General features: G+C 39.7%; 1 protein-coding gene and 1 pseudogene across 1 annotated transcript; both read left to right on the top strand.

Moving 5' to 3' along the window:
* Nucleotides 1-29,236: 29,236 nt before the first annotated feature.
* Nucleotides 29,237-108,854, top strand: HORMAD2 (HORMA domain containing 2). The gene is made up of 11 exons (XM_034638815.1): nucleotides 29,237-29,293; nucleotides 37,098-37,185; nucleotides 43,185-43,326; nucleotides 45,896-45,959; nucleotides 46,551-46,587; nucleotides 50,465-50,485; nucleotides 51,059-51,085; nucleotides 57,432-57,499; nucleotides 60,906-61,057; nucleotides 61,224-61,477; nucleotides 108,431-108,854. Exons 2-11 carry the CDS (start codon nucleotides 37,135-37,137, stop codon nucleotides 108,533-108,535), a joined length of 921 nt encoding a protein of 306 aa, XP_034494706.1. The 5' UTR covers nucleotides 29,237-29,293; nucleotides 37,098-37,134; the 3' UTR covers nucleotides 108,536-108,854.
* Nucleotides 71,719-72,275, top strand: LOC109489050 (annotated as a pseudogene).
* Nucleotides 108,855-144,179: the final 35,325 nt, after the last annotated feature.

Here is a 144,179-nt window from a genome sequence, read left to right as displayed (position 1 = left end):
TATTATTAGCCCATTTGTCTAACGTGATAAAAAAGTTTGTAAAAAATATATCAGAAATAACACCTAGTGCGAAACTTACCATCTAGCAGGGCTAGCAAGATAGCGGAGGAGAAGGAGACCTAAATTTCCTCTGGTCCCAGGAATAGTTAGTTAGATAGTTAGATAGTTAAACTAACTAGATAGTTAACAGCTAGATAGTTAACAAACCATTCTGAACACCTAGGAACTCAACAGGAGATCAAAGAAAATAATAGCAGCAACTCTATGAACAGAAAAGTGACAACTTTCTGGAAGGTAGGACGTGCAGAGAAGTTAATCTGAGGAGATATATAGGAAGACAGACCACCGGGTAGGGAGCCTCTGTCAGCCGGCTACCGGCAAGTGACAGAGCAGTGGTGCACAAAGTCGGAACTTTTAGAAGTCTGTTCCAGTGAGGGACGTCGCTCTGGTGGCTAAGGGGGGTGTGTGGAACCCTCGCTGGGACAGTGTGGTCTCAGGACTCTCAGGGTCACAGAAAGACTGACGGTGCCTGAGTGCGGCAAAGCTCCCTGCTATTGGGGCAGGGAAGCCGGCAGCAAAGAGTAAGCTGAGGAGTGGGCTCTCAGCTTGGAATGGCCATAAACTGTGATCCTCAGCACAGTCGGGCCGCTGCTTTTTGAGCAGGGGCCCAACAAACGGCAGATCCGGGGAGAATCCCCTTCTTCCCCCAGAAGGAGGACACGGGAGCGCCTCACAGGAATCTACTGGGTTTGCAGAGTCCAAACGGGGTGTGTGCCAGAGATAGAAATGCTCGGTCACAGGCCAGGCGAGCACAGACTGTCGCTGGAGACCAGGGAGACAGGAGTGATTGACTGCTTTTCTCTGAGGGAGCACTGAGGAGTGGGAGCCGAGCCCTCGGCTCTTCCGGGGCCAGAGATTGGGAGGCTGCCATTTCATTCTCATCCTCTAAAGCTGCCTTCAGAGAACAAAAGCTACTGAGAGCAAACCTGAGCAGATTACTTAGCCTGGCCCCTGGCAAGGGCAGGCAGTACAATTCTGTCTGGGGCAAAGACATTTGAGAATCACTGCAAAAGGCCCCTCCCCCAGAAAATCAGCAAGAACATCCAGTCAAGACCAAGTTTACTGATCAATGAAAACTGCAAAACTCAAGCGAGAGGGGAATACACCACACAGAATTCATGGCTTTTTTCCCATGATTCTTTAGTCTTTCAAAGTTAATTTTTTTATTTTTATTTTTTTATTTTTCTGTTTCTTTTTTAAAAAATTTTTTCTTCTTTCCTTTTTCAACCAACTACTTATCAATTCCTTTTTTAAAATCTTTTTTAATTTTCAGTTTTACATTCATAGTCTATCCCTTCATTATATTTAACATTATTTTTTGTATACACATTTCCTTTCTTTAAAATTTTGGGATGCAGTTTCTTCTAACAGACCAAAATATACCCTAAATCTAGTGTATGGCTTTGTTCTTTCACCCGCCTGATCATTTTTTTTTTAATCTTTCTTCTTTCTTTTTTCAACCAACTTCTTACCAAATCCTTTGTTAAAATATTTTTAAATTTTCAGTTTTACAGTCATATTCCACCCCTACAGTGTATTTACCCTCATTTTTTTGTGTGTGTATATATATATATATGTTTTTCTTTCTTTAAAACTTTGGGAGGCAGTTTCTTCTAACAGACCAAAATACACCCAAAATCTAGTGTGTGGGTCTGTTCTGTTCATCAGCCTGATCATATTCTTTTTTTTTTTTTTTTTTTTTTTTTTTCCCCCGGTTTTGGATCACTTCTGATTTGTTTAGGGTATAATTTTCTGGGGTCATTGTTACCCTTTTAGCATTTTGTTCCCTCGTTCATCTACTCTTCTCTGGACAATATGACAAAACGGAAAAACTCACCTCAAAAAAATAGAACAAGAGGCAGTACCAACTGCCAGGGACCTAATCAACATGGACATTAGTAAGATGTTCGAACCAGAGTTCATAATGATGATTAAAAAGATACTAGCTGGGCTTGAAAAAGCACAGAAAATACTAGAGAATCCCTTTCTGGAGAAATAAAATCTAACCAAGTCGAAATCAAAAAGCTATTGATGAGGTGCAATAAAAGATGGAGGCTCTAACTGCTAGGATAAATGAGGCAGAAGAGAGAATTAGTGATAGAGAAGAACAAATGATAGAGAATAAATAAGCCAAGAAAAAGAGAGATAACTACTGGATCACGCGGGGAGAGTTCGAGAGATAAGTGATACCATAAAGTGAAACAATATTAGAATAATTGGGATCCCAGAAGAAGAAGAAAGAGATAGAGGGGCAGAAGGTATACTGGAACAAATTATAGCAGAGAACTTCCCTAATCTGGGGAAGGAAACAGGCATCAAAATTTAGGAGGCACAGAGAACCCCCCTCAAAATCAATAAAAATAGGTCAACACCCCAACATCTAATAGTAAAACTTACAGATCTCAGAGACAGAGAAAATCCTGAAAGCAGCTCAGGACAAGAGGTCTGTAACCTACAATAGTAGAAACATTAGATTGACAGCAGACCTATCCACAGAGACCTGGCAGGTCAGAAAGGACTGGCATGATATATTCAGGGCACTAAACAAGAAAAATATGCAGCCAAGAATACTATATCCATCTAGGCTGTCACTGAAAATAGAGAGAGAGAGGTGCCTGGGTGGTTCGGTAGTTAAGCATCTGCCTTCGGCTCAGGTCGTGATCCCAGGGTCCTTGGGTCGAGCCCTGCATCGGGCTCCCTACTCAGCGGGAAGCCTGCTTCTCCATCTCCCACTCTCCCTGCTTATGTTCCCTTCTCCATCTCCCACTCCCCCTGCTTATGTTCCCTCTCTCTCCCCTTATGTTCAAATAAATAAAATCTTGAAAGAAAGAAAGAAAGAAAGAAAGAAAGAAAGAAAGAAAGAAAAAAAGAAAGAAAGAAAGAAAGTAGAAGGAGAGATAAAAAGCTTCCAGGACAAACAGAAACAAAGAATTTGTGATCACCAAAACTGCCCTACAAGAACTATTGAAAGGGGTCCTCTAAGCAAAGAGAGAGCCTAGGGGTGCCTGGGTGGCTCAGTTGGTTGAGCCTCTGTCTTTGGCTCGGATCATGATCCCAGGATGAGCAGGGAGCCTGCTTCACCCTCTCCTGCTCTCCCACTTATGCTCGTGCTCGTGCTCTCTCTCTGTCAAATAAATAAAATCTTTAAAAAAGAGAGAGAGCGCACGAGCCTTAAAGTAACATAGACGAGAAAGAACAGAGACAATATACAGTAACAGTCACCCTACAGGCAATACAATAGCACTAAATTCATATCTTTCAATAGTTAACCTGAACGTAAATGAGCTAACTACCAAAGATAAAGGGTATCAGACTGGATTAAAAAAACAAGACCCACTGATAACCTGTCTGCAAGAGACTCATTTTAGACCCAAAGACACCTCCAGATTTAAAGTGAGGGGGTGGAAAACCATTTACCATGCTAACGGACATCAAAAAAAAGCTGGGGTGGCAATCCTTATATCCGACAGTTTATATATTTTTTTTTAAAGGATTTATTTATTTATTCGACAGAGATAGAGACAGCCAGCGAGAAAGGGAACACAAGCAGGGGGAGTGGGAGAGGAAGAAGCAGGCTCATAGTCCAAGAGCCTGATGTGGGGCTCGATCCCATAACGCCGGGATCACGCCCTGAGCCGAAGGCAGACGCTCAACCGCTGTGCCACCCAGGCGCCCCTCGACAGTTTATATTTTAAACCAAAGATTATAATAAGAGATGAGGAAGGACACTATATCATACTTAAAGGGTCTATCCAACAAAAGGATCCAACAGTTGTAAATATTCTTGCCCCTAACATGGGAGCAGCCAATTATATAAGCCAGTTAATAACAAAACCAAAGAAAAACATTGACAATAATACAATAATAGTAGGGGACTTTAATACCCCCTCACTGAAATGGACAGATCATCCAAGCAAAAAATCAACAAGGAAATAGGGCTTTAAATGACACACTGGACCAGATGGACCTCACAGATATATTCAGAACATTCTATCCCAAAGCAACAGAATACAGTCTTGTCTAGTGCACATGGAACATTCTCCAGAACAGATCACATCCTGGGTCACAAATCAGGTCTCAACCAGTACCAAAAGCTTGAGATTATTCCCTGAATATTTTTGACCACAATGCTTTGAAACTTGAACTCAATCACAAGAGAAAAGTTGGAAAGAACTCAAATACATGGACACTAAAGAGCATCCTACTAAAGAATGAATGGGTCAACCAGGAAATTAAAGAAGAATTTAAAAAATTCATGGAAACAAATGAAAAAAAACACAACTGTTCAAAATCTTTGGGATGCAGCAAAGGCAGTCCAAAGAGGAAAGTATATAGCAATACAAGCCTTTCTCAAGAAACAAGAAAGGTCTCAAATACATAACCTAACCTTACACCTAAAGGAGCTGGAGAAAGAACAGCAAATAAAGCCTAAACCCAGCAGAAGAGAAATAATAAAGATCAGAGCAGAAATCAATGAAATAGAGGGGCGCCTGGGTGGCTCAGTCATTAAGCATCTGCTTTCAGCTCAGGGCGTGATGCCAGGGTCCTGGGATCGAGCCCTGCATTGGGCTCCTCCACTGGAAGCCTGCTTCTTCCTCTCCCACTCCCCCTGCTTGTGTTCCCTCTCTTGCTGGCTGTCTCTCTGTCAAATAAATAAATAAAATCTTTAAAAAAAATTAATAATACTGATAAACCCTGGCCAGACTTATCAAAAAGAGAAAGGACCCAAATAAATAAAATCATGAATGAAAGAGGAGATATCAGGACCAATACCAATGAAATACAAACAATTATAAGAACATATTATGAGCAACTCTACGCCAACAAATTAAGACAATCTTGAAGAAACGGATGCATTCCTAGAGACATATAAACTACCCAAATGAACCAGGAAGAAATAGAAAACCTGAACAGACCCATAACCAGCAAGGAAATTGAAGCAGTAATCAAAAATCTCCCAATAAACAAGAGCCCAGGGCCAGATGGCTTCCCAGGGGAATTCTACAAAACATTTAAAGAAGAATTAATACCTATTCTCCTGAAACTATTCCAAAAAGTAGGAAATGGAAGGAAAACTTCCAAACTCATTTTATGAGGCCAGCATTACCTTGATCCCAAAACCAAAGACCCCATCAAAAAGGAGAATCACAGACCAATATCCCTAATGAACATGGATTCAAAAATTCTCACTAAAATATTAGCCAATAGGATCCAACAGTACATTAAAAGGATTATTCACCATGATCAAGTGGGATTTATTCCTGGGCTGCAAGGTTGGTTCAACATCCACCAGTCAATCAATGTGATACACTACATTAATAAAAGAAAGAACAAGAACCATATGATACTCTCAATAGATGCAGAAAAAGCATTTGACAAAGTACAGCATTCTTTCTTGATTAAAACTCTTCACAGTGTAAGGATAGAGGGTACATACCTCAATATCATAAAAGCCATCTATAAAAAAAACCCACAGCGAATATCATTCTCAATGGGGAAAAACTGAGAGCTTTTCCCCTAAGGTCAGGAACACGGCAGGGATGTCCACTATCACCACTGCTATTCAACACAGTACTAGAAGTTCTAGCCTCAGCAATCAGACAACAAGAAGAAATAAAAGGCATCCGATCGGCAAAGAAGAAGTCAAACTCTCACTCTTTGCAGATGATATGATACTTTATGTGGAAAACCCAAAAGGCTCTACCCCAAAACTGCTAGAACTCATATAGGAATTCAGTAAAGTGGCAGGATATAAAATCAAGGCGCAGAAATCGGTTGCATTTCTATACACCAATAAGACAGAAGAAAGAGAAATTAAGGAGTTAATCCCATTTATAATTGCACCCAAAACCATAAGATGTTGGTGAGGATGCAGAGAAAGGGGAACCCTCCTACACTAGTGGTGGGAATGCAAGCTGGTGCAGCCACTCTGGAAAACTGTATGGAGGTTCCTCAGAAAGTTGAAAATAGAGCCACCCTATGACCCAGCAATTGCACTACTGGGTATTTACACCAAATATACAAATGTAGTGATCCGAAGGGGCACCTGCACCCCAATGTTTATAGCAGCAACGTCCACAATAGTCAAACTATGGAAAGAGCCTAGATGTCCATCGACAGATGAATAGATAAAGAAGACGTGGTATATAAATACAATGGAATATTATGCAGCCATCAAAAAATGAAATCTTGCCATTTGCAATGACATGGATGGAATTAGAGGGTATTATGCTAAGCGAAATAAGTCAATCAGAGAAAGACAATTATCATATGATCTCACTGATATGTGGAATTTGAGAAACAAGGCAGAGGATCATAGGGAAAGAGGAAAAATGAAACAAGACGAAACCAGAGATGGAGATAAACCATAAGAGACTCAATCTCAGGAAACAAACTGAGGGTTGCTGGAGTGGACGGGAGTGGGAGGGATGGGGTGGCTGGGTGATGTACACTGGGGAGGGTATGTGTTGTGGTGAGCACTGTGAATTGTATAAGACTGATGAATCACAGACTTGTACCCCTGAAACAAATAATACATTATATGTTAACAAAAAATTAAAAAATAATAAAAAAAAGAAATACACCTAGTGTGCAATGATTAACTTTTTTTTAACAGGGTGGGGGAAGGGGAGGAGGGGGGAGAAGGAGAGACAGAATCCCAAGCAGGCTCCACACCCGGGACAGAGCCCAATGCAGGGCTTGATCTCACAACCCTGAGATCATGACCCGAGCTGAAATCAAGAGTCAGATGCTTAACTGGGTGAGCCACTCAAGCGACACCCCCGCAACAAAGATTAACCTTAAGTAGACATCTTCACAGAGAATACAAGTTGGTTTCTTCAGTAAAGACCAGTGTCACTAAGAACTCCAAAAACACAGTAACAATGTTACTCAGAATGTTTCATAAGACTAGGTTCTTAACAATAATTTTACATTTTTAAAAAAGATATATTTATTTGAGAGAGACAAAGAGAGACCACAAGTGGGAGGGGCAGGGAAAGGAAAAGAGAATCTCAAGCAGACTCCACACTGAGTGTGGATCCCAGCGTTGGGCTTGATCTCACAACCCTGATTTCAGGAGCTGAGCTGAAACCAAGAGTCAGATGCCAAGCCAACTGCAGCACCCACGTGCCCCTAATTTTACATTTCTTAACTGAGAAATCTTTTAAATTTCTTACTCGTTACCATTTTAAAATTTTACTTTTTCTCAGACTCCTGGATCACACTTAACCCTCTTACTCTAAACAGATGAACTCTGAAAAAGAGAAAGAAAATCTTCATGCTCTCTCTCACCTGCCTTCGTCTATCATCTGCACTCTATACATCCCTAGCACCTTCAATAATGTTTCAGAGGATAAAGCGCCCCCCCCCCATTCCCATGTCAGATATTCCTGGACTAATTCTCTTCCTCTTCGTCTAGGACTTTATGCCATGAGTCACTCCCCATACTATCCTATTTGCAGCCACTCTTTTGCCTCAAGATTCTTCCTAGTTTACAAACATGTATGTGTCTCTCCAACCTAAATCCTTGAATCTTTTTGGAAAAATTTTACTTGGTTAGGGAAAAGACAATGATTAAACCATATTTATAAATAAAACCAGTAGTGGGGTAGTTTAAATCAGAAAGATGGTGAGCTAGAAATGAGTTGTTCAGTTTAGATGTTTCTACAGTATCCAAGGTAAGAAATAACTGGGATCTGAGCTAGAGCAGTGCCAAGAGAATGAAACGAAGGAATTAAAAAAAAAATGCAATTAAAACTGATAGACCTTGGCAAGTGATTGAATGTGGGACAAAGGGACAGAAAAATAGAATAGTTTTAGAGCAGAGACTTCTTATAGTCACACATAACAAAGAATACAGATTTTATAGAATTAGTTTGGGAAAGTCACTAAATAAACAAATAGTAATAGTTACTATTACAAATAGTAATAACAAAGTCTGGGTGGGGGGCCTGGTTTTTAGAGCTGTACCCCACATTATATTACTTAAAATGTCCACTTTTCACCAAAATTTGCAAGACATGCAAAGAAACAAGAATTATAACCCATATACATATATACAAAAAGCAGTCAAGAAAAACTGTCCCTGAGGAAGCCCAGACACTGTACTACACAAAGACTTTAAATCAGTTCATAAAAATGTTCAAAGAACTAAAGAAAACCATGGACTAAAGAACTAAAGAGAAGTATGAGAATGATGTCTTACCAAATGGAGAATATTGATGAAGGGATAGAAGTTTTATGCACAATCTCCCCCCCCCCACACACATGCCAAATAGAATTCTGGAGTTAAAAAGTAAATAGCTGACATGAAAAATTCACTAGAGGGCTCAACAGCATTTGAGCTAAAAGAAGAATCAATGAACATAGAAACAGATCACTCTGGTCTATCACCAAAAAAATAAATCAATACACAAAACCTCAGAGTACTGTGGCACATTTTAAGTATATCAATATATGCATAATGAGAATTCCAGAAGGGGAAGAAAAAGAGAAAAAAATAGTATTCAAAGAAATAATGGCTGAAAATTTCTCAAATTTAATGAAAAACATGCAACTACACATCCCAGAAGTTTATTAACAAACTCCAAGAGGATAATACCAAAGAGATCTACACGTAGACACCTCATAATCAAACTACTGGTAGTCAAAGACAAAGAATTTTGAAAGCAACAAAAGAGAAGCAAATCATCACTTACAAGATATCCTCAATAAGAGTAACAAATGATTTCTCATCAGAAATCATGTTGACAGAGGCAGTGGGATGACTTATTCAAGGTAATGAAAGAAAGGCTTTCAAGCTAGAATTTATATCCAGAAAAACTAACCTTCAAAAAAAAAAAGGGGGGAGAAATTAAGACATTTCCAGGTAAACACCTGGAAAGAAAACCAGTCACTATCAAACCTGCTCTACAATAAATATGAAAAGGAACCCTTCAAGCTGAAGTGAGAGGACACCAGATAGTAACTTAGATTCACATAAAGAAATAAAGAACACTTTGATAAAGCTAATACACAGATAATTATAAAGACAAAATCAGTGTGTTTTCTGTTTATAAGTTCTTTCTCCTATCTGATTTAGAAGACAATTTCAATTACTCTAAAGATGTGTTGCAGGTTTATAATGTTTATGTATAATGTATATGTGTGATAATAATGGCATAAAGGGAGAGGGAGGAAAGGGAGCTACATAAGAGCCAAGTTTTCATAAACTACAGAAATGAAATTGCATTAATCTGAACTAGATTGCTATAAAGATATTAATTGTAATCCCTAGGAAAGCACTAAGAAAATAACAAAAAATAGTCAAAGAAATGGTATATTAGAAAATATCTACCAAAGAAGACAGTAATGGAGAGGAATAGAGGAATAAAAAGATATAAGACATGTAGATGGGAGGGGCACCTGGGTGGCTCAGATGGTTAAGTGTCTGCCCTCAGCTCAGGTCATGATCTCAAGGTCCTGGGATCAAGCCACACATTGGGCTCCCTGCTCAGCGGAGAGTCTGCTTCTCCTTCTCCCCCTGCCTGCCACTCAGCCTACTTGTGTTCTCTCTCTTTCTCTGTCAAATAAATAAATAAAATCTTTAAAAACAACGATATCAAACATTTAGAAAACAAATGGCAAAATGGTAAACAAATTCTACCTGTCAGTAACTACATTAATCATAAATGTAAATGGATTAAATACTCCAATCAAAAGGCTGAGGTTGATCTTTGGATAAAAATAACATGACCTAACTATATTCTATCTATGAAAGACACACTTCAGAATCAAAGACACACATATTGGAGGTAAAAGGATGGAAAAAGATAAACCATACAAACAATAATCAAAAAGAGAGCTGGAGTGGCTATACTTGTATCAGACAAAATAGACTCTACACAAAAAATTGTCACTAGAGACAAAGAATGACATTTAATAATAATAAAAGTCAATTCATCAAGACTATATATAATTATAAACATATATCTACCTAACAACAAAGACTCAAACTACATGAAGCAAAGAAGGCTAGAAATAAAGGGAGAAATAAGTCAACAGCAATAGTACATCACTTTAAATAATAAATAGAACCAGACAGAAGATCAACAAAGAAACAGAAGACCTAAACAAAACTAGAAACTAACTAGACTTGAGACATCTGAAGAACACTCTGCTCAAAACACCAGAATATACATTCTTCTCAAGTGCACGTGGAACACTCTCCAGAATAGACAGTATGTTAGGTCATAATACAATTGTCAAGAAACTTAAAAGGGTTGAAATCACACAAAATATGTCCTCTGACTATAACAGAATAAGAAATAAATAATCAAAAGGAAATGTGAGAAATTCACAAATATGTGGCAATCACACAACACACTCCAGAACAGGTCAAAGAAGAAATCATTAGGTAAATTAGAAAATACTTTGAGATTAATGAAAACAAGAACACGATGTGCTAAATTTAGCTGGGATGCAGCCAAAAGCCTAGAGGTATTTACAGCTTTAAGTGCTACATTAAAAAGAAAAACCTCAAATAAATTATCTAACCTTATACCTTAAGAAAATAGAAAAAAGTGCAAATTAACCTAAAGCAAGCAGAAGGAAGAAATAATATATTAATAATATATTTTAGAGCAGAAATAAATGAAATAGCCAAAAACAATAGAAAAAACCAATAAAATAAAGAAATCAACAAAATTGACAAACCATTAGTTAGAAAGACCAAGGGAAAAAAGAGAGAAAACTCAAATTACTAAAATCAAAATGAAAGATGGACATTATTAGTAACCTTACAGAAACAGAAGGATTTATAAAATAATTCTGTGAACAAATGTACGCCAACAAATAAGATAACCTAAATAAAATACATAAATTCTTATAAAGACCCAAACTACTAAAACTTACCCAAGAAGAAAAAGAAAATCTGAATAGGCCTATAACAAGCATAAAATTGAATCAGAAAACTTCCCAAAAGAAAAGCTCAGAACCAGGTGGCTTCACTAGTGAAGTGTACTGGACACATAAAGAGGAGCTCACAAATTCTTGCAAAAGTTTAAAAGAGGGAAGAACGTTTCCTAGCATGTTTAAAAATAACAAAAAAAGAACAATATGGATTGCTATTCTTTATGAATATAAGATGAAAATGTCCTGAAAATGTACTAGCAACCTGAATCCAGCAACATATAAATATTATGCACCATGACCAAACAGAATTTATCCCAGGATTGCAAGGTTGTTTCAATATATGAAAAATCAATTTAATACATCATATTAAAAGCCTAAAGAACAAAAACCACACAATCATCTCAATATATGTATAAAAAGCATTTGAGAAAACCCAACAATCTTACATAATGAAAACATTCAACTAAGAAGAGAGGGAAATTTCATCAACCCAATAAAGGTCATCTATGATAAACCCCAGTGAACATTATACTTGATGGTGAAAGACTGGATACTTTCCTTTAAGATTAAGACAAGACAAAGATGTCCACTCTTGACAGTTCTATTCAGCATAGTACTAGAGGTCGGGTGCCTGGGTGGCTCAGTCAGTTAAGTGTCTGACTTTGGCTCAAGTCATGATCTCAGGCACTTAGGATAGAGCCCTTTGTGGGGCTCCCTGTTTAGCGGGAACTCTGCTTCTCCCTTTGCCCCTCCCCCTGCTCATGCTCTCTCTCTCTCTCTCTCAAATAAATAAAATCTTTAAACAAACCAAAAAACAACAACAAAAACCATAGTACTGGAGGTTACAGCCAGGCATTAGAGAAGAAAACAAAATAAAAGGCATCCAGATTAAAAATAAGTAAAATTATCTCTGTTTGCAGATTATATAATCTTTATGTAGAAAATCCACAAAAAACTATAAGAATTAATAAGCCAGTTCAGCATGGCTGCAGAATACAAAATCAATACATAAAAGCTAATTATATTTCTGGGGCGCCTGAGTGGTGCAGTCATTAAGCATCTGCCTTCGGCTCAGGGCGTGATCCTGGCGTTCTGGGATCAAGTCCCACATCAGGCTCCTCCATTGAGAGCCTGCTTCTTCCTCTCCCACTCACCCTGCTTGTGTTCCCTCTCTTGCTGGCTGTCTCTCTCTCTGTCAAATTAATAAATAAAATCTTAAAAAAAAAGCTAATTATATTTCTATACACTAGCAGTGAGCAATATGCAAATAAAATTCAGAAAACAATTCCACTTATATTAGCATTGTGACAGACTGAATTGTGCCTCAAATCATATATTAAAGTCCTAACCCCCAATCTGACTGTATTTGGAGATGGAACCTTTAAGAAGGTATTTGGAGATGGGGCTTTAAGAAAGTAATTAAGGTTAAATGAGGTCAAGAGTTAGGATCTAATATGATAAGACTAGTGTACTTACAAGAAGAAGGGACACCAGAGATTGATCTCTCTCTACAGATGCACAAAGGAAAAGCCAAATGAAGACACAGGGAGAAGGTGGCCATCTGCAAATCAGAAAGAGCGGTCTCACCAGAAACCAAACCTGCTAGCACATTGACCTCGGTCTTCCAATCTTCAGAACTGTGAAAAAATACATTTCTGTTGTTTAGGCCACCCAGTCTGGTTCTCCTGTTATGGCAGTCCAAGAAGATGAACAGAAGCATCAAAAAGAATAAAAAACCCAGGAATAAATTTAACAAAGAAGTTCAAGACCTGTACACTGAAAACTACTAACATCACTGAAAGAAACCAAAGATCTAAATAAATGGAAATATACCCCTATTCATGGATTAAAATGGCAATACTCCCCATCTACAGATTCAATGTAATCCCCATCAAAATCCCAGTTGCTTTTTTTGCAGGAAATGACAATTGATCCCTTTAATCATTGCAAGGGACCCAGAATAGCCAAAACAATCTTGAAAAAGAATGAAGTTGGAAGACTCACACTCCCCTCATCTCAAAACTTATAACAACGCTACAGTACTTAGGACAGTGTGGTAGTGACAAAAGAGAAAACATATATATATCAATGGAATAAAAATATGAGCACAGAAATAAACCCTCACAATTATGGTCAATTAATTTTTGACAAAGATGACAAGACAATTCAATAGAGAAAGAACAGTCTTTTCAACAAATTATGCTTGGATAAGTGGATAGTCACATACAAAAAAAATAAAGTTGGATCCCTACCTCACATTATATATGAAAATTAACTCAAAATAGCCCGAAGATCTAAATGTAAGTATGAAATTCTTAGTAAAAAGCACTGGCATAAATCGCTGTAACCTTGGATTGGCAACAGTTTCTTATATATGACTGCAAAAGCACAGGCAACAAAAAACCAGATAATTCAAAACCTTTTGTGTATTGAAGGACATCATCCAGAAACTGAAAACAACACACCGAATAGAAGAAAATATTTCAAAAATCACGTATCTGATGAAGGACTTGTATTCAGAATATATAAAGAATATTTATAACTCTGCCATAAAAACACAAATAACCCAATTTGAAGTGGGCATAGGATTAGAATAGACATTTCTCCAAAGAGGAAATACAAGTGGCCAGCAAGCACATGAAAAGATGCTCACCACCATTAGTCATTACGGAAATGCAAATAAAACTCACAATGGCATATCATTTCATACCCACTAGGATAGCTATTAAAAAAAAAGTTGGAGGGGGGCGCCTGGGTGGCACAGCGGTTAAGCATCTGCCTTCGGCTCAGGGAGTGATCCCGGCGTTATGGGATCAAGCCCCACATCAGGCTCCTCAGCTGGGAGCCTGCTTCTTCCTCTCCCACTCCCCCTGCTTGTGTTCCCTCTCTCGCTGGCTGTCTATCTCTGTCAAATAAATAAATAAAATCTTTAAAAAAAAAAGTTGGAGGGAGATGGAAATGACAAGGCAAGGATGTGAGGAAATCAGAACCCTCATACGCTGCTGATGGGAATGTAAAATGGTGCAGCTGCTTTGGAAACAGTTTGACAGTTCATCAAAAAGTTAAACATAGAGTTACCATATGATCCAGCAATTCCACTCCTACCTGTATACCCAAGAGACATGAAAACATATACCCACTCAAAAACTTGTACACAAACATTCATAGCAGGATTATTCTTATTTATTTACTTATTTAAAATTAACATACAGTTGACATATAACATTATATTAGTTTCAGATATATAATATAGTGATTCAACATTTATATACATTACAAAATGCTCACTATGGTAAGTGTAATTACCGTCTGTTACCATATAAAATTATTATGGTCGCTCTATGCTGCACTTTACATCCTCGAGATATATTTATTACTGAAAGCTTCTATCTCTTAATCCCCTTTACCTATTTTGCTTCACCTATTCCCCAACCCCACTCCCCTCTGGCAACCATCAATTTATTCTCTGTATTTATGAGTCTGCTTCCATTTTGCTTTATTTGTTCATTTATTTCATTTAGATTCTACATATAAGTGAAATCACACAGTATTTGTCTTTCTTGGATTTATTTCACTTCGCATAATATTCTCTAGATCTATCCGTGCTTTGTTTTTTTTTTTAAGATTTTATTTATTTATTTGACAGAGAGAGAGAGAGACAGCCAGCGAGAGAGGGAACGCAAGCAGGGGGAGTGGGAGAGGAAGAAGGAGGCTCCCAGTGGAGCAGGGAGCCCGATGCAGGGCTCAATCCCAGGACTCCGGGATCACGCCCCAAGCCGAAGGCAGACGCTTAACAACTGAGCCACCTAGGCACCCCAAGATCAATCCATGTTGTTGCAAATGGCAAGATTTTATTCTTTTGATAGATGAAAGGGGAAGATGGCTCCAGAGTAGGAGGACCCTAGGCTCAACTCATCCCATAAATATAATTAGATAACTATGAAATTGTCTGAAATAGTCCAGAAATTGATCTGAAGACTGGCAGAACAAGCTCCACAACTAAAGGTAGAGAAGAGGCACATCAAAGAAAGTAGAAAGTGCAGAGATGTGGCTCGGGAGAGAAACGGATTGTGGCCACTGCAGTGGGGAGGAAGCTGTGGTCAATGAGAAGGGTGAGAGACAGACTAGCATACAGGGGAGTGCACAGGGAAAACAAAACCCCATAGCAATTGGCTTGGAAAGTGAGAGGGCCCAAATTTCGTGAGTTCCTGTAACCAGCAAGGCTTAAAGGCTGGAGTTTAAGGGTCAGTGTGCTTAGCTTTGGGACAGCTCAGAGGATATTGAGGCAGCTCTTGGAGAAAAGGCAGGGCAAACAGCCCAAAGACATACAGCAGGGAAACAATGATCTGAAGAGTGCCTGGGGCACAGAGTGGGAGGTTAGTTGCTCACCTTGGAGCATGTCCCAGACAGGCAGCATTCACAGAGAGACCCCTCCAGGAATAAAGGAACTGCCTGGTGCCATTTCTCTTCCCCTCCCCTTGGCACAAGCACAGGGCCACTACGGGAACCAGCACAGCACAGACACACCCTACCTAACTTGCTTACAAGACCCGCACCCCCCACGCTCCAGAAGAACCACCCTTCCTAGTCACATTTGAAGTCCCAGTGCAGCAGGTCCCCTCCCCAAGAAGACCAGCCCAAACCCCCGCCAACACCATGTCTCCCAACCCTGGCGTTTTGTGATGCCCCAGTTCCAGTAGCAGTGGTGACAAGTTTCATTTCACAAGCAGACCAGAGCACACCTAGTTAAAACATACCACTATCAGACCAGGGACCAAATACTGCCTACAACAGGCAAAGAGAGCCTCTGTAGACAACTGGCCTGAAGGATAAAGTGGCCAGGACACAACAGGAGAGTGCACACAAGCACACATTGGAGACACACCCAGAAGTGCTAAGCACTGGGGGACAGGAAACACCACACTGCAGGACCTCTTTCTTCACAAAGCCACTACTCTGAAGAACAAGAGACATAGCTAACCTACCTAACACACAGAAACAGGCATAAAGATTTAGACAAAATGAGAAGACAGAGGAATTTGTCCCAAATGAAACAGGACAAGGCCTTGGGCTAGAGATATAAGTGAAACAGATATAAGTAACATGACTAATGGAAAATTTAAAGCAATGATCACAAGGATAATCACTAGACTTGAGAAAAGGATGGAGGCTATCAATGAGATCATTAACACAGAGATAAGGAATAACATAGCAGAGATAAACAGCTCAATAAATGAAATGAGAAACACACTTGATGGAATGGAAGCCTGGAAGAAGCAGAGGAACAAATTAATGACCTAGAAGATAAACCAATGGAAAGTAATCAAGCTGAACAAAAGAGAGAAAAAAGAACTATGCAAAACAAGAACAGACTTAGGGAACTCAGTGACTCCATCAAACATAATAACATTCTAATTATAGGAGTCCCAGAACAAGAGAAAGAAAAGGGGCTAGAAAATTTATTTGAAGAAATAATAACTGAAAACTTCCCTAATTTTAAGAAACAAATATTCAGATTCAGGAGGCACACAGAACCCCCAACAAAATCAACAAAAGCAGATCCAAACCAAGACATATTGTAATTAAAATGGCAAAATATAATGATAAAGAAAAAATGTTACAAGCAGCAAGACAAAAGAAGACAGTTACATACAAAGGAAACCCCATAAGGCTATCAGTGTATTTTTCAGCAGAAACATTCCAAGCCAGAAAGGCATGGCATGATAAATTCAAAGTGCTGAAAGGGAAAAACATGCAGCCAACAATACTCTATCTAACAATTCAGAATAGGAGAGATAAAGAGTTTCCCAGACAAACAGAAATTAAAGGAGTTCATGACTATCAAACAACTCTGTAAGAAATATTAAAGGGGATGCTATAAGTGAAAAGACCAAAAATGACAGTATGAAGGTAGGAAACACAAAAGCAGTAAAAAGAAATATTCCTTTTTCTTTTTTTTCTTAAAGATTTCATTTATTTGAGAGAAAGAGAGTGCACAAGCAGGGGGAGGAGCAGAGGAAGAGAGACAAGCAGACAACTTGCTGAGAAGAGAGCCCAACTCAGGGCTCGATCCCAAACCCTGGGATCATGACCTGAGCCAAAGGCAGACACTTAACCATATGAGCCACCCAGACGCCCCTAAAAAGAAATATTTCTGTAAAAAAATCACTCAAAGAACTCACAAAATAAAAGGATGTGAAATGGGACACAATATATCTAAAATGTGAGGACAGAAGTGAAGAAGCGGTTCGAACTTAAACAACCATCCACTTAATACAGACGGCTAGATGCAGAAGATATATACAAAACCTAATGGTGACCACAAATGAAAAACCACTAAAATATATACAAAGAATAAAGAGAAAGAAATCCAGATATATCACTAAAGAAAACCAGCAAACCATGAAAAAGAAAAAGACACAAGAGAATCAGAGAAAATCTTTAGAAACGACAACAAAACATGTAATAAAATGGCAATAATACATATCTATCAATAATTACTTTGAATGTATATGGACTAAATGCTCTAATCAAAAGACGCAGAGTGACAGAATAGATTAAAAAAGAAGAAGAAGAAGAAAAACTAGACCCATCTACATGCTGCCTACAAGAGACTCACTGTAGACCTAAAGACACCTGCAGATTGAAAGTGAGAGGAATGGAGAAACATCTGTCATACAAATGGATGTCAAAAGAAAGCTGGAGTAGCAATACTTATATCAGACAAAATAGACTTTCTAATAAAGACAAAAAGATGAAGAAGGGCACTATATCATAAGAAAGGGGTCAATCCAACAAAAAGATACAATAATTGTAAATATTTATGCACTCAACATGGGAGCACCCAAATACATAAAACAGTTAATAACAAACAGAAAGGAACTAATTGACAATAATACAATAATAGTAGAGAACTTTAACACCCCACATGCATCAACAGACAGATCATCTAAACAGAAAATCAGGAGCGCCTGGTGGCTCAGTTGGTTAAGCATCTGCCTTTGGTTCAGGTCATGATCCTGGGGTACTGGGATCGAGCCCTGACTCAGGCGCCTCGGCAGGGAGCCTGTTTCTCCCTCTCCCTCTGCTGCTCCCCCTGCTGTACTCTCTCACTCTGTCAAATGAATAAATAAAATCTTAAAAACAACAACGACAGAAAATTAACAAGAAAACAATGGTTTGAATGACACACTGGACCAGATAGACTTAACAGATATATTCAGAACATTTCATCCTAAAACAGCAGGAAATGCATTCTTTTCAAGTGCACACAAAACATTCTTCAGAATAAGTCACATATTAGGGCACAAAACAGGCCTCAACAAATTCAAAAACATTCAAGTCATACCATGTATCTTTTCTGACCAAACACTATGAAACTAGAAGTCAACCACAAGAAAAAATCTAGAAAGACCACAAATACATGGAGGTTAAATAGCATGCTACTAAACAACTAATGAGTCATCCAGGAAATAAAAGAAGAAATAAAAAGTACATGGAAACAAATGAAAATGGAAACACAACAGTTCAAAACCTTTGGGACCCAGGAAAATAGGTTCTAAGAGGGAAGTTTATTGCAATACAGGCCTACCTCAAGAAGTAAGAAAAATTTCAAACAAGAACAACAAATAAAACCAACAGAAGGAAGGAAATAATAAAGATTAGAGCAGAAATGATATAGAAACTAAAAAAATAATAGAACAGATCAATGAAACCAGGAGCTGTTCTTTGAGAAAAAAAAAATCAATAAAATTGATAAACCTCAAGCCAGACTTAACTAAGGAAAAAAAGAGAAAGGACCCAAATAAATAAAATCATAAATGAGACAGGAGAAATAACAGTATACACCACAGAAAGACAAACAAAAATACAACAATTACACAAAAAATATAAAAAACTTTATGCCAACAAACTGGACAACCTAGAAGAAATAAATGCCTAGAAACATAACCTACCAAAACTGAAACAGGAACAAAAAGAAAATCTGAACAGACTGATCACCAGCAAAGAAACTGAATCAGTAATCAAAAAACTCCCAAGAAACAAAAGTCCAGGACCAGATGGTTTCACAGGTGAATTCTACCAAGCATTTCAATAAAAGTTAATACCTATTCTTCTCAAATTATTCCAAAAAATAGAAAAGGAAAGAAAACTTCCAAATTCTTTCTATGAAGCCAGCATTACCCTGATACCAAACCAGATAATGAGACCACAAAAAAGAACTACAGGCCAATGTCTCTGATGGACATAGATGCAAAAATCCTCAACAAAATACCAGCAAACCAAATCCAACAATACATTAAAAAAAATCACTCAAAAAGAAAAAGAAAAAAAACATCCACTGCAATCAGTGGGATTTATTCCTGGATTGCAAGGGTGGTTCAATATTTGCCAACCAATCTATGTGATACATCACATCAATAAGAGAAAGGATAAGAACCATACAGTATTTCAATAGACGCAGAAAAAGCATTTGACAAAGTTCAAGATCCATTCATGATAAAAATCCTCACAAGAATAAGTTTAGAAGGAACATACCTCAACATAATAAAGGCCATATATGAAAAACACACAACTAACATTATCTTCTATAGGGAAAAACTGAGAGCCTTTCCCTTAAGGAAGGGAACAAGGCCAGGATGTCCACTCTCAACACTTTTACTCATCATAATACTGGAAGTCCTAACTGCAGCAATCAGACAAGAAAAAGAAATAAAAGGAATCCAAATCAGCAAGAAAGAAGTAAAACTTTCACTATTTGTAGATGACATACTAATAGAAAACCCAAATGACTCCACCAAAAAGCTTCTAGAACTGATACACAAATCCAGCAAAGTAACAGGATACAAAATGGGGAATGTACAGAAATCTGTTGCATTTCTATACCCCAATAATGAAGCAGCAGAAAGAGAAATTAATGAATCAATCCCATGTACAATTGCACCAAAAATAGTAAGATACCTAGGAATAAATCTAGCCAAAGAGGTAAAAGACCTGTACTCTGAAAACTATAAAACACTGATGAAAGAGATTGAAGATGACATAAAGAAATGGAAAGACATTCCATGCTCATGGATTGGAAGAACAAATATTGTTAAAGTGTCTATACTACCCAAAGCAATCTACAGATTTAATGAAAGCCCTATCAAAATACCAACAGCATTTTTCACAAGACTAGAACAAACAATCCCAAAGTTTGTATGGAACCACAAAAGACCCCAAATAGCCAAAGCAATCTTTAAAAAGAAAAGCAAAGCTGGAGGCATCACAATTCTAGACTTCAAGTTATATTACAAGGCTGTTCAAAACGGTATGGTACTTGCACAAAAATAGACACATAGATCAATGGAACAGAACAGAAAATCCAGAAATAAACCCACAATTATATGGTCAATTAATCTTCGACAAACAAGGAAAGAACATCCAATGGAAAAAAGACAGTCTCTTCAGCAAATGGTGCGAAAACTGGACAGCCAGCCACATGCAAAAGAACGAAACTGGACCACTTTCTTACACCACACACGAAAGTGAATTCAAAACGGATTAAAGACCTAAATGTGAGACCTGAAACCGTAAAAATCCTAGAAAAGAGCACAGGCAGTAATTTCTGTGACGTCTGCCATAGCAACTTTTTTCTAGATAGGCCCCACAAGGGAATGGGAACAAAAGCAAAAATAAACTATTAGGATTACATCAAAATATAAAGCTTCTGCACAGTGAACGAAACAATCAACAAAACTAAAAGGCAACCTACTGCGGCAGCTGACTCTTGATTTTGGCTCAGATCATGATCTCAAGGTGGTGAGATCAGGCCTCAAGTGAGCTCTGCGCTCAGCAGGGAGTCAGTCTGCTTGAGATTTTCTCCCTCACCTTCTGCCCCTCCCCCTGCTTCTGTGCTCTCTCTCTCTAAAAATAAGTAAATAAATCTTTAAAAAAAAAGGCAAACTATGGAATGGGAGAAGATATTTCTAAATGACATATCTAATAAAGGACTAGAATCCAAATATATAAAGAACTAAAACACCCAAAAAACAAACAATCCAATTAAAAAATGGCAGAAGACATGAACAAACATTTCGCCAAAGAAGACATCCAGATGGCCAACAGATACATGAAAAGATATTCATCATAATTTACCATGGCAAGGGGGCTGCCTGGGTGGCTCATTCGGTTAAACATCTGCCTTTGGCTCAGGTCATGATCTCAGGGTCCTGGGACCAAGCCCCATGTTGGGCTCCCTGTTCAGCGGGGGAGCCTGCTTCTCCCTCTCCCTCTGCCCCTTCCCCGCCATTCATGCACTCTCTCTCTAATAAATAAATAAAATATTTAAAAATAGTAATAGGGGCGCCTGGGTAGCGCAGGCATTAAGCGTCTGCCTTCGGCTCAGGGCGCGATCCTGGCATTCCGGGATCGAGTCCCACATCAGGCTCCTCCGCTGGGAGCCTGCTTCTTCCTCTCCCACTCCCCTGCTGTGTTCCCTCTCTCGCTGGCTGTCTCTCTGTCACATAAATAAATAAAATCTTTAAAAAAAAATAGTAATAATAACTTACCATCAGGGAAATGCAAATCAAAACTACAATGACATATCACGTCATACCTGTCAGAATGCATAAAAACAACACAAGGAACAACAGGTGTTGGCAAGGATGTGGAGAAAAAGGAACCCTCTTGCACTTCTGGTGGTACTGCAAACTGGTGTAGCCACTGTGGAAAACATTATGGAGGTTCCTCAAAAAGTTAAAAATAGAACCACCCTACGATCCAGCAATCACAATACTGAGTATTCACCCAAAGAATACAAAAACACTAATTCAAAGGCATACATGCAGTCCTATGTTTTTTGCAGCATTATTTACAAACTATGGAAGCTGCCCAAGTATCCATCGAGAGATGAACAGGTAAGGAAGACGTGGTAATATATACAATGGAATATTATTCAGCCATAAAAAAGCAGGAAATCTTGCCATTCGTAACAACATGGAAGAAGCTAGAGAGTATAATGTTAAGTGAAGTCAATCAGAGAAAGACAAATACCACATGACTTCACTCATATGTGGAATTTAAGAAACAAAACAAATAAGCAAAGGTGGGGGAAAGACAAACCAAGAAACAAACTCTTAACTATAGAGAACAAACTGATGGTTACCAGAGGGGAGGTGGATGGGGGGCATAGGTGAATTAGGTGACAGGCATTAAGGAGTGCAATTGTCGTGATGAGCACTGGGTAATTAAAATAAAAACTATATTTATTTCTTAAAGATTTTATTTGAGAGAGAGCACATGAGGGAAGGAGGGTGCAGAGGGAGAGGGACAAGCAGACTCCCTGCTGAGCAGAAAGCCCAACGTAAGGTTGATTCCAGGACCCTGGGATCATGACCTGAGCTGAAGGCAGACCCTTAACTGAGCCACACAGGCGCCCCTAAAATAAAAACTTAAAATTTTTTTTATCCTTTTCTCCACATCCTCACCAACACTTGCTGTCTTTTTGATAATAGCCATTCTGAGGTGAGGTGAGGTGTTATTATGATTTTGATTTGCATTTCCTTGATGATTGGAGATGCTGAGCATCTTTTCATGTGTCTCATGGCCACCTGTATATTTTCTTTTGAAAATGTATATTCGGGAGGAATATTCTTAATAGTCAAAAAGTGTAAAAAAGCCAAATGTCCATCAACTGCTGAATGGATAAACAAAATGTGGTATATCCATAAAATGGAATATTATTCAACCATAAAAAGAAATGAAGTGCTGATACATGCTATAACATGAATATCATACTTTAATTTTCATACTAAAGAAGAAAACAGAAACAAAAGGCTATATATTGTGTGATTCCATTTATGTGAAATATCCAGAGTAGTCAAATCCATACAGGCAAAAAGTAGATTGTTGATAGGGGTTAGGGGAGGAAGAAATGGGGAATGACTGCTGAGCACGGGGTTTCTTTTTGGGGTGATTAAAATGTTCTGGAATTAGTGGTGATGATTACACCACTTCATAACTATACTAAAAACCACTGACTTGTACACTTTAAAGTGGTGAATTTTATGTATATGTAAATAAAAGGTGCATTTTAAAAAGAGGACATTTTTCTGTGTGTACACTATACCAGAACAAAAGGTTAACAAAAAAAGAGTGATTTCAAATTAGGATAAATGGAAAAATAATACTAACAAGAGAAATAGGAAATTTGCAATGCATCTTTTCAAAGATCAACCCCATTATGCATAATTTGAACACATCAGTACATCACTGGGATTATTTGGGATTTTCCCAACAACACCTGTGCATTCATTCAATGTGTGTTTATTGAGCATGTCCTATGTCTACGCACTCTTCAACAAATAACGGGGGAGAGATGTCCACAGATTATTGATAAGGTCATACTTTGAATTTTCCCAGTGCATCTTACTATATTAAATCTTTCTGTACTGTGCACTAATGTGATCAAGGTTAATGTAGCCCCCGGCACATTTGAGAATATGGCTTTCACAGGAATCTGGCTTTCTGGGATAGTTTTCTTGGGTATAAGTCATACTAAATCTCTAAACGATGTCTTCTTGAAATTCTTTCTCCCTTCCATTTTTAAAAGCTATGTAGGTAATTTTCCTGTAATATCTTACTCACTTTCCAGTTGTTAAACCTTTTCTTGGGAGAAAGGAATTGCTTTTTGTTTGTTTAATGAGGTGAGATGTTAGAAAAGCCTACCCTGGGGGCACCTGGCTGGCTCAGTGAGTACAGCGTGTGACTCTGATCTCCAAGTCTGAGTTTGAGCCCCACATTGGGTATAGTGATTACTTAAAAAATAAATGAATGAAAAATAAGTAAATAAAGGGGAAATTATTTTAAAAAAAGAAAAAAGAAAAGCCTTCCTCAGATGTCTTATTTTTGCATTCAATTTGCACTAAGATTGTAAGTATTCTGAATCTTAAATTAACGACCTTCTCCATCAGAGGTCATTAACACTTACATATTTAATTTATCATTGGGTTAGTATAAACTGAAAGAAGAAAAAAAGGCTCTCTTAGGGCTGAGGCTGCACTATGGTCTCATAGGAGTTCTAAACAATGTTTTTGGTAACTGTCATTTTCCAAACATCAAAATGTGTAGAAAGTAAAGGGTTTCAAAATATAGGCTGTCAGTACTGTGGTAAATTTTGAAAGTCACCTCATCTCAGATCTCTGTGCAGATGTACCAAGTAACAATGGAAAGCCAGTTTAAAATCTATTTGAAACCTTTTCTATTAAATGATAAACATTAGGAGGCATAACATCATTTTACATGTCACCAAAACATCGTAGTCAGCAGAAAAGAGAATCAAGTAGCCAAATGAGCATTTCTATAATGTTTCAGAAGTATTACCTTCCTTGACATTGTGTCTTAGGGCACTCAAGCAGGCAGTAGCCTGTCACTTACAGCCCCTGTCATTTCCTTTTCCAGTTCATTAAACCCTAGGTTTTCCCCAGAAACATACAACCCATATGGAGATTCTTCTGCCAGTTAGAAAAGATCAATTCAAAAGATGCAGAAATCGATATGCAACTCTGAATGGGCATGAAGACCGTAATAAATTGCCACCTACACATGGAATTATATTTGTAGATTGACAGTGTGTGGGCAGAAGCATCAGAAGCTTATGTTAAGATCAAGGGGCGCCTGGGTGGCACAGCGGTTAAGCATCTGCCTTCGGCTCAGGGCGTGATCCCGGCGTTATGGGATCGAGCCCCACATCAGGCTCCTCTGCTATGAGCCTGCTTCTTCCTCTCCCACTCCCCCTGCTTGTGTTCCCTCTCTCGCTGGCTGTCTCTATCTCTGTCGAATAAATAAATAAAATCTTAAAAAAAATTTTTTTAAAAAAGAAGCTTATGTTAAGATCTTATATAAAGTTGGGCTTATTTTATATTGACAGGTTTATTTCATACTGACTGGCTTGTCTTTGGCTGCCAAAGAATGGATCACGTTCAAAAGCTAAAGCAGTTGGCAATCCTTTCTCTTTGCCTTTCTCTCTAAAAATTACCCTAAATAGAGGTGCCTGAGTGGCTCAGTCTCTCAAGCATCTGACTCTTGTTTTCAGCTAGGGTCATGATCTCAGGGTCCTGAGATCAAGCCCTGTGTCGGGCTCTGCGCTCAATGGGGAATCTGCTGGAGATTCTCTCTCTCTCCCTTTCCCCCTTCTGCCCCTCCCTCCACTGCCCCACCCCACCATGTGCATGCATGCACACGCTCAAATAAATATTTTTTAAAAATTAATTAAAAAATGAAAAAATAATTACCCTAAATAAGTTAGGCAATATAGCCAGTTTACATTAGAGGCCTGATTCAAAACTTCAGTTCTCTAAATCATTTGCCTCTCTTCTCGGTGATACTTAAAATTCTAGAACTCCAGAGTCACATTCATAAACACATTTATAAATACCACTGACCCCCCCCCCCAATATACCACATGGCTAGTACATGCCCCAATGGAGACCATAATAAAATAACACCCTAATGTGGAAATGAGGGCTTGAAATAATGCAGCTGGTACTCTCCTCTTAACCATGAATGAAGCATTTGGAATTGCTAAGACAACATTTAGTTTTCAGAAGCATGCTGCTACCAGGAATGGAAAGAAAGGATCTTACACCTCCTTTTCTTTCCTAATTCTAAAGTGGTAGGCAAATGTCTACCTTTATTGGTTTGAAGTTGTCTAGCCATTGCCAAAGAATGAACAAAGCAAATTATACACACATGCTTTCCTTCTAAAATGCTACCTCCTTTGTGAAGCTGTCTTGATTCGTTATTTAGAATGCATAGCTTTCCTCTCTACGTTCTATCTTATAATTTATACCTCCACTGATATTTACATTAATATTTTCTATATGAGTAATGTGTTTACTGGTATCCTCTCTTACTAAACTGTAAACTTCCACAGCTCAGAGACCAAATTATTATCTCTCTGGTCCCCAAAATGCCAAGCAGAGTGCTTTATAAACGGCAGGTGCAAAATAAATGCTTGATGAATGAATAAATATGGTGGTGCTAGCTTTATGATGACTGGAAGTTACGATTTAAGAGTTTTGATAAAAGTTGAAAGTAAAGAGTGTAAAGAAAGCACCCTTCTTTTCCCTGTATTTGGCATCCAGATTGTGTACATTGAAGAGGGAAATGCATTTAGAGATGTCCTCTTGAAAATACATTTTATATTCAATATGTCTATTTTTGACAACCTTTAAGTAAACTATCTTTCGAAAGACTTCCAACCTTACACTGAACTTAATGGGGAAAGTTCCAATCAGTCAGACAAATGGTATCTACTTCCTGTGACAAAGAGCGCTATTAGATGCCTCAGAAAAAAAACTGCAAAATCCTAACAGCTGAGAGCATGACGCTGCATGACTCTACTAACCAGATGCTGCCTATATGAAGTGTTCAAGAGAAAAAGAAGAAACCCTGAATTTAACTGAGAAGGAAAAAATGGTCTTTAATTCTCAAAAAACAAGGGTTTAGGGGTGCCTGGGTGGCTAAGTTGTTAAGCGTCTGCCTTCAGCTCAAGGTGTGATCCCAGAGTCCTGGGATCAAGCCCCGCATCAAGCTCCTCAGCTGGGAGCCTGCTTCTTCCTCCCTGCTTGTGTTCCCTCTCTCGCTGGCTGTCTCTCTCAAATAAATAAATAAATAAATAAAATCTTAAAAAAAAACAAAAACCAAAAACAAAGGTTTAACTAGGGACTGATTAATGAGTGACAACTGTTTCAGGTACACAGAGTAAGAGGAAGTATGTGTGGCTAAAGAGAGAAAGGCAATGAAAGTCATCTCAAATAAAATTCCCCTCCCCCACTCTATTTTGTTTTGCACATTATTTTACTACTGGATACAGGGTTTGGCCAAACTTTAACAACTGGTTATTTGGAAATTTCTACACAATGATCAATTCCTCCCATAATGTACGTTTTTTTCCTTCCAAAACAAACAAGATACTTTGCTCTGACAGGGACAATTTCCAGCCTCTTATTGAAAGGTACAAGAGAAGATGGGTAATTGAATATCATAAAGCACTTTGAGTTCATTAGACCATTATCCCCTGGGGGTAGATTTAATCAAAAGATGAAGAGTACAAGCTCAAAAGCTTTTAGTTGACAAGAAGGAAGTCTTTGGCTTGGGATTTTTGTGTTTGAGTTGTAAGTCAGCTTCACAGAAAAGTAATCAGAAACTAGACTGGCCAGAAATTAGAAAAGATCCTTGAAATGAAAGGTGTGAGACCATGGGTTGTACTTGTGACTTGGTCTCTTAACAAGCATGGAGACCTTGCACGAATTACTTAAAACTCTCATCTGTAAAGTAAGGGACTAGACTAATAATTTCTAAAGCCCCCTGTGGCACTATCAATTTTTCATTGTCTAATATTGTTCCTTAAGTCATAGACTGGTTCATTCAACTATATGAATACCTTCAATGAACATAATAAAAGGCAGTTTCTGCCCTCAAGGACTGGATAAGTCAGTGGGAAAAGTGAAGACTTTACCCATAGCTTCTAGGTGCTCATTCATCCATTCAAGTTCTAAACAAAGGTCACAAGGGGCCTAGCAGGAATGAGAATGGAAAGGAGGAGAAACTCCCTAAAAGCTCTTGGGAGGAAGGGAGGAATTTATTGTTTCAGTCCACTAATATTTACTGAGTGATCCCTGTATATCAGCCACTGTGCTGGGCACTGGAGATCCTGGAGTGACCTAGACAGATCAGGCCTCTAATAAAGCTTACTTGCATTCTCGGTGGTGAAGAAAAACAGATTAACAAATAAATGAAATACAGATTGTGATAAGTTTTAGGAAGGAAACAATAGTAATGAGAGGCAATAACTGTGTTTGTGTGCAGGGCGGATGGTGGGATGAACTTTCATTAGCACAGGGTAGAGGAGGAAGGCTCTTCGGAGACAGCGAAGCTGAGACTTGAGGGCAGATGAGAATGAGAACAGCCAGCATGGAGGGACCAGTGGTCCCTCCAGAGGGAAGTGGGTAAATACTGATGTGGAAAGGGCTGGAGCAGAGAGACCATCTGCCAGGCTGGCACTTAAAGAACAATTACTTCTGGAAAGTTTAGGGTTAAAGCAGTCATTCTCAACCAAGGGAGATTTTGCCCCTCAGGGGACACTTAACTACATCTGGAGACATTTTGGGTTGTCACAATTTGGCAGGGAGAGTACTACTGCGGAGGTTGAGAAAGCCTGCACTAAAGAACTATTACAGCTCAAATTATGGTTTTAGTCATTGTTATTAACTCATGTTTTAATCAACTTGGATCTTTCTTTCTTTACTGCAGAAACAAAGTAAAAACAGGTTTCAAGGGGCCCCATGCTCCACCCACTCTCTAAGAAATCCCATCGCAGATGTTCAGGGGACTCCGTGAATCTTTGAAAAGCTCCCTGAGATAGTGAATATGTCCCTGGACGCGCGGGAAAAGATCTGAGGAGACCCACACCCAACTGCTCACGGGGGTCCCCCCAGCGGAAGGGACTGGGATTAGGGCCCGTGTAAGAGGACGACAAACTCAGGTTTCATTTGCGTCATTACAAATCGATGTTCAAAAAATGCAAAGTGGGGTCCATGCTAGGGAAGAAGTGGAGACGCCGCAAGGATTAAAACCTCTGTCTCTAGACCTCTAGCTCACGCTACCGGATTCCGCGTTGACACCCGTCCCCCAAGGCTCTAGATGCTTCTCCCCGACGCCGCCCTGCGCTGGCCTCAGACCTCTCTGCCCCACGCCCTCGCCCGGGTCCCGGTCCCAGGCTCTCACCCGGCCCCGCCCGTGCTGACCCCAGGCCCTTCCAGGCCCTCGAGGACCTCCTCGCCGCCGTCTCACCTGGACCGGCTGGGGTCTCCTCAGCAAGCCCCGCGGCAGGCTGTCCTCGACGTGCCGGCTGCCCAGGCGGAGCGGCCCGGAGCGGAAGGGCTCGGTCCGGGTCTGCGGACGGCGCCGCGAGCCCGGCGCGGGTCCCTCAGGCCCGGGAGCGCGGGGCCAGCCCTCGGAAGGGCGAAAAAGGCGGCAGCGGAGACACCGCGCCGGCGACCCGAGGGCATGTGGCCTGCGGACTAGGGCGAAGGAGGCCGGGCGCTGAGGACTCCGGCGCTGAGGGGGACGGGCCCGCCAGGGGGCCTTTAGCTGCCGCTCGCCTCTTTTTGCATATTCATGAAGCCGCACGAGGCGGACCGCCCAGGCAAGCCATGGAGAGGTCATGAATTATTCATGAGGAAGGGTCTCGCCCCGCCCAAAAAGGCCTCGTTGACTATTTAAGAGCCTGAGAGGGTCAGGGCTGGAAAAGGCCGTTGGGTACCCACCCTTCTGAGAGAGGCGTCGACAAGCTGAGGTGAGGGCTGTCCAGTCGCAAGGTCTCTGGAGAAAGGGCGCTTGAGCGCCTTCAGTTTCCTAGGCTTAGGTTAATTTTTTTCTTTCCTTTTCCTTGAGGCTTTAAGTTTGATCTGAAAATATTTCGCTGAGGCCCGAAGTACTCTGAGGAGAAACGGCAAGGCGGGGGCTGAGGAAAAAGACAAAGGGAAGCTTCTAGATAGTACCCCACCCCCTCCCTCTACTCCGGTCCCCAGCGCTCGATTTTGAAAATTTTCACATATAACAGGGAAAGAAAGAAAGAAAGAAAGAAAGAAAGAAAGAAAGAAAGAAAGAAAGAAAGAAAGAAAGAAAGAAAGAAAGAAAGAGAGAGGAAGGAAGGAAGGAAGGAAGGAAGGAAGGAAGGAAGGAAGGAAGGAAGGAAGGAAGAGTAGAGAGAATTGTAGTGGGAACACCCGCATGCCAGCTATCAGGGTAGCTCTTAAATTCAGATTTCGGTGGGAAAGGAGTGAGTCTTGGTGAGGAGGCAACAGCGGTAATTAGCGGCCAAGCAGTGGGTCGGGTCAACGACGTCTGTGTTTGCTGGGGGTTGGGAGTGGAGCTTTGGGGGTGATCTTGGCTAGGTCAAGTTTTCTCCAGCCGCGGAGGTGTTCTCCCAGAATCAATGCCTGGCGCAGACCAAGAGGTGACAGAGCTGGCGATGGGTCCCCACGGAATGACCTCGGCTCCTTTCTACCTTTTCTAGGACGTGCTGTTTAATCTCCAGGGACTTTAGTTCCCCAAACAGTACTGGGGGGAGAAAGCGTCTCGAAACACAAGATTAGCCCATCACCGACGTGTGTCCAAATGTGCAGAGCACGGGATGGGGTGTGCAGTACATCATGCACTTGGCTGGTGAAAACAAAGATAAAGCACGGTTCTTGCCCCAAAGGAGTTTTTGATTTAATTAGGCTGAGTCTCATTTCTCCCCCATTGGATGGTCAATCTCTCGAGATGTGAGCAGTATTTTACATCTTTGCAATCCTATATGATGCCTGGCACATTGTAGTCACCCAGTAAATGTTGAATGAATGAATAATTGAAGTAGCCCAAAGAAGATATTAAAAAACCAAAAGAGCATGAACAAATATCCAGTTAATATAGTGGAAACCATTTACTCTGAGCCCGGAGAAGGGGAATTATCAGAGCCAGATGGGATTTGTTAAAATGGTGAATAATAACTTAGGGAAGCAAACTCTGTGAAGCCTCTGAGTAACTGGGTGACTTTTGACAAACCAAGTTCTTTTGTTGGACTTCACTTTCCTCTCAATAGTTTTATATTTTACATTTAAGTCCATGACCCATTTTGAATTAATATTTGTATACAGTGTGAGATTTAGGTTGAGAGTTTTCGTTTTTGTTTTTGGGTGTTTCGTTTTGGCCTATGGATGTCCTATTGTTGCAGTACCATTTGTTAAAAAGACTATCCTTCCTCCACTAAATTGACTTTCTTCTTTAAAATGAAGGGTTTGGATTATCTGTTTCTCCTTTTCCTTCCAATTCTGTGATGCTGAGCCCATTTATGTCAAAATGTACTTTCTTTGTGTAAAGCCATCCTTCATATCAGGCAAGAAAGGTCATCTAGTTGCATTTTAGAACCCAGCTTTTAGATATTGTACATTTGATAGAAAGGGGATTTTCTTGTTAAAAAAAATAGTTTTGGAAGATTGGCAAAGATGGATGGAGAGCATTAGGAAATCTACTATTACTGTCTTTGTGCAAACATAATAAAACTGGTTTTTGCTTCCCTCAGAATGGCCAAAGGCATGGGGCAGGGGGTGGCTTAGCTTTAATATGCTGAGCAATAGCTGGTTAATCTTTATCTGAATCTTGGAATCACACAGACAAGGGTAAAATAGTAAGCAATTCTGTCACCATTTTAAATAGGGCAGTTGAGATGTAGGTCAAGAGGTAAGCCTAGCATGAGTCTTCATCTGAGAAAGCACAGAAATCTTACCTCCTTCTCAAGATCATAATTCTTGTCAGTGTGGACATTATCAAGTATAAAATTGAATGATATTGATGCCCTGTGAAGCTTCAGATGCTTGTGGGTCAAATATGCAAGCAAATATATAAGTGAAAGACATTTGAAAGTTAGAGTTTTGGGGCGCCTGGGTGGCATAGAGGTTAAGCGTCTGCCTTCGGCTCAGGGCGTGATCCCGGCGTTATGGGATCGAGCCCCACGTCAGGCTCCTCCGCTGTGAGCGCTTCTTCCTCTCCCACTCCCCCTGCTTGTGTTCCCTCTCTCGCTGGCTGTCTCTATCTCTGTCGAATAAATAAATAGAATCTTTAAAAAAAAAAAAAAAGAGAAAGAAAGTTAGAGTTTTGTTCTTAAAATCCGTAATTATGAAATCTCTCCTAGGCTTTTAGATAATAAGTCAGGAAAAGGTGATAAAAAAACATCAGAGTTATTCTCTGAGAGTGCGTGATCTGTAGTGTCATACCTCCTGGGGCTGTCAGCTTGTGAGCTTTCAAAATTAAGCAGAGTTTGTACTTGAATAGGAGACTTCCACAAAACACCTGCTCAAAGAGAAAACAAGAGTAGCAACAGAATAATTAGAGGTTGAAAAGAGCCTGGCTATTAAAAAAAATTTAGATATGTTTTGCTTTTCTAAAGCAAGCTCATTCTCGAACAACAGAAAAAGACACTACTGTGTTTAGAAATAAGCAAGCAAGCTCCACAACTAGGAAGGCACTGGTAGTGCATCATTTTAAATGGAATGAAAGCAAGAAGGAATTTCATTTTAGGGAGTCATTGTAGAAAAGCCCCTAAATTGTGAGTCAAAGTTTCTTGAGTTTTATTCTCAGTTCTGCCACTAAGTGTTTGACCCTGAGTAAGTCGGTTGACTTCTCTGGACCTTGATTTCCTCATCTAGAAAATTAGATGTTTGGACTAGATGACATTTAAAGCTCCTTCTATCTCTATCTCTCTAATATTCTCTAATTCTTTTCTAGACACTTAATACTTCCTTGTTCTTATATTACTTCTCTGTTGATCCAGCAAATATTTATTGAGCATCAGTTTTGTTCCAATACTGTAATGGTGCTGAGGATTCAAGAATGAGCTGAACCAGATATAAAAGGTCATATATTACATGATTCCATTTATATGACAAGTCCAGAATAGGGAAATCCATAGAGATGAAACTAGATTAGTGGTTGCAAGGGGCCAGGGGGAGGGGAGAGTAGGGAGTCATTGGTAATGAGCATGGAGTTTCTTTTTGGGGCAACAAAAATCTTTTGTAATTAGTAGTGATGGTTGCAAAACTGTGAATATACTAAAACCCACTAAATTGTACCTTTAAAAAAAACTTTAAAAAATAAAGAATGAGCTAGACAGATCAACTTTATCCTCATGTTAGCTCACATAGGGTGGGATGGATACATAAATGCAACCATGATACTATATATGTTACAATGGGCACATAACCCAACTTGGTGGTGGTGGTGAATAAGGAAATAGTTCCTTGAGAACACTACATGAAGCCGTATCTAGGAGATAAGTAGGAATTGAGAATGGAGGATAAAGTTTCAGGCAGAAAGATTATTACAAAAGCCTGAAAGCTGGAGAGAATATGGTTTAGGGTAACTACTGTTGGTAAGAATAACTGATGCATAAAAGTGTAAGGGAAAAATGGTTAGAGATGTGCCTAGGGAGGCATGAGCCAGATCTTGAAGTCATGGTAAGGAGTTTGGATTTTATCCTGAGGGCAGTGGGGAGCCATTGAAGAATTTCAGTCTACAGTTACATAATCAAGTTTGCAATTTAAAAAGAAAACTCTGGCTGCAATACAAAGGACAGACTGGAGAAGGGCAGAATCAGTGACAGGCAGACTGGTGGTTGTAGCAGTCCAGGCAAAAGATGAGGCTAATCTCATCTAAAGCAGAAATAACAACAACATGTGTAAAGTGAGGAATGGACACATTTGATAAATATTAAGGGGACTGGATGTGGAAGTGAGGGAGGGTCAGGTTTGAGTCATAATTTTTAGGCTTGAGTAATTAGGTATTTGATGATGTCATTTACTGAGCTAGGGAACAGAAATAGGTTTTAGGGGAAAAGAACTGACATTTAGATATGTTGGGAATATCAAGATGTAACTGTCTCATAGAGGTACAGATCTCTAACTCCCAAGGGACCTGGCTGTCTGACATATAAGAATCATTAGAATAGATACAGTAATTAAAACAAATGTATTTGTTCATCCAGGGAGTGTGTTTAGAAGTAAGAAAAAAAAAGGGGGAGCTCCTAGTACAGAACCCTGAACACCAAACACTAAGAAATGGGCAGGGAAAATAGTGTGAAGTAAACAATGAGAAGGAACAACTGGAAGGCTGGAAGAAAACTAGGAGTTCAAATACTAGCGTAAGATTTTTAAAAATAAATATGCTTTATTACTTATAATGAAATATTCGTCAGTGTTCCAAGTGCCCTATAGATAATGACTTCTGTAGTCCTCACAACAACCCTATGAAGCAGGTGCTAGTACTATCCTTATTTTACAGATGGGGACGCTGAGGCACACAACTTGCCCAAGATGAAATGGCAAGTTAATGCAGACTGAAATTTGGTTGTAGGCAGTGTGGCTCCAGAAGAGTGTGTGTCCTTAACCATTATGCCATGTATGTTTTCCAGATGAACACATGCCCAGATAAGCACTGTAAGAGCCCTGAGAAGTTGGATTTATTGTCTCTATTTTATAAAAAGGAAAGTGAGTCCCAGGATGATTATGTGATTTAACTAAGTCACAGAGCTACTAGGTAGTTGAACAGAATATGGACCGAAGTTCCTTAATCCAAAACTTGTTTCTACTACATTATACTCCTGGTTATTTCTCTCTTCATACACACATATGTGTATATAAAATTTGACTTTACTTATTTTATGAATGTTAATTCCTCAGGTATTTACCAAATGTTAATAGTGACTAGCTCTGAATCCTTTTTCAAAAGCAAGTGCCCTGATTGTCTCGGAGTTGTCAGTGATAGTGTCACTTTAATCCAGGTTATCTATACATTCCAATATAGATGTAATAATGCATTATATTCTATTGGCTGATGCTTTTTTCAGGGCTTGATTCTCTTTTTTTAAAAGATTTTATTTTTTTATTTGACAGAGAGGGAGAGCACAGAGGGAGGGTGAGAAGCAGACTCTCTGCAGAGCTGAGAACCCAGTGCGGGGTTTGATCCCAGAACCCCAGGATCATGACCTGAGCAGAAGGCAGACACTTAACCAACTTTGCCACCCCTGCTGGATTCTCTAGAAATGCCATCAGAATGTCTTACGATCATAGAAAAAACTTTTTAAGTTTATTTATTTAAGCAATCTCTATACCCAATGTGGCACTTGAACTCACAACCCCAAGATCAAGAGCTGCATGCTCCACTGACTGAGTCAGCCAGGCACCCCCCTAGAGAAATTAAAACAAAAAAATCAGTGTAGTGGGGCCCCTAAGTGGCTCAACTGGTTAAGGGTCTGACTCTTTATCCCAGCTCAGGTCTTGATCTCCGGTCTTGATCTCAGGGTTGTGAGTTCAAGCCCTGCATTGGGTTCCACACTGGGAGTGGAGCCTACTTAAAAAAAAAAAAAAACAATGTAGAAATCTATTTTAAAATTCTTCTTCTTATTATTATTTTTAAAGATTTTATTTACTTATTTGACAGAGAGACAGGCAGCGAGGGAGGGAACACAAGCAAGGGGAGTGGGAGAGGAAGAAGCAGGCTCCCAGTGGAGCAGGGAGCCCGATGTGGGGCTCGATCCCAGGATCCTGGGATCACCCCCTGAGCCGAAGGCAGATGCTTAACGACTGAGCCACCCAGGCGCCCCCAAAATTATTATTATTATTTTTTATTGTCTCTAAGGCTAATAACTACCCCAGTAGGGGGTTGTTTACATAGTTTAATGGGCCAGAACTAGAGCTTAAACTCTTGTAATTACTTATTTTGCTCATTGTATTTCTTGAAGTTGTAAGGGAAGCAGTTGATATGTTGAGTCAGATTTGAAGGTTATACACAGAAATGAAGGTTATATTCTGAAGTCAACAAAAGATACCTTGGAATGTTTAAGGACTGAAGGACTATTAGGTGGTTTTCAGTGTCCTAGAAGATATTGTAAAAGAGTGTCCCCTAGTGTTGCTCTGAAGAAGTTATTTGAGAGAAATTACATAGTACTTGTTTATAATCTCTATCACCATCTTGTGGCAGTGCCCTCAAACAATTCTGCCTTCTTGTATTTGCAAAATCATCCAGAATCTTGCATTAATCTATACACCAAAAAAGGTCACTGGCTATCCTGGGTGATCCAGAACGGAATTACTTTAGATGGGTTATTTTACAAATATTTTGGTCAGAACTCCATAAAACCTTGAAAAGAAGCCCCAGTATAAATTAAATTAAGGTCTTTGAAAAGAAAAAGGGAAATTTGCTCCTTTTTTTTTTTTACGGTAGTGAAACAATAGATGTGAAAACTGGATGGATTTTTTGTAACTTAAAGTCCCTCTATTTTATTTATTTATTTTTTTAGTAAACTCTACCCCTAACATGAGCCTTGAACCCATGACCTCAAGATCAAGAGTCACATGCTCTACAGACCGAGCCAGCCAGGTGCCCCAAAACTAGATGTATTTTTAACATTAATATTTTTATTGTGTTAAAATACACATAAAATTCACCACCTCACCCATTCTCAAGTGTACAGTTCAGTGACACTGAGTGTATTCATGGTGTTGGCAACCATCACCACTAACAATTCCGAGAAAATTTTTGTCATCCTGAACAGAAACTCGTGCTTTTTAAACGCCTGATTCCTTCTACCCTCCAGCTCTTTGTAACCTCTATTCTTTCTGTCTCTATGAAGTTGACTACTTTAGGTACCTCTACCACATATAAGTGAAATCATGCAATATTCGTCCTTTTGTGTGTGGCTTATTTCACTTAGCATAATGTTTTCAAGTTTCATCTGTGTTGTAGTGTGTATCAGAATGTCATTCCTTTTTAAGGCTTGAATATGTCATTGTATATACCACATTTAAAAGAACCCATTCAACTGTTGATGGACATTTGGGTTGTTTCCTCCTTTTAGATATTTTAAATAATACTGCTGTGAACATTGGTGTACAAGTATCTGTTTGAATCCCTGCTTTCAGTCCTTTTGGGTATATACCTAGAAGTGGAATTGCTGATTAATATGGTAATTCTGTCTAACTTTTTGAGGAACTGCCCATACTGTTGGGGTTTTTTTTTTTGTTGTTGTTGTTTTTTGCAGCAGCAGCAGCTGTATGATTCCCACTAGCAATGCACAAGGGTTCCAATTTCTCCACATCCTCACCAACATTATTATTATTGTTTTCCATTTTTGGGGAACAGCCATCCTAATGGGTGTGAAGTACAAATTTTAACTTTTGAGTTACCTTTGAAAACCAATAACCCATTAAGTTAATTCAAGAAATGTTTTTGAGCCCCTGCTATATACAGAGCACAGTTGTAAGCTAAGAGAATAACAATGATGAATAAAATACATTGTCAAATCTTTAGGTGATTTAGTTTATTTTTCTCCTCCAAATGTATTTGCGAACAAGCAAATCATCTTAAATTCTCACTGGGTGGTTGAAAAAACTAATCCAGGGAACTTATGCCAAATTCATAGAAAATGCGTCGTGGAGATAAAAATGTTTATTAAAATAATTTTCCAAAGAATACAGTCAAATGCTAATTATGTAGTTCTTCTTTGGAAAATTCACAAGAAGGATTATCAGGCAAAGTCTCTAATTTTTTTTTTCACCTGACAGGTTTGACCTGTTAAAAGAATCCTGATACGTTACTACAATGGCCACTGCTCAACTCTCTCACTCGATCAAAATTCACAAAGCATCTAAGGTAATTACTAAGAATTAAAAGAAAATCAGTGGCTATTTAGTGAGTTAGTTCAGAATCATGACTTTAATCTTTGGTGTTTTTTTAAAAGAGCAGTTTTATCAGTAAATTTGCACATGATATTTTGTCAGAGTATGTGTACGTTTTAACTGCCTAATGGACTGGGGTTGTTCAAGAAATTAGAATATATTCCTACAAAGTAACTTACTGGGTGCTTATTTCATGTTTATATATTTAGATTTTCTAGAGTGAAAGAAATCAGAAACAAAAAAGATGTTTAAAGAGAACACTTTTTTTTGTTAGACATTTACTATGAAGCAATTAGGAAATTTCTGATCGGCATCTTACAATTGTAAGAACTGAGGAGAGAACACGGAGAGGAACTTGGAGGCTGGGCTCCTAGGGGAATATGCCAGAGCCAAGGAACATTTCTGGGTTCACAAGGGCAGGTTTATCTTGCCCCAAGACATTCATTAATGAATCGTTCATTTATTAATTGAGAGCTCAATATTATATAATATATATTTACATGTATGTGTGTGTTTATATATATACACACAATGTTATTCTCTGAGAGAATAAAAAAATCTTTATCTTCTAGAAGTTTAGAATCTGAAAGGGAAACACAATTTAGAGGAGTTAAGCCAACATACAAAGCAGTATATGTATTACATATATGTGAAAAAGAGTAAAGCAATACAAATTATAGGAATTTATAGAGATTTTGTATAGACTGTAATGGTTTGTGTATTACTCATGAAGGAAATGTGACTTAAGGAGGACTTTGACTAATATAAAGGATTTGAGTAGAGGAGAGAGAAGAGAATTCTATGAGGAAAACCTACCAATGTGCCTTGGCCAAAATGAGAAATGAACATGGAATATTTTAGAAAATAATGAAGAACCCATCATTATTAGAGTTGAGAGACATCATGTTGGACAGAAATAGGAAATAAAGTTGAATGGGAACTTTGGGGACAAATTAATATAGATCTTAAAAGCCAAGCTAAGGAATTAATGCTTTATTCTTCAATCAGTAGGCAGAGGGTTTGATCAGGAGAGTGAATAAAATAATTGTTTTAGGAATATTAAGCTGTAGCAAAAAAAGGGCAAGATTCACAATGAAGGCGAATTAGGGCAGAGAGAAAGCAGTTATCTTTCTGGCTCAAATTGAGTATACTCACTGGATTCCTGATCTCATTTGGTTTCCTGAGTGGGCTTCCCTCCTGGGGCGAAATGCTGAGCTGGGTATATGAATTGCAATCAGCTTGACAGTTATTTTTCTCACTGTAAATTAACAAATTGACTTTTTGATGTAAACAGATCTTTGTAGTTTGGATTGCATAAACTACTTTTCCCAGGAAATTTAAAATGACTATGATTTTGCTACTTAATACTTCAAACAACAATAATAACAATTATAGAAGCTAACATTTATTCGGCACTTACCATGTACTGGACACTGTCACAAGGCTTTATATTATTATTTCAATTAAACCTCACATTAAGGAGGAAACTGAAGTGCAGAGAAGTAAAGTAACTTGTCTTAGGTTATGTAACTTGACAGCTAAGCTATCAAACATTACTTCTGTCATCAGCACACTATCTTATTAAAATAATTTATAATAGTGTTTTCTATTATCAAGTCATAGTATTTTCATGTATTAGACATTTATAAAAACATCAATGATAACCCTTAAAGTATTAGATCAGTTGAGCTAAGAAAAAAAAATCTCTGGAGTATAGAGAAGTAACAGAACTCTGGAGGGCTTTTCCAGCTATTGATCTTCTTTACTACAAATGGCCTTTTAGATCCTATATTAAAAATAAATGTCTTTATACTTTCAGGTTATATAATTTTACAAATGGTTATTACTCAAGTATTGCCTCTAAGTTTTGGCAAGTTTTCAGTAAGTTACTATATATGCATGCCACGCCAGCTGTTACCCAATTACTCAAAATAATCTTAATTTCTCAGGATCTGTGGGTACAAAAAACAATTCTCTGTAAAATTTTAAATGCACGTGCATACACATATGCACACCACATACACACCTAATGCTCCTTAAGCTTCAATTTTTCCTACTTCTAATATAGCTTAATGTTCCTAAAACAATTATTTTACTCACTCTCCTGATCAAATCCACTGACTTTTCATTGATTGCAGAATAAAGCATAAATTCCTTAATCTGGCTTTTAAGATCCATACTGATTTGTCTTCAAAGTTCCTTTCATACATGCAAGAATAATAATTTTATTATATATTTTTAACAACTGAATATAATATAGTTTGATCATTCATTGCCATTATATGATATACCAAAGAAGAACAAAGCTTATATAGCAAAATCTAGCAAAGACTAGAATGCCTTTGGAATATAGATATAGAAAGCTTTTTTGGGGGGACACCTGCATGGTTCAGTTGCTTAAGCATCCGAGTCAGTTTGAACTCAGGTCATGGTCTCAGGGTTGTGAAATTGAGCCCTGTGTCAGATCTGCTTGAGATTCTCCCTCTCCCTCTTCTCTGCGCCCCCTCCCCAAATAAATTAAATCTTAAAAAAAGAAAGAAAAGTTTTTGGGGGATACATGACTGGCTCACTTAGAAGAGCATGTGACTCTTGGTCTTGGGGTCATAAGTTCAAGCCCCACGTTGGGTGTAGAGATTACTTAAATACATTAAAAAAAAAAAGAAAGAAAGAAAAGCTTTTTGGGAGTTCTTCTTCATCAAAGGCATATTTGTGGGTAGGACGTGCCGCTAAGTAACAGAATTATTAAAACTTCAACAGCTGAAATTGTGTAGCATTGTAAAAAGACCTCTGGATTTAAGATAATCAGAGACATAATCATCCTGGCTTCTGACAGCATGGAAGTAGTAGTTTCACCTACTCTTTTATTTTATATAAATGAAGTCAATAGTAGTCATTTGTATCTGGTCTCTTTTATGTATGAGTATCATCAGTATTGTTAGATCATTCATTCTCATTTCTGTATAGTATTCCATTGTGGGAATATATTACAATTTGTTTATCCATTCTTTTGTTGATGGGCATTTGAGTAGTTTCCGTTTTGGGTCCATCACAAATAATGCTATTATGAATGTTCTTTTGGTGAGCATATGTATGCATATCTGTCACGTGTATACCTATGAGTGAAATATGGGTCATAGACTATGCGTATATTTAGCTTTAGTGCATACCACTGAGCAAAGTTTCCAAAGAGGTTGTACTCACTTATTATGCTCCTATAACCAGTGTTTAAAAGTTTTGACTGATTCACATCTTTATCAACATTTGGTATTTTCTGATTTTTAAAAATTTTAGCCATTTCATTAGGTGTGTAGTATTATTTCATTGTGGTTTTAATGTGCATGTCCCTGATGAAGTTTGAGCACTACTTTTTTAGGGTGGGGGAGGGGCAGAGAGAGGGAGAGAGAGAATCCCAAGCTCTATACCCGGCACAGAGCCAGACACAGGGCTCAATCTCACAACCCTGAGATCAGGACCTGAGCTGAAATCAAGAGTTGGACGCTTAATCAACTGAGCCACACTGGCACCCCATTTGAGCACAATTTATTGGCCATTTGGATGTCCTGTTTCGTGAAGTGTCTATTCAAGTCTTTTGTCCCTATTTTTCTTTTTGGTTGTCTGTCTTTTTCTTAGTGAGTTTTAGGAGTTCTTCATATATCCTGGATATGAGTCCTTTGCAGATGTATGTATTGAGAATATCTTCTCCCATGCAAGTTGCCTTTTTGAACAGAAGTTCTTAAGCTTAATATAATCTAATTCATCAATATTTGGAAAAAACTTTAAAATTAAAATGTATTGCCACAATACCAGCTGGAGTTCGTGAGACATATTTTGTGCTTGGATTAAATAAGAGAGCAAAAAGCAGTCTCAGACTAATTAATTGAGACAAAAATCATCAAATTTTTGTTTTTATACATGTACGTGGTAAATAGTGAATATGACAAACACGTTGAAATTATAACTCAATGCAAAACAAACTATCGGCAAATATTCTGTATTTTTCTTTGGTAGACAATTCTTTTTTTTTTTTTTAAGATTTTTAAATTCATTTTAGAGAGAGAGAGCAGGGTGAGGAGGGGTGGGGGATAAGGAGAGAGAATCCCACGAAGATTCGTGTGGAGCCCGATGCAGGGCTTGATCTCACGACCCTGAGATCACAACCCGAGCCAAAACCAAGAGTTGGACGCTCACCGGACTGTGCCACCCAGGTGCCCCTAGACAATTCTTTTTTTTTTTTTTAATTCTTTTTTTAAGATTTTTTAATTTATTTATTCGACAGAGATAGAGACAGCCAGCGAGAGAGGGAACACAAAGGGGGAGTGGGAGAGGAAGAAGCAGGCTCATAGAGGAAGAGCCTGATGTGGGGCTCGATCCCACAATGCCGGGATCACGCCCTGAGCCGAAGGCAGACGCTCAACCGCTGTGCTACCCAGGCGCCCCTAGACAATTCTTAAACACTGAAATAAAATTCATGCATCTGTCACTGTCTTACGACATTCCTAATATGGCACACCATTTCTTAGGGCAGACTATCCAATCATTTAAGAATAACTATATACATTTTTCAATATATCTTACACACACGTATAAAATTAAGAAGGAAACTATTGTTAACATGGGTACATTTTGTGGAGGGCTATCTGCATTTTATAGAATCTCAGTATTCTGCAGAACTCTAGCTTAAGCAAAGCACAAAAGTATGGAGATATATGGTAGTAGAATAGTAAATGAATGGTAGTTCCACATAGCTAGAGTAAGGTACACAGGAGCTGATAGGGAATAGGGAGAGGGAAGGGGGTGGCAGATGAGGCAGGAGAGTCAGGCAAGGATAAGACTTTGATAGTTCTCAAAATTCCACACTAAGGTACTTGAACTCTATCCTACATGAACACTGGTCATGTCATAATAAGATGTGTATTCTTCAAAGTTAATAACGATGGCAATATGAAGGACAGAGTGAATGAAAGGAACTGTTGGCAGGAAGATCAGGGGCTACAGCAGTAATAAAGGGGAGAAGTGAGTGTGTCCTGAGTCAAGGCAGTGACAGTGAGAAGAGAAAGGAACAAATACATTTGAGAACTCCTTTAGAGAGAATTTAGTGATTGGAAATGGGGTATGAAATAAAAAGGGAAGCCAAAGGCGACTCTACTTCAAGTCTGAATGATTGGCGTGGAGGCTGATTCATTTGTCTGACAATGGAATTTGGGATCAGGTTTCAATTAAAGGTGATAGAGATAAACTGAGTTTAAACGGAGTTTGAGGTGTCTACAAAGTGGTCTAGGTGCAGATGTTCGCAGAACAGAAACATAGAAGTGGGGCTCAAAGCAGCCTATATAGGCTATAGCCGAAACAGTGACACTAGATGAGATTACCCAAGAAGCGAGAACTATGCAAAGAGAAAAGGACTGAAGACAGAATTTAAATGTTTAAAGGACAGAAAAACTGGAAAAAATAAAAGAGATTGAGATAGATATGGAGGGATGGGTGAAAAATCAAAAGAAAACAGTGTATGGCAGCTGAAAGAGAAGAGGGAAAGTGTGGGCGAAAGTGTCAAACACTGCAGAGAAGTTAGTATGAAGGACAGAAGAAGTCAATGATAGGATATACTTGATGACTTTGGAGAGAATAGTATAGGATGGAGGTTATAAACGACAGATCGCATTGCATTCTGAGGAGCGTGTAAGGGAAGGAGATTATGTAATCATAGCAAAACTCCAATTTTGCCTCAAACCCATGGATCATTATGAAATAAATTATACTAGTCTTGAATTACTTGGGTAACTCTCCCTGCCTTTCTGCTCTGCCTTGCCTATGGAGATCAAATTTAACGCAATTTTCAAAGCCCTGTTTCCTTTTGATTACCTATAAAGGTATCAGATTTGAAGTTTTGAAAAATCTTCCCATCATATCTGTGGTTTTGGCATGATGGCTGAATATATTAAAGAATGCTAATCTTTTTCATCTTGTTTCCCCCAGGAAACAGTTTTTCCATCCCAAATCACTAATGAGCATGAGTCATTGATAATGGTGAAGAAACTTTTTGCTACTTCTATCTCGTGCATAACATATCTAAGAGGACTGTTTCCAGAGAGCTCTTATGGAGAACGCCATCTGGATGGTAAAGTTTAACTAAGTAGTTACCTTGGCTGTTATAGCCCTTTCCTCTACTTGGCAGGAGTAAACCTTTCAATTCTCACAGTGTGCTAATTCCAAGTCATGGGATTGTTCTTCAAGATCAATCTGCTAATTCGTTTTCCATTTTAATTTCAGTATGTTTAGTGGTTTTACTTATAGGAATCATTAGTTCCTGTCTAGATACCAAATGACAGACTGAGAAGAAAAGAAATCTGTATAGACAAGCCCAGTAATTCTAAACCATACCTATAAAAGCAACAGCTGGATCAAAATCTATTTCGGTGTTGTAGATTTGCCCTATTTTGTGCCTCAGTTGAGTTTGTTCTTTGAGGTATACTTTGGCATTGAGGAAATTTAAAGGAGCCAGGTGAAAAACTCTTCTTCCTGTTAACACATATAAATATGCTGGAAGAAAAGCATATTCATGCTAAACCCATTTGTTGATTAGCATGGATAGACAATTACTATTCTAATCAGCACTTTTCTTTTCTCAGTTGCCAGGTTTCCTACTTTACTCCTTTTTATTTCTTGTGTCTTAAACTGATGATCTCACTTCCTTATATTACAAGCTGTTTCTGGCTCCTTTCCTTGTCTTGTCTTGAAAGAAAAAAATGTACCTAGGACTCTTCAGTTTTTTAGAATCTTAATATTAGCTTAAAAAGCTGGATTGTGATAACAATTCAGGAAATCTTTCTGATTTGTCACTAAAATGGGAACTATCATTTGGGAAAACAAATGTAGAGAGCTATAAGTTTCCTTGTAAAATCTTATTTTTCAAGATATAATTTTACTTTAAATTCCTCACATCTGTATTTAATGAACTACCTTGGCCTCATTCCAATGGAATTTTCTTAACATTTCATCCTCTATACTAGCTAGCATCAATGAAATGCATGTGTGCTATAAATACAAAAACATGACATTTGCAATCACGACAACTTCATTTGTATCATGTCTTCTTTTGGTCTATAGAATATAAACTTGTAATAGTGAATATGTTTATATGTAGCACATGGTTGCATTTCTCCTTGTTTGGAACAGAATTGGAAAAAACTGGAAAAAGACATGTTTGGGGTAATTAATTAAGGGCTTATTGTGTGCCCATCACTACCCTAGGCATGGGGGGCAGATGTTAAAAAGTAAAATTCAACTGAGTAAATTTGATTATCTAATTGGTTTTATTCAATGATTTATGAATAATGCAGCATCCAGTCTAGCAAATAGAAAGGAGTTCTGAGGAGTAGTACAAATTGTTAGACTGTTATAGGCAGAAACAGGGTAGGACAAGGAAGTCATTAGTGAAAGAAAAGAGAGGTTTATTTCAGGCAAAGTCACCTTCCTGGGGGGGAAGGGTTGGGGTCTACCTTACAGATTACCTCACAAGTGTTGATCAGGAAATTCCAGATTGACTGGTTAAAGGTTACATTCTTGGGGCCCCTGGGTAGCGCAGTTGTTGGGTGTTTGCCTTCGGCTCAGGGCGTGATCCCGGCGTTCCAGGATCGAGTCCCACATTGGGCTCCTCCCCTGGGAGCTGGCTTCTTCCTCTCCCACTCCCCCTGCTCGTGTTCCCTCTCTCGCTGGCTGTCTCTCTGTCAAATAAATAAATAAAAAATCTTTAAAAAAAAAAAAAGGTTACATTCTTTCAATTAAGACTTGGTTTGCTCCTTGTGGGGGGCAAGTGACTCCATTTTAGGCTTGCTTTTCCTTCCTTCCTTCCTTCCTTCCTTCCTTCCTTCCTTCCTTCCTTCCTTCCTTCCTTCCTTCCAACAGAGGTAATACTATTACTTTAGCTTTATTTTTCTGGTAGTTTTAGTAGAAGTTATATGTCTCCCTCTCAGTGTTTGTTCTTAAAGTAATATACATCATAAAAATGCTCAGTACCCCTATGTCACTCTCTTTTTGGTAATCTCTAAATATTATACCAACATGGAATAATTTTCATGTACTTTGGTAGAGGGAACATCAGTTTTAGGATAGAAAAACAGTATGAAAAGGTGAAGTGACATGCAAAGTCATACATGAATCAGTGATTGATTTTGGACTGATCTAAGCCAAAACTCTTAATATGATTTTCCTGTTCTTCTCTAACTATAGTAAGGTAGTTGAATTTCAGATGGAAATTAATATTTGAGAATAATCCATGGGAAAACTTTTCATCTTTATTTTCGTTTGGGGGAGACAAATATGAGAGGACTGACTTGAGATTGAGGTACATGTTTTAAATTGGTTAATGGAGATGGTCTCAATAGTCCTTTATGACTACTCGGAATTCAACAGACGCATAGAAGTGACACAAATTGATTGTGCAACCAGCTCACTTGTGCTGCAGCGTAGAAGGGGAGACTGCTAGACTATAATAAAAAATTGCAACTAAGCTAGTTTTCAACATAGGATATATTTTTAAAGTAGATATTTAGAGATTCAAAATGTTTTTATAAGCTATAAAACTAAGTTATATAAATATAATAAAGGAATACCCTTATTTAGCATGGACAATTTTAGTACAGTAATCATTTAGTAGAGGAAAATAGACTGTGTTTCTGTTTTTGTAGACCTCAGTTTAAAAATCCTTCGAGAAGATAAAAAATGTCCTGGGTCACTGCATATTATCAAATGGTAAGTAATTGAAATTCCACAAAAGTTGAACATTATTTTTATCATGGCTGAAATTACCCATAAACTTTATTTGGTAAGATCATTTCCTTAAAACCCTTCCTTCCTTCTTTCCTTCTTTTTTTTTCACAATTTCCTGGAAATTTACAAATTATTCAATATGATTTTAAGTTATTGATTTAGTTTTGTTTTTGAAAAAAAATGGACTTGTATAAAGAAAGAAAAATATTGTACTCCTGAAACAAATATAACACTATATGTCAACTTCAAGAACAAAAATTTTAATAAGAGAAAAATAGCAATCAAAATTTGATTACTTATGATATACATGTCAGTATCCTAAACATTATGAGAGGCAGAAAGAAAAATAAGATGTGCTTCTGTACCTTAAAATTGCTTACCTATTACTTATAAAGATCTATCAACATATTAAATGATACTGAGAGTTTTAAGAAAAAGTTCAAATGGAAAAGGTAAAATGATTACCAACTTAATGTACTTAAAAGCAAAAAATATAAATCAGTTCTATACTTGGAATTTTTTTTGGCTTTTGCATCTGGTCCCAACTGACATCAAACATTTATTTCTTGACAGGATCCAAGGTTGTTTTGATGCTTTGGAAAAGAGATACGTAAGAATGCTTTAAAATTTACACCAGGATTAAAGACTTATCTTTGTACCCTAAAAAAAAGTTTAGTTTTTATTTTGTTGTTGTGTATTAACAGGGCACTAGTGCCTACATTTTCATTTATGAAACAGTTTTCTTTTTATGTCTTTGTTAACCTTTTGATGTCTTGTTTTCATCAATTAGAAAGGAAGCCTTCATTTTTCTCTTTTACATACTCATATCTTTTTGACCACAGAATTTCCTCTGAAGTCACTGGAAGAGATCCAGAGGATGTGGGACAGGGGAGACAAGAATCTGGCATTTAGCACATTGAACATGTTCAAAATAGTTGTGATTCAGTTCACAGATATGAAAGGAAAAAATGGACTTTACTAATTAGTTGTTATTCTATGATAGTTATTTTGTTAACTATGTTTGATGCATGTATATGACTTGTTCCCTCAACTAGCTAGTATCATACCTTGGATTTTTTAAAATGCGGCTTGAATTTTAAGTGTATCAGATCTTTCTTGCTGCCCAAGACTCCTATGAAGGGTATAAAAATTAGAGGCTATAGTCCTAGTTGAAGAGACAAGATGTATATAAGTGAACCTTCTACCACTGCTTCCCCTCCTTTTCCCCATCTATATCTTCTTTTAACTCCTTCTCAATTCCTATTCCCTTAAGAAATTTTGAGGTGAATAAGCCTCATATTGGATTATTTAGTTGCACTCATATATTTCCTTTTTCAATGAATAGTTATTTTTGATGATTTATTCAACACTGACCTGGGGGACTGAGGGATACAAAATTAAAACAGATATGGGATTGTGCACACAAAGATCTTCTAGACCATGGCAGAAGAGAAATGATACTCATATACACGGCTGATGATCAGCTATTACACACTGGCCCATCTGTGCCTGTTGTTAAAATATTGAAATACTCACATCAGGCGGTAAATAGCTGTTTTGCTGAGACCCTGAGTGACCCCCACCATTGTCTCCCCCTCACTTCACCATTGTCTGTTTGGGGATCTCTCCAGACCTAGCCATAATCTAGCAACTAAAGGGTTAACATCTGGCCCAGGGGGAGCTTCCAGGAGCCCAGAGCCACCAAGGCTAAGTTGGCATCCTTTCTGATTGGCCAGTACCCGTGCCATGTTGGGCTATTAAATATCGATTTTTTTTCACATCACCTTGATATTTTTGTGTAAAAATATCAGATATTTTGGCTATAACTCTATCACAAGTATAAGGGCCCATAATACTCATTAGAAATTAATGCATGCTAAAGGAAAGATACTGTTTGTGTGCGATAGAAATATGGAAAAGGAGGGGTTGTATCTAGTGAGGAGCATGAGGGAAATCTTTGGGAGAAAATGGCTTTTGAACTTTGAAGGCCCTTATTATTTGGACAGGTTTAAATGGAGAAAGTCATCACCAGCATACTGAATGCTACTCATTCATTCTCCTTCATCCATTCATTTAGCAGCATTTCTTGAACATCCATCATTGTGAGGCAGTGCAATATACTTAAGAGCACAAGTTTTGGAATCAGTCTAAAGGGAATCCCAGTTCTGCACTTAACACCTGTGTGATCTTGGGCAAGTACCTACCTCTCGGTACCTTAGTGTCTTTATATACAAAATGGGGATAATAACAGAGCTTACCTCTTAGGGTTGTTTGAGATAATGAACTAATCTAAGGCACTGGCTTCCAAATGTTAGCTTGTATTGGAATGAACTGGAGGACTTGTTAAAACATTGCCAGGCCCCACCCCAAAATTTCTGATGTAAGAATTTACATTTCAAATAAATTTCAGGTGATGTTGAGACTGCTGGTCTAGGGACCATACTTTGAGAACCACTAATGTAAAATGTTTAGAACAATGCCTGGTGCATAAGCACTATGTAAGTGTTAACTCTTTTTCTCTTTCCTCCTTTCCCTCCCTCTTCTCCCTTCCCTTTATCTCTCCCTCCTTTCTCCCTCTCTCTCTACCTTCTCTTGTTCTTCTTTCCCTCCTTTCTTCATCCCTCCCTTCCTTTCTTATCTATTTAATCTGTGCCAGACATTGTACCTAAATACTGGATGAGATAAAAATGAGAGAAAGATGTGATTCCTCCACTCAAGGAGGTCACATTCTAATAGAGTCACTTCTTAAATAATTACAACGTTAGAAAAGAGCATTGTGATGTAAAAAGATTATCTACCTAGTTTGATAGATTTATTTTACTTAAATAACTACCTCTATGACTGAATCAATTAAATTTACTGTTCTGAGAGATTGAAAGACAATACCTTAAATGGATGACTTAGACTCTTAATGGTATTTATATTTGTTTTTCAGTTGTTAGTATATTAATTTCCTACTAGGAAATAATTAATGTGTTAAAAATAGTTTGAGTAAAGTCAAGTTTGAGTATCTAGAGATCTTGAAAGGTGTTCTTCTGTTGAAGATGATGATTATTTCTAGTTGGAAATTTTGGGTGATTTTACCCTGTTTTCTTTGCAGTTCATATTATGCTCAAATTCTTTAAAGTGTGTATGTATTTTAGATAATTATTATAAAGAAGAGACTATATTGTACGTAACCTCCTGATCTGTCTCCTTATTTCCATTTTCAATCCCCTACCGTTTCAACTCACTATCCACACTACGTTCTTTCAGAAATCTAAGTCTAATCATACCAATCTCTTGCCTGAAGATCTTCAAGCCACACAAGGATTCTAGAACATGCCAAATGCCTTTTCCCTTTATTATATATATTGCTGCTTTTGCCTGCAAAATTCTCTTCCCTACGCATATCCTTTACCTGGCTAAATCCAATTTATCCTTCAGGTCTCAGCCTAAATATTTACTTTCTTAGAGGGGTCTTCCCTGGCATATACCCCCCAACCCCAGCCTAGATTGTCCTTTTGTTTAATGTTCTCAAGCACCCTGTGCTGCTTTGTCATAGCAATTAACACAATTGTAATGATGTACTTATCTATTTGCTTTTTTTGTTTAATGCTTTTCTCTCCTGTTGGTCTGCATGTTCCCTGGGATCAAGGGCCACGTCTATTTTTGGATGAATGAATGAATGAATGAACTATTAATCAAATAATTAATATAAATTAGAGTTTCACTATGTAGTCTTAAAATCAATTATATGCAGTAACCAAAATAGCCACACAGTGTCGCTAAAGTTTTAGTCCTTTGGGTGAAATAGGTGAATAATTTGATACGAAATTATGGTTGGGGAATTTCCTTAAAAAAATTTTTTTTTTAATTTTAACTAGGCTCCATGACCAACATGGGGTTCGAATTCATGACCCTGAGATGAAGAGTCACATGCTCTGACAACTGAGCCAGCCAGACATCCCTGGTCCAGAAATTTTCTAATTTGTATTCCAGTTTTTAAATTTTTATCAGAGGCTAGATTATATCTCTATATATTGGTTAACTCTTTCAAGCAGAGAGAATCTGTCTATAGTAATATATATGTAGGCAGGGCAAGGGTTTTATAGACCTATCAGACTTTAAAATTTTTACTTTAGTAGATTAGTTTCAAAAGACAATTTTTTGGAGATGCTGGCGGCATATTTAATGTTTAGTAAAAATGAATTATTTTGTATATCTTTTGCCTCCCAAACTAAAATATAACTTTTAGAGAGTATAGTTACCTTTTTTTTTAAACTTCCCTCCTCTCCAGCAGAATCCTATATATGGAAATTCATACTCACTTGAACGAATGGGTGAATTAGTATCCCTTTTTTAGATCTTCTACCCAAATCTTTGGAACCTCTCTGAAATCATATTTTAATTAGCCTTTATTGAAAATAACAATAATATCGGTACAAGTATACAATAAGTATATAATAACAAGTATATAATAACAGTAGTTCTCTTTTCTCTTAAAGCTACACATGGCAGTACTTACAGTAAGTACACATTTGAAGACCAAACTTGTGTCTCTACTATATTGTTTTTTGGCAAGTAAAACATTAAAACAGTACTATCCCAACTTCTCCCTGAATTTCTTTATCTGTCCTATGACATTTTAGAATAAAAAAAGTAGAATCTACCAGAAGTTTTAATGAAAGATCACAAAGTTATGCATTTCTAAGGTATATTACAACACATGGGAAAGTATATAGGATATACTATCTGCTTCACATATTAGCTATCAGGATTTCATCTTTTTGAGTTTCTTTACAGACTCAGAGCTTTTTGTTTTTGTGGTTGTATAGACTTTTTTGAAGTTTTGTGTGCTTCTGAGTGTAACATGCTATGTATAGTTAAGAATAGAAAGAAAATGAGAAGATACCATGGAAAGTTCTAGATATTTTATCTATTTAAGCATTTTTAAACCATAACAAATTATTTTGAGATATGTATATCTCAGTCCTCAGTTAATAGAGCACAAATTGAACTCTTCACATAGAAAATGTATTCTGTGAGGAGTAATCTAGTAAGTTTCAGAAATTAAATGTTATTTATTTCTCCTTAAACAGCTTTACACAAATCCCAAGGAACCTGAGGTAAGAACACACATTGAGATGGGATTATATTTAAATATGTTTACCTGAGTTGAGGCTATTGATTATGTTACTAGATTACTATGTGAGCAAAGTAACTCATTGTGAGCTTTTTCAGTGTGTTTTGTTATAAACTTCACCAGTTCTTTATTACGAGATTTTAAAAACTACATAGGGGTGTTAAAAAAAGAAAATAAAAAAGCATAGAGGAGCCTATTCCCTAACATGTTAAAATTAAAAATCTCTGCATGTATAAAACCACATTTTATTGATTATTTTAACTGATTCTGAATCCTTTCTGTTTGTGACCTTTTGGAAAATACAGCATAATTATAAACTTTTCCTTTTTTTGCCAAACTAAATTCTCCCCTACTTGACCTTTTCATAGATTTTCAGATCTTTACTTCCTCTTTCTCTCATAAGTTCTTCCCTGTTGAATCCTACTCATCTTCAAGGCCAACTCATGTTCAAATCTCCCATGAAAGCCTTTTGGCCTATGCTGTTCACGCTAATTTCCTCCTTCTCTAAATTCCTTTTCTAATGAGACCCCACAATTTAACAGTCTCAGTTGATTCATGTGGATTACTTTATCTCTTCCACCAGATTCTGAATCCTTGAGGACAAGTGTGTTGTCTTGTTTTCTGTCTCCCAGAGTGAATATCATAGTCCTGGACATGTAGTAATTACTTGTACTACTGTGTAGCAATGGCATAGAGATGGAGGGAGAAGCCCTGTGTTCTTTCTTTTCATTCTATTCTCTGTATTTTCCTCCTAGTTTCCTTTCCTTTTTCCTTGCTTTCAGTTTTCCTTCTTAAGCCTATGGATTCAGCCTAACTGGTAACATTCAAGACTAAATTAAGCATTTTTAGCCTTTAATACCCTTTTTTTGGGGGGGGGAAGATTATAAATAACTTTGAACAAGGTGGAGGAAAACTGGTACATATAGGTGGATAACAATTCCCCAATGCCTGAACTGCCCCTTATTTATTTATTTAATAATTTTTTTGTTATGTTATGTTAGTCACCATACAGTACATCATTAGTTTTTGATGTAGTGTTCCATGATTCATTGTTTGCGTATAATACCCAGTGCTCCTTTTTATCTTTGTCTCTTGTTTAGTTTCAAAATGCTTTTTTTTTTCTGTAGGTTTGAGGGGAAGTTTCCCAAACTAAAACCTTCTGATAAATTGTTAATAAAGTGGTCATTTACTTAATGCAATGAATTATTTTGTTTTCTTACACATGTAAAACTCCTAATCTGAAACCAGTGCTTTTGAGGTAGTGAAATGCTGAGCAAATTGGGCTTAACTATAGAAAACTCTTAGGGTGGAGGGTGTGTGTGTGTGTGAGGGGGTGCTGTTAAAGGAGCTTTGATGCAGGCAAAGTAATGAAGTTAGAAAACAAAAGCTTATAATATGAAGTGCTGAACTATCATTTATAACCTAGAAAAAAAATATTTTGAATGCTTACAGATTGTTCTCTATAGCAGTGATCCCTAACCTCTGTGTTCATGGTACACTTCTGATTGCTAGAAATTTTAGTGGGATGTTTGAGGGTGTTAAAAGACTCAAAAGAGCACCAAACAAGTCAGCAGTAACTACAATATAACTATGGAATAGCAATGTTCATAATGCCTAAAAGTATCCATGGGACTGTACTATTTTATAGTTGATATTTAGCATCAAGTCACTGATACAACCACTTAACTTTCCTAATCTCATTCTTTTTTTTGTTGTTAAAGATTTTGTTTATTTATTTTGAGAGAGAGAGCTTGAGAAGAGAGCATAAGCAGGGGAGAATGGCAGAGGGAGAGGGAGAAGCAGACTCACCCAGCAGGGAGCCACCAGCCACGGGGCTGGATCCAAGACCCTGGGATCATGAACCTGAGCTGAAGGCAGATACTTAACTGACTGACCCACCCAGGCGCCCCTCTCATTCTTTTATATACTCACAAAACAACATTCTCACATAAACACAGTCTTTTGGCATTTATCTGACATTGTGCCATGTTTCTTGACTCCTATCTGTAGAACTATTTCCTTCCTTAACAAAACTGAAGAAACAATAGCAATATTAACATGTACCTGAAGCAAAAATATATTTTACACATGGATTAAAATTTGTAGCAATCTTATGAAGAATCTGTCATAGTACAATAGTTGCAAACCTCTGTTAAATAAGTGTGCTTACCCAGTCCAGCGGCCAATGGAGTTTTGGACATTGCACAGAGTTGTGGTATTTCTGTACTAGAAGTTTTGTTCTGGTTGCTCCATTTCCATGACAAAGATGAACTGAGAAAAGTAACTAAAGTAGTGAAGAGGGATAGTGTAGCTTTCCTATAGATACACACTATAAAATGTGTGAAGGGTATTAATAAGTGTGTAAACCAAAACGTGAATATGTTAAGGAAAGGTTTACACAACTTAATGCATGATAGAACTATAAAGAATGGCTACAGGGGTGCCTGGATGCTTAGTTACTTAAGCATCTGAGTCTTGATTTCAACTTAGATCTTGATCTCAGGGTCGTGAGTTCAGTCCCCTTGTTAGGCTCCACCCTGGACATGGAGCCTACTTTAAAAAAAAAAAAAAGGCCATGTTTCAATACTGTGAGGACATAAATCTTATTGTTTCACCATCTATTCCTTTGTGCCTATTGGAAGTGGTCAGCATCCATTTTTAATAGACTGTTTCAAGAACTAAACTATACATGGTTCCTGTTTCTAGCCACAATTTGGTTTTAGAGACTTTGTTTAAAAAAAAATCCTTGTAGGATGAAATCCTAATTGAGTGTGAACTCTATCCTGGCTTAATATTTTATTCAGGAAATCTTAATTGGGTTCCCTTTATGTGCCTAGCGCTGTTGAAGGTGTAAAAACATAGGAGTTAATGGGATAGACAAGGGTCCTGCTCTCTGGAAGTTTACATTCTTTTATCCTTGAGGGAGGATAAACAATAAACAAGCAAAAATGAGCAATATAGTTTCAGATAGTCCTAATGCTATGAAGAAAATAAAAGAAAGGTAGTGTGCTGGAGAGTGCCAAGGTAGGGAATGGAGAAGGATTGGAGTGTAGTCTATGGAAGGCCTTCGGAGCTAAGCCTGAAGGGCCAGAGGAGTCAGCCTATGCAGGTCTGTGAGAGGCAATGGCACATGACTGGCAGAATAGCACTGTGGTTAACATTGTAGGAGCTGGAGTCAAATCCCAGCTCTAACACTTACTAGCCTCATGTATAATAAGGATAATAATACCTACCCTCAGAGCACTGACTGCTTAAGAATGAATAAATGTAGGGGCGCCTGGGTGGCACAGCGGTTAAGCGTCTGCCTTCGGCTCAGGGCGTGATCCCGGCGTTATGGGATTGAGCCCCACATCAGGCTCCTCTGATATGAGCCTGCTTCTTCCTCTCCCATTCCCCCTGCTTGTGTTCCCTCTCTCGCTGGCTGTCTCTATCTCTGTTGAATAAATAGATAAAATCTTAAAAAAAAAAAAAAGAATGAATAAATGTAGAGCGTTTAGGGCAGTGCCCAAATATTATCATCATCAACTGGAGACAGCATGTTCCTGAGTATAGCTGTACAAAGGTCCTAAGGCAGCAAGGCATCTTGTGTGTTCATAGACAGAAAGGGTGCCCTGAGCCTGGAGCTTAGTGGGTAGGAGAGAAGGAAGTAGAAGATAAAGTCAGAGAGGTAGACAAGGGACAGATGTGTAAGATCTTGTGGGCTAAGGTAGTTTTTGGATTTTATTCCAAGGGCAATGGGAAACTGTTGTGGTGTTTTAAGCAAAGGAGTGACATGGTCTGATTTATATTTTCAAAAATGCTTTTTGGCTATAGAACAGAGAATGAATTACTGGAGGAATAGTTTGCAAGCAAGGAGATCAGATGAAGAGAGATAGTGGTGTTTTGGACAGGGTGATCATAATGGAGATTTGGGATATGCTTTGGAGATAGTTCTGAAAGGTCTTGCCAATGGATTGGAATGTGAAGGGAGGAGAAAAGGCTGTATATGTTGCTCTTGCTTTGGTATCTGAATATATTCAGTATGATTAACAGAAACCATTGTTGAATGGTTTAAAGGCACGTCTTTATTAGGTGACACGTTAATCTGAAAAGCAGGAAAATGTTTTATGCAATGTTAAGAAGAGACTAATGTCTGCTGTAAATATATCTTCTGTCATAATCAGAGTCAGACTGAAGTTATAAGGGATTAGCATCTTGTGTGAAACCATTGTAAACATAACTCTCATGAATTGCTTCAGGACCAAATAACATGTTAATAAAATTATCAGCTGCTAAAGGATCTACTCTTGTTATAATTTAAAAAAAATAAAAGCTCAGAGCATCGAAAAGCTAGAGTTTGTTGTGAAACAGGGGCAGACAGGAAGAATAGACATCGTTTGCTTGGCGGGGCAATTACACCCAGCATGAATGAGCAAAGAGAGGATGCTGTGTATCTTGCCTGTCTGGGGCGAACCTATTGCAGTAGGCACCTTTAACATCACATACCTCTCCTACTGTATTCACATAGCAGCCTTCTAAATTTTGTTTGATTTCCCAAGTAGACTGTCTTGCTAGAAAAATATTTTTTTTCTTTTAAATTAAGTGCATTACAAATCAGCTGTCTCAGAGTTTAAGCAGCATGAACCAATTTCCCCAGGACCTGATAACCTGTGATTAAGTTGTTTGCTAAGATTTTAAGATCAGTAAAGCTGGGGGAACAAGTCTTAGAATAAAGTAACAGAGGGGCACCTGGGTGGCTCAGTCGTTAAGTGTCTGTCTTTGGCCCAGGGTATGATCCCAGGGTCCTGGGGTAGAGCCCTGCATCGGGATCCCGGCTCCACTGGGAGCCAGCTTCTTCCTCTCCCACTCACCCTGGTTGTGTTCCCTCTCTCGCTGGCTGTCTCTCTGTCAAATAAATAAATAAATAAATAAATAAATAAATAAATAAATAAATAAATGTTTTTTTTAAAAAAAAGAATAAAGTAACAGAAACATTGAGACTTTCTGATCAATCTAACATCCTTATTCCCATAGTATCAAGACCAACTATTGAAACAGATGAATGAAGGGTATTTTTTGTGTTCTGACTTAAACTTACGCCCTTTACCTGTCTTTTGGACCTTCTCCAGATCTGTGGACAAGCTGTACAATATATCTTGGTCAAACGTTTGCTTCAACTACAAGACAATCATCTTATTTTACATGGAGTATGTCTCTTATGAGGATATATGTCCCTCTTTATTTCTAGCTTTCTTAACATTGAGGAGAGCAAATAGCAGTGGTATCTGAGTTTTTAGTGCAGGATGAAAAAAATGAGACCTGATGTCATAGATCCTGGTTCCTTTTTGAATTTTTCTAGTTTTCTCATTGCCATTCCAGTCTTCCCTGAATTACTGTAGTAGCCTCTTAATTGCTTTCATGGTTTCCACTTCTTCCTTTTGCACTATTAAAATAGCCAGGGTGATCCTAAAAACGTGCGAATTACTCCCATGCTTAAAACACTTCAGTGTATTTCTGGTTTACTTAGAATAAAATCCAAACCCCTTATCGTTGCCAGTAAAGCCCCACATCCTCATCTCCTACGCTCTCTTACTTGCTTACTCATCACCAGCCACTTGGCTTCCTCTTTGACCTTGAAAGAGGCTTACTTTCCTGCTTTAGAGCTTTGCAGTGCTGTTCCCTCTTCCTAGGATATTCCATCCTCCCCCAAATCTGCACATGACCCTTTTTTTCACTGAGCCTCGGCTCAAGCATCACCCCTTCAGGGAGGCCATCCTTGGCCTTCCAAACCAAATCAGCACCTCTCCGTCTATTCTTTTTCACAGTTTGTGCTTCAAATTGTTCACAGTACTTATTACTATCTGAAATTAATATATTTGTTTACTTATTTATTGACTATCTCTCTCACCAGGCTGTCTATTCCAGAAAAACAAGGACCTTTTTTTGTCATGTCACCACCTTTTTGCTTGTCACCACTTTGACTCCAGTGCCTAACACAAAGTAGACGTTTGATAAATAGCCGTTACATGAACCATGAATGGTTTCTCAACTGGTTTCACTGTCATTTACCTATGCCAGGGCAGATACTTGACTCTGCGTCTTAGTTTCTCCAGCTTTGAAACAGTAACAATAGAATTTGCCATCTAACTCATTTTTAGCATGGAGGAGAAAAATTAAGTTATCTTTATATCTGGAAATATTACTCCTGAATAATGTTATGCTGTGAAACAAAGAGGTATGTAAGTAATATAGTAGGCATACAATAAAAATATTCCTCACCTATTACCAGATAAGGTTCTGGATTTCTTTTTGTAAGTAATTTCTTTCTCTATTCCCTTTGATATTTCTAGAAAGTGACTGAGATATACCAGTTCAAATTCAAATACACGAAAGAAGGAGCCACTATGGATTTTGACAGGTAGAATCTAATTGTTTAATGAACATGAGAAATAGGACGGAGGTAAACATAAGCTTCTTGAAGCCATAGATAGGCCTTATATTTCCTTTGTAATTTCCCTTTGTAACTAATCCTACAAAAACCCTCTATTATTAATAATAGTAATAATTGTTTAAATTTCTGAAATCTATGGATGAAGTTGGGGGGAATAGAGTCTTCCTTTGCTTCTTTCCCTCTTCTCCTCATTGGTGATGTTAGTGAGGTCTAAAGGCGTTAAGTTTGGTGGTTAAGAGTTCCAATTCCTTAGGCGTCTGCCTTCGGCTCAGGGTGTGATCCCAGCATTGTGGGATCGAGCCCCCACATCAGGCTCCTCTGCTATGAGCCTGCTTCTTCCTCTCCCACTCCCCCTGCTTGTGCTCCCTCTCTTGCTGGCTGTCTCTCTCTCTCTCTGTCAAATAAATTAAAAATTTAAAAAAAAAAAAAAGAGTTCCAATTCCTAAGGCAGAGAGACCTAGCTTGGAACACTCCATTATTGGTCTAACTTCGGACAGATTACTTAACCTCCCTAGATATTAGTATTCTCATCTGCACAGTGGAATTAATAATATTTACATCATATGGCTGCTGTGACTGTTAAATTGCAATGCATATACAAAGCTTTGCCCATGCCTGGCCTATATTAAAAAGCCAATAAATGGTAGCTGGTGGTAGTGGTAGTGATGGTAGTGGTCCTTGGAGGCAATGGTGGTTGGTGGGTGGCATAGCGGTAGCAATTATATTAATGAGGCTGTCTACATGGTGTTGATTGAAGAACTCCATAAGATTCTATTTAGACCCTAACCTGAAGTTTCTCAGTTGCTATGCTAAGATATTAATCTTTTTTGCCCTCGTTGTAGCCAGATCAGATCTGGAGTAGATTTAACTCCTGAACTATTGCTTATAGATACAAACATTCTCATCTACATCTCCCAGTATATCATACAAATGTAATTTTTTATTTGTGTCCCTGTATGGAAAAGACTGGAAAGCACTACATTTTCCTATCAAGTTTAAAATGCCAAGTTTTAGATATACTAATGGGTTAAAGAGCAAAGACAAGGGCATTTGCTTAGAAAGATCCCTGGTGTAGGTGGAGATGTTTTATTGAAGAGTAACATTTATTCCCATCCCAGTAGCTTTTGGATTCAGGAAGATCTAAGTTTTGCCGATGAGATGGAATAGAAGTGTGGGGGGTGGATGGTGGTGAAAAGGCCTGGGTGGTAGAGGGCTCCAAGTCAGGGGAATGAGTGCCCGTGAAAGGAGCAAGTCTGAAGAGAAACGTGGCCTAATTCTCAATTTTCTGCTATTAGCTCTGTTTTATCATTTACTGCAAGTTTGAGGATTTCTCTCTGAGATTCACTTCCTTAATTATCCTCTCATTTGTAAAACTTACAGACAGCACTAGGATGTGCAGAGGAAGTAAGTTTTAGTAATGAGGATTAAAATATTAATCATCATAAGCTAGCATTTATATAGCATTGTACAGATTGTACAACACTTTTCGTACATATTCTTTCACATTAAACAGTTGCCTTTTACTTTCCAAAATTTAAATGTAAGTACTACTGGCAACCAGATTAATCTCTTTTGTTATGAAGGCACGTATGCCAAGTGCTGAGCGGTAAAACAGCTACTAAGGAGAAGAGAAGGTAATGCAAATTACTAATTTCCTAGAAACCAAAGGTAGACATTTATTTAAATGATCAGTCCTACAAAATTATCTTATCACCTCGTCCATAGTAAAGATAATTTCCCTTTTAAAAGAGTGCAAGGGAGTCTTGAGTATGATTTTGCATGGTTATGATTTTATGAATATGGTGCATATTAAAAGATCCCATGAGCTAAATGCTATAGCCCTTCACTTGGGTTACCTATTTCAAATTGGTTAAATCTTAGTAGACAAAACTTTGTTGTTCAAAATCAAAAAAAGGAGCCAATGTATTCACTTAATGTCTGTTTTATGAATCCATACTTACTTAGGATTATTATTCACTATTGAGTGCTTACTATGTGAAAGGGATTATGCAAATATATTGCAGTGATAGTCCTTCCTAGAAGCTACTCAAATATGAGACCAATTTGAGAAGAAAATTTTGGAGAGAAATAAAGAAATATTTAGAATTAGAAGGTAGTTTGGTTCAACTTGTACATTCATCCATTAATTCCATGAATGTTTACTGAGTATTTACTCTAGCTGGCACCAAACAGTACTGTGGACATGAAAGATAGAGCCATGCATAATCTAGAGGGGGGGCATACAAACTATTATAAATAGGAGTAGTGTATAGAAATTATCAGGGAAAACTTCCTCGAAGAGGTGACACATGAGCTAGCTATTAAAGGATGGATTCAGGAGAGTCAGGAAAAAAAGTGGGAAAAGCACAATACAAGCAAAGTGAACAGCAAATGCAAATGCATGTGGATGAGAAGAAACTGGGTAGTAAATGCAGATGAAGTTGGAGGTGAGGGCATCCCTGGTCATGAAATGCATCGTGTACACATACCATTCTTGAATTTGATTGAAAGGTGATGAGTGTGATAAAATTTTAAGCTAGAGAGTGACATGAACAGATTTTCCTGTTAGATATATTATTGTGGCAGTGGCATAGAGAATGTTATTGCAGTTCAGACAAGAAAACAAGAAGAATAGATAGCCATTGTTGCAATCCATGTAAAAGGAAGGGATGTCTCTGACAGATAACCAGATGGTAGAAAGGCCCAGAGCTGATGACCAATTTTCATTTTTTTTTAAAGATTTTATTTATTTATTCGACAGAGACAGACAGCCAGCGAGAGAGGGAACACAAGCAGGGGGAGTGGGAGAGGAAGAAGCAGGCTCATGGCGGAAGAGCCTGATGTGGGGCTCGATCCCACAATGCCGGGATCACGCCCTGAGCCGAAGGCAGACGCTTAACTGCTGTGCCACCCAGGTGCCCCTGATGACCAATTTTCAAATAGAAAATCTGGAGAGGTGTGGAAATGTGTCTAAGCTTATCCCAGAAGTGAGCTAACTGACCTAGGATGTCTAAATGACTTGACACACGTCATTCAGTTGGTTAGCAGCAGACCCAATATTAGATGTCAGGTGTCCTAATTCCAAATCCATTATTCTCACCATTATGGCATGTAGTTATTTGTAACTCAAATTTTTAAAAAATCAGGTCATGTTTAAAATGCCTTAAGGGAACTTGCCACTTAAGAAATCCATTGTATATAATAGTAAAAAATACAATCACTGCTCTAATTTACATTCTAAAAATGATCTCAAGTGTCCTGATGTTTACTTTATATTTATTTGATCAGATGGTAAAGAGTATTGTTCTTTTTGAAATAGATTTTCAATATTGTACATGATTGAAAAGTATGTTGTTTTTCTATATGGTTATAGCAGTAGTACAAGCTTCGAAAGTGCGACAAACAGTGAAGATATTAAGAAAGCCAGTGTTCTACTGATCCGTAAATTATATATACTGATGCAGAACCTTGGACCCCTTCCTAATGATGTTATACTTACTATGAAGCTCCACTACTATAATGCAGGTAGGTGGAGACCTCTAGTTAAATTCCTTCTTAACTATCGAAGTAATATTTTATATGGAGAGAGAGTATCTGAAAGAGGTATCTGTTGCTACACACGAAAGATTAATTTGACTTCTTCTATTGAAACTCACAGTTTTCTTGGTTTTCTGCCCTTTTCATTTTGCAGTGACTCCACATGATTACCAACCCCCTGGTTTTAAAGAAGGGGTAAACTCACACTTCCTGCTGTTCGAGGGGGAGCCTGTAAACCTGCAAGTGGGATTGGTCTCCACTGGCTTTCATAGCATGAAAGTAAAAGTCACAACTGAGGCCACCAGAGTGTCTGATTTGGAGAACAATCTCTTTCAGGAGAATGGCACTACTGAGATCGCTCATCAGGGTCTAGACTTCGATGAAGAAGAAGAGGAATGCAACAATCATGTAAGGCAAGGCTTTAGCGAGCCTCCATTGCTTCAGCTAAACACAGCTAACATTTTTAATTCCTACATAGGTTATGTCACAGTAACAGTCCAATGGAGTCTGTCAGGTATAAAAACGAAAACAAAATTAGCCTCTGACCTCAGGGAGTCTTTATTGTAAAAAAAAGTACTGTCTTCAAGAAGAGGATATACTTTGTTAGTTGAAATTGTCCATGACTAGGAGTAAGAAAAAAAAAGACTTTCCAGTATACTTCTTTTATAAAAGGCACCCATGAATTTAGAAAATTTGGGATTTTCTTTTTTTGATTTATATGTAACATTTTAGAATTTAAAAAATATTCTAGGTATTTATTCATACTCACTGAAAGTATAAATAAGTTCTTGATAATTGAGTGGGGGGAGGTTGGGGGAGATGGATAAACTCAAGTCAGAGTGAAAACAAAATGATAGTCAACTGTTGGTTATGAAGAGAGAAACAAGCTCTGGAGCTAGGTCCCTGGGGAAAGCCAGGAGGCTGGGGCATTTCGAGCCACTGGAGCCAAACGTATAGGCCTCTGAGCCCTTTACTTTCCTACTTCCTCCAGTAGAGACTTGGAGTTTAGTACTTGCTAGGGCCCCACAGTGTCCTGGCCTGTCATCTGGATAACAAAGTTTACTGTATGTCAATATTATTTTTAAAAAGTTCTGAGTTAGACATAAAAAATTTTCAGACTGTTTAATGGGAGGTGATGCTATAAAATCTTTTCAGGAGCTATTTTCAAATTGGGATGCTAATTTATTTGCTTGAGATGATTTGAGTCCTACTTAAAAAGATGACTGTAGTAAATAACGTTCGAAGGTTCTTTTTGGTTCTTTAAATTTGTGTTAGATTTAATATATTGAAAAGAGTCCTTAATATAAATAATACAACCAAACGGGATTTTTTTTCATCTTTGATATTTTCACAGTGTCACACATGCTAATGGCTTTATAGTTTGATGCAACTTTCTTCTGATTCTGTTCCAAGAAGATGCAGTTAACGTAGACTGGTTTAAAAAAAATAAAGGTTAAGAAAAGAATGGGCATGTTTCAGCTGGATTTTTATTTTTTAAAATTAAGAATTTATCTTTTACCAATGGAAATGGAAGTGGACAACTTGAGAAGGAATAGCTCAATAGATAGATTAAATAAGACATGTGATAACACTTTCCAAGCATATGTTTAGTAGGAACTATATATACAAAAATCAGGACTTTGTGGTAAACTCATTCAGTTTGCCAATTATATGAAAAAATTTAGTAAGTCTAGTGAACAGCTTGCTGACAGTTTGTCACTGAAAATTCTGTTGTTTTTCTTCATGGAACACACACATTCATACACATTTTATTTTGTAGAACATTTATGTAGAACATTTTATGCTTTTAAAAATCATTTTATTTTGAAAATATCACGCACACAGCAGTGTGTATGAAATAGTATGTGCAGTTTAAAGAATAATGAGAACATCCACGTAGCCTCCATTCAGGTTAAGAAATAGAACATTGTCACTACCTTAGAAGCCACCGTATGCCCCTTCCTTGTGGCACCCCTTCCTTCTCCTCCAAATGTAGCCACACTCCTAACTTCTATGATAATCCTTCTATTACTCTTCTTTAAAATTTTACCATCTATGAGTATATCCACTTGTTTAAAACTTTTATACAAATGTAATCATACTCTTAAGTTACTCTTCCATGATTTGCTTTTTTCTTGACCATCAAAAATGAGATTTATCCGTTTGTGTGTGGTTGTGCATTCATTTTCACTGCTGTAGAATAGTCTAGTCTTGATAGACATTCTTTCTTTCTTTTTAATTGTTACAAGCATTCACGTACACATCTCCTAGTATATATTTGCAAGATATCCCTAGAGCCTATACCGAAGAATCCTAGGGCTTATACACTTTCAACTGTTAGTAATGTCGAACTGTTTTCCAAAGTGGCTGTAGCAATTTGTACTCCACCAGCACTGCAGGACTGTGCTGTACATTCTTGCCAACACTTCATGTTATTCGAATTTATGTTTTCTGTCTATCTACAGGATGTGAAATGGTAATATTTCATGATTGTATTTGCATTTCCCTGAATATTAGTGAGTTTGAGGATCTTTTCATGTATATTGGCCATTCTGGTTTTCTTATATATAAAGGAACTGTTCAAGCCTTTCATTTCTTTTTCTATTGGATTATTTATCTTTTCCTCATTGATTTAAAAAACATGTTCTGATTAATAATTCTTCTTCACTTATTTATGTTCTAATAATTTTTCCATGTTTGTGACATGTCTTTTCACTTTTTTAAAGATGTCTTTGGTAAAGAGAAGTTCTTTTTTTTTTTTCCAGGTAAAGAGAAGTTCTTAGTTTTAATGTAATCAAATATTTTCCTCTAACATGTGCTTTTGAATATTCTTAAGAAGTTTTTCTTTACCTGAGGTCATTTATAATACAGTAGTACTGTCTTATCTGTGGTTTGGCTTTCTGCAGTTCAGTTATCCTTGGTCAGCTACAGTCTGGTAGTAGATAACCCTCCTTCTGACATATTGTCAGAAGGTCAGTAGTAGCGTAACACTACATCCTAATGTTTACATCACCCACCTCACTTTATTTCACCACATAGGCATTTTATCATCTCACATCATCACAAGAAGAGTAAATATAGTACAGTAAGATATTTTGAAAGGGAGAGAGACCATACTCACATTATTTTTATTACATTACATTATTATATTGTTCTATTTTATTAATAGTTACTGCTAATCTCTTACTGTGCCTAACTTATAAATTAACTTCATTATAGGCATGTGTGTGTAGGAAAAAACATAGTATATATAGGGTTCAGGACTATTTATGGTTTGTGCACCCACTGGAGGTCTTGGAATATATTCCCTGCAGATAAGGGGCACTACTGGATTCTCCAATATTTTATTCTAAGAATTTTGAGGCTTTTCATTTTACATTTAGGTTTTTATTCCACTTCAAGTTTATTTTTATTTGTGGTATGAGGTAAACCAGACCCCTTTAAAATTTTTAAATTCAAGTATAACTTACATACAGAAAAACATATCATAAAGATACAGCTCAATAAATATTCACAACTGAACATCAGGGCTGGGATGAGGGTGAGGCAAGCAAGGTGAGGGTAAGTGGGTTCTTAAATTTTGCTTCTTAGGTAACTTGTTTGTCTCACCTTTGTCCCAGCCTACTGAATAAACATGTGAAATCAACACCCAGATGAAGAAACAAAATACTACCAGTTCCTTAGAAATCCAAGACTCTTATTTTGAGGTCACTCAATAAGAATATCTCTATCCTGACTTCTGTTAGCATAGATTAGTTTCTCTTGTTTTTTATTTTATAGATATAGAGTCATACAGTATGAGCCATTTGTTCAGTCAATATTACGTTGTGAGATTTATCCATATTCTTGCATGTTGTTGTAGACCATTCTTGCTATTCACTCCTCTAGCGTTGATGGGCATTTGGATAGCTTTCCGGTTTTGACTATTGTGACTAGTACTGCTCTGAACATTCTGAACATGTTTTTTAGTGAAATATGTACACATTTCTGGTGGGAATAGAACTGCTAGGGGTAGATTTGCTGGGTCAAGGATATGTGTACGTTTAGTTTTAATAGATACTACAAAACAATTTCCAAAGTGGTTCTGCCAACTTATACTCCCATCAGCAGTGTATGAGAGTCGTGGTTGCTCCACATCCTCACCACCCTTGGCATTTTCTATCTTTTTAATTTTAGCCATCCCTGTGGGTGTGTAATGTTATGTCACTGTGGTTTTAATTTGCAGTTACCTGATGACTACTGAAGATGAACATCTTTCCATAGGTGTTTTGGCCATGTTGGTTATACTCTTTGGTGAAGTGTCTTTTCAAGTTGTCATTTTTTTCTATTGGGCTCTATTGGATTGTCTTTCATTCTTACCAATTTGTTAGAATTCTGCGTATATATTCTATATATAAGTCCTTTGTCAGATACATGTATTGTGAGTATCTCTTTGACTTTATGAGTTGCCTTTTTAGTCTCTTACTAGTATTTTGTGAACACTAATAGTATTTGTGAACAGAATACTAATTATGTTAGTATTAATATAGTCTAATTTATCAATCTTCTCAGCTATATTTGGCAGTTTTCATTTAAAAATTTTTGTCTGTTGGAGTACCTGGGTGGCTCAGTCAGTTGAGTGTCTGACTCGTGGTTTCAGCTCAGGTCAAAGGATCAAGCCCCACCTTGGGCTTCACGCTTGGTGGGGAGTCTGCTTGAGATTCTCTTTCTTTCTCTCTCCCTTTGCCCCTCCCCTGATTCCTCTCTCTCTCTCAAATAAATCTTAAAAAAAATTTGGGGTGTCTATTTTAGGGGTGCTTGGGTGGCTCAGTCAGTTAAGCGTCCAACTTTTGATTTGAGCTCAGGTCATGATCTCGGGGTCATGAGATCCAGCCACGCATGGGACTCCACACTGAGCCTGGAGTCTGCTTAAGATTCTCTCTCTCCCTCTCCCTCTGCACCCAACCCCCACTTGTGCTTTCTCTCTCCCTCTCTCAAAAAAATTTTTTTTGTCTATTCTAAAGTTTACAGAGATATGCTATATGTTTTTCTCTAAAAGGGGGAAATAATGACAGAAACAGAAGAAATTCTTTAAATTTTAAAAGACCTCCATGAATAACTTTATACCAAAAAATATAAATACTTGACCTTTCCATCCCCCACATTCAAATATTCGTATATTGTGGTATGAAGTTATTCATGAAGATCTCTTATAATTTAAAAAATCTCTTTGTTTCTATAGCTATTTCCCTGCTTTCATATCTGTTTGCTGTTTATTTGTGCCCCATTAGTTTATCTTGGTTATATTTGCCAGAAATCAGTATTTTTTTTTAAGATTTTATCTATTTATTTGACACAGAGAGAGAGACAGTCAGCAAGAAAGGGAACACAAGCAGGGGGAGTGGGAGAGGAAGAAGCAGGCTCCCAGAGGAGCAGGGAGCCTTATGTGGGGCTCAATCCCAGGACCCTGGGATCACGCCCTGAACTGAAGGCAGACGCTTAACGACTGAGCCACCCAGGCACCCCAGAAATCAGTATTTTTAATTATCCTTTCAAAGTCATCTTTTGGTTGTCCTGATCACGTCTTTCTTTCTTTCTTTTTTTAAATATTTCATTTACTTTATTTGAAAGAGAGAGCGCACATGTAAGCGCAAGCACACATGGTGGGGAGCCAAGGGGAGAGGGAATCTGAAGCAGACTCTGTGCTGCATGCAGAGCCCCACATGGGGCTTGATCTCGTGACCACAAGATCATGACCTGAGCCGAAAATAAGAGTCAGACGCTTACCTAACTGAGCCACACTTAACTAACTGAGCCACCCAGCTGCCCCTGTCCCGATCACTTCTATGGCTTTTTGTTTGTTTTCTATTTCATTCATGTTTTGCTTTTATCTTTGCCTTCTATTTCTCTGGTTTGGTTTTGTCTCCCTGACTTCAAATTGATCTTTCCATCAATATATAGACATATATATCCTACAAGTACCTCAAATTCAGCATCTCTAAATAGAATTTCAACTTCTGACCAAATATGATCTCTCATAATGAACTCTCAGGTTCATTATGTTGGTGTTGTAACCGTGATTTTATCAAACGGCCCGACCAGGAATGTGTTCAACTTCTATGTTCTCACTTCTCACATCCCTTTGGTTACCTTCTCTGTCTGTTTTACCTTTGAAATATCTCTCGAGTTTGGCCCTACTGCCATTGTGCTGATTCAGTCTCCTTACTGAGTCTTCCTGATATCAGCATTGCCTCTCTAATCTGTCTTCTGGAGTGCCAGAGAATGAGGGTACTAAAGCTATGATAATCATTTTTGCATATTTCAAGTTCATTTATTTTGTGTAATTTCAAAGGACAGAAGGAGAAACAGGAAATGAAAATCACAGGGAGTGAGAGGAGGTTGATTTTGGCTCAGTAGAAGGAAGAACTTTCTCTTAAAAAATTTGAAAGCAATATTATAATGACATTAAAGTAATTTAAAAAGCAATGCAAACCTTCCAACTTTTCCTACCATCCTATTGATACTGTTTTCATTTTTGTATGTTCCATCACCTCCAGTCTTTTTCCAGATATACATATTTGTATATGCTTTTAATCATGGTTTATATATCCATTTGTTTTGCTTTTATACTTAACATTAACTTTTATAAATATGTTCCACCTTCACCTTCACATTTCTAATTTTAGTGACCTTTTGTTTCATTTAGGTATTTAATCTGCCTTTCTGTACTTTTAAACATTTCACATGCTCTCTCTCTGAAATAAATAAATAAATAAATAAATAAATAAATAAATAAATAAAATCAATCTTAAAAAAAACATTTAGGCTAATTCCTGATTTTGCTATTATAGATAGTGTTATAATAAATACTTTTGTATGTATGACAGAATTTTCTTTGTTTTCTAAGGATATAGTATCAGGAGTGAAATATACAGAGCCTGAAAATTTGTATAGCTCTTGAATGAGTATTACCAAATCATTTTCCAGAAGCTTGCCAGCTTCTCTACCTCTTCAGGATGGATTTTCCGACAATGACAGCTGTTAAATGAATCCGGCTGTCTTGAGCAAAATGAACTCCTTGTCATCAGCTGTGTTCAAGTATAAATATATACTCTGTTCAAGATAGGGTATTGATGATCACCTCCAGGGTGTTACAAGAGAAAATAATGATTTAGGGGAAAAGTTAAACTAGTTTGACCTCTGAGATCCCTTCCATGCTAAGATTCTCTGGGATATTTTTTAAATTCCTATCAAGAGTAATGCCTTGCTAAGCACTATGAGGAAAACAAAGACATACAAAATATAGTTTCTACATTTGGGAACTCTGGCTGAAGAGACAGTACTTATATAATATAATGAGAAATAATAGTGGAGAGTGTATGAATGATAGAAATAATATTAACTAACAGCAGAGCATTGTTCTCAGGGTTTTACATGTATTATCACTTTTAATCTTCCCAGCTATTTTATGAAGTAGATTCTATTATTATCCTGATTTTATAAATAAGGAGCGCAGACTTAGAGAAATTAGCTGAAGGCTACATACACAGTGAATAAGTAGCAGGGCCAGGATTCAGATTAAGGTGGTTGGACTCCAAAGCCTGTGTTATTACAATACAGAAATAAGGATAAATTGTCACTGTGTGGGAAGGTTTCATTGAATTGGTGATTTTTATGGATGAATTGTTTTTTGATTGGCAGAGATCAAGGCAGAGGATGTTCCAAGCAAGTTGGAAAGTACAGTATAGTATAGAACTTATGTCTCTATGACTTGTAATTCCAATACTGAACTTTCCATACCTTTCCCTGTATTCTATGGCTTTGCTGCAATCTCTACATTTGGTAACCTCTAACTCAAAGATTTCTTAAAACTATTTTGAATCGTAAAATTTTCTATTAAAATAGAAAGTCCACAAAATCTTGACCAAGCAGCTTATACTGCTTTTTCACCAGTGATCTGTAGTAAAGAAGCAATTTAACATATCATATTGTTGTGAGACAATTGTGAGATTAAAAAAAAAAAGATTTTAATGATATTTTCTTTTTCAGTTATTCCTTATCTCAGTCACAGAAGGAGAAATATAAAAATTTTTCATCTGTAGTTGAAATTATTCAGTATTTGTACTATTCATTTTCTGGTATGATCCTTAAGATCCAAGGAATGATGTAAAAGTGAGATTGTAATTTGACAATAAGTTCAGAAACAATAAAGCACACAGATTTGAAATTTAAAAATTCTTAGCTTGTAAGAACTCTTAAAACCTAACTCCACTTGGAAAATGGGACACTGAACCCAAGTAGGAGAACAAGGCATCCTAGCACAAAACAGTTACATAGAACTGTCTGGAAAAACCTATCCTAAATGTGTCCTTATCGTTTTATCTACCTCTGCAATAGCTAAGTCTCCTTGCTTTTTTTTTTTTAATTAAGAAGAAATCAGGAAATGTATGCGTGTGTATATATAGCCTGTGAGGCCAATTTCCCCACACAGTGGAGTCATGCAGCCTTATGACACCTGAAGAGAAAGTCCCAGCTGGGACAAGGGGATACAAAGATGGAGGGAGGGAGGGAAGGTGGCAGGGATTGGGAGTAAAGATGTAATGAACTGAGTTCCCATCAAAGGAGCCTACAAAACTTTGCATGGTTCTTCCAAGTTTATGGGAAACCCTTCAGGACAGGTCTTCATTCCTGATAGGGATGGTTTGGGCTTCAGATCTAGCTAGTAAGGCCACACAAACACAATGACACCTCATAATATTCTGGGAAGTTGGGCCTGTTTTCTCTGTTGTGGTCAATTGGATGGACACATACTAGAGAGAGACCGCTGGACAGGCTTCTTTAAAGAACTAACTATATGGTGACAGTCAACACATATTCTGGAATTGGATGTGGAATCTTATTTAAATTTTATGCTAAGTTTAAATGCTGAGGAAAAAGCACTTCTTTCTAATAGAGATAATTAACTCTGGCTCCTTAAAAGACTAGTAATTACTGACATATACAGACAGTTATAAAAAATGGAAGGCTAGTATTGCCAACGTCTACTTTAGAGACTGATAGTCCTAGTTTATTAAACCATTATAGCTGTTTTGGAATTCAAATTTTTATCAGTTTTTTAGACAGGTGTTCATATGTCATAATTTTCTAATTTTCTGAGCTCCTTATGAGTCTGTACCTCCATGTTAGAAAGAGTTGCTAGATACTCTGTACACATCTTTTCTAGTCCTTCCTTTGTACCTAGTAATCTTGATCCATCATAGTGTATTTTCTCATCTGTGACACATTAGTTTAACTGATGCATAAATAATTCATACAAATGATATTTTTTGAGGATGAGCTAAAGGCAGAAAAATTTTTTAATTTAACAACCATTAGTTTTTCTTTTTCTTCTTTTAAAGATTTATTCATTCACTTGAGAGAGAGAGAGCATGCACGTGAGCAGGGGGAGTGGCAGAGGCAGAGGGAGAGAATCCTCAAGCAGACTGCTGAGTGTGGAGACTGACTTGGGGCTCGATCCCAGGATCCTGAGACCATGACCTGAGCTAAAACCAAGAGTCAGGTGCTTAACCGACCAAGCCACCCAGGTGCCCCAGCCATCAGTATTTCTTAAAAAACCAACTCAATAGTTTATCGTTTTTGTCTAGATACAATGAACATTTTTGGATGCATTTTTTTTCCTGTGTGAAGCCTATTTTTCACCCTTTTGTGCTAATACACACAAAATTAGTGCAAATGATTTATTTTTGAGAAATTAAAATGTAAAGTACTTGGTGCCAAAGTAAATGGCACCATTTAAGTGTGGGTCAGAAAGATATTTTCTGAATTCCTTAGAATTGCTTTTATTCCAGCCAATGATTTGAAACGAGAGCCGTTTCGTTCAGAACCTATATTCTCCTCTAAACTCTGAACTGAAGTTTTGCATTTTTGAAGTATGGTCTGATGATTTTCATAGCATCACATCTCATGAAGCATATATGTTTTGTTTGATACAATGTAGTGTTGGCAAGGATATCTTAGATTCTTGGAATTGGAGTTGATTATTGAAAACGTTGGAGAAGGCACATTATCTACAGAAAATATTCAGACTTAAAAACCACACATCATTCTCTATCATGGGGCTAGTCCTTTCCACAAAGTTTCTTTTTGTCAAGTAGGAAAATTTTTTCAATTAATTTTTGTTTTGCATTATAGAATGTAATTGTTAGCCTCTGTTAACCATGCAAAGAGGAGTGAAAGTTGGTTGAATTTTCCAGTCCTTTAAGTCATTTTTTTAAATATGGATCATTCTATAACATATCGGAGAATTATTTCTAGTGGGAAGAGCACACTAATGATCTGTGTATGTTTCACTTATATAAAGAAATAAAAAGTATATTGATATTTGTTATAGCAGAAGAAAAGTTGAGCATAGTGAGTAACCTTAGGTAAGAACATTTTGGATGTACTATTATTAAATCCTAGCATTAAAAGAAATGTTAAAAAAAAAAAAAAACCAAACCAGGAGTAAGACTGAGAATGTTCTGTTTGTTTAAAAAGAAGATACTCCTCATAGTCTGAAATAATACAACATTATCATTATACTAAAACCATTAAACTAAAACTAATATTAGGCTCTATTTAAATTAGGATTTTTTTCTCTTCCCGTAAGTGGCCTCAGGTGATCTCTGAAAATGGTTCGTTATTCACTTGACCCAGAAAACCCTACAAAATCATGCAAATCAAGAGGCTCAAATCTTTATGTTCACTTTAAGAACACAAGTGAAACTTCCCAGGCCATCAAGGGTATGCATATCCAAAAAGTTACCTAGTATCTCAAAGATGTCACTTTACAGAAGCAGTGTGTGCCATTCCTTCACTACAGTGGTAGAGTTGGTAGGTGTGCCCAAGTCAAACAGTGGAGCTGGACACAGGGTTGGTAACCCAAAAAGAGTGCTAAAGTTTTGCTGCACATGCTTAAAAATGCAGAAAGTAATACTGAACTTAAAAGGTTTAGATGTAGATTCCCTAGTCATTGAGCACATCCAGGAGAACAAAGCCCGCAAGATGTGGCATAAAATTTACAGGGCTCATGGTCAGATTAACACATACATGAGCTCTCCCTGCCACACTGAGATGATCCTTAACTGAAAAAGAGCAGATTGTTTCTAAACCAGAAGAGGAGGTTGCATGGAAGAATAAGATAACCCAGAAGAAACAGAAGAAACAAAAACATATGGCTCAGGAGTAAATTCTACATAAAATAAATGCAAATAAAAGTAAAAAAAAAAGATTTTTTGAAAGTGAAGACTTTGTTGAGATTTAGTCAATTGCACATTGGAAAAAATATAATGATAGTTACTTAATTATCTAGACTTATATTCAGTTGGTCGATTTTTCTAATACTTGCTATATGTGCTTCTAGTTTTCCATTTGAGGCTAAGTTGTCTATTGACAAACAGGTGAGATTATGGTTTGTAAAAAATCCAGGCATTGTAGGGAGAGTAATTCTTTTAGCATTTATATCAGGATCTCAAAACTGAGATCTTAAGACTTCAGAAGCCTTGTACTTCAGGCAGTGGTAAAGAAGAACTAGAAGTAGGGACACCTGGGTGGTGCAGTCGGTTGAGCGCCCAGCTCTTGGTTTCGGCTCAGGTTGTGATCTCAGGGTTGTTGAGATTGAGCCTGGGTGTCCCCTGCTCAGTGCAGAGTCTGCTTCGGATTCTCTCTCCCTCTCCCTCTGTCCCTCCCACTCATGCTTTCTCTCTCAAATGAATAAATTTTTAATCTTTTGATACAATGTATTATATTAATTGATTTTCATATATTAAACTAAGCTTGTGTTTCTGGGAAGAAGTCCACTTGATCACAGGATATATATATATATATATATATATATATATATATATATAATGTTCCTGGATTTGGTGTGCTAATATTTTGTTGAGAACTTTTATGTTCATATGTATAGGGGATATTAATCTATAACTTTCTTTTTTTGTGGTGTCTTTTTCTGTTTTGGTATCAGGGTAACACTGGCTTCATAAAATGAGTTTGGAAGTGTTCACTTCTTTTCTACTTTTTGGAGGAGTTTGTGAAGAGTTGGTATTAATTCTTCTTAAAATGTATGGTAGAATTAAGAGGCTCTCTGGGGCTGGGCTTTTCTTTGTGGGTCGGTTTCTTTTCTTTTCTTTCTTTCTTTCTTTCTTTCTTGCCTTTTATCTTTTCTTTTTCTTTTTTTTGCTATTAATTCGATCTCTTCACTTGCTATAGACTTATTCAGATCTTCTATTTCTTCTTGAGTTTTGGTAGTTTGTGTCTTTCTAGGAATTTTCTATTTAATCTATGTTATCTAATTTATTGATATATAACTGTTCCTAGTATTCCTTTATGCTTTTTGTATTTTGATAAAGTCTGTAGTAATGTTTCCTCTTTTATTTCTGACTCTAGTAATTTCAGACTCTATTTCAGCATCTTCTGTTTTGTTTCCTTGGTCAGTCTGGACAATGGTTTGTCAAATCTGTTGATCTTTCAAAGAACCAGCTTATAGTTTTATCAATTTTCTCTATTGTTTTTATATTCTCCATTTCACAAGTTTCCAATATAATCTTTATTATTTCCTTTATTCTGCCTGTTTTAGATTTAGTTTACACTTTTTCCGGTGTCTTAAGGTGGAAGTTTAGGTTACTTGAGATCTTTCTTCTTTCTTAATATAGACAGTTATACTTATAAAATTCCCTCTAAGCGCTGCTATAACAGTGTAATGTTTTGTTATGTTGTGTTTTCATTTTTATCCATCTTGAAGTATTTTCTGATTTCTCTTTTGATTTCTTTTTTGACCCATTGGTTATTATAATAATATAATATAATATATAATAATATAATTTTGACATATTTGTGAGTTTCCTCAATTCTGTTCTGTTCTTGATTTCTAATTTTATTCCATTGTGATCAGAGAACATACTTTCTATTATTCTTTTAAATGTATTGAAGTTTGTTTTATGCTTTAACCTATGGTCTGTGCTGGAGAATGTTCCATGTGAACTTGGAAAGAATGTATATTCTGCTGTTCTTGGGTATAGTGTTCTATAGATGTATTAGGTCTAGTTGGTTTATACTATTGTTCAGATCTTTTATTTCTTTGTTAATCTTCTGCCTAATTGTCCTCTTCATTATTTAAATTAGGATATTGACATCTCCAACTGTTGTTGTTGAATTGCCTATTCCTCCCTTCATTTCTATCAGTTTTTGCTTCATGTAATTTTGTATTCTATTAGATGTGTATGTTTATAATTATTTAATCTCCTTGATGGATTGGCCCTTTTATCATTATAAAATGTCCCTTATTATCTCTATTAGCAAGTTTAATCCATTCACATTAATGCTGTTATTGATAGAGTTGGATTTATGACTGCCATTTTACTTTTTGCTTTCCATGTGTTTCAGTGCTTTTGTCCCTCTATTACTCCTCTACTGCTTTCTTTTGTATTGAGTGAATATTTTTAACGAGGCATTTAAATTTCTTTAGGTTTTTTTTTTTTTTTACTATATTTGGTATATTTTAATGGTTGCTTTGGGGCTTATCATATACATCTTAACTCATCAAAATAAGTTTCAGATTTATACTAATTTAATTCCAGAGAGATGTAGCAATGTTATTTGTATATAGCTCTATTCTCCCTCATTAATGTGATATTATTATTATTATACATATTACATCTATTAATGTTACAGACCCAACAATACATTGCTATAATTGTTAATTTATCATCCGTAGTCATTTCCTTAGCCCATGCAGCTTTGCTCCCACTCACCTGCTTTGTATTGATTTTGGCAAAGATGTTACACTTCTTTATAAGTTGAAGAATACATTACATACATATTTTATACAATTGATTTTTAAATCAGTTAAGAGAAAAAAGGAGAAAAATATGCCTTTATACTGGTTTTTATTATTTTTTACTGCTGTTTGTTTTTTATTTTTTTAAAGTAATTTCTTACTTTACTTTTCTTACTTAATTTTTTAAAAGTAATTTCTCAACCCAACATGGGGCTCAAACCCACAACCCCAAGAGCAAGAACTGCATGCTCCACTGACTGAGCCAGCCAGGTGCCCTTACACAGCCTTTTATAATTATATAATTACCAATATCATTTCACTGTCCTTTGTTTTTTCACAGCAATTTAAATTGCCATCTGGAGTCACTTGCTTTCAATCTGAAGCATTTTCTATAGTATTTCTTGTAAGATGAGTCCACTGGCAAAAAATTCTCTCAGTTTTTGTTAACCTGGGAATGTTATTTTATATGTATATATATATATATATATATATATATATATGTAAATACATATATATTTTAAGATGGCTTTGCTTGACATAGGATAGGATTCTTGGTTGACAGCTTTTCTTTGAACACTTTGATTATGTTATCCTATTGCCTAACTGGCCTCCATTGTTTCTGCTGAGATGTCAGCTGTTAACCTTATTGGGGTTCCCTTGTAAGTGATGAGTTTTCTTTTGTTGTTGTTAAGATTTTTGCCTTGTCTTTGGCTTTCGCATTTTTATTTTGATGTTTCTGTTTGTTGTTCTTTGCATTTATCTTACTTGTAGTTCATTGAATTTCCTGAATGTATGCATTAGTGTTTTTCAATAAATTTGGATGAATTTTCAGTCTTTCTTTCTTTCTTTCTTTCTTTCTTTCTTTCTTTCTTTCTTTTTTTAAGATTTTATTTATTTATTTGACAGAGAGAGAGAGAGAGCCAGCGAGAGAGGGAACACAAGCAGGGGGAGTGGGAGAGGAAGAAGCAGGCTCCTAGCGGAGGAGCCCAATATGGAGCTCGATCCCAGGACTCTGGAATCATGCCCTAAGCCGAAGGCAGATGCTTAATGACTGAGCCACCCAGGCACCCCTCAGTCATTATTTCTTTAAATATTTATTTCTCACTCTTCTCTCCTTCTGATACTTTCATTATGTGTATGTTCGTGCACTTAAAGGTGTCCCACATTTCTCTGATGTTCTTGTCATTTTTCTTTCTTATTTTTTTATAGGAAAGACTCCCAGAGGGGATTTTCCTGGTTTTTTTTTAACTTAATTTATTTCTTTGAGAGAGAGAGAGAGAGAGCAAGCATGAGTGGGTGGAGCGGAAGAAGAAGAGGGAGAGGGGAAGCAGACTACTCACTGAGCACAGAGCCAGACGCGGGGCTGGATCCCAGGACCCTGAGATCATGACCTCAGCAGAAAGCAGACGCTTAACTGACTGAGCCACTCAGGAGCCTCTTTTGTCACTTTTCTTTATTCTTTTTTCTCTCTGGTTTTTGAATTGCATGATTTTTATCTGTCTGTCTTCAAGTTTGATAAATCTTTCTTCTGTTAATTCAGATCTATTGTTGAATCCCTCTAGCGAATTTTCCATTTCAGTTCTTTTTGAATCCAGAATTTCCATTCAGCACTTTCTGTAATTTCTTTTCATTGATATTCTCTATTGGATTGACATTATCATCACAGCTTCCTTTATTTCTTCAATGATGGTTTCCTGTAATTCTTTGATAATATACATAATGGATACTTTGAAGCCCTTGTCTGTTGAATTTGATATCTGATTGCTTTCACAGGCATTATCTGTTACCTGCTTCCCCCCCCCCCCAGTGTATGGGTCATACCTTCCTGTTTCTCTGAATGTCCCATAATTTTTTTTTTGAAACTGACATTTTAGATAAATTAGCAACTCTGTTTCTGGACCTTCCCTTGCTTCCTGGCTCTTGTTATTGTTATTTCTTTGTTTAGTGACTGGCTGACTTATTTTAGTGAAATCTACTTCTCCCCGTAGTATTAAGCCTCTGATGTTGCTATTCAGATAGTGTAGCCTTGTGTATACCCACAATTACCTTGATGGTTTTGTCAGGGGTTTGTCTCTTTCCCTGACCCCACCAGCTTTAAACTCAACTAATTGCTGGTGATTGTTTTCAACAGTGTTCCAGGCGTAAACTGCTCTAGAGACTAGTCCAATCAAACTTAGGCTCCTTTGAAAGGAGTTCCTGAGCTCAGTGTTTGAAATTTGTTACTTCAGGAGGGCTCCTCCCGCCTGTCTCTTATTTTGATTCTCTCCTGCAAACTAGTCAGCCTACAGTTTAGCCTGTATCTCAAATGAATCTACCAATATCCTCTCAATTTCCTTTCAACACAACCTCTATTGTATTTAAGAGTGCCCTTTGCTTTGCATTTCTCCACGTTCTGTTACGAATAGTCACTTTCCTTGGGAAAAGTTAGGACATATCTGTTTTATTTCCTGGTTCTACCCCTGGTAAAATCTCTAAGCCACAGCTCTGGAGCTGGGAGTGGGAGCAATGGCTTACATCTCCCTGAGTGACAGTACTGCTTTAGTTGCTAAGTGCTAGGTGGAGGTGAGGCATTAGACTCAGGTTTTCTCAATTTGTCTCTCCCAGTGTGGGCCACTGTCTTATGAGCCAGGGCAAGAGTGATTGAGTCCCTGGCAATCTCAGCAGTACTGCACCCAAATTAGAACCTCTGACTCACCAGTGGGATCTGTTAGAAGAAAGGATCCCTCAACTTTTGGTCATACTGACATAGAATTTAATCTCAGCAATATACAGGTAGGGCCAGGATGAAAAACGGGGATGTTCAGACCCTCTCATGAAGATGTGAGGGGGAGGGAGCCATATGGATTTGGCTACACCAGTCTGGAGTGGAGTGAAGTCTCACTGAGCTGGGAGGGTGGAGGGAGTGGTTTTGATTCAAATACCACAGGCTTGTTGTTCTTACCAAATTTTAGTAAATTTTCTTGAATAGACGTTTCTTCATTTACTGTATGTCTTTGGACCATTCTGAGACTTTAAATTTTTTTAGTACATATGTATGTATGTATGTATTTATTTATTGTAGCGAGAGTGAGCACAAGTGGGAGGGGCAGAGGGAGAGGGAGATAGAATCTCAAGCAGACTCCACGCTGGGTGTGGAACCCAATGCAGGGCTCAATCCCAGGACCCTGGGATCATTACCTAAGCTGAAGGCAGACACTTAACCTACTGAGCCACCCAGATGACACTATACAAAGACTACTTGTAAGAAAGCTGGAATGACAATATTAATATCAGACAAGGCAGATTTTATGATAAGGAATATTATCAGAGAGATATCACAAAATAATAAAAGAGTCAATCTTAAATCTTAAGTGTATATACAGTTAATAACACAGTTTGAAAATACATGAATCAAAACCTTGCAGAACTAAAGGAGAAATCAACAAATCAACAATTACAGTTGGTGATTTCAGCACTCCTCTCTCAATGATAGAACAAACATAAAATCAGTAAGGGTATAGAAGACTTAATACACCATCAACCTGACCTCATTACAAAACACTCCATCCAATGACTACAGAATACATATTCTTTTCAAGTGTTTGTACAACCAAATTAGACCATAGCCTGGGTCATAGAACATGTTTCAGTAAACTTGAAAGGATTATAATAATAAAGTATTTCTCTGACCACAGTAGAGTTATCTTAAAAATCAATAAGAACACATCTAGAAAATACACAAAAATTTGGAAAATATTGAAAATATCAATACATTTGATAAACCTCTAAATAGACTGACTAAGAAATAAAGAGAGAAGACACAAATTACCAGTATCAGGCATGAGGGATAGATATTGCTACTAATTCCACAGACATTAAAAGCATAATAAAGAAATACTATGAAGACTGTATTTTGATAAATTTGACAACTTAGATAAACACACTCACTGAAAGACACAATTTACTAAACTGACACATGGAGAAATAGATAAATTTAATAAACTTATATCACTTAAAGAAACTGAAGTCATTACTAAAACCCTTCATATAAAAGAAACTCCAGGTTAGAGGGTTTCATTGGTGAATTCTGTTAAACAATTAAGGAAGAAATAATGCTAACCTTAAACTCAGTAAGAGCATAAAGGAGAAGTCTTCAAACTCCTCTTTTGAGGCCAGCATTATCCTAATACTAAAACTAGACAAAGACATTACAAGAATAGAAAACTGTGGACTAACTAATATCCCTCATGACTGTTGATGCAAATGTCCTAAGCACAATATTAGCAAATCAAATCAAGCAGTATGTGGAAAAGATAATGTATCATAACTAAATGGGGTTTATCCCAGGAATGCAAGGTTGGTTTAAGATTTAAGAATCAATATAACTCACCATATTAACATAATAGAGGAGAAAAACTACGTGATCACCTCTATAGATGCAGAAAAAGTATTTAACAAAATTGAATACTCATTTGTAATTTTTTAAAAGAAACTTCTAGAAAATAAGGAAAAGAAGGGAACTTCCTCGACCTTATAAAAGATATTTACAAAGAACCTAAAGGTAACATCATACTTAATAATGAAAGATTAAACACTTTGCACCTAAGATAGATAATAAAAGAGGGTATCAACTCTTACCACTTCTATTGTACTTTATAGTAGAGGTCCTAGTCAGTGAATTAAGGTAAGAATAAGAAAAGGCATACACTTTGGAAAGGAAAAAATAAAGCCGAATTTCTTTGAAAATGACATGATTGCATACATAGAAAATCCTAAGAAATATACAAGAAACACACTACCAGGATGAATAACATGAATTTAGCAAGGCCACAGGATATAGGGTCAATACATAGAAATCTATTTTATTTCTCTGTACTATCAATGATAAATTGGAAAGTGAAATTTTATTTATTTTTTTTAAAGAGCTTTTTGGTTTTTTTTTTTTTTTTAATTTATTTGACAGAGATAGAGACAGCCACCAAGAGAGGGAACATAAGCAGGGGGAGTGGGAGAGGAAGAAGCAGTCTTCCAGCAGAGAAGCCTGATGTGGGGCTCGATCCCAGAACCCTGGGATCATGCCCTGAGCTGAAGGCAGACGCTTAATGACTGAGCCACCCAGGTGCCTTGAGGAAAGTGAAATTTTAAAATATCATTCACAGTACCATAAAAATTCAAAATACTTAGAGCTAAATTAACAAGACAAATGCCAACACCTGTATAACAAAAACTATAAAACATTGCTGAGATAAAGAAGAGCTAAATAAATGCAGAAATTTATCATGTTGATGGATGGGAAGACTTGATTAAGAGGTCACTTTTCCCCAAACTGATCTATATATTCAATGAAATGCCAATCAATATTCCACAGGCCACTTTTGTAGAAATTGAAAGCTACTTCTAAAATTTAAATGGAAATGCAAAAGACCCAGAAAGTCTATAAAACTTATGAAAAAGAACAAAGTTGAAGAACTTACTCCATCAGATAACAAGACTGTAAAAGTACACTAAACAAGATAGGGTGACATTGTGGTGAAGATAAACATATAAATCAACGGACCAGAATGCAGAGTTCAGAAGTATACCCACATATACTTACCAATTGATATTTTTATGAAGGCACTAAGGTAACAGTCTTTTCAACAAATGATACTAGAACACTAGATATCCATATAGGAAAAATGAACCTTAGTCCTTACCTCTTACCACACACAAGATTAACTCAAAACAGACCTAAATGTAAGAGCTATAACCACAAAAATTCTAGAAGGAATGAAATTTTCAGCAAAAATTTCTTCGTTCCCTAAAAGCACTAATCATAAAAGAAAAAAAATGTTGATAAGTTGGACTTTATCAAAATTAAAAACTTCTCTTCCAAAGACATTATTAACAAATGATAATGTAAGCCAATACTGGGAGAAAATAGTCCGAATACATACACCTTTGACAAAAAACTTGTATTCAGAACATATAACTTTTATATATACAGATTATATTTATACAGATTATTTTCAACACAGTAATAAGAAGACAACCCCATTTTAAAAAATGTCCCAAGAATTTGAACAAATACCTTACAAGAAATATGTACCAGTGGCCAAATAAATGCATGAAAAGATGCTTAATATCGTTAGTCATCAAGGAAATGTAAATAAAAACCAGAATGAGATACTAGCACACATTCACTAAAATGACTAAAAATTGACAATACCAAGTGTTGTCAAGGATGTAAAGTTTTTGGAATTTTCACATATTGCTGATGGGTGTAAAATGGTACAACCAATTTGGAGACTGTTTTGTCACTTTCCTATAAAGGTAAGCCTATACTTAACTATATGGAGTGGCAGTTTCACTCCTAGCTATTAACCCAAGAGAAATGAAAACATATAATCGCAAAAAGACTTATACACAAATGTTCATAACAGCTTTATTCATAATAGCTCCAAACTGGAAATAATCCAAATGCTCATCTTCAGATCAAGGGATCAGCAAATTGTGGTACCTTTGTACAATGAATTATTATTAGCAACAAAAAGGAACAAACAATGGGTACTTGTAAAACTGTGAATGAATTTTTAAAAATCAGGAAAGTCAGATAAGAGTATATACTGTATAATTTCATTTATATGAAATTTTAGAAGCAAAACTAAAATTATAGGAAACAAATTGGTGTTTGCCTAGGGGTCAGAGTTGGGTGGGGATTTAATGCAAAGAGGCATAAGGAAACTTTAGGATAATGAAATATTCTCTATCTTGATCGTGGTGGTGGTTGCAAAGACATATACATTTATCAAAGCTCATAAAATGTACACTTGATATAGGTGCAATAGTGTGTATAATAGTATGTAAATTTTGCTTCATTACAGTTGAATTTTAAAAAGCGGTGATCACAGTGTTAGTCATTAAAGCCCTACTGATAATTGTCCCAAGTTGGAAACAACCCCAATGCCCCTCCATGAAGGATTGGTTAAATAAATTTTGGTAAACTAATAAAATGAAGCACTATGTAACCACTAAGAATGTATTAGAGAAATAAAATTATTGATCTGGAGAAAATATCCATACTTTTTTGGTAAATGAAGGTAAAATAAAACAAGACACCTTTTGGGAGGTTTATATAATTTGGGTTATGTCAATAATTTGTGTTTATATTATTATAACTATGTAATTCTTTACAGAGCGGAGTTATGTAGTAAGCCATGATTGCTTTTCCTTTCTTGCATAAGTTTTTGTTTTCCCTGCGTTATTATTTTTCATTAGTTTTCTCTATACTTATTTCTAATTGAACTCCAATCTTCCTGCTGATTATCTAAACTGCACTGTCCAATATGGTAGCTACTAACCACATGTGGCTATTAAAATTTACATTAATTTAAATGAAAGAAAACAAGAAGTTTGTTTCCTCAAAGACACTAACCACGTTTCAAGTTCTCTGACTAGTGACTACTGTATTAGTGCAGATATAGAATATTTCCATCATCACAGAAAGAACTAATGCACAGTGCTGGTCTAAATCTCCTCTCAGATATTCAGAAGAAATAATTTTTTCCTCACTGAGAAATTTCTCCTGGAGCTTTTCACCTTTGACCAAATTTGGATGATTGTTCTCTGGCTGGTTCCTCGCTCTCATCCTGGAATCTCCCTTCACCAATTTCTGGAGAATTCTTTGCCTTTCCTGTGTTAGATATGTTTGTTTTTAAGTAATCTGGATGCCCAATGTGGGTCTCAAACTCACCACCCCAAGATCAAGAGTTGTGGCTCTACCAACTGAGGCAGCCAGGTGTCCCAGGACTCCTGTTTCTTACTCTTGGTTTTCTCCCTCATTTTTGTGGAGTGTATCCTCTGGAGAGGGGTGATGGGATATAAGCTTTTGAGATCATACATGCCCTAAAAATATCATTATTCTACCCTTATATTTGATTGAGGTTTGACTGACAATAGAAATCTAGGAAGACATTTATTTTGAATAAGAATTTTGAGGCATTGTTCCTTTGTCTTCTAGTTTCTGGCGTTGCTGTTAAGAATTTCCAAGCCATTCTGATTCTGACTTTTTGTATACTATCTGTTTTCTCCTATCTGGAAGATTTTTCCTCTGGCTTCTGAAATTTTATAATGTACCCTGATGTAGGTCTATTTTCATTCATTATTTGTGCTTGTCAATCTGTGGCCTATTTGAATCTGGTTAATTGGGTAAGCCTTCAGTTTTGGGAAATTTTCTTGAATTATTTCCTTGATGAAAATTATGTCTCCTCAAATTTCTCTGTGCTTTCTTTCTGGATCTCTTAATATTTAGATAGTGGACCTCCTGTATAGTGACTCTATTTTAAAAAAATGTTTTCTCTCTAATTTTTTGTATCTTTTGCTTTTGTTCTACTCTTAGGGATAACTCCTCAATATAATCCTACTCTTTAACTGAGTTTTCATTTATATTACTGTTTGTTTCCAAGAGCCTTTTGTTGTTGTTTTCTGAATGTTCCTTTTTATACTATCCTATTCTTGTTTGTGCTCAAAGAATTATCTCATCTCAGAGGATATTAGTTATCTCTAAATAGATTTCTTCTCTCTGTATGTCTGTCTGTTTCCTCTGTTTGCTTGCCATTTCCTCATCTACTCTGGTCCATCTCCTCTATCTCTCCTCAGAAGTCTGAAGATGGCTGGTAGTCCTAGTTCCTTGGTTATCTGCTCATATTTAAGAGTGGAGGAACTAGAAATCCCTGAGCTTATTATAGATGATTGTGATTGTGGTCTTCACTGTGGAATGATCTGGTCAGGCCTTTGGGGGAATCCTCAATATCTGTATTTAAAATTTTTTCCTCTTAGGGTGCCTGGGTGTCTCAGTCAGTTAAGTGTCTGCCTCTGGGTTGAGTCATGATCCCAGGGCCCTGGGATGGAGCCCTGTGTTGGGCTTCCTGCTCAGCAGGGAGTCTGCTTCTTCCTCTCCCTCTGCCCCTCCTCTTGCTCCTGCTCTCCATTTCTTACGCTCTCTATTGCTCATGCTCTCTCTCTCTCTCAAATAAATAAATAAAATCATTTAAAAAAAAGAATAAAATTTTTTCCTCTTGGTCAATTTCCTCAGAATCTATGTTGGCCACAAGTATTTTGGGAGCCAAATAGAAATGGAGGCTTAAGGGTCTCTGCGTTCAGTATGCATACTTTTACTTAATTCCTCATAACCTTTCCTCGAGGGTGCTTTGTATCCCACTATCCAAAGACAATCATCATCTCCAGAGAACAAACTTATGATTTTATATCCTGGTGGGCAAGGGGCAACTGTTTGGTTCTGCAAAGTTGAGGAAGGGATCTGAAGATTTCAACTGCTTCATAATTGTCTTTAAGTTGATCTTATTTTAGCTCCTCTACCCATCCTCTTAATCCCCTCTTCCAAAAGTATATGATGCTGGAAACTCTTTAAACTAATGTTCATTTGGGTGGTCCTTGGTTTGCTCCACTGCTGGTTTAAGTTACCAGCTTTTAGTTACCTCTCATGTATCTGCTTTCCAGCTTCCAAAATTTCAATGCTTTTTTTCTTCCCCCTTATTCTTTCTGTCGTTTGGGGTTTCTGCTCATTTGGGGTTTAGAAAACTAAATAAATGTGTGTGTCAGTCTACCATCTCTACCCAGAAGTCAGTAAATATGTTTCTAAAAAATAAATATGTCAAGAATTAATTTAAAGGACATACAACGCATTTTTTCTTTAAGTATTTTTGTTTGAAGACTAAAGATAATATTACTTGCTTTATATAGGAATTTTGAGAATTAGTAAAGCATTACTTAACAATTTAAACTTGAAAAACACTTTATAGTACAATAAAAATACTACAAAATTATATTTAAAGAATTTAAGTCTAAACCGTCTCAGGAAGAGAGTATAAACTCCTAGTCTTCCACTTGGAAATAAATACCTCAGCTGGGTAAAGGCCACCTGATATAATAATGATACCTGAAAAAATTTTCATGTTTTAAAACTTCTCACTCTTACTGTATCTTTTCAGAGCTTGTCAGAACACTGTAGCCTCAATTTAGGAAAAAAATTATTGGTAGAAGGTAGTCTGAAGGTCCATAAAGATACTTCCTATTATTTTTTAAGAACACACAGAGAGATCAAATTCCTCCACTTGGTTTTGGATGCTTTGTGTCATAATCCCTGACTTTGTTCAAACGGAAGACTTTGAATTTCTGAGTCAGGAGAGGGGGAAAATTTAAGTGAACATTACATTAAAAAACCCTTTACATGCTCCTGATTACCCCCAAGTTAATATGCTGTTTCCTTCCTTTCCTTGCCAAATTTCTTACAAAATGCTTTCTTTCTTTCTCTCTTTTTTTAAGATTTTAAGTTATTTATCTAGAGAGAGTGAGAGAGCACTTGTGTGTGTCTGTGCACACACACACACACACACACACACGTGTGACCAGGGGGGGCGGCAGAGAGAGGAAGAGCGAGAGTCTCAAGCCGACTCTCTGCTGAGTGTGGAACCCAGTCTCATGACCCTGAGATCATGACCTCAGCCGAAATCAAGAGTTGGATGCTTAACCAACTGAGCCACCCAGGTGCACCTCACAAAATGCTTTTCATTTACTGCACTCTCCTCACTTGTTCTTCGGCTCAGAAAGCTGATCACTTCACTCATCTTCACTTTCCTAACTACTCTCTTCAGAATAAACAATGACTTTTTAATGAATAGATCTCAGAATTTTTACTACTTTTTTCATTCTTCTTGACCTATTTTATGATGTTAACTATATACTAATTTTAAATGTTCCTTCTTATTTCTATGATATTATTCTGTTCTCATTCTTTTTCCATCTGCCTGACCTGTCATCCACTCCTCTGTCACTTTTGTTCCTACCCCCACCTCTAATCGCAGGCAAAATCCAACATCTCCACTGTCTTTGACCATATATGCTTTGAGATCTATATACTTTCCTTTGGAGTATTCATCCCATCTCTGGGCTTCAAGCATTATATCCACTTCCAAATGGGTTGTCTTGAGGCCTCTTGCCCCAGAGCTCCAGTTCTATATCTATAACTTTTTTTTTAAAGATTTTATTTATTTATTCGATAGAGATAGAGACAGCCAGCGAGAGAGGGAACACAAGCAGGGGGAGTGGGAGAGGAAGAAGCAGGCTCATAGCAGAGGAGCCTGATGTGGGGCTCGATCCCATAACGCCGGGATCACGCCCTGAGCTGAAGGCGGATGCTTAACGACTGCGCCACCCAGCCCCCGCCCCCCGATATCTATAACTTTCTATTGGGAATTTCCACTTTGATGTCCCACCAATATGTCAAGTCCAATGTGTTCATCTTTTATTCACCACTGCCCTCCCCTTTTCACACCCAGAATGAGTTTTCTTACCCAGTTTCCCTGCCTTTCAGCATCAACTTTATTCTCTCAATGTCTTGGGTTCAGAATCTTGAAATCATTCTCTTTATTTAGTCAGTTATCAAAAGTTCTCCAAGCTTTCCCTTTCCGGTCTGATTTTACTGCCAAAACTTGAGTCCAGGCCTTCTTCCTCTTGCATTTGAATTGTTGCCACAGCCTCCAGGCTCTCCCAAAGCCTCCTGCGTTATCCCTCATACCACTACCAATCTGATCTTCTTTATAACCTTCATCATATCACTTCCCTATTTAAATTCCTCATGACTTCTATTTCCTATTACATCAAGTTGAAACACCTCAACCTGGCCTTCAGTTTACTCATGATCTGTCTCCATGTTACCTGTCTTATTTCCCACTAGTACCCAACATGTTCCCCTTCCTTGAGTTAGGTCAGTTTTCTCACTGTCAGGAACAAGCCAAGTTCATTTCTGCCTCCATATCTTAACAAATATACTTTTCTTTTGCCTGGAATGCCTTTCTTCTTTCCATTGACCCAAATCATATCCATCTTGCAAGAGAACTGTCCGTGTTTGCTCTGTCCACTTCCCTGCTTTCTGTTTCCTCTAACACACTTTAGCCAGGCATTCTTCCCCACTATTCCTCAATTCACATTATTTTCCCATCTCAGTAAATGAAACCATCATTTATCCAGTTGCTCTAAGACCCTAGCAGCTGTCCTTGGCTCTTCTCCCTTATAACCCACATCTAGTCCATCAGCAAGTCCAGGGAGCTCTCCTTTCAAAATATATTTCAAATCTGACCACTTCTCACTATCTCATTGCTACCATTCTAGTTCAAGTAAATAGTACCCGTGCAGAGTCTCCCTGCTTTCATTTTTGCCCTTGCATAGTTTGACACAAAGCATCCAGAATCTTCTTTTAAAGATATGAATCTGTTTATGTCACTTGACTTTCCATAGTCTTCAAGGTGATACCTGATCTACCGTAGCCTAAGGCACCAGCTTTAGCTCCTGCCAGTTTCCGCTCACTCCTTTGTCTCTTTGTCCTTTGATTACTTTCGGTTTTGAGAACAAGCCAAGCTTACTGACACCTCACTTACATGTGGACACATTTAAAAATAATCAGTAGATAAGTTTGAACAGAAAAATATCTTCAGTTTCTCCACAATTACTGTCTCTATATAATTTATATAGATAATTAATTTTTGTATGTATAACATATATCAACAGGAAAAAACAAGAAAATATACACTCTTTTCTCTAAAATAGTCTTTTGTACAAATTTATGTTTATGTTGAAACAACTTCTAGCTTACAGGAAAAACTGTAAGTACAACACAAATGATTTCCTAAACCAGTTGCTTCATCACTTCTGAAATACTGTAGTATGCAATTCCTAGAAACATGGACAATCTCCTACATAATCATAATACAACCATGAAAATCAGGTGATTAATTCTGATACATTACTATTATCCAATCCTCAAAGTCCATTCAAGTTTTGCCAATTGTCCTAATAATGTCAATGATAACAAAAGGATCCAGGTTACATCACGTGTTGTATTTAGTTGTAAAATTTCTTCAGCTTCCTTTAGCTTAGAGCTGTTCCTCAGTCTTTCCTTGATTTTCATGACCTTGACATGTTTTCGTGTATGTGTATTTGTTTTGTTTTATTGAAGTATAGTTGGCACACAATGTTTTATTAATTTCAGGTGTACAACATAATAACAAGTCTGTACATTTTGCAACTTGACATTTTTATACACTGGGCCTTCAGTTTGGGTTTGTCTGATGTTTCCTCATGATTAGATTCAGGGTATGCATCTTTTTCAAGAATACCACAGAAGTGATGCTGAGTACTTATTGCTTCCTGTCAAATGGCACATGATTTTGATCTGTCCATTACTGATGGATGTTTATTTTGGTCATTTGATTAAAGTGGTTTCTTCCAGGCTTCTCTACTGTAGTTATTCTTCTCCCTTTGTAATTTTAAGTAGTTTGTAGGGAAGTTCTTCGAACTGTTTAAATTATCCTGTTTCTCATCAGACTTCTCATTCATTATTTATTTATATCAGTATAGACTCATGGGTGCCTATTTTATCCATTACTATCATTGTTTTTATTTCTTTTGATGCTTTCGTTGTCTCAGATTTTGCCAGTGGGAGCCCCTTCAAGCTGGCTTCTGTGTTCTTTGACATGTCCCCTCAACCCTTTGAGGACTTTCTTACATTCTGGTACATCAGTTGTTTCAGGCTCATCTTGTACTTTTCCTGTTCCAATCCTGGAATCAGCCGTTTCTCTAAGGACACCTGTTTTTTTATTGGTTTTGTTTAGTAGCCAAGACTTGGTCTTTCTCAGTGGATGAGCTGGAAAATATGCATACAAACACGTGCACACACACACATACACACATATACATCTAAATTTATGTCTCTTTATGGAAATCCATGAGTTCACACCTATACTGCCGACTCCAATCCAAAGCTATAGAAATCATTCTAGTTTTTTCACTTTCCATATTTGTAATTTCTTTCCCCATTAGTGAGAAACCTGGCTCCCATTATGCTTAATATACTTAATCAGTCCCCTCAAATGTAACCAAACTCCCATTCTCATCACCTTCCCCTGCACACATATAGATACCCGTCTTATCCTTGTAGGGCTCTGACCCTCCTGCCCTGGGCCTTTTTCCCATATAGATGCAATGCCCTCCTCACCCTGCTCAGGGTGCCTATCTTGCTCTGGTACACCTAACACTGGTGTTAAGACTGAACTGTTCATTAAAGGATGGGAAAAGGAACTAAAGTCAATATTTTATTTGGAAAATGCTTTCTAGTTAGCGTAGATTTGACTACAAGTTGAGAAGGCTATAATATTTTTGTTCCCTTTCCCCTAACAAAGTACATATTATCAATATTAACCAGTTTGAAATACCATAACAATCAGTGGGCAAGAAGCCAAATTCATTTCTTAAAGAATACCCAACCTAGATCAATGTAAAACAAAACATCCAGACTAAAAAAAAAAAAAAAATTCCTTCATATATTTTCATCTTTTGTTCAAATGTTTTGGTGTTATGGACGCAGCCTCAAAATCACTATTAAGCACTAATGATTATAATAAGTTCATGAACCTCACATTTTGAAGATGGTGGTTTCTGATGCTTAAGGCCCTTGAATCAAAATTAATTTTATCTTTTAAAACTGAGAAATGCAAATGTTTCATCACAATTACATTGATGTCATTCAGTTATACCACAAGACTTTGCAAGGCAATGTCTACATTGAATTGATTGTCCTTTGAAACTTTAGAACTGAAACTTCTGCAAGATTGCCCTTGATAACCGTTTCACAGAGATGAAGCCACGATGAGGAGTCAGGATATTGCCATCAAAGAGACTACAACCCCTGGAGACTAAAATGTTCCCAGGACAAAAAAAAACCAAGTTTGCCTCCAAATCCTTTAAAGATATAAACTAACCATTCCAAGAAGTAGCTTTCTCATTCCTACTCTTATTCCAAATTTTCGTTGTCTGAGAAAGGCGAATTTAGCCTTTCTTCTAAATCAAGATATGATATGACTGCACTTTTGTTTAATTCTAAGTCAAAACATTCCCAAACTCCCACTGCATTCCTGAGAAGCCCTAAATGCTGTTGAAGTGCTCTCATGGCCATGTCTCATTCCTTTGGAGAGCCAAGAACTCTCCATCTGTAGCTTCTCGGAGGCCATGAGAAAGGAACACAGCCTCCGTGACTGCTCTGACCAGGTGGTCAGATTAGCTTTACAGTCACTTACGAGGAAGTTAACAAGGCTCCTCTGTGGGTGTCTGAGTACACCTTACAAAACTGCTGATGACCTCATGAGCCAAAGAAAGCAGGTCTCACATTGTGGACTAAGCCTAAATATTAATACTACTTTATATTTATGTAGTGTCTTTTTTCCAAGTAGCTCCAACCTCTTTACAGACATTATGTCATTAATCCTCAAAGCATCACTGTTCCGTACATGGCAAATATTATCCCCCTCCCTTTTTTTTTTACTGTGATGGAAACTTGCAAGTCAGTTATGGAACCCAACACCCTAGTTCTGAGTCTTTGCGCTATACCATGAAAAACCAGATGAATAATTTTTCAAGTTTATTCACTGCTTCTTGGGTGGGATTTGAGAGGATGTCTGTTTTGTATGCATTTCAATTTTCAGTGTCTCTAGGTTCTGTGTTCCTCTTTTCCTTCTTATTTTAAGTCAAGTGTTTTCAAGCATATGTAGTTCATCTTCCAGTGTTGCATTTACAGGAACACCAGAAGTTTGTAGCTGAAATTTGAAATGAAAGTCTTTGTTATTGAATATGTAAACTGGCTTATCTCTGAGAGATACTTTATACTTTTCATACCCCAAGATAAGTTAGATTTTTAAGAAATCCCTTGGCTAGCTCAGGGCACATTTCATTTATAGCAACCAAAATCAGGTAATGTTCAACTAGATACAACCAATTTGTAATGAGTGATTAACATGTACCAAATAGGGTGCCAAACATTTTCAAATACATTATCTTATTTTATGTATGTAATATTCCATGAGAACCTGTTAGATTAAGTCTTATGTGTATGGAAACACTCTCTTAGAGTAGGGTAAGAAAAAAAAGACACTAATAGAAATATGGCCTCAGCTGCTTTATCCCCCAGAAAAGAGCTCAATTAACTCTAATTCCCTTAGTGGAAATCCCCAGCGTAAATATTTCCACAAAAAGGGAACATGTGGCTAAATTCTAAAAACCACCAGGAATTAGCTCAATAGCCACAAACTTAAAAAAAAAAACCAACACTTAAAATATTGGTTCCTGCATCCTCAACGATTAATGCAAAGAACAAAAAGAACAAAACGCAGCCGTATCTACTGATGATAAATATTTCTTGATTTTACTTAGCTACTTCCTAATCAGGAATATTTGAATCAGGAGTTAGGATCAATAGTGGCATAACTTTAGGGGCACCTGGGTGGCACAGCGGTTGGGCGTCTGCCTTCAGCTCAGGGCGTGATCCCGGCGTTATGGGATCGAGTCCCACATCGGGCTCCTCCGCTATGAGCCTGCTTCTTCCTCTCCCACTCCCCCTGCTCGTGTTCCCTCTCTCACTGGCTGTCTCTATCTCTGTCAAATAAATAAATAAAATCTTTAAAAAAAAAAAAAAATAGTGGCATAACTTTAAACACTCACAAAAATCAGTTTCACATCTCATCTTTTATATGACCCACTGTCATGTTGTTTTCCAAACTGGTGGTTGTCTATACATTACTGATTTAGAAATGGCAGTGAAGAGAGATACTGGCAAAAAATCAGAAAAATTCTTCTATAATAAGGAGAAACTTTCAACTTTTACTCATTAAATTCTGAAAGCCTCAGAGTAAAAATGTGCCAGATGCCCTGCAACAATAATACTATTCCACTCTAAATAATATTCTAAATAAATGGTGTTTAATTTGAAACTAAGCAGCCCTTACCCCATCATGGAAAATCTTTATAGGCTGGAAAATATGTACAGTATGTCATACTTTAGGTATATAATTTAGCCATATTCTGTAGCATAGCTACACTGCAGTTTATACTCAACAACCTTGGGTTTTTAAGAAAATATATTCATAACATTCTAAATGTTTGTTTTTTCTTGTCATAGGAAATGTTAGCCAAAAGGAATACCCTGTAACTCATAAAAATGTAGTGATGGGAAAGCTTAGAAAGTGATAGTCAAAAACCTGATGTTTGCCCTAGCAGGGTTGCCATGCATAATTATGTTGATTGTGCCCTGCATAATTCCAGGGATACCTAAAACATAGAAAATGCTGCAAATGGCAACCCCTGGAGGTGAGCATTTCCTGGCATCCCTGATTAGTAAAGGTTCTGAAAATGCTCATGTGTTTTTTCTCTGATTCACAACTGGAGACCAGTTCTAAGCTTCAGTGGGACTTTTATTATTATTCCTTACATTTTTGCATGTGTGCAAATTCTAAACTTCGTTTTCCCTCTCCACGTTGGTTCCGAAAGATTTCCCTACTGACTGAGCTGCAGCACACTGGTTTGGCATTCTCCCAGCCCTAGGTTTTCATGAGTCAGGGAAAACGCGTGCAGTTTGAGAAGAAGCTTGTCAGACGTGCTCAACCAGCCATGGGCTTATTTATGAAGTCCTTCCCCCTATTCTTCTTTTCCCTCTACATTCGTACAGCATACTGCTTGTACCTTTATTTAGCCCTTACTTCATCCTACCTGTGTTAGATGTTGGTTAGAGTTCATTGTTTACACATCTGTGTTTTTCACTACCTTGAAACACTGCTGTCCATCCCTGTCATGCCTTCCTAGTGCTCCCATCACCACTGTGTCACTTAGCATGGTACCTTGAATCTCTGCTTTCCTGACCCTCCTCTTTTTTTTTTTTTTTTAAGATTTTATTTATTTATTTAACAGAGATAGAGACAGCCAACGAGAGAGGGAACACAAGCAGGGGGAGTGGGAGAGGAAGAAGCAGGCTCATAGCAGAGGAGACTGATGTGGGGCTCGATCCCATAACACCTGGATCACGCCCTGAGCTGAAGGCAGACGCTTAACGACTGTGCCACCCAGGCGCCCCCCTGACCCTCCTTTTTTACCCCTCCACTTTTTGGTTCTCTCTTGTTTCCTTTAGTCAGGAGGAAAATATGTGGTGTCTAGATGGGGAAGATAACTGGAGGCAATGGGAAGAAAGCCCACCTTTATAGGATATGAGACCAGGAGTGACCCTGCAGATAGGTCGGTTCCTTGCTCATAACCCTCTACTCATGGACTCTTACTGTGGACAGACCTGGTCCAGTTTTAGTAAAACAATTAGGAGAGAATGATATTGGGAATTTTATAACAGTTTAGTGGTGCAGATTTCAAAATGAAAACAGAACAGTTTCTGAAAGGGTGTACAAGAAACTGATAACAATGGTTGCCTTCCAGGGGAGAATTGAGTGGTTCAGGGATTACAGGGAGAATCCCACTGTCTACCTTTATTTTACCTTTTAAACTTCTTACTATGTGACTATATTAGTTATTTAGATAGATAAATAAAACCAAATACATGGAAGCAGGCAATTAAATAACTAGATGTGAACTAAACTGATGCCATAGAAAATTCTGAAAGGTTCAAATATATTAAAAAATAAAAGTAGATCAGAAAGAGGGGTATGATTACTTTTATTTTGTGTTAGAAAGTGAAAATGTTTCACCATTTGCTGGAAAAGTAAAGTAAAACTTAGTTTTAGGGGGTGGCTGGCTGGCTCAGTTGGTGGAGCATGACTCTTGATCTCGGGATTTTAAGTTTGAGTCCCACGTTGGATGTAGAGGTCAGTTAAAAACATTTTTTTAAAATTAAATTTAGGTATCTGCTCCTCATATAAAACTTATCCTTCCTCTCAACACCCAACTAGTTCTCTTTTGAGGTTTTCTTTTTCTTTTTTCTTTTCCTCTTCAAGTGAACTCAGGGCCAATTTAAAGTGAAAATTTGACTTCTGAGGGAATATATCTTTGCCATTCTGCCTCCATCTTGTGTGGAAGAGCTGTTGGGGGTTGGGAGCAGAGCCCCTAAGTGCCATCTACTTCACCCTCTCCTTCCTGCCAGTGAGATTAGGCAGTTATGAGCTGAGATTTGGAAATCACACCTATAGAGACGTTCTATTTGAGACACTCTTCATACCAGAGTGGCCTTTTTCTGTTCATTTTATGGGACCTATGTCTATAGTCATTTCTGTACTTACAGTTATATCAGGTTCCTTTCAACACCTGCTAAAGCACTTTATAGAGACTCAGATTCAAGCAACTGACCTACATAGCATATCTATAAGAAGCAAGGTATCACATTTCCAATTCTGTATCTATTATCTCTTCATCTCTTTTTTGAAGAATCAGCAAACCCGTGTCAAGTTTAGTACATCTAATAACACCATCATGTCATTGCCTGTAGGTTTCCTCCTACATGCCACAAACCAAGAAACAACTTTTTCATTTTTTAAAAAATATTTTATTTATTTATTTGACAGAGAGAGAGAGAGAGTGTACAAGGAGGGGGTGCGGCAGGCAGAGGGAGAGGGAGAGGCAGACTCCCTGCTGAACAGGGAGCCTGATGCGAGGCTCCATCCCAGGGCCCTGAGATCATGACCTGAGCCAAAGGCAGATGCTTAACCGACTGAGCCACCCAGGTGCCCCTGACTGTTTCATTTTATAATTACTTCAAGTATGTACTTGAGTGTTTATATGTGTGTGTGTTTTTAAGTAAACTCTACTCCCAACTTGGGGCTCAAACTTATGACCCCAAGATCGAGAGTCACATGCTCTACTGACTGATCCAGCAAGGCACCCCTGTTCATGTGTGTTTTATATGTCTGCCTTTAGCTACCACAGAATTAATAGTTAATTACTAAGGCATTTGAAAGTAGGAAAGTACCTGACATTCTTCTGTTGAAAAGTAATAATATTTTAGATTATTTTATAATTTATAAAGGTAAGCCAAATAAACTTGAAGTTTTTTAATGTTCTTTTGAAAATTTTAATAGCATACTTTATTTATTAATATATCCAAAATATTATAATTTTACCATGTAATATGAAAAATTATGAAGGTTATGTTTACATTCTTTATTTTGCATGCAGTCTATTTTATGTTCCTTTATTACCTTTCTAGTTTACAAACAAAAATAGTTTCATAGTGAAGCTTTCATCATATTGAAATAAAGGAAAGCAAAGAGAGGAAAAAATAAGCATGTTGATTGCAAACATATCAAGTAATAAAAGAGACAAATTTTAACAGAACTAATAAGCAAATTAATATGGAACTTCATGTTATTAATATACTTCTATATAAGTTACACATGAATACATTCTCATAGATAATTCAAAAACTACCCCTAAAGATATTCCATACCTTTGACTTTGCATTTAAAATACACACATGCACGCGCACACACACACACACACAAACACACACGCAAGATGTGGTGTCCAATATGGGAACCGCTAGCTACATGTGGCTAATTTGAGTTGAGATGTGCTGTGTGTAAAATATACCCTAGATTGTGAAGATATAGTATTAAAAAGAATATAAAATATCCCAATAATTTTTGCATCGATTACATATTGAAATGATAATATTTTTGATATGTTGGATTAAATAAAAGCAACGATTACAATTCTTAACTTTATATTTCTTTTTACTTTGTTTTATTCTTTTTACTTTTTAAAATATATCTACTAGAAAATTTAAAGTTATGTATGTGGCTTGTAATTGTGTCTTACATTCTTTTCCTTTTTTGTTCTTTAAGTTTATTTATTTATTAATTTTTTTAAAAGATTTATTTTTACTTATCAGAGAGAGAGTGCAGGGTGGGTAGGGACAAAGGGAGAGGGAGAAAGAGTATCTCAAGCAGACTCCCCACTGAGCATGGAGCCTGACATGGGGCTTGATCTCACAGCCCATGAAGTCACGACCTATGCCAAAACCAAAAGCCGGACATTCAACTGACTGAACCACCCAGGCACCGCTAAATTATCTTTTTAAAAATTATTTTTAACAAAAATGCCACTTTAAAAAATTGTGGTAAAATATATATAATAAAATTTATTTATCATTTTAACTATTTTTAATGTACAGTTCAGTAGCATTAAGTTCATTCCCATTGTTGTACAACCGTTACCACCATCAATCTCCAGAACTTTTCATCTTCCCAAACTGAAGCTTCGTATCTATTAAATAACTCCCCATCTCTCTCCCTAGCCCCTGGTAACCACCATTCTACTTTCTGCCTCTATAACTTTGACTAAGTACCTCATATAAGTGAAATCATACAATAGTTATTCTTTTGTGACTGGGCTTATTTCACTTAGCATAGTATCCTCAAGGTTCATACATGTCGTAGCATGTGTCAGAATTTCCTTCATTTTTATGACTAAATAATATTACATTGTCAGTGTATGCTGACAATTTTGTTTATCCATTCATCCATTGATAGACATTTGTGTTGCTTCTACCTTTCGGCTATTATGAATTATACTGCTATTGACATGGTTGTACAGGTATCTGTTTGAGTTTCTGCTTTTAGTTCTTTTCGGCATATACCTAGAAGTGGAACAGGTAGATCATATGGTTATTCTATCTTTAATTTTATGAGGAACTGCCATACTATTTTTTTTAAGATTTAATTTATTTATATGAGGTGTGGGGAGAGCACAAGCAGCAGGAGGGGCAGAGGGAGAGACACTAGCAGACTCTTGGCTGAGCACAGAGCCTGATAGACGTGGAGCTCTATTCCAGGACCCTGAGATCAGTCCCTGAGCCAAAGTCAGATGCTCAATTGACTGAGCCACCCAGGCGCCCCATACTATTTTCCACAGCTGCCATACCATTCTATATTCCCACCAGCAATGTGAAGAGTTCCAATTTCTCCATGTCATCCCCAATACTTTTCCATTTTTTTCTTTTTTCTTTTAAGATTTTATTTATTTGAGAGAGAGAGAGAGAGAGAGCACGAGGGAAGGTGGAGGGTCAGAAGGAGAGAGAAAAGCAGACTCCCTGTGCAGGGCTCTATCCCAGAACCTGTTATCATGACCTGAGCCGAAGGTAGATGCTTAACTGACTGAGCCACCCAGGTGTCCCTCCAATACTTTTATTTTCTGTTTGGTTTTTTAAAAAAATAATAGGGGCGCCTGGGTGGCACAGCGGTTAAGCGTCTGCCTTCAGCTCAGGGCGTGATCCCGGCGTTGTGGGATCGAGCCCCACATCAGGCTCTTCCGCTGTGAGCCTGCTTCTTCCTCTCCCACTCCCCCTGCTTGTGTTCCATCTCTCGCTCGCTGGCTGTCTCTATCTCTGTCAAATAAATAAATAAAATCTTTAAAAAATAATAATAATAATAGCTATTCTAATGGGTATGAAGTAATATCTCCTTGTGGTTTTGATTTGCATTTCCCTAATAATTAGTGATGTTGAGAATCTTTTCATTTGCTTATTTGGCCATTTGTGCATCTTCTTTGGAGAAATGCTTATTCAAGTCCTTCACCCAGTTTTTAATCAGGTTGTTTGTTTTGTTGTTGTTGAATTGTAGAAGTTCTTTATATATTCTGGATATTAATCTCTTATCAAATATAATAACTTGCAAATATTTTCTCTTATTTCATGGGTTGTCTGTTCATTCTCTTGATAGTATTCTTAATGCACAATTTTAATTTTGATGAAGTCCAATTTATCTATTTTTTCTTCTGTTGCCTCTGTTTTGATGTCATATCTAAGCAATTCTTGCCAAATCCAATGTCATGAGCTTCCCCCTGTGTTTTCTTCTGTGACTTTTGTGGTTTTAGCTCTAATGTTTAGGTTTTCAATCCTTTTTTTTTTTTAGCATTTCTTTTGTATTTTCTAATTATTTATTTATTTTTTAAAGTAAACTCTACCCTCATCGTGGGGTTTGAACTCAACAACCCCGAGATCAAGAGCTGCGTGCTCTACTGATTGAGCCAGCCAGGTGTCCCTCTTCAATCCATTTTGAGTAATTTTTGTACGTGGTGTAAGGATCCAACTTCATTCTTTTATATGCAGATATTAAGTTTATTCAACACCATTTGTTGAAAGACTTTCTTTTCCCCATGAATGCTCTGGACACCCTTGTTGAAAATCATTTGGTCATGTAGGCGGAAGTGTATTTCTGGGCTCTCCATTCTATTCCTTGGCCTATATGTCTGTCTTCAGTACAACATGCTTTGATTGCTGTAGCTTTGTAATAAGTTTTGAAATCCAAAGTGTGAGTACCCAAAGGCCTCCAAATTTGTTTTTCTTTGTCAAGATTATTTTAGCATTTTGGGAGCCTTTGAAATTCCATATGAATTTATGAATGGATTGCCTATTTCTGCTCCAAAAAAATGTCATTAGGATTTTCACAGTGATTCTACTCCATCTATATATATCTTTGGGCAATACTGACATCCTAACAATATTAAATCTTACAATTTAGGAACACAGGATGTCTTTCCATGGTTTATCATTTTATGTCTTGCTTGAGAAGGTCTTTCCAGTGTTAAAGTTATAAGCAAAATTTTCTATATTTTCTTTTTTTTTTTTTTTTAAGATTTTATGTATTTGTCAGAGAGAAAGAGAGCAAAAGCCAGGAGAGCGGCAGGCAGAGGGAGAAGCAGGATCCCCACTGAGCAAGGAGCACAATGCAGGACTCAATCCCAGGACCCTGGGATCATGACCTGAGCCGAAGGCAGACACTTAACCAACTGAGCCACCCAGACATCCCTATAGTTTCTTCTAATAAGTGTATAGTTTTGCTTTTTACATTTGCCTTCTTAAACTAGCTGGGATCTTTTGTTTTTTTCTCACGTGAGAATGTTTTCCCATTGTGTTAGTACTACTTGAATTTTCTGCCCTTTCCTGCTAATTTGAATGCCACTTTTATCATAAATTAAAGCCCCATACATACATAGGTTTGTTTTCAGACTTGCTGTTCTATTTCACTGATCCGTATGTCTACACATAACCACTGTCATGTGTTAATTACTCAAACTTTGTATTATGTTTTGCTATCTGGAAGGGCAACTCCTTTCCCCTCATAGTTCTTTTATTTTTATTTTTTAAATATTTTCCTGTACTTTTTCTCTTCTAGGTGACTATTAGAATGAGCTTACTAGGGGCGCCTGGGTGGCACAGTGGTTAAGCGTCTGCCTTCGGCTCAGGGCGTGATCCTGGCGTTATGGGATCGAGCCCCACGTCAGTCTCCTCTGCTGTGAGCCTGCTTCCTTCCTCTCCCAATCCCCCTGCTTGTGTTCCCTCTCTCACTGGCTGTCTCTATCTCTGTCAAATAAATAAATAAAATCTAAAAAAAAAAAAAGATCAGTTCTATTAAAAAAAAAAAAAGAATGAGCTTACTAAGTTCCAACAAACATACTATTGGAATTTTGATTGGGATTACACTGACTTGATGAAATAATGTTAGGAAAATTGACGTTTTTACATTTTGAAGAAAAATTATTTCTAGTTTCTGTATTCCTATTGTCACCATGGGCCCTAGGAAACTTCCTATTTACTTGGATTATATCCAGATTGCCACTGTAAAGCAGTTCTGTCCTATAGAACTTCTGTGATGATGAAAATGTTTTATATCTGTGATGTCTAATATGTGGGTACTGAACACTTGAAATGTGGCTAATACAACTGAGGAGCTGAATTTTAAATTTTATTTAATTTTGATTAATTTAAATTTAAATGGTCACGTGGCTAATGGCTACTGTGGTAGTGCATCTTTAGGATACATGAATAACTGTGTAATTCAGCACTTTCGTAGATAGTAGAGGTAGGTAGCAAAAGAATTATTGATACCGACTGGGTGAAGGACACTGAGTAAGGCATTGCAGTGCAGAGTCTAAAAACCATAATATTAATACAAATGAATTCCTAAAGAACTTAAACCCAGACCCATGTAAGGGACAAATTGTTTACAAACATTTATGCTGTCAGAAAAGCACAGTTACAAAAAACATGGTGGGATTTGCTCAAGAAAGAAAGGCTGTATCAGATTAAGGAGTAGGAAAGTCTTAACAGATGAAATACTTTCAGAGAGTGGGGCGCCTGGGTGGCTCAGTTGATTAAGCGTCTGCCTTCGGCTCAGGTCATGATCCCAGGGTCCTGGGATCCAGTCCCGCCTGGGGCTCCTTGCTCTGGGGAGAGTCTGCTTCTCCCTCGGCCTGCCACTCCCCCTGCTTGTGCGTGCACACGCTCTCTCTCTGTGACAAAAATTTTTTAAAAAGGAAATACTTTTAGAGATTAACCTTGAAGGAATTATTCAAAATTTAAAAGAGAGTAAGTCATAGAAAATTTCTGTTTTCTGAAGTGCAAGAAATAGTGAAGAGGGAAAAGAATGAGGTATGTTTGGAGAAACTAGGTGGCCTAAAACATTAGAAATCAATTCTTTCACTAGAAGCCAGAAGTCCAAAATCAGTGTCATTGAGCTGACATCAAGGTGTAGGCAGATCCAGATTCCTTCTGAAGGCTCCAGGGGAAATTCTGTTCTTTGCCTCTTCTAGCTTCTGATGGCTGCTGGCATTCCTTGGCTTATGGCCATATCACTTCAGTCTCTGCTTAAGCGGTCACGTTGTTCTTTGTCTGTGTTCAAGTTTCCCTCTGCTTCTGTCGTATGAGGATACGTGTGATTATATGTAGGGTCTACCTGGGTAATCCAGGATAACCTCTCTGTCTCAGAATCATTAATCATACCTGCAATTTGCCCCCCCCCCCGTTTTTGCCATATAACGTAATGTTCGTGGGTTCTAGGGATTAGGACATGAACATCTTCTGGCAGCTCATTTTTCAGCCTGCTACAGCAATCCAGTTTGGCTGGAATAGAGGATACCTGTGGCTGCAGGAATGGTAACAGCTGTCAGTCACTGAATGACTTGTACATGTGTGATGCTGTACCAGGTGCTGTATCTGTGCTATTCCATTTACTCATTGCAAGAATTCTGTGTAGGCATTAGATGAGAAAAGAATCTAAGGTGACTATGTTTTCCACTTTTGATGACTGGGAAATGGTGATTAATAGAAATTGAAAAGTCATGAGGAAAAATTGGTTACAAAGGAAAAAAATGAACTCAGCTTTGGCTGTCTTTAGTTTGAAGTCCTATTAGGTTATATCCAAAAAGGGTCAACCCCAGAAGAAGCCTAAGAACCCTAGATAGAGATCTGCAATTTCTGACTTTCATTTTCCCCTTTGGGATGAAGAAATAAATTATAAGGAACACTCAATTCGAAATCAGGAGACCTGGGTTCAAGACTTCCACTTACTAACTGTGCGAACTGAACACGTCATTTCATTTCTCTGAACTTCAATTTCCACATTTGTAAAAGAGGAATAAAAACCCCTCCCTGCACTCACACAGTTATTTGTAAGGAACAAACAAGATCATATTTACGATGCTCTTAGTGCAGTATATGGTCTATTGTAAGCATTTAAATGTTTGTAAAAGAGCAAAATCATTAATATGTCAAATATTTTAATTTTGAGATGATATATCTTAAAGCTATCCAGATTCTAAGCAATAGTTAACATTAGCTTTAAATGTTTATTTATTGGCTGCCTTTCTCATTGTTCAAACTTTAACCACTTTAGTGTCTTAAGTACCACTCAAGACCAATTCCCTCCCTTTCTAAGTGGATGACCTAAATTCTACTTCGTAGAAATAATTATGGCCATCAAATATGAATCATTCAACTTCCTGTTCCCAAATTTAAAAATGTACATATATCTATATCCACTTTTACTTCCTTCCAGACCTTGAGTAATATCCCATCTTTTGTCCGAAGTGAATATATCTTTCTGTATGTACTTTTGATGCAATTTCCTCCATCCTGAGCCCCAGCTCGCATAGTCAATGCCCTGATGGACATCTTCATTTGGATATCTCACTTCCAATCCAGAATCTTGAAAACGGAGTCAATTATTTCTCCATCCATCCTCCCCACGATGCTCCCACCACTCCCCCCCTCAGCTTCCTCTATTTCTTATCTTGGTCAATGCCAATACCAGAAACTTGGGTAATTTTTGTCCTTTTTTCTCCTTTATTTGCCGTCCCTGTCTTCATTCCAATGAATGATTAAGTCATGTTAGTGTTTGGGTTCAGGCATTCGTTCCCTCTCTCCTCATCCCTCTGCCTTATTAGTCCTCTCCTCTCTAACTTCACTGTTGCTCTTTTTCTTATGCAGATCAATTCTCTTCTGAAATAGCCTCATTGCTCGTTGTCTCATTCCTGAACAGTCTGCCCTTTACACTGCAGCCATAGGGATCTATCTAAAACAAATCTGCTTTTAGAAACTTTGGGTGCCATTCCATTACAGTACAAAGTCCAACTTCATGTACTCCATCCTTTGTCACTCATTCTCCCATCCAAGTACTAACCAGGCCCGACTCTGCTTAGCTTCTGAGATCAGACAAGATCAGAAGAGATCAGGCGTGTTTAGGCTAGTATGGCCGTAGAAAGTCTAAACTTCAGAGAAGGACACTGTCTCATCCAGCCCACCTACCTATCCCCTTTCTATTATTCCCACTGAACTACTCCCAGTTCACCAGAGGTATTCTGCTTTATAACCCTGTGCCTGTGCTTTTGTGTAGAATGTTCTCCCTGCAAGTTCAATTTCTAATGCCATTTGCCTGGTGAATGTCTGATCATCTTGCACTACTTAGTGTAAGCTTCACATCCCCTTTGAAGCCTTGCCAGGCTTCCCCCAGGAAGAGCTAATAAGATCTTTTTGGAACCTCTGCTGTATCCTATACATGACTATCATTTCATCTGTAACCAGTTTGTTTCCCCTACCAGACCCACACACATGGGAGTGTGCCTTGAGCAGCTTCGTATTGTCAGTGCTTAGCACAATATCTGGCACAGAGAAGGTGCCCCAAAATGTTTGATGAATAACTGAATTAATTCTAGAGCTCTTAAACCTATATGATGCTTTAGAACATATGGAGAAAGGGAGAATTGATATAATAACTTTTGGAGATTAATTGAAATATATGCTTATGACTCTAAGGAGAATACATATTTACCTCCTAAATAGAAATAGCCATGGTCCAGAACCCTGGTGACAAATTTCAGGAAATCAAGAAAGCAAATGAATGGGCAAACCCTTCATAAATCCCAATGAAATATGGGACACTTCCCAACATATAAGAGAGCTCACAGCTCTCCTGGAGTTGGAGGGAAGTGTTCTCTTTAAGCGTTCACTTTCTTACTGCTCATTCATCTCAATGTTAACTTGAGCTACATTTATGCTAATAGCATTTATTTTGTGATCACTGTTGATTTACCTTTCATTGTGCAAAAGAAAGGATAAATGTTAAGGGAGAGGAATCAAAACTAACATCAGTGCTATAACTTTCTTATAGGGGTACACACCCTCCCTGAACCATAGAATTTCTTGATCTGGGAACTTCCAAATCCAAAGATTCCATGCTTAACACTTGATTATAAATCTATACTAGTAAAGACTGGTTTTCTAAAGGGAAAACATTTTGTCAGATCTGACCTGACAAATAATTTTGAAGTAAGCAAAATTCACTGCACTCTCATCTCACCCCAAGCACATAAAGTACTCACAGTATTTCCTGCTTGCCTGGGGCTGCCTCCTCCCCCATTGGCTACCCACACAGATCTACCTCCCAATGCAACGTAAGTACTGTACCCTTTCTATATTGAAACTTATCTGTCTGCTTTCCAAAGCCTGCAAGGTCCTGGTTTCAGCAGGCTGCCACTTGGAGACCATTTGATGAGTTAATTTACACTAATATCATATTGAGTAATAATTCCAGGGGAATTTGTATTTCTTTTTTTTTAAGATTTTATTTATTTATTTGACAGAGACAGCGAGAGAGGGAACACAAGCAAGGCGAGTGTGAGAGGGAGAAGCAGGCTTCCCGCGGAGCAGGGAGCCCAATGCGGGGCTCGATCCCAGAACCCTGGGATCATGACCTGAGCCGAAGGCAGACACATAACAGCTGAGCTACTCAGGTGCCCTGGGGAATTTGTATTTCTAACCAGGAGTGTATTGGAGGGAGTGCACCTGGCTGGCATAGTTGGTTAAGTGTCTGCCTTCGGCACAGGTTCTGATCTTGGGGTCCTGGGATCGAGCCCCACTTTGCACTCCCTGCTTGTCCCTCTCCCTCTGATTCTCCTCCCTGCTTGTGCTCTGTCTCTGTCACTCAAATAGATAAGTGAAATCTTAAAAAAAATTTTTTAAAGGAGTGTTATTGGATAAATAACACTTAACCCTAAGAGCCAATCTAATAAAGAGACATTTCTCACTGTCCCATATATCATCCATGTCTTTTCATGATTCAGTGTCTTTAAACATGCTGAACCTTCTGCCTAGAATGACCTTTCTTACCCTACCCCCTCACCATCTCCAGTCTGGTGAACTCCTACTCATTATTTAAGACCCAGCTCAGTGTCCCTCTTTTGCTAAGAAGGCTTTTCTAAATTTCTCAGGTGAAGTTGGTTTCTCCCTGTTGACTTTTTTTAAGAGGCGGGAGGGGTAGAGGAAGAAGGAGACAGAGTATCTTAAGCAGGCTCCACGCCCAGCACCGAGTCTGACATGGAGCTTGATCTCAAAACCCTGAGATCATGACCTGAGCTGAAATCTAGAGTCTTATGCTTAACCAGCTGAGCTACCCAGGTGCCCCACTCCGTCTTGACTTTTATAAAATTTTGTATACTCGCTCTTAAATTTTTTTACTTTTTATGTACTCTTCAACTGACTTCAAGGTGACTTCTGCCCCCACAAATTCAATGCACTTTGTAACCTCCATGTGGCTAAATCAAGTGGACATATTTCTGTCCTCATCTTTCTTGACTTCTCAACAACTGGCACTACTGACCACCACCATTATCTTTTATTTTCTCCACTCCTTCTTAGAACTCTCTTCTCTTGGCTTTCTTTACATGACAGACGGCTAGTCTTTTATCTCTCTTTCTCAATCTCCTTTGTTGATTTTTGTTTCACATAATCTCGGAATCTGTTAGAGTTCCTTAAGGCTATGTGCTGGCCCCTTTCCCTTCTCACGCTCTGATCTCTCAATAAGCAAACTCTTCCACACCCCTGGTATTAATTAGCCTCTATACGCTGATGACTCTCAAATTTACATCCTCATCACAGACCTCTCTCCTGGGTTCCAGACTTCCATATACAGCTGCCTATTCAATGTGTCCACTAGGGGTTTCACTTGTGCTCCAAACTCAGCAAGTTCAAAACTCCCATTTTTCTCTGCCTGAGAGAACAGTACCTTCATCCATGAAGTGAGCTAACCCAGAAGCTGGGAGTCACTATGTAGTAAATGCCACAAAAGGGGTAAGAACAGAACATAGCCCTAGAGGTGTCACAGAAGGCCAGTAGGCAGAAGAAACTCCAGGGCTGACCCTGGGCCTGGTGAGGAAGGGAAAAGCAGAGCATGGGAGTGGGCATTAAAGGCAAAGTCCAGAGGGAAGTGTGCAGGGCCCATTTGGAGAACTGCTAGTGGCTCAGTGAGTCTGGGGTAAGACGAAGCAGCAGAGGTGGGTGAGGGCCATACAGAGTCTGGACCTTATCTCGAGGACAATGGGAAGTCATTAGTGGGTGGGTGACAAATCAGAAGAATGACATGGTCAGATTTAATATAAGACTACTTAGGTTCCAGAGTGGAGAATGGATCGGAGAAGCAGTAGTACTGGGAGTTCAAGACTTAGTACTTGGGGGGCGCCTGCGTGGCTCGGTCGTTAAGCACCTGCCTTCGGCTCAGGTCATGATCCCAGGGTCCTGGGATCGAGCCCCTCATCAGGCTCCCTGCTCAGCGGGAAGCCTGCTTCTCTCTCCCACTCCCCCTGCTTGTGTTCCCTCTCTCGCTGTGTCTCTCTCTGTCAAATAAAGAAATAAAATTAAAAAAAAAAAAACGACTTAGTAGTTGGGATAAATGATATTGGCCTGGGCTAAAGTAAAAGCAGTGGCAATAGAGAAAAATGGATGGATTTGAGAGCTATTAAGAAAGTAAGATCAGGGGCGCCTGGGTGGCGCAGCGGTTAAGCGTCTGCCTTCGGCTCAGGGCGTGATCCCGGCGTTGCGGGATCGAGCCCCACATCAGGCTCCTCCGCTGTGAGCCTGCTTCTTCCTCTCCCACTCCCCCTGCTTGTGTTCCCTCTCTCGCTGGCTGTCTCTGTCTCTGTCGAATAAATAAATAAAAAATCTTTAAAAAAAAAAAAAAAAGAAAAAGAAAGTAAGATCAATAGGAATTAGTGATTAGATAGATGTTAGGATGAGAACGATGGAGTAAGCATGGATGAGTCTCAGGCTTTTAAAATGGACACCCCCAGGGGACTCACAGAGAGTGAGAACAAAGACTGGGAGTGGCTTAGAGAGGCAGATGATGAATTCCAATTTGGACACATTGCATTTGAGTTTTCTTTGGAACATCCATGTGGAGACTTTTAGTAGGCAGTTGATTACACACATGGATCTGGAGTTCAAAAGGAAGATCTAGGCTGAATATATAGATGTGGAGGTCTTTGCCTATAAATGGTAACTGATTCCCAAGAGCCATACACAGAATGTGGAGAAAGAGAAAAGATGGTCAAAGACAGAACTCTGGGAGAACATTCAAGTAAACATTTGTTTTTTAGTAAATGAATAAAGGAATACATGATAAATGGAATAATTTAGAAGAAGGGACCCCTTCTTCTCGTGTTTTAAAATACTACTACCAAGTCAGCTAGGTACCCTGTCTGTGCTTAAAGCAAAACCTGCTCGTTGGCTTCTCAAAAGAATATGTTGCCAACCAAAAAATGGAAAGTAGCGACATACCATAGAGCAGAAAACATCTTCAGAGCTCTTTTCAGATGTTCGTGTAGATATTCCTGAGACTCTTTTGGTAAGTGGACCATAGTAGCCTCTTGTTAATCTATATATAAGGAACACTTTAAAGGCTATCTGTTTAAAATAGAATATGACATGCATTAGAAATCATTTGATGATCACCCATTGTTGCTCAAATCACCCAGATAATCAGTCTAGACTGCCTGATCACTGGCCCTTTGCTTGCCTGGTTGGCTTTAGCATCAAATACGCAAACTCAGCCAGTTGGAATACACCCAAAAAATGTTTGTATGGGTAAATTTGTTTGTATATATAGTTCATATAGATTATTCATCTGTGTTAGAAAGTGGCCCCTGACCGATCACATACTTGCTTTTGAACCCTAGTTTCCCATAAACCATTGAGAGATCCCAGGCCTCACTGGTTGCCTTGAGACTGTATACATTATTAAAGATGTTTTGATTAACTCACTGCAATAAATTTACAGTTCTGAAACTTGTAATAAAACTCCAGTTTACTTTTGAGTAAAGAAGAAAAAGAAAACAAAAGTATTAAACCATCAGACCAACTTGTCATTTGAGGATTTGTACGTCCATCTTCCTTTCTTCTCGGTATACCCAGACTTGATTGAAGTGAGGGAAATTTCATTTGAATGGAAAGCATGCCCAAGCAACATTTCTAGAAAAGCTGAATTTTACCAAGTGCTTTTTCTTACAGCCACTCTGTAACAAATTCATTTCCTAGATAAAGAAATAGGTTTTTGTGCTTTGGGTCTTATGGTGCCATTTCTTTTCCTGTAGAGCAGGCCACTTCAAACTTTTACATATCTAAGCAAACCCGTTATTTGATGAGCACCTCTATTTATTTTCTCAGAGTTTTACTGTTCTATATAATCGATGTGTCAGTTTAAGCCACAGAGAATTTGTGGTTTCTGAGATCAGAATTCAAATGTTTTCTAAAACTAAAAGATAGTGATGAAATTAGCCATTTGTAGACCGAATCTTTGTTTCTAAATGGTACTTAAGTGTTTCATTGACATTCCCACTATTTTGTAGTAGTAACATATCAATAGTAACAATAAGCTATATCTGTAACAGAAAAAAGGATAATGTTGGTAACTCTACTAGATATTCTGATCAGTCTTGCTTAAAAATGTATGTTTTATTCCATTTTCCTACCAAAGAAAGAACAGAGGGCATTGAAAAACCTTTCCTCCCATCTAGTGGCTGGAAAATATAAAAACTCTATGTGTTTGTTGGAATTCTAGGCATTAGGGATTGTCTGACAGATTATAATACATCCATTTATTTACTTAGTTAAGCAAAAATAAGCTTTAAAATCTTTACCAAAGCTGAACCCAAAGGGAAAATATATATCTATGATGATTCACTAACTTCTCTTTAATCAATAACATATACTTCTATTCAAGCAGAAAGAAGGTCCAGAGTCCTTCCTAATTCATTAATCTGAACATATGATAGAAAAGATAAGGCTGTATGTTTCTACTAACTGAAATTGGGACCTCAGTTATATTTGCTTCGAAAGCAATCAGTGCCCTAGATCTCTCCTGACCCTTAATTGCTCCTTGTTGGCCCCACACCTTGACAACCCTTCCCTTAAGAGTTGGATGTGCTGAATTCACTGAAGAGAGCCAAGAAACTGTCCCTGAAACTGGCTGCCTCCAGGGGACCTCAGCTCCTGAAACTTGGAGTACCAGACTCTGATACTGGCAGCAGGGCCAAACCAGCCCACAGGAAAGCAGGTTTGGATCCGTTATGCAGCTAGAGGGATTAATGCTTGGCCTACCTGTCTTGTATATGTCTTGTGCAGACATCAAAACCTCTGCTGAATTGTGCCTCTCTGGTGATTCTCACAGATTCAAAGAATGAATTTTGCGTACAGTCGGCAAAGTTCTGAGAGCTCCAGGAAGAAGAGGAAGGTCAGCGAACCAGTGAAAGTCTTCATCCCTGACAGAAAATGAAAGTTAGATGCTTTCACTGCATTTACTCTAAAATAATTTTATTTTGCAACAAACATGCCTGAAGTGTCTTAAGTAGGAAAGTAAGTTCCTATCACCAAAACCTTTTACTAAATTTGTTGCTCAACTTTTTTAGTCAGTTTACCAAGTGCTAAATTACTGGGTAGGACATGGGCTCACTTTGCCACAAGGAAACAAGGTCACCAGGGCTGCCTTGGGATAGCTTTACTTCAAGGCTGAGTTAGAGACAAGACACCATTTATATTTGTAAAAGAACCACAGCAGCTATTTTGAAAAGAAATACGCTGTTGTTCTTAAAGGAAGGAGGGTTTTCTTTGCATAACTAAACTCCCCAGGTATTTAGTCTACTGTGAAATGTTGTAACTTGTTGTAACCTGTGTCCTGGAATCCCTCTATAGCTTTATTAGAATTCCCACAGAATTGCATAGGATGTATGTGGTGGTGCTTATGCAGGTGTGATTTTTATGTTAACTCCAATCACAAGATTGATCAGCTAAGTGTTGGACCAAAATGTACTCTCCCTGTAAAGTTCCTCAAATCTGGCCCTGTGCCCTGCTCTGTTGGCCGCCTGAGACAGGCGGTAGGCTGCAGGGCAGGAGCCTGGCTCATGTTGAATGTTTCCCAACAAACACTTCAGTTTATCAGTCTGTAACCTGCAGATAATGTTATTAGTTCCCTCCTTATTCTGGGAGAATTTTGATAAACTTAACGATTAGTGTTGGACATATAATAAATGACTTAAAAGTGTTTTTATTATTTAATAAGTGGAATTTAATAATTTAATTTAAGTGGATAGGACCAATAGGTTAAATGTTGAATGTATGTGCTTTCCAGTTAAATAAAATCAAAACACAAGGTATTTTTTTTTACTCATCTTTTTTTTCCCCTCACTTAGTTTGGTGTTTCTTCAAATGAAGTAAGGACATCTGCACCTGGAGTGCTCATTAAAATATGGATTACTGTGCCTGTTTCATTTCTCCAAAATCAAAATTTCAGGGGGTGGGGCCCTGTGGAGAACTCCCAGTATTCTAATGCACACAAGAGAACGCTGGACCTCTGACCCAGACTAAGAGGAGAATCTCTGGGACCAGACAAGTACTTTAGCCAACTGAAGGCTGTGGGTTATCATAACAGAGGGGAAAATCTGAGAAAGCCTGCCTGTCCAGCACTACACTTTGCCAGACTGATCCAGGGCCTGCCAGGGAGGAGCCTTTCCCCCTCTCCCAGCATGATAAATATACTCACATAGGCTTACTCTGCCACTGCAAGGAGGAGGGAAAGGTATTGGGTTTATTATATCCTTGATAGAATTGTAGCCTGAGTCACCACAATTCTTTTAAGAGAATCATATGAAGAGATTAGCTGTCTAGTAGAGGGATTAAGTCTATTTTGTGTCTCTCCAGAGAGTAGATCTAAGACCAAATTGGTGAAAGCTACAGGAGGTCAATCTGGCTCAGTATAAGGAGGAACTTTTTAACTCCACACGCTGCCAAAATTTTGAAATGGGCTGCTAATGAGGTAGTGAACATACCTCCACTATAAATGTTTGAATGCAAAGGAGCTTTACAAAGACTCTAGGAGTCCTTATCTCGAAACAGATTAGTTATATGGAGTAATTAGTCAATCTGGATTTCAGGAGAAATCATTTTGTTTAAAAGGAGAATTTGACTCTCAATCTATATTTTTAATTTTCATAACTTAGCCTAAGAGATGTCAAGTCAAAGTCTAGAATCTGAACTTGTCTAGAAAATTTCTATAGTGATTTTATGGTCTCTATTATAAATACCCATCCTGCCCCAAAGGAACAGTCTTTTATCAATGCCAGAAGGTGGAATGTGTATATCCAGTGTGCGTGTGTGTGCGTGTGTGTGTGTGTGTGTGTGTGTGTCTCAGCCATGCTGGTGGCTGGGCACAGGCACAAAGAGAAGGAGAGCTATTATAAGAGGATCTGAGGGGCACCTGGCTGGCTCACTCGGAAGAATATGCAACTCTTGATCTCGGGGTTGTGAATTCAAGCCCCATGTTGGGTATACAGATTATTTAAAAATAAAATCTTAAAAAAAAAAAAAGAGGATCTGAGAACCGTGAAAATGTGAACTAGCTGATTGTGCACAGCTGAGTTCATGTATGCAACTAGCTATCAAGATGGGAGGGTATTCAATTCTATTTATTGAATGATTTATTGGGAGGAAAAATCTTTTCTCTAGTCTATTCATTTTCTGGCCTTAGATAATAATGGAATGAGTAAACAAGTTCATCAAGGAGCTGGAACTTCAGTGAAAAGAATGAAAACTTAGACCCCGAGCCGGGGAGTCTGAACTGTATCACGCTAGCCATTCCCTCACACTGACCGTGCTTGGTTCATCAGTGCGCTTACAAAGACTAGATGACGACAGCTTGGAAACTGGGACATTGTTAAATTAAAAGTGATGCAGGGGAAATTTGATTTCAGCTGTTTGGGGTTTTTCTGTCTTTACAGAAAATTGGTTTAGCTGGAAAGAGATGGGGTTAGGCTCATGATTGCTGCTAGCCTTTGAAGCCAGGCACCAAAACCGCACCTTCATTTCCCCTCTTGCAGGTCCCTCTGGTGTCTGGTTCTTTCATTCTCCAACTCACTTCTGCCAGGAAGAGGCTGGAAATGTTCATCAGTGTCAAAGTTGAATTCACACAAGTTCAAAGTTGTGTATGTGTTTTAAAAATAACACTATTAAAGCCAGTTCCAGTGTATCTTAGAATTGTCAATTGTGGTTGCAAATCCAATAATACTGGATCTTTCAAGATTTCCACAGAGTCTTTTTTTTTAAAGATATTTATTTATTTATTTATTTATTTATTTATTTATTTATTTGACAGAAAGTCAGCCAGAGAGAGAGGGAACACAAGCAGGGGGAGTGGGAGAGGAAGAAGCAGGCTCCCAGTGGAGGAGCCTGATGTGGGGCTCGATCCCATAACACCAGGATCACGCCCTGAGCTGAAGGCAGATGCTTAACGACTGAGCCACTGAGACGCCCCTCCACAGATTCTTATAGTACAAATAATTTTCAGTTATAATCATCACCATTCAGAAGGAAGATCCAGATGATAAACTGAGGCTCAACATACTGCTTGTAAGAGTTAAGGCAAGGTCCTCTGCACTGTATGAATCTAGATTCTACGCAAGTGAGAAAATGACTTTGTTTATCTCAAATGCATCTTCTTTTTTTTTTTAAGATTTATTTATTTTAGAGAGAGAGAGAGAGCACAAGCGGGAAGGGGAGAGGGAGAGAGAAACCCAAGCAAACTCCATGCTGAGTGTGGAGCCTGACACGGGGTGAGATCTCACAAACCCCGAGATCACAACCCAAGCCAAAACCAAGAGTTGGACGCTTAACTGACTGTGCCACCCAGGCACCCCCCAAATGTATACTCTTCAGAAATTATTAGTTTATATGTTTTTAAAAAAACAATATTTTAACTATGATTGTATGTTGTGTAATAAGGCCATAGCTGAGACTTGCTATGCAGCTTTCAGTTTCTGTAAGGGATGAGGACACCCTTGATGGCCTTAATTAATGGACTCTTGGGTTATGTGATGGTAAAGCCAAGATCCTATCCTGAAATGGAGAGGCTTGAGATAACTAATCTAGTCGTGTAGCTTCTCCTTGGGTGCATTACATCTGTGCGAATAAGGCTTTACCTTCTGGGATTGTCACAGTTGTTGAGACTGACTTTTGTAGGAAGTGGAGGGCTCACAAGAACTACTGGCTGACCATGTGGTAGGTGATGGGTAAACTGATCCCTGCAGCCTGGCTGGAAATTGCACGTGAGACTTGCTCAATAGGGAATCCTGGAAAAAAGTCTCATTAAACATTTCAGTCTGGTCTTAATTGTGCCATGAGGTTCAGCAGTATAGGGGTTTCCTCTTGCCGGGGGGTGAGGGGAAGGCTGACTGAGATAGTCAGAAACATCTAAGACAGACTGATGGAACATTGAACATTCCTTAGGGACTGAAATACTTAGGGATAGAACCCTGTGAAAGTGTGGACTTCTGGGGGTCATTATTTGGGTATTGCAGAACTCCTTAAGGCTGCGGAAGTCTCGGCCTTCTGAGTTCCATTTAGATAATTACTGATCAGTTTTGGGGTAAGCGGGCCAAGTTAGGTATTCATCTTCCTTTTCTCAAAGTAGTATAGGAAAAGCCTAAGCTGCTGGCTTCAAACCAGACTGCTTTTTTCTAGACAAGTTGTTTCACCTTCTAGCCCTCGGATTACTCAATCTGTAACATGTAGATAATGATGGTCCCTACCTAGTGATCCTATTGTGAGGATTAAGCAAGGTGATGAAAGCTGATTGCCCAGCATGCATAGAGCCAGTGTTAAACAGGTGTTCTCATTTTTGCTATTTGGCATGTCCCCTTCCTTAGTCTCAGGAGCTCACGGTCACTGCGCTGCTTTTTGCCCACCTGGAGATTCTGCTTCAACACCCCATTCAGACCTGTGCTAGCAGTGCACCCTCCCCTCTCCTTTCCCCAGATCGAAACTACCTTTCTCTCAAGACAGTTCAATGGCAGGGAAGCATCAGATTAGGTTTAATGTGGGGTGCCTGGCTGGCTCAGTCGGTTAAGCGGCTGCCTTTGGCTCAGGTCATGACCAGGGTGCTGGGATCGAGCCCCACATTGGGCTCCCTGCTCAGCTGGGGGCTCTGCTTCTCCCTCTCCCTCTGCCCCTCCTCCCTGCTTGTGTTCTCTCTCTCTCTCTCTCAAATAAAAATCTTTCGAAAAAAAGATTAGGTTTAATGTGCTGCCCTCCCACATTTGCATTTTAAAACAGAAGCTTGTTAACAAGAAAAATGAATCTCACCTAGGGAACGCGATCTAAGAACAGATTGAATAAACAGCAAAGAAGAAAGTCTAAGGAGAACTTTGTAGCTGTCTTCAAATATATATGGGGCTGTCATGACATGCAGGGAACCATAGACACAATCTGTGTTGTTCCAAAGAGTAGTACATAACCTTGCAGCGAGGCAGATTTGGGCCCGGCATATTGAAGAATTTCTATGCCATGCTCTAGAAAAGTGCCTGGCACATGGAAGGCAATGGACATTTTAATGTTTCTGTTAATAATTAGGGATGTCAGCTGGTGACTGCTTCTGGCTGTAATGAGTTCCTCATCACTCGAGGTGTTCAAGCCAAGTAGTCCAGGATGTCGTCCCTTTGGATAAGAATGGAATCCAGTGAGTACTGAGATCTCGTCCAGCTGTAAAATTCTATGACACTTTCATTTTTAAAGAAGATTTATTTATTTATTTATTTGAGGGGGGCGGGCAGAACCCCAGCAGACTACCTGCTGAGCGTGGACCATGAGATGGATACCTGAGCCAAAACCAAGAGTCGGCCGCTCAACTGACTGAGCCACCCAGGTGCCCTGTGACGCTTTTATTAATGGTAGAATTTCAACAGATGTTTTGGAGCAAAGGGACATTTTATAAATCCTTTTCCCAAAAAGCAGTAAAGTGGTTAAAACGGAGGGTTCTGGAGTCAGACATTGCCTGGGTTCAAACCCTGATCATCCTGCTTACTCGTTTTGCAACTCTGGGCAAGTTATTTGTTCTCTCTGTACTTCAATTTACTCATCTGTAAAATGGGGCAATAATAGTGTCTTCATCCCGAAGTTATTATGAGATGTGAGTTCATACAGGTAAAGGGCTTAGAAGAATGCTTGGCACTTGGAAAATTAATGCCCAGTACTTGTTAGTTATGAGGTATTATCTGATACCCTGGCTACGCTATAGCTTTTTATGTCTTTTCAGTATGTGGAAGGGGACCCTTTGTGGCATAATTCACCCTGACCTGTTTTTTTTCCTAAATCATATGCCAGCTGTGACTGCTGTAATTAACCGGTGCACTTTCTATCTCCTATAAGCAAGCCGTAAAGCTAACCAAGCAGACAGGGCCGATGACGCACTGTTTATGAAGGACCCTGCTGATGAAACACAACGATGGCGATGGCGTGGACACGTTAACTCTGCTATATGCCTTGCAAGTGGTAGGTGCCCAGTAAATACTTGTTGAATGAATAGATGAACCTGGCAGGGTTCTTATTATTTTCTACGTTTTATTTATTTATTTTTGATTAGGTAATACATCCACATGATTTAAAATTCAAAAGGAACAAAAGGCTGTATAATGAAAAACATCCCTCCCACCCCTGTCCCCAGCCACCCAGCTCCCCTCCTCATAGGGTAACTAACATAACCCTTTCTCATATATCTTTCCAGACCTTTTTAGGCATAAATAAGTAAACACACTAGCATATGCACATTCATTTCTTTCCCTCTTTATTAAACAAATGGCAACATACACCATTCTCGGCTTGTGTACTGAAGGAGCTCCAAAGGGTGTGAGCGTGGGCACGTTAAGGAGGAATTAGAGAAGAGCTCAGAGACAGAAAACCAACCAGGAGACTTTCACATTAACCCAGATGCAGAGCGATTGGGGTCTGGACTAGTACATTAAAAAAAAAGAGTTTGTCAGGGAAAGAATTGTTTGAGTGGGTTTTTTTTTTAACCTTACCCCAGGGTAACCGCCACCATAATCAAGATATAGAGCATTTTGTGTCACTCCCAGAAGTTCCCTCACGTCCTTTTGTAGCTAGTGCCCCTCCCTGGGCCCACACGCCCACTCCTCTGCTTTGTCAGAGTTTTTCAGCTTCTGTGTTTCGGGCCTACGTGGCACGGTGGGACCTCCACTCAGCAGAACTGATCACCATATTAGTCAACATCAAGGGTGCTTACTCTGGGCCAGACACTCTACCAAGCACCCACATGTGCTCATTCATTTAATCCTCTCCAAAACCAAGTGTGGAAGGTACCGCCGTTATCTCAATTTCAGAGGAGATACCTAAGATACAGAGAAGTTAAACCACATGGCCAAGGTCACCCAGCTAGTAAATAGCAGAGGCAGAATGTTGAACCCAAAGATCTGCTTCCAGAGACCATATGTGAAAATAAACAAGAAAATACTCAAACTCCAACAGAAGGACTTCATTACTATTTCACAAGATCAAGGAGGGAATAAAATCCTTAGTAGATTAATATAAAATGGATTTGTCTAGCAGCCTTCAAGTGTGCTTTAAATGACTAGTAGCCTTTTCTCATAGGCATAGGCAGGCAGTGGGCAGTTTCATTCCCCTGCCTTCAGTGCACACCAGCCATCCTGCTTTCTTCTAAGAAATTATAACATTCAGAACTCCTTCTTTATGTTAAAGAACTGGTGTGGTCAGGGCATTACTGAGAATGACAACTATCTCTGCCTATCTATGGGTCCCAGAATATGCATGTCATTCTGAAACCGCAAGGAATGTGGTTAAGTCCCCTGGCCACATCTCTCAACAAAGATTTATCTGTTTCACTGCTGCCCCCAAAGAGCTTTTCTCCTGGACTAAGATGTTAATTCCTCGCAATGTCTACTAATGGGCCTTCCCTAAGGAGGAGCCTATTAAAGGAATTAATTGCATTACAGGTTCAGAAACTCACCAGCATAATGAAATGGCTCCCCAGCTGTAACAGTATGAGAAAGAAGGCACTAACTAAATCATAATGCAGACAAGTTCCTATAAAGTGAGAGGCAAGTTCGCTAAGACAACTGCAGATTCTAAGAGAAACAGGGTGGGGGAAATATTAATAATGAAGCCAATTTTCACTCACCGATGGGGTTTTATTAAATACAGATCATGTTTTTCCAAACATTTCAAAATTTTTATTACCACTGCCAACTCTTATTTGAGGCCTATGTTTGCCACTTATTAACATTGCCAATTAACCTTACAATGCAATTTTAATGTGTTTATTTTAATAAGAAAATAGTTACCTCCTGTCAACATAGAATAAAAGAGAATGGGCTTGGGATGCAGTCAGTGTGATCTGAATTTGAGAGAAGGTGGTAGAATTATCTTTTCTGGAAGTCTGGATTGGTTTCAGTGCAGGGTGCCTGAAGCCTGGGGAGTAGATTAGATGACTCTCTGGTCTTTTATTCCTCTGTCTGGTCCATCTCCCACTGTCCAAATCCCCAGAAATAACAATACCAGAAGAAAAAGATAATGGCAGATTAAACGTAGTGCTAGGAATTGTGCTTGTTACTGGTAAATCACCAAGTCTTTGGTTTGTAGGTTGATTGGGGAGGGTGGTGCAGGGTAGGATAATGTGGGGAATTTACTAGATATTTCTTAGTCAAATTCTGTATTTTAATCTTGGTTTTCCCTTTATTTCTGGACAAGGCATTTATCTCTCTTCCTCTGTTTCATTAGCTGCAAAATGTGGGTGATGACCCACCTAGGATTTTTAACAACCATGAGGCAGAAGCAGTGGGTGGGGACAGTCTCCTCTAAATCGGGTACGGTGCCTGGAATCACTCTGCTTGGGCTTTGGGTTTGCTTGGAGAGCTCCCTTGGAGGGCTAGCCTGTTCATCAGTGGTTCTAGAGAGAGCCTAATCCTCAAGAGCCAAGGGAGACCAGACCAGTCCTCTGGCCTCTTGTCCCGACATTGAGTTTATTATGAAGCAAAAGTGAGATTCATCTGAACCTAGTCTGTGGTTACCTGGAACATGGGCTTCCTTCAGAATGAACTCAGCCTTAAGGATGGGGCTCAGGGGAAAGTTCTGTTTTTTTTTCAGATTAATGAAATTCATTTACAATTACAGAATACATAGAACAGCCATTTGCATACTAGGAACTCTTTAAGAAAGTATGGTGATGACACACTGTGCAAAGTAACTTTGAAAAAGCTAGAGGTTGTAGGATGATAAAACGCCTTTCACTACCTGCTATTGCTTGGGTTTTAAGAGTTTCTTAGAACGGACAAGCTACATAAAATCTAACCTACTTCTAGCTAAAGGGCTAACAGTTCTGATGGAAACTGTTAAACCAATTCTGTAACCAGAAAGAAACGTTTTAACACTGCCAGGTATCAGTATTATTGTAATATTCCCTTTATAAAAAACCTATAACTGAAATTTATAGGTAAGAATTTACAGTAAGCAGCAGGCACTTGGAAACTTGTCAGTTAAGGTTTCCCATTATACAAGAACTTCTGCTGTAAGCCTTTTAACCCTCCAAAGGCAGAAATTAAAAAAAAAAAACTTTCACAATTAGTTTCTAAGGAAATTATATAAATGTCATGATACTAAGAAAAAAGCTTTAGATTGTCATTTCCAATAGGACTTACATAGCCTCCTAAAGAAAAAAACAACCTCTTTTCTTCTTGAGGGGGGGATAATATATAAATAACAATTAAAATGTATTTTCTTGATATATTTCTAAAGAAGATGGTTGACTAAATTACTTAAAAGTGACTTCATTTCCTGCTACTCCCCCAACCTCCTTAATATTGAGAATACAACAAATATTTGCATAGGTTTATTATTCACATTTAATCATGAATAATTCACTTTGTACAGACAGCTGGGTAAACAAGAGATTTGGAGTTTCCTTTTCCTAGACTATTTTTCCCTTGGCTCAAAGGAAACAGCATCAATGTGGTTTTATAGGATTTTCAGTACCATCTTGTCCTCCCACCCACAGGCAGGAGGCACCCTCCTTTCTGTGCTTCTTTCTTTCCAGTTTATTTCTGTCAGTTCTTGGGTTTCACCTCACCAACACATTTTTTATTACAAAATTAAAATGAGCTCTTTGGGGGCGCCTGGGTGGCACAGCGATTAAGCGTCTGCCTTTGGCTCAGGGCGTGATCCTGGCGTTATGGGATCGAGCCCCACATCAGGCTCTTCCGCTATGAGCCTGCTTCTTCCTCTCCCACTCCCCCTGCTTGTGTTCCCTCTCTCGCTGGCTGTCTCTATCTCTGTCGAATAAATAAATAAAATTTTTTTAAAAAATGAGCTCTTTGGTCTGTAAGACAACATGTATAAGTTTATGGATTTGCTTTTGTGTAGATACTCTTGATGTCGGGAGAAGATCCTTCTGAACTCTTTCTGCCTTGTCATTATATCCTTTGACTTCTCCTATCAGTCATTAACAATTTCACAATTATTTGACTATCTACCACAAAGCCGGTTCTCGTTTCCCTCTGCTCCTCCCAGGCCTACGTGAGGAAGTGAAGCACGTATCACTGAACACAGGTTTACCCAGGGCATTTCAACCTGGGCAAGGGGGCAGAATTTACCAAAGGTCAAGGATCCTTCCAGTTCTGTGAATGTCATGAATCAAATTGTGATAGTATAACTTGCGGTTTAGGAGAGAATTAGGCTTGCCGTAATTCAGTTATGACCAAATGGGGGGGGTGGTCATAGTATACTCTTGGGAAATCCCTGCTCTTTGTCATGACCTGGCAAATAACTTGAAGAATTTTAGCTACCCGTCAAACGTCATGCATCCACCCTAACTATATCAGTTGAGGACAAACATAGGCATAGGGATATATGTATCCTCAATTCAGCAACACTTATAAAATATGAACGCTATAGAAATATGGCCAATAACATTCCAGAGAAAATTAGCCACAATTTGATTAAATTAAAAATTACTGTTTTCTTGATTTAACAAATACTTAGATAGTGCTTACTATGTGTTAGACATTTGCTAGCACTTTGTACACATTAACTCTTTAATTCTCATAACAATACTATGAGAGGAATATGAGGCACAGAGAAATTAAGTAATATGCTTAATGTCACCTCAAGAAGTGGTAGAACCAGGATTTGAACCAGGCAGTCTGGCGCCAAAGTCTGTGCCTTTAGCAAAACACCATGCTCTACTATGAATATTATACCTGCTTATGGTAAAAAGTGTGACAAAATAAACCAAGTATGAAGAAGAAAAATTTACCCATAGTCCCCCCAGCCATTATAGCATTAGAGTGTGTTTCCTTAGTGTGTGTGTGTGTATACAAAAGCACTGAATTTAATAGAATCTCTCTCTTTTCAGTTAGCTATACCTTGTGAATATTCTCCCACAGAAAGATACTAATTTGATTAACCATTCAAACAATTTTCATAGTCTCCTTTGTAAATACCAGCCCAGCCAAGTCTGGAAGCATTTGCCACGATTGGTGGGGTGGGGGCTGCTGACTTAGTAGATGCATTATTTCCCCAAGCTCAAAGAGCTTCCTTGAAAATGGACTCAGCATGATTTCTTTCAAGAGACCTGAAAAAAGGGCTGTAGCCTAGAAACATAGCGTGACTTTCCCCATGAAAGCACTTTATGTTGTCTCTACTTCTTATTGTTCAGTTTTCTTAGGGGCGGGGCGGGGGCTGGTGAGTCTTGGTGCAAAGAAAAATGTAGGCTAGTCAACAGGAAACCTGAAGTCCTTGATACGGCACAGTGGCCTCTAATCATACCCTGGCATGGCTGCTTTCTCTTTCTTTGATAGGTTTTGCAAAAATAATAATAACAAATGTTCAAAAAAACCCCATTTACCTGTTAAACAAAAGTGTGATTATATGCCAAGGCATTAAAGAGCAGTCTCTGAAGCCAAGACAGTAGTGGTCATTGCCATGGTCAACGACAGCTTTTCGCCAAGTCACATGCCATCTGTTAATAGCCAGAGAGGTAAACAGCCCAGATATGTGCTGACCTAACCTCAAAACCTCTCAGGAACACAAGGAAATTGGCTTGAAAAGACTGATTCTCTTTTTTTCCTCATTAACTGAGTTTCTAGCTCTAATTAAAGAGGCAGAAACAGAAAACAATATTCAAAAGGGAAAGTCAAAGAACGACCCCCATCTCTGAAAAAAACAAGTCATCGAATTAGAAACACAGTTGCACCAATTCTCACTCTTTCCTTGAGCTGTGTTACCCATTTGCTGGTGAGGAAGTGGAGAGGGGGGCCAAGGGCTGACCTTTTCAAAGGACGCTCTCTGGGAATTTCTTTTCTCTTCTTTTTTCTTTTCTTTTCTTCTAAGACTTTTTATTTTACTTTTTTAAAAGATTTTATTTATTTATTCGACAGAGATAGAGACAGCCAGTGAGAGAGGGAACACAAGCAGGGGGAGTGGGAGAGGAAGAAGCAGGCTCATAGCGGAAGAGCCTGATGTGGGGCTCGATCCCATAATGCCGGGATCACGCCCTGAGCCGAAGGCAGGCGCTTAACCGCTGTGCCACCCAGGTGTCCCTAAGACTTTTTATTTTTGATTATTACTTTATTGGTTCAATTGAGATTTATTTATTTATTTATTTATTTATTTATTTATTTATTTATTTAAGAGAGGGAGAGGGGGGTAGGGGCAGAGAGGGGGAGAGAGAGAATCTTAAGCAGGCTCTGTGCCCAGCATGGAGCTCAACATGGGGCTCGATCTCACAACCCTGAGATCATGATCTGAGCCACAGTCAAAAATCAGATGCTCCACCAACTGAGCCAGCCAGGCACCCCTGGGAATTACTTACACATGCACATAAATTTCCATAATAAGTACCTTCTGGAGTTTGCATGCAACTGAGTTGCTCTGTCGAACTTCCTGTCCAATGTTCTAACTTGAGTTGTGCTACCAGAAAATCAGGTGTATCTCAATTGCTAAGTCAAATTTGGCTTTTTTTGGAAACCAGAACTCACTAACTTGAGCCCCTAAATCCACTGCACCCCCTTTTTTCCCTTTAAATTACCTTTTACTCACAGTCACTGGTGCTAGGTCCTCTGGGAGCTACTGCAGGTAGGAGCTGTTTGAAATTTAAGATCCAGGACCCGGCAGACAAATGGATAAGATGAAATTTTCCTTCGACCTAAAACAGATCAAATCTGTATTCCCTTCCTTTTTCTTGTGTTTTGAAAACTAGTTTTACTTCTTTCTGTCAGAATCTTCTAGTCCTAGGGGAACAAGAAGGTATTGGGACAGGGAATCGGTCAGCTCTTCCAACCAACAGCCTTGCCACCACTTCTCTCAGATTCACAGAGACTCCTTCAAGGGAGGGGTTGAAGATCTGGGGAAAAGTGTGTGGCGAGGACCAGACTATAATAAGTATGACTCAGGACAATATAGAACTCACCTTTACCTAGGATTTACAAAGTGCTTCCCAAGTTTCACAATTGTGTCGTGGGGCGGGTTGGGACCATTCTTCCCAGCCCAGAGATATTGTGTTGACTGCCGCAGATCACACGTTGATATAGAGCCTGGGTCTGAGTGCTGTGATGGGTGCACTGTGGCCTTGCTCTCCCCTCACCTTTAGTGTCCCTTGTCCTCCACACTTTGTCCCCCTCTCCTGTAGCGCCATATGCCACATTCAAAGGTTATCTCTCCAAGGCATACCCATCTGTTAAATGATCCTGTTAAATAGTGTTTGGTTTTGGTGTCCCTCGAACCCTGTCTGAAGGCTCCTCTCCTGAAACCCCCATTGCCCGCTGTCCCCATACCTCCCATTCTCCCAGGACTCCTCGAAGCAACACAACGCCCAGGCCTGTTCTCCTGGATAACCATTCATGCCTTGACCCTAGACCTCTTCTCCCACAATTAACCTCACTTACTCTGCATCTCATCTCTCTGAGTCCTATGAGGGAGCAGTATGTGCTGAGATGCTAAGAGCTGGCATTGGCCTAATAGTCTATTACCCCCCACACCTTGGCACCATTTGATGGCTCTCTGAGCTTGGGCAAGTGTGTGAGCTGAGCCACACCTGTAAAATAGAGACAATAATTCTTTACAAGTGAGGAACAAGTGAAATCAGTGGGATGTTATATATATCTCAAAGGAATTCCTTGCATCCCTCTCAACCAGTCTTTCTCTCCTAAAGCAGATTCCAGGGCACCCTCCTCTCTCACCCTGGTTACTGCAGCGGCCTTGCCTTCCTGCAGACCTGGGCCCTGCCACACATTCTCCACCCTGGCCAGAGGTATCTTTCCAGAGTATCCTCCAGCGGCTCCAGAGGGCCTCAGAGTCAAGTTCAGGCTCCCTGGCGTGGCCCACAAGTCCTGCGTGCTCTGGCCCTGTTCACCTCATCAGTGCTCAGTGCTCACCTCGATTGCTCAGTGCCAGGGGTGTGTCATGCCCTCCTCTACCTTTAGGCCACTGAGCACGCTCTTCTCTCTTGTACAACTCTTTCCCTTCTCTGATTTCTATCCATCCTCTCCATTCTTTAGTTTAAGTATCATTGCTTCCAGGAAGTCTTTCCTGAGTTGGGTCAGATGCCTTCCTCTGCAGCCTTCTCCCGTCCTTCCTCCCATTCTAGCACCTAGAACACAGCGTAACTGCCTGGCTACCTGCTCCTCGCTTGCCCGTAAGTTCCTTCGGGGCCTGAACTACACAAGTCCCCAGCCCTGCTCCTGACTCAGAGCAGGCAAGAAAGCAGTGAATAATATTCCTGGCACCTTTCCTGAAACACATAAAGTGCTCAATTATTTTTTCAAGCATGTGACTCTTACTTGAAAATATTTGCATTTCAAACTCCCCACCCTCTATGCATTTGAAAATTCCTCCTGCCTTCAATACCTTATTCCAAATAAAAGAATAACTTTGGGATATTAAATCTTATCAACAAATACAGTGTTTTTAATCCAAAGGGGGAAAGGGAGACTCAGATAATAATAATAATAATACCATAAGATAAATTAGAGTTAGTACTTCCATGGCATACTCATAAATATCTAAATTGATTCTTATAATACTGTGAATTGTATTGGATTCATATTTTTCAGAGCATATCAATTATATAATTGCAAGTGGCAGAAATCATCCTTCATTAGCTTAAACAAAAAAGCAAAAGGTAACTTCTTTAAAAAAAAACATTTTATTTATTTATTTATTTATTTATTTATTTATTTGAGAGAGAGTGGGGGGAGAGGGGGAGGAGCAGAGAGGGAGAGAGAAGGAGAGGGAAAGAATCTCAAGCAGACTCTGTACTGAGCATAGAGCCTGATGTGGGGCTTGTTCTTACAACCCTGAGATCATGACCTGAGCCAAAACCACGAGTCAAATGCTTAACCAGCTGAGCCACCAGGGCACCCCAAGCAGAAAGTAACTTGTAACTGAGCAGTGGTGTCTCATGGAACCAAAGGCACAGAGTCAGTCATTACGAAGCCTTTGAGGTTTTTGTTTCTGCTTCTTTCCACACTTACAACTCATTCTTCTCTCTCTTCATTATGCCTTTTTTTTTTTTAAGATTTTATTTATTTATTCGACAGAGATAGAGACAGCCAGTGAGAGAGGGAACACAAGCAGGGGGAGTGGGAGAGGAAGAAGCAGGCTCATAGCGGAGGAGCCTGATGTGGGGGCTCGATCCCATAATGCCGGGATCACGCCCTGAGCCGAAGGCAGACGCTTAACCGCTGTGCCACCCAGGCGCCCCTCATTATGCCTTTTTGATACTCAGTCTATTTTTCAAGATGGCTGACTATGGCTCCAAGGTCAACAGTCACAGGCCCAGCCACATGAAGGGGCTGACAGACTGTCCTTGGACCCAAGCACAGGTCCTCAAGGGAGATGCTGTGATGGCCCAGCTGAGTCAAGTCAGGGAGCGACTGCAGGGACAGAGCAGGGTGACAATTGCACCACACAGGTGCCCATTCTCCTGACCCTGTGGAGATGATAAGAGGGTCTGGGAAAGGAGAGAACTTTCCAGAGAAAGGGGTCCGCTACAAGAAGGTTAAGGGACTTGTCTGAGAGCAAAGGAGGACCAGGTGAAGACAAGATGAGAGTAAGAGTCAAACATCAACTTTGCCCAAAGATCTCCAATCATGTTTTATAATTAAGAATTAGAAATATTGAGATTAGTTATGACATATGGACCAAAATATACATTCTATAGTGCCCATGTAGCACTAAATTTACAGAAATGGCCTGTCGGCGGCTTGGCAGGAAAAATATCCAAATCTCTATGGAAACCTTTTGCCAGAGCTTAAAATTAAATTAAAGCAACCTTATGTTAAATCCCAAACAAGAGAATCCAAAACCAATTAAGTTTGTAAAACAATCATGTTTAAAGCCCAATGATAATTAAAAAAAAAAAAAGAGTAATTTGGAGATTCATTTAGTTTCACTAGAAGTGGTTTTTAATATAGATCTTACTGGTTTTAAACTTGCTTTTGAGAATTCTGTAGACTCTTAGAGGCAAAAGAGATAAAGCAAGTAGGAACCGGGACCCCGAGTCCTGCCTTTGGATTTCCCCTTCACTCTGGGCCTCACACCCATCTACCTGGGGGTCTCTGTTGTCCCTCTGCAAAACCCTGGCATTCTTCCAAGCAAGGATGCAGCCGGGTTTGAAAAATCTCTAATCTAGCCTAGATGAGAGAATGAGGCCCAGAGCAGTGATTCTCAAACTTGAATATATGAAAATACCTGGGAGCTTTTTAGAGATGCAGATTCCCAGGCTCCACCCTCAGAGACAGAGTCAAGGAGCCTGTGACCCTCCCAGGTAGCCCAGCCAGTTCTTATGCTCTTATGCCGGGCTTCCTCCAACCCACTTGGGGGCGGGGGGGAGCCATCTGCCTGAAGTCACCAGGGGCAGAGCTGGACCTAAGACCCAGGTTTCATGATGTCCAGTTCAGTGCTTTTCCTACCGTATTTCACTGACTCTTGAAGCTCCCAATTGTTAATATACAAACTTCACTACATTAAAAAACAAAAATCAATCAACAATGAACAGATAAACAAAATGCACACGTGGAATATTATTCAACCTTAAAAAGGAAGGAAATTCTGACAAATGTTATAACATAGATGAACCCTGAGGACATTATACTAAGTGAAATAAGCCAATCACAAAAGGACAAATAGTGTATGATTACACCTACATAAGGTACTTAACGGTAATCAAATCACAGAGGCAGACAGTGGAATTCTGGGTATCAGGAGCTGGAGGGGGAAGGGGAGTTGGTGGGTTGTTTGTTTGTTTTTTTAAGATTTATTTATTTATTATTTTAGAGGAGCGGGGAGGGACAAAGGAAGAAAGAGAATCCCAAGCTGATGCCTCACCATGTTCAGAGCCTGATATGGGGCTCGATCTCACAACCTGAGCCGAAATCAAGAGTCAGACGCTTAATCGACTGAGCCACCCAGGTGCCCCGCGTTGGTGTTTAATGGATACAAAGTTTTAGTTCGGGAAGATGAAAAAGTTCTGGAGGGTGATGGTCATGGTTGCACAATGGGGCGAATGTACGTAAGGCCACAGAACTGTACACTTAAAAATGATTAAAATAGGGACGCCTGGGTGGCTCAGTCAGTTGAGCTCTGCCTTCGGCTCTGGTCATGATCCCAGGTCCTGGCGCACATCGGGCTCCTTGCTCAGCGGGAGCCTGCTTCTCCCTCTGCCTGCCGCTCCTCCTGCTTGTGCTGTCTCTCTCTCTCTCTGACAAATAAATAAATAAAAATCTTTAAAAAATAGTTAAAATAGTAAATCTTGTGTTATGTATATTTTACCACAATAAAAAAAAACCCCACAATCACATTTTTCTCTGCACTTCAAGCAGATTTCCTTTACCATTTTATAGATGGGAAGACACATTTAGAAATCAGCTGGCTGCTGGTTGTGAGTTCTGGGTGCTGAGTTCTCTCAACTGCTCTAACTGGACCCCTCTGGACCCCCCCCCGAGAATGGTTATCTCTCGTGGTCATTCATGGTGCCACCTTTTGAGCCTCTGCACCATTACCTGTTCATGGCTCAGCCTGACACCTGCTAAGAGAATAACAAGGCAGCATGCTAGTAAGGCTTGAGGCACTCACCCCACAGGGAAAGAAGAGCAGGAAGAAATGAGAGAAGGAAAAGCGAAGCTGGAAACAAACTCTGAAAATGGTGAACGTGGGCCTAAGAATACATGGAGTGAGAGCTGGGAAAGTATTAAGATGGGAAACTTTAATGTGGCCCCTTTTCAAGAAAGCTGTAGCACTGGAATTTCCTAGAAATATGGATACCCATGTTTGAAGACAGTGAAGCACTGAATGGAAGTAACTGGAAACCAGGCTTCCTTCTGATTTCTGAAATGTCCCATCACTGAGAAGTTATAAGAAAGAGAAAGCTGGGGCACCTGGGTGCTCAGTCGTTTGAGCATCCGACTCTTGATTTCAGCTCAGGGCATGATCTTGGGGTCATGAGATGGAGCCCCGCATGGGGAATCCGCACACAGCAGGGAGTCTGCTTGAGATGCTCTTTCTCCCTCTGCCCCTCCCCTTGCTCACTTGCTCTCTCTCTCTCTCTCTCAAATAAATAAAACCTTAAAAAAAGAAAGAGAGAAAGCTAAGAGCAGGCTGAGAAGCCACATGTAAGTTCTTGGTCATAGCTCGGAACACAAATTCCATTCTTAGTTGAAAAGGGGGCCTGAATTCCCATGAACAAGAAAGGGGAGCGAGGAGAGAGTGAAAAATAAGAGAGAGATCAGGGCTAGCCTTTGAGACTGACGTTGTGATGAGTTTTCTTGCTCTGCTTAGCGAAGAAGTTTATGTGGTAGTCGTAAGTTCATGGTGTTGGGCAATTATCCAAACATTTGGGGAAGTTACTCATGAAGAAGAAGCCAACTCCAGACAGCTCATTGGGAAATGCGGAGAGTCAGTGCCTGGGTGGCTTTCATGCTAATCCAGGATTTATTAAAGCTCAGAAAGCAAGCAGCAGAGAGGGTTTTCGTGAAGAGCCGGAGTCATCAGCATTTTGATAGGAAGGTTTTTTCCCTCTGGTCTGAAGGAGGTGGCAGGTCCCAGGAGGCTGCGAACAGGAGGAGGCTTCTTTTCTGGAGACTGTGGGAGGTCCCGGGGGCTGCAGCAGTGGCAGAACCATTCCCTTCTGAGCCCCTGCCCCTCCAGGGTGCAAAGTTTTCAATTGAAGTTGGGAGAAATTGGACTCCATGAGCTAATAGAGCGAAGTTTTTCCTCTCAAGGATAGTATGATGTGACATCAGCATCTCTGCCAGATTCTGTTGCTACCCGAGGGAAGGAAAATGCAGGTGGACTGCATTTGTAACATTGACTTACTCTTCCAAAGCTATATGAAAATTAAGTCAGTTTAAATCTTCCAAGGTAGTGAAAGAAGCCCTACTTGAAATCTTTTATAAATCTAAATATGCTTCTGAAAAGTGAGTAAACAATTTTGAACATATTTTGCTTGCAGCTCTGAGTTTTGATTTGTCTCCTTGGCTGCTAGAACATTCGGAATGTTTTAAATGTTGTAGTTCAGGTTAATCATCTGTCACTCTCCATCTCGATTTCCCAGGATGTTTTATCAGATTGGTTTCCTTTAGTGTGAAAAATCTAGTCGTTCTATAGCTTCCTTGGAACTTTATAACACTTTACCAAATTTTGCTTAAAAACAAACAAAACAAAACAAAAAAAACCTTAAAAAAAATATTTCCAAACACACCAGGCAGTCACATCATCTGGCCTGTGAACACAGCTTAGGTTGAAGTTTTAATGAAGGGCTAGTTCCTGGGCATAAGTGGATGGTGACTTTCAGTGGTCAGCTCAGCCCACGTGCCTTGTTGCCACGTGTTCTGTGCAAGGCACAGGCTGGGCATCAGGACAGGAAGGCCTGCATTGTTCAGAAAGTCCGCCCAAGCAGTAGCACCAAGCCTGAGGAGAGATGGGGTCCACGGATACCGCAGGGACTCAGGGCACAGACAGGCCTGCAATGAAGCAGGGGCCAGCTTCCTACAGAGGGTGACCTTCCAGCTGGATTTTGAGGGGAGGTCAGGGTTCGGATACTCAAGACTCAGGAAGAATATTTCCTACCAAGAGGAGCAAAGGAAAAACTGCTGAGAGGCAAGAGGATGGAGGAGAGTTTGGGGACCAAGGGTGTACCAATGTGGCACGGTTTCCAGAAAGGAGAGGAGGGTGGATCCTGGAAAAGTTTCAGAAAAAATTATGAAATAAAGGTTTGTAAACATTTATGAGAAACAATAATTGTTAAGAGTCACTGAGCATAGATTCGTTAAGACCTAGTCATTTCCTGTTTTTTATAAGGTTACTAGACTGGTAAACTAGAGGGTATAGTCAGGGGGGTTCGTGTGATTGGCTGGAAGTTTTTATGGTCCCGTTCAGGAGTGGAACAGAAGGCCCTGAATTCCACCATGCGTCTCATTTCAGCAGGGTATCTGACATAGCCAGGTGCAGTGAGATTCTTGTTAAGAGTGTGGTTTGTATGACTAAACATTTATCCCCAAAGAGAACGGAGGACGGATTGTTGATAGGGTGCGCTCCAGTACGGCCTTGGGGCTCCATGTTAGGCCCATTTCTTTTTTTCCATCTTGATCGATGTTTGCCAACGACTTAAGGAAACCTACAGGACACATCTATTTGAGTTTCCTGTATTATAAAATTGGAAGGGAAAAACGAATGTATCCATTGATATATCAAAAAAGATCGTTTCGGCTAGAATAGTGAACAAAAACAAATAGCTAAAATACTAGGTATAAATGTAAAGTACTATAAGTAGGGTCAAAAAATCAACTGCTCCAGAAGCAGAGGGAGAAATATATCTTGGCAACAGTCAATGGGAAAAGAGACCTTTTAGTTTACCACAATATGACCAAACAGAGTGATGAACTTGGAGAAAAACACCACTTAGTAAACATATAGTGTCTATATGTTCTTTAATCCAACAAATCCTTGTTTAGCTCCCCCCCCCACCACAACCCACCAATATGGGTCAGGCTCAGGTTGGGCAGTGAACACACTAGAGAACAAGACAGGCAGAATGTTCACTAGGGAAGGACACAAACAAACAAAAAAATCACTACAACTTGTGACAGAGGCCTGGAGAGACAAAAATGAAGGTCAGAAAGAGGGTGATGAGGGACCCCCTTTTCCTGGGGTGGTCATGGCAGGCCTCTTTGAAGGAGTGGCGGCCAAGCCGAGGCCATGTGGAGGAAAGGAGAGGCAGGAGGGCAGAGCCTGCCAGACAGGACAGGGAGGGCATCGGCCCTGAGTGTAGGAGGAGCTCCATGTGTTCTGGGAACTGAAAGACCAATGAGGTTTGTCCACATTTGTGGCCATTGACATCTACTGTCACATTCTTCCACAGTGATGGGGTCCCCACCCTGGGCTGCCCAACCATTCTACGTTTCCCAGCATCCCTTGAAGTTGCACATGGCCCTGGGACTGAGTTCTCGCTGGTGGAAAGCTAACAAACGGTCTGTGTTGGAAGCTGGCGCCCATAAGAGGTGTGTACACAACCCCCCACCCCATGCTCTTTTCTCTCTTCCTGGTTACATCCAGGACTTAGCAGCAACCCAGCTTGGATGGGAACACCCCACGGTAGAGCAGAGCCCCAGGTGGAAGGGGTCTGAGTCCCTGGATGACTGCAGAGCTGGCTCACCGGGATCACTCACCTCACTTGAGAGAGAAAAAACGTCCTATACTCTTTAAGCCATTGAATTATTGCCACACCTCTTACCTAAACCTAACTATTAGAGAAACAAAAGAGATACTAGCCCCACCAACCGGTCCACATTTAGACACTGCATTTAGTTCACAGGGTCACTTTTTAAAAAAAGAGACATTGGCCATTTGAAGCATATCCAGGGAAAAGTAAGAACCATGGCATTTAGGAATCAGAAAAGCAAGTTAATGAAAATCTGTTAAAAATGCTGCGGTTGTTTAGTCTGGAAAAGGGATTTCTCAGGGTGACATGATTAATGGCCATCTTCAAACATTGAGGAAGAAGAATGAAGCTGAATTGGGGTGGCTTCTATTGGACCTATGAGCGGTAGGGATTTATAATGAGGCAGCTCCTAATTCAAAATAGGGGAGAAGCTTCTAATGATGAGGGCTTATTAGAAAATTCCAGATTGCTTTGAGTGTCAACAGCTTCTCTCCCAACTTCTGTCCAAGCACAGCCTGGCTGCCCCACTCGTGAGGAAATATTTACAGAGGCAGTTCTGGCATCGTTGAGGAGATTCTAGTGAATTCTAGGATTTTTGGATTAATGAATGTAATCCCAGGTCATAATGGGATTGAATGTCAGTTTGGATTGAATCCTGGAGGCAAGGGGACTCTCGGAGGTTTCTGAGCAGAGTAGCAACACGATAAAAGTAAGGAACATTGCTTTGGCCAGCATCGGGGAAGAAATTCTGATTATCACAGCCCGTGTTGGTCCTTTGGTGCTTGCCTTCCCTGAGCCAGTAGCCACTTAAGGAAAGCCAAGAGTAAAGAATATTGATTTTCATTACTTTATTCTTGAGATAATCCAAAAAATATTTTGGGGCTAACATTTTATTTTAACTTATCTTCCAAGATGAGTGATCTTTTTAGTCCAAGGAACTCAAAGTACTTTACACCCAAGTCTCATTCAAGCTTGTCACATATCTGAACTGCTATGTCAGGGGCAAGACTGTCAAACCTCCTCTCTCAGATAAGGGGAAGGCCTCACAAAGAAGGCCAGTGAGTTGTTCGAGGTCACGGCAGTGAGTCAGCGGCAGGGCAGGCTTCTTGACTGGGGTCTGCCACACTGCCCAGAGCCCATGGTAAGGGCGCCCTCAACTAAGAATGTCTTCCACGTACCAGAAAAACCATCTTGAATCAGCCATCTCTCCAGAGTCGGAAATGACCTGAGACATTTCAACGTCACCCGATTTCACTTTGCAGGACAGCTGAGGAAGGTGAGGCTCTGCCAGTCCACACAGGCCAAGGCCTGGCTATGACTTGAACCCAGGTCTGGGGTTCCTGGCACTAGCTCTCACCGTCCCCCCTACCCAGACACCAGTGGGCTCAGGCACTCCCCACACGCAAGTACCTGGAATCATCGGGGCCATCAGCATTTGCTCCGCTGTCTGGAAATGTAAAGGCTCGTATTGGCTTTGGCCACCAAAGAGAGGAAACATTCTGCAATCCTTGAAATCTCACAGCTGAGGGGGGTGGGGAGAATTGTTTGAGCCTTGTAACTACAAAGTCGAAAGGGAAAACATGTGTTTCACATTTGTCTTGGGATGGGAAAGAAAAACTTTTCCTTTCACTTAATCTCCGTTTAAACAAACAGAGAGACAGCCCTTTTTGTAAACTCACCGAACGTCAAATATTGTTCACTAGCATGGCATCGGTTTACTAAGCCACTACCGAGCCACTTTCCTCACGTAATCCCCTCGATTAGAAGGCACTTCAGCTTGAAGAGGGGCAACAAAAATAATACACGTTTCCTCTGATGAATTGGATGCGAGTCAGCCGATGGAGTCAGGTTTCCAAACCTATAACCTCCTGGTTTCAGCCAGAGACCCGAGGCAATACGGCTTCAGTCATGACTCAGGATTTTGGGAGTGAAAGCAAGCACGTCAAGTGATGTAAGAAAATTCCCCCACTCCCCCATCCCGCTGGCTTCCTCCTCCCCGGGGAATTCAGTCTGAGCGCACTGTGGGGGAAGGGTTGCCGAGTCACTGGGTGCTGAGCAGCCCAGAGCACCTCCCATCACCCCTCCCGTCACCGTCACCGTGGCCGTGGCCAGCGTCCACGCTCGACAAAGGAAGTACTCAGTTACAATTACTTTCCTGTTGGCCCGGGAGCTCAGATCATTGCTTTGCTAAGTGTATGTGTGAGATCTTCACAAAGTAAACCAAGAAACAGAAGGGCCAGGTCTGGGCTCAAGGGAAGTGTCAAGTGGGGGGAGGCTCGTGATGCAAGCCTACCTTTGAAGTCACTTTGTTTGTGAAAAGTCTGCTGTGCTCTCTCTTAAGGAAACTCCACTGGAATGAGGTTTCTGTGCAAGTGGGGCTGAGGGCTATTGTTTTTGGCTCCCGTTTTCACCTCAAGCCCTAGCTAGGACATGTATAAATCCCATAACAACAGCCTGACATGAAATTGCTCACCCTCTCATAGCATCAGGGGACTTTTACTCAGGCGGATTTTGAATGCCTCATTGTTCAATCGGACAGGAAGTTTACTCTCAATGTAAATGAGGAATCTTTATTTTTTTTCTCCTTACCTCCTTGGAAGATTTTCACAGAGGACTGCCTTGTCATCATCCCCAGTCTAGCTCCTTCCACAGCAGCTGCGGCCTAGCAGTGCTGTCCGGGTTCCTTCTCTGAGTAGGGGTTTTCTTAGGACCAGAGTTTTAGGCTTTTCCCTGGAGGTGACACTGGGTGGTGGTCTAAGGGAAACCTAGGGACAGAGAACAGTTGAGTCTTCTGAAAAGGATTGGATTTCTTTTTTCAGTTTCTCCAATTCTGGTCTTGACCTAGGTTTGTTTCTTACACACACACGCAGAGGGAAGCCCCATTTGTAAACCTTATGATGATTTTCTTCTTAGGATGTACCATGTGATGACCAGTTCACATTTGGAACATCGAGCTAGGACTCTGTTTTTTTTTTTTTTTAAAGATTTTTTTTTTATTTATTTGACAGAGATAGAGACAGCGAGAGAGAAGGAACACAAGCAGGGGGAGTGGGAGAGGAAGAAGCAGGCTCATAGCGGAGGAGCCTGACGTGGGGCTCAATCCCATAACGCCGGGATCACGCCCTGAGCCGAAGGCAGACGCGTAACTGCTGTGCCACCCAGGCGCCCCCGAGCTAGGACCTGATGTCAGAATGTGTCCGGCCTAACTGGCATCAGCAAGTAGATGCTTAATTCAGAACCATGACCCTCCCCTTCGTTGGAGCAAGTCCCTGAGAAGGACAGAAACTTCTAGAAAAAGCATTGCAGGCTCCCCCATCTCATGACATATTCTGTAGACAAACTCTTAAAAAGGCACAAGAAGAACCTTCTCAACCTTTTGTTGATGCCCTCAGTCAAGAGACCAGCCAAGAAAGACCTTCCAAAAAGAAGAGGTTCACAGACATAACTACTTTTAGTCAGAGGAAACCACATAAGGATGATGAAGAGGCAAGTGACAGGGACACTGACCTTGTAGGACAAGACAGACCTAGTTTGTTTGGTTCTGTTATCTCCAGAATCTTTTCTTTTCTATATATCTGAAAAGAAATCAGCTTTTCTTTAAAACAACAACAACAACAACAACAAAACCCGAGCACTGTTCATAGGACCTAGAGATCTTCATCATCAACCCGTCCCCCAGAGCCACGATGCTACCAGACAGCATACATGCTAAAGATTTTGGTTTGTTTAAAATTGCAGTATTGGGGCGCCTGGGTGGCACAGCGGTTAAGCGTCTGCCTTCAGCTCAGGGCGTGATCCTGGCGTTATGGGATCGAGCCCCACATCAGGCTCTTGCGCTATGAGCCTGCTTCTTCCTCTCCCACTCCCCCTGCTTGTGTTCCTCTCTCTCGCTGGCTGTCTCTATCTCTGTCAAATAAATAAATAAAATCTTTAAAAAAATAAAATAAAATAAAATTGCAGTATTGACCAGGGCTTTTCCATGTGTGTACGTGTCTATGTGTGCGCGTGTGTGTGTGTGTGTGTTTTCATTTGCATCAGGTCCAGTACCATTAAACAAGAAACAGCAACATCACTCCTGGCTGGGGCTCTGTTCTCAGACCTGCTTTCACATAAGAAACCCTGCAGAGATTTGTCTACAACACAGGGAAGTCCCCGCGCCTCCCCCCGCCCCCGGAGATTCTGATCTGGTTGGGCTGGGCTGGGATCCGGACACATTCCTATCTACAACCATGCGTGCACATCCAGGGTCGCCATCCACTGAACTAGTCCAGCCCCTAACACAGCCTCCCTCCACTGGCCCCCAAGGCCCACAGTCACCAGCTTCTGGGACAACACTCCTCTGCTCTGGAATTCGTTCCCTCTCCCTGGTGCTAACCCTGGCTCCACGCTAGGCTTCAGCACCTGGGATCTGGCCTCCTCTGTGACCATCACTGTGGCAAAGCAGTTCTCCCCAAAACGCCCTCAAGTAGAAATCAACGTTCTAAGTGACTCCTTCATATTCAATAAAAATGGCTATATTTGTAACATATCCGGTCATCCTTACATAATGAGTTGAGGAACGCCAAGCTGTAGTTTGGGACGCCTGACCGCAGGGCCCAGTACAAATCCACCCCAAGCAAGGCCCCCATAACTACATGTGGTGAACCTTCAGGGCCCAGGGCCCAGGGCCCAGCCCAGAGCTTGGCACCTCATGGATGCTCCGCAAACTTCTGATGAAACTAAGAACATGAGGTCTGCAAATTCAGGGTGCTTCCCCAACCTAATATGGTTCTGGAAATTCAAACGACTGGATTAAGAAAAAGATGTCTGGGGGGCGCCTGGGTGGCTCAGTTGTTAAGCATCTGCCTTTGACTCAGGGCGTGATCCCAGTGTTCTGGGATCGAGCCCCACATCAGGCTCCTCTGCTGGGAGCCTGCTTCTTCCTCTCCCACTCCCCCTGCTTGTGTTCCCTCTCTCACTGGCTGTCTCTCTCAATGGCTGTCTGTGTGTCAAATAAATAAAATCTTAAAAAAAAAAAAAAAAGATGTCTGGGTGATTACGAAACCCCCTCTCAGAGAGCGCAGTGAGCGGCAGAACCAGCTGGGGAAACGCAGCAGGTATCCGCAGATAGGCCCATGCACCTTGCCCTCCCCGCCTGCCCTGCCTCGAAAGCTCTAACCTTGGAACAGCATTTCTGCCATTACAGAGACAGGACTCAGGGGGGTTCCTAGCCACCAAGAGAGCAACTGAGTTGATGGAGCTATAAACCACTCCTCTGGGTGCGGATGACGCTCCGAGGTGTAGATTGTCCATGCTAGACACAGGAATATTCTTCAATTTGCATAAGCACGCACGTGCCTCAAATCCTACAACGTCGCCATTTTGTCTTCTTTGGGCCCCGTCTTCCCCATCACACCCCATTTGGAACCCATTTCTGGAAGCAGGAAATAAACACTGAGGCAGCATCTGTTGGTTTATGGTACTAGTTTGCATCATACTCATATTTTTAGTTAATAGTATGTTCAGTGTCGCCTAGGACAGGCCTCTCCCAACCCCGCCTCACCTGTCTTTTTCAGAATTGTCTTTGCCATTTTCTCTCATTCATTCAATGTAGATTTGTTTATTTATTTTTGAAATCAATGACTCCTTTGGGGTTTATGATTGGAATTACAATGAATCGGCAAATTAATTAGAGGCTAAAGAATTTTTCTAAGTTGAATTTCCCCACTTAGCAACACCTATTTTTTTTCACATCTCTCTTAAAATTTCCCAGTAAAATTGTGCCGTGTTCTTTACTGGGATCCCATGCGGGTTTATTGAGAAATGGTTCATGGCTTCAGGTAATACTGTGACCAGGGTTCTTGGTAGCTTACTGGCATATAGGAATGCCTTGGCTCAGTTGTTAAGTGTCTGCCTTCGGCTCAGGTCATGATCCCAGGGTCCTGGGATTGAGCCCCGCATCAGGCTCCCTGCTCAGCCTCTCCCACTCCTCCTGTTTGTGTTCCCTCTCTCACTGTGTCTCCTCTGTCAAATAAATAAATAAAATCTTAAAAATAAATAAATAAATAAATAAATAAATAAATAAATAAATAAAGAATGACTTGACTTTGGGATGCCTGGATGGCTCAGTTGGTTAAGCAACTGCCTTTGGCCCAGGGCGTGACCCTGGAGTTCCAGGATGGAGTCCCACATCGGGCTCCCTATTCAGCAAGAAGTCTGCTTCTCCCTCTGACCCTCACTGCTCTCATGCTCGCTCTCACTCTCTCTCAAATAAATAAAATCTTAAGAAGAAAAAAAAAAAGAATGCCTTGACTTGGGTGTGTTTATCTTGTGTCCACTCATTTTTCTAAATATTTTTATTATTAATTCCAGTAGTTTTTATCTGGTCCCTTTAAATCTTTTTAAAAGCGCAACCACAAGGTTACAAAGAATGATGCTTTGTATTGGTACACGAGTAAAGGGGGTAGTAGTGTCCTGGGGCTGCCATAACAAAGTGCCACAAAGTGGGGATTCAAACAACAAAAATGTATTTTCTCACAGTTTTGAAAACCAGAAGTCTGAAATCAAGCTGTCAGTAGGGTTGGTTTCTCCTGGAGGGCTCTGAGGGCAAACCTGTTCCAGGCCTCTCTCTTAGCTTCCCTAGTTGTCAAGAATCCTTGGTAACCCTCGTATCACTCATCCTCTCCTTGTGTTTTCACACGGCCTTCTCCCCCATGAGTGTGTCTGTATATCTCCAAACTTCCTTCTTTGTAAGGATATCGGCCATTGGATTTCGGGCCCACTCTAATCCAATATGGCCCCATCTTAACTTGAAGACATCCACAAAGACTCTACCTCCAAACAAGGTTACATTCACAGGTACCGGGGGTTAGGACTTCAGCATATCTTTTGGAGGGGACACAATTCTGCAACACCCAGTGTGCTTGTGTCTGACCAGGTTACTTCTAGAATGTTGGGTCCAATTCATGAACCCTATTTCAAGATGTCCATTGAAATTGCTTGTAATCCGTGTGATGTGAGGGACGGTTATGGTTACTACATTCAGCTTGGATCCAGGAGGCACTGAGAGGAGTATAACGTCTGCCTTTGCTTCGTTACAGGGCTTTTGTGGTAAACATAATCTCTGTTGTTCCACAGGGTGACTTTCAGAGGGAAGCAAATTTTGGCTCAATATGATTTGACTCAAAGATCCCAGGGATCTTTGGATTAAGATCGTCTGCCAAGGGCTGTCTATCTGTAGCAGTAACAAGTTACACTATCCTTCGCCCATCTGACAAACATGTACTGAGGCCTGGCCTGTGCCAGGCAGCAGGCAGCGAGCCAGACCCTGGGGCAGCGACAGGTTCCAGAGAGACACAGGCGTTGCCCTCAGGAGGCTCACAGTCTAGCGGCCCCTGAAGGGCCCAGGCAGGAGGGGGTGGGTGCAGCTCTCAAGGTGTTAGGAAGGAGATTCTCTCTGGAGAGAGTGTGGCTGGATGACCACTGTGTTCCCTCAGAGCTAGGGCACGGCGGTCTTTATGAGCCCTGACGCACACTGTAAAGGCGAGCAGAGGTTTGGGGTGGGAGCATGGGGGGTGAAATGAATTTATGAACAAAAGAAAGAAGGGTTTAGATGAACCCAGAGGGGCTTTCCCTGGCAGGACACACGCAGGAAAACAGGCTCCCTTGCACCAGTATGCATGTCTACCCGCAGAACTTTAGTTAGGCCCCCTGCCTCCCGTTACATCGTTCTCAGCCTTACACCGCCCACCCCGAGGAGCCCACGATCAACAAACAGCCCAGACCCACCGTGGCTGCTCGGCTGGGGCCACCTCAGTGGGGAAACCAAATCCCTTTCCCCAGTCTCAGCAGACAAAACAGCCTGGGCCCTAGGTGTTTCCCCTTCTGCCCGGGACACCCAGCCAGGGAAAGCAAAGCAATAAGCTCTAAATCAAGGGTTTGCAGCAGAACCAGGCCCGGGGGTGGAAGGGAGAGGCCTCCGCTCTCAGCGGCTGCTCCTTCTTAATGAGCCAAAACAAAGCCCGTGCCAGGGAAGTTAATCTGCCCTGAGATAGGGGGAGCCGCGCCCTGAGGTGGAGAGGGAGCGGGCCCCAGGCACCGCAGGCCCAGGAAGCTGGGCCTCTGTGCCCCAACCTCGCCCAGGTAAACCTGGGTCTGCGATGCCCAGGAGGGAGCAGGTCCAGTCATCCAAGAAAAGAAACCCCATCTTTGCCTGATGGCTGCCCTTTGACCACGTGACAAGACAAATACATTTTTTAAAAAGATCTGTCATCAGTGCTGGGAAACGCCTGGTACTCAACACCAGAGAGGTCTCCCAAGACGAAGAATCCATCTGGTCGTGATCAGTGTTCCCGCCCCCACCATCCATCTGCTTCCCCACGCGTGCACACGTCTTCACATGTGAATGCACATGCACATGTGTGCACAGACTCTGACATCAATGCACACGTGGGCACATCCTTGCCCATATGCGTACATTCGCCCTAAGCTTCACCCTTCCACGCGCACATCCCCATACATACACTCACACATGCACACACACGCATTTACATGAGTGTGCCTGCATCTACCTTTACACACAAGAATGCCCGTGTGCACCCTGATACGCAAACGTGTGGGTGCACACATGTCCTCGTGCAAAGCACATGTGTCCTCACATGTATTCTTACACATGTATCACACACACACACACACACACACACCCCGTGCATACACATCCAGACACAAACACGCACCCTCAATCCCCTGGCATGTATGCACACACACACACATACACACACATCCTTACCCATAAGCCCACCTTGTATACAAAGACACACGTGGGCACCCATTTTCACACCACATGCACCCACAGATTCAAGCACATGTGTGCATTCTCACACATACATCCTTTCACAAACACATTCCCTCACACCCTCGCACATGGATTTTATTCTTAAACACACGCACACACGCACACACACACACCCTTATTTGGTGATGCTTCTCCAGGAGTTGATTTAACCCTCTCCTCTGTGATAAGGCAAAGTCAGTGACTTCCTTATTGGGCCAGATTTTAGTTTGAAACCCATGGCCTGGTCCCCAGGCCGGCAGATGACTGGTCACAAGGGCCCAGAGCCCAGGCCACATAGGCATGCTCCCGCCATCTGTCTGTCCTGGAAAGAGCTGGGGTTTTGGAGTGGGGGCGATATGGTTCTCTCAGTGACGTTGGACAAGTTACATTGCCTCTCTGAGTCTTACGTTCTCATAAAAGAGGGGAGCTAATATCCCCACTTTATGGGGTTGGGAAGATGGACATGACCTAGGTGAAGGGGCCATGCGGTGTAGGCATTCAGGAGAATGCTTGGGCCCTTCTGCTGCCCTGGGTTACTGCTGCCATTTCCCAGGCCTTCCGGCACGTGCAGGACAGGACTAATGAAATTCAAGTGCAAAATACAAAAAGCAGTTCACATTGTTGCTGGAAAAGGAACATTTTATAAGATAGCCAGCTGTCTGGCCAAAACATGGCCGGAGATCTTCTGAGAAAGGCACTGTGGGCAGGCGATTTCGAAGGCGATGAGCAAGACGTCGTTTTTTTTTTCGTCTCTAAAGCTGCGGTAGCCAGCTGGGGAAAAGCAAAGGAAAGAGAAGCCACAGGAAAGGAGATCCAGAGAAACAGAACCTGAAAGAGAACTCCACGGGCTGCTGCCTGAAACATCTGGAAACACATTAATGGGCATAAAGGAAAACGCGGCGCCAAGTCATCTCTTGGCATGAGCTCTGAGAGCTGCCTGAGGGAGCTGGAGCCGACAGTGTGGGACTTTTCTCCTGAGTTCCTGTAGCTTCCTCCTCAAGCTGGCTTGGTGTGGTGGCTGAAACATGGAAACGTGGCCTGACTTCTCCCACTGACCAACACCAGGCCTTGGGTTTTTTGCTCAAAGTGAACAGTTCCGTGAAGATGAACAGGCCCATGTTTCTGGGGGGAAAAATAAAAATATAACATTGGGAGTGGTTGGCACCGTGCTGAGTTCTGCACACGCATCATCTCAATCCTTACACTAAGTCTGGATGGTGTGAACAGTATGCCCTTTGACAGACAAGATGACTGCTCAGAGAGGGTGTGAGCCTAGCCTGAGGTCACAGAGCAGGCCAGGGGACAGGGTGAGATTTGAACCCAGAGCCCATTTGTCTTCTAACCCCTGTGCTTCCCTGCGGAAGAACAGTAAGTGTTAATCTTCCCGGCTCTCCCCCGCACTCAGGGGCCAGAACCCCCTGGGACCCAACTGCCGGAAACAGATGACCTCAGCCAGCCTCCTCGGTTCACAGACAGTGGGGAAAGTGAAGAAGCCAGGGACTGGCCCAGGGTCGCGACGCGCCCCAGGTCCTGTCCTCATTCCCGGACTTCACTCGCCCCAACAGCCCCAGGACAGAGCTGGGGAAAACCTTCAGAGACATCTCCCAGGAAGACAGTCGGAAGGTGGGGCCAAGCCGGGGGTTCTAGTGACGCGGCGATGAGGTGATGACGATGGCACTGTATTTCCCGCTTTTGAGAAATGCTCTGGCATCAGACAAGTCGTGGGGGGAGCCGAGAGGAATTTGGCAGGGATCTGGTTATCAGACATCTGGAGGCTGGTGCGAGGACCAGAAAAGTGGCTGCCTGTTCAGCGTGTTGTCATTCCTGAGTGCGGTCACAGCTCTCTGTGCACAGGAGGCGTGGCCATGACCGGGGAGACTCAGAGCGAGAGAGGGTGGCTCTACCCTGAATCCCAAAGCAGGGCAGGGACATTTCTGCCATGCCCTTTTGCAGCCTTTGTCCTGTGGGACTGCACGAGGGCCCATTGCACACTCGCCTGCCTGCGTGGAAGTGACTCTCACGTCATTGCATCAGAAGCACGACACGCTAGCACGACTCATCGTTGTTACGCAACTCCTGTGTGCCAGGGACGGTGCTCGGGATCTTGCCCACATTCTCTTGCTTCACCTCACCACCAGGCTGTGCAGTCAACAATTACCACCCCCGTTTCTATGTTTCCACTCGAGGACACAGAAGCCGAGAGGTGTGATGAGGTTACAAAGGTGATGAGGGCGCCAGGACTCAAATCCAGGCATCCAAGGTCCCAGCCCAGGACACCGTGCTGCACCTGCTCTGCTTCCTGGCACCTCAGGTGACCTCTGAGTATCACTCAAGCAGGAATGGCCAGGATCCTGGCCATCCCAACCCCCGACCCTGCCACTTTCCCCTCTGAATTGGGGACATCGGCAGAGGCAGAGCTCCAGGAGACTCTTCCCGTCCCCTCGTGTTGGCCTTGCTCACCCACGGATGAGTCAGCTGGAATTTCTGGACATCCCGGGCTCATAGCCGTGGTACCAGGAGCTGTCAGGAGGCAGGAATGCAAGGAATGTGGCTCTGTGCGCTCCGCCTGCACCCCCCTCCACCCCTGCTCCCCGGGGCCGAATCCGCAGAGAGGTTTGGAAGGTGAATGACACAGTGTTTGTCAAGGGTTTGGGATGACAGGTGCATTCGAAGATGAAGACAAAGACCAATTCTTTTCTGGGGCTGCCGGCACAATTTCCCATCCCTCCCACGCAGGTCCGCCTTCCAGGCCCGGATGCTACGTGCCCCACACTCCGGTGAAGGGCAAGAAACCACTGATTAGGAAGCAAGAAGAAAAAAATGTCCTGGGCTCACAAAAGATGGAATGTTCAACCTCTTTGCCCAGCTCTGACCTGGCCTTGCGACTCCACCATCCTGATTTTGTCACTTGCCTGCTCACATGACTTTGTGGACGCCGGAGGGATTTTTCCTGTACTTTCTCTGTGTGGGGGTCTGTCCGGGCTCTGGGTGGAGACAGTGAATCAGGCGGCGACCCTCCTTCCCTCTGGGAGCTTTCCCTCCAGAGGTGGGGGATTCAGATAACAAACGAGTGGCTGCACAGTTACAGAAAGCAGTTAAGCTGATGAACGAAGCCAACCAGCGCCAGGATGGAAATGAGGGGGGGGTCACTTTAAAATGAAATGCACCTCTCAGAGCTGTGTACTATCAAATACGTCACCTGCCCTGCAGCCTTAGCTCATGTCATTTCCCCACCGGGCTTCCCTTTTTCCTCCCACCTTTGCGGGGTGGGGGTATTCCCTGCCTCACGGAACCCTTCTCACCCACTTGCCACTTTGCCCTGTGGATATTAGATCACTTTATTTCTCTCCCTGGCTCATGAGCCTCTCGGGTGCAGGAAGCCCAGTTGTCTCACACACCAGCACCGCGTGGGAATTCCCTCTGACACACGTGCCCCAGAACCTTTTATTTTGGTGCCAGGCACTGGGGAAACACAAAATAAATATTTCTTTAGGGAACGGGCATCCCCAGACTCTGGCTGCCTGTGGGAGGTTGAGAGGAGGTGGGGGTCTGAGCAAAGAAACTGTGATTCAGAAACGCCTGTTGCATGGGAACAAGCCTGGGGTCTCATGGATTCAGAAAGTCATATCAGCCACACGCCGTTTAGGAAGGAGAAGGGTTGAGGGTAAAAACTGTTTCATCAGCCCCTCTTCCACAAGTTTGGGCCCACAGATGTTGCCTTGATTACCTATCAAAATGAGCAAATGCCAGAATTCACCCAAGGCCTTGCTGACGCAGGGCACTGGAGAGAGAGAAACCGCTGGGCTGATTATCTTGGCTTTATCCGCCACATCTGGTCTAGCTCAGCATCTCTGCTTTCCATCTTTAAAGAGATGGTTGCAGAGTTCGAGAATCTCAGAGCAGCAGAGGCCTAAAAAGACCTCACATCTGACCTCCTCCCTTTGTAGATAAGGGCCATGTCCCTAGGAGAGGCTGTGAATCACCCAGGGCCACACAGCTGGTGGGAGACCCAGCTGGGACCATCCCGTGGCTCTCCCCTCCCAGGCCGGAGCTTTTCCCGGTTTTCCAAGCTGCCTCTTAGATCTCGCCAAGTCATTTCCACATTCTTCTCCCTCAGCCGGCCGGGCCGGCGGCGAGCCATTAGTAAGAGAAGCTGGCCATGGTCCTTTCTCACTCCCTTCCCACCACCTCACCAAAAAGGAAAGAGATTCCGTTCCAGAACCAAACAGGGCTCGTTTTTTGGGTTTTTTTTGGGGGGGGGGGTTGTTTGTTTTTTCCTCACCATCTGCTGTATTGTACTGTCCAGTCCAGGCTCCCCTCAAGGGGTGCAGCAACCTGTCCTCACGTGATGCCACAAAAGAATGTCCTCCAGCCTCCTGTCAACCCTGAGGAACAAGAGGCCATTTCTCAGCTGGGCAATCAAGCCATCATGAGGCGAAGGAGGGATGCCCCGTGCCCATCAGCCAAGGCCTCGCCTTGGAGAGAGGTGCCCACAAGGCATCACAGCCCCATTTCCTGAACCCCTCTGTTGAGACTGTCTCCTCTTGCCCAGTCTAGGTAGAGCATCTCTCTGGAAGGTGCTTTGTATCCATTCTGAAATGGAGGGTTGCCCATACCCACTCCATCTTTTTTAAACTGACATAGAAATTGAGGCTCAGAGGGGTTAAGTTACCTGCCCATGGTCACCCAGCTAGTGAGTGGCAGAGTCAGAATTTGAACTCAGGTCTGACTCCCAAACCCATCTCTTCCCAAGACACCTCCCCATGTGCCTCAAAGGAGCTGGAGGCGTCTCAAGCCACCCCTGCCCACACGCTCAGAAACAGTACCCCCAGGGGTGCCTGGGTGGCACAGCGGTTAGGCGTCTGCCTTCGGCTCAGGGCATGATCCCGGCTTTGTGGGATCGAGCCCCACATCAGGCTCCTCTGCTATGGGCCTGCTTCTTCCTCTCCCACCCCACCTGCTTGTGTTCCCTCTCTCACTGGCTGTCTCTATCTCTGTCAAATAAATAAATAAAATCTTTAAAAAAAAAAAAAAAAGAAATAGTACCCCCAGCCTGATGTCCCTCAGGGGGTCATCGCCCAGTGACTCCAGTGACTCCAGTCGTGGGTGGCCTGGAAAGGTCAGAGATGGACAGAAGGAAGGTATACAAGAAAGCCCTCGGCAAAGGTTTGATTGTGGCAGGATGGACCTAAGTGTGACAGCAAGGCCCGGGGACTCAGGGTTGGGAGGAGGAAAGGGAAACTGGCCAGCAGGGCCCAGAGGCTGGTGGGGCAGGGCATGAGGGCAGCACCAGCCGGGAGAGGGGGAGCCCCCCTCAAAACCCCACAGGGTCGCTCCGGGGCAGGGACTGGTTTTGGGGTGGAAGGGCCCAGCGTGACTGGGAGGCATTAGTCAGCAGCGGCAGTTTATGAAAGGAGGGATTGTCCAGAGCCTCCTTACTCACCGGGCCGATTGGGTCGTCCCCAGAGCCCGGGAGCAGGGCTGGTATCAGAGGGGACCGGGAACTCGATGCCGCTCACTGCCCAGGTTGAATGGCCAGGCTATCGGGGGCCGAGCGTGGGGGCCTGTGAGTCACAGCCCTTGGCTGGCAGGCTGAGTGTC

This window comes from Ailuropoda melanoleuca, chromosome 12 (assembly GCF_002007445.2).
Source record: "Ailuropoda melanoleuca isolate Jingjing chromosome 12, ASM200744v2, whole genome shotgun sequence".
In the NCBI taxonomy this organism is placed as follows: Eukaryota; Metazoa; Chordata; class Mammalia; order Carnivora; family Ursidae; genus Ailuropoda; species Ailuropoda melanoleuca.
The sequence above is the reverse complement of the archived record's forward strand: the minus strand, read 5'-3'. Positions and strand labels throughout refer to the sequence as shown.

Excerpts from the sequence above, each read along its gene's own strand:
- HORMAD2 (XM_034638815.1), top strand. The coding sequence starts at position 37,135 with ATGGCCACTGCTCAACTCTCTCACTCGATCAAAATTCACAAAGCATCT. Across the intron at positions 45,960-46,550 it reads TCACTGCATATTATCAAATG|GATCCAAGGTTGTTTTGATG; the intron begins GTAAGTAATTGA and ends ATTTCTTGACAG. Across the intron at positions 46,588-50,464 it reads ATGCTTTGGAAAAGAGATAC|CTACACATGGCAGTACTTAC; the intron begins GTAAGAATGCTT and ends TTTCTCTTAAAG.